The sequence below is a fragment of the Garra rufa genome, chromosome 18 (assembly GCF_049309525.1).
Source record: "Garra rufa chromosome 18, GarRuf1.0, whole genome shotgun sequence".
NCBI classification, from domain to species: domain Eukaryota; kingdom Metazoa; phylum Chordata; class Actinopteri; order Cypriniformes; family Cyprinidae; genus Garra; species Garra rufa.
In genome coordinates, this window is record NC_133378.1 from 1,633,166 (window position 1) to 1,776,999 (window position 143,834).

The window sequence follows — 143,834 nt, forward strand, 5'->3', positions numbered from 1 at the left end:
GTTCTGACCAGAGCGGCGTGGGCCATGGTGCGCAGCTCCAGCTGAAGCACTCTCTCCTGGCCCTTCTCTCCCGCTGTGGCCGTCAGCGGCGCTCTGTTCTCGTTGGACAAGAAGAAGCGGTTCCCCTTGCCCCCCGCTCCTCCGTAGGCCGCCGTATACAGCTGGCCGTGGTGCGAGAGATCCGCCAGCGTCCTGCCCTCCTCCTTCACCACGGTGCCCACAGGAACCTGCGCTCAGACGCCAGACACAAGACCTCAGACACAGAGGACAGCCACTAACACTGCATGTGTCTGTGAGAGACACTCACGGAGATGAAGGTGGGGCTGGCGTTACGTCCAAAGCGGTTTTTACTGCTTCCTGCCTCTCCGTGTTTGCCGTGATACACCGTGGACACAGAGGACAGGGACTTGACCTGCTGGTTCACTGCGGATGAGAACAACGGGGAAGTGCTGGAGATGGTTAGCTACACACGCTGGAATATTTTTTTTAGCAAGTCTGCTGCACAATTCACCCAAAATAATATGACATTAATATACAGAACTTTTTCAATGCAACACATCTTTCAGAAATGATAAATGTATCTCTAATCATGCTGAGAGGTCAACACACTCCTGTGAACACAACATGAAGAACACACTTTATTTTCATATTCACATTATTGCCAACAATTTGTGGACAGTTCAGCTCTTACAAGTGAGGAAATTAAGATATAAGATATTAAAATAACGATTAAGTTACTTTTACTGTGCAGATGTATTACAAAAGTAATACATGTCTAATATATTCTAGACATCTTAGAGATAATAATAATAATAATGATGATGATGATGATGATGTGACAGACTGAGACACTATCACAACCAAAAAGAGGCCCGAGTCCACTTTAAAACCCATCTGTTCAGTTCAGAAAGTCAGAAGGGGCTGTAGTTCTTCATTTCTCTTTCAAAGTGAAGCAGACTGATGCAGTTCATTTTAATGCTGCATGTTTTTGTTACGGAGGAGCCACCATAGTTTGACCAAACCCTGTATTCACATATTTATTATTTTACTGTATTCTTTTTAGTAGTGCGTGTATATTAGAGAATGATTTTAAACAATTTAACTATGAACCCAGTTAGTAAACTCCTGGTTTCTTGCCTTTGATGATGATGTCTCCTCCAGCTCCTCCGTTTCCGCCGTCTGGACCTCCCCACTCCTTCCAGGGCTCACTGTGGAAGCTGGAGGCTCCATTGCCCCCCGATCCTGCCACAACCTTCACCCTGCGATGATCCACGAAGTATCGGCTCTGTGAGGAGACAGAGAGGTCAGTTATGTGGACGCGCACACACACATGTCTATGGACGCGCGTGCACACGCACCAGCTTCTTCTCGGAGAGCGGCGCTGCTTTGTGTTTGTGCGCGCTCTGGACCAGCAGGCCGCGACACACCCGCAGCAGATTCACGCTCTTCTCCAACAACATACCAGCGGACCAACTGTGATATGACTCCAAATGTCACTACATCAACTGTAATGTCACATGGCTGCTTCTTCTTCTGTTATTTTAACGGAGGGCTGGTGTCAGGAGCTCATGGCGCCATCTACTGCTCAGAGTATTTTATTTCTTTCTCTTAACCTTGTTTAATCCCAAATGTTCCCCAGATTTATAAATGTCCAAATCATGTGTCATTAGTTGTCCTTTGAAATAATCAATAATTTATTTTTTTAATTTTCTTGGAAAAAAAAGTTAAAAATAGTTTTATAGTCGGTCACAATTGTAAGCTGAATTCTGCAGTCATAAAAATGGTTATATATCTTAGCCCAGCTATTTTCAACTGTTTGATCACATTCTAGGGTTACTATCATGCATAAAACCCCTTATACAACACTGATAGGAATACTGAGATAAAAGACAAAAAAAAAAAATATATAAGCAATGCCGTATTTCAAAATTGTTACTTTATTGTAACATCTATCATCAAATTGTAATATTAGTGCTAGCAGTATTGCAACATCAATATTGTAACGTATTTGTAACATTTGAACTTTTTATTTAGTGCAATAATTTAGTCATTGCAACATTTGAAGTCGATCTTCACTAACAACTGCATTGGATTTATATTGTAAACCTAAATTGACTGTTATCCCACCATCAACATCATCCTACGACCACACTCAACAAAACTATACATATATGAATGTATATATTAATACTAGACACTTTAGAGAGAATGTGTGCCAAAAATCTTTGTCATATCTTTATGTTACAATTTTTCTCGATTGCTAAGACACATTTCTTGAAAGCTGCTCTGCTTTTCTCTAAACTGTGAACACAAAACCCAATTTTCAAGCTATATTCACAAAACCTCAGACTTTTCTTGCAAAACCAAACTTTCACCTCAAAACAGTTCAATCTGAGCTCAAAACTGAACTATGTTGTCAAGTCGTGCCCCGAGTCAATCAAAATTAAAAACACTACTGAACAGTCACTAAACACTACGTAGAAAAATAGAAAACACAATGCTCAGGACATGAAGCTGGAGAAATAAATGTTTATTGTTCACTGTAGGCTAAATGCATGTTGCACAACAAAGAAAACCTGTGCATTTAGCACTTGTACAAAAAGACAAAACAGAAATCTTGTGCATTTACACGTAGCACTTGTAAAAACAAACAGAAATCCTTTGCGTTTGCCACTTGTGAACAGTAAGCCCATGTAAAAATAAAGTACAAAAATATACAAATAAGTGCAATACTCAGCCACAGCATCATGTCTCCGTACTGGGTCAGGCCACAGGACTTCATCCACATCACAGGCCACATTTTGTCTGGCCAGGCAACAACATAGATGGGAAGAGTTCGTGTGAGAGGAGGTCGAGGTGGTCAGCGAAGACAAAGAACAGTAATATCTGATGAAATCAGAGCGACTGTGATTGATCATGTTCTTGTCCATGGTATGAGCATGAGGGAGGCTGGACAAAGGGTACAACCAAACATCAGTAGATTCACTGTGGCCACCATAATCCGAAGATTTAGAGAAGAGAACAGGTAATTACCATTTTTTGACATTATAGGACAGTATGTAAATGTTGACAGCAATTACTGTATGACATACTATAGAGCTGGTAAGTCCCGCCCATCCGTAAAACCCCACTGGACCTCTAGATTGAAAAATCGTCAACGCAAGTGACTGTGAGAAAATAATTATTTGACTATAATGTCAAAAAATGGTAATTACCTGTTCTCTTCTCTAAATCTTCGGATTATGGTGGACACAGTGAATCTACTGATGTTTGGATTTCATCAGATATTACTGTTCTTTGTCTTCGCTGACCACCTCGACCACCTCTCACACGAACTCTTCCTCTCAGGCCTCACAAACCAGTGTTCTCTGAAATGGCTTACTGTATGTTCCCTCACATCATTAGCCACAAGTGTGATCAGTTTTGAGTTGTTGTGTTCAAGTGGTGAAACCTGTGCTTTAATTGTGTTTGACTTTTGTCACCTGTGCTCACCATTACGCAGCACGGGTGCATCACAATGAAAATGTGTTGGCAAGTTGTGTCTAAACAGGTGAAAAGTGCTTATGGTTTTGCCAAAAGAGTGATTGATTCAATCAATGGGTTCAGGCAACTGAGCATTTGGTTCAGACATTAGGGTTTAGTGTTTTAGCAATTGAGAAAAACTGTAACATACTGTTGATGCAGCCATCATCATCATCTCATGGTGCAAACAGGAAATAAACTGCTCTGGTCATGTGACAATCTTAACTAATCATGTCAAACTGCACATCTTTAATTTTTTCCATATTTGCAGGAAGTGCACTGAAACATCAATCAGTAAAGTGTTTAGAGCTTTTAAAATCAAAACCTTTTTACGGTCACAACCGGTGGGATTTAATGGGTTAATCCCTTTAACACACACACACACACACACACACACACACACACACACACACACACACACACACACACACACACACACTTAGCACAAGTGTAGCCCCATCAGGACTCAGGTGTCAACTGGCGCTTTGTGTTCAGCTCCTCTAGATTCCCTCTGGATCCATACTGACCTTTTCCTTCTTTTTTAAGTTATTAGCGGTTGGCAGACCGTTTTTTATGTAATTAAAAAAAATAATTTCTTAAATAAAAATCAATTTTATAAATGACAAGTGCTGTATTTCCCAGATTTATGAAAGTTAGCGAAAAGTATGCTGAATGTTATTGAGAATGCGGGTCAGGTGCAGCGGTGAGATGAAGGGCGGGGTCAGGATCTCTATAAATGACTCTAATGATCTCTGCTTTATTCTAGCTAATGCTTCAGCAGCGAGACTATGGCCGCAGTGTTGCAGATGTGTTTGTGAACAGATTTGGCCTGTATTTGAGCTCTGTTTAATCAGCTGGAGTTGTTTTTGTGGACATAATGAGCAGCGGTACTCCTTACATCGGCAGTAAGATCAGTCTGATCTCTAAAGCTCAGATTCGCTATGAGGGGATATTATACACCATTGACACCGATAACTCGACTGTGGCCCTGGCTAAAGGTGAGTGTCCTGTCCGCAGAGCTCACGAGGCCAATATAGGCACGATTAATGCTAGTTTCCATGCGGTAAACGTAAGATCAGTTTTCAAATGAGTCAAAAAAAAAAAAAAAAAAAGTGAGCCAGTTCTCTTCTTAGATAGTATAGTGTTGAAGTGTCACGTGTTCACAGACGTCATTTAAACCCCTGCTGTTCCGCTGCTGTTTGTAATGAGCTCATCAAAGCAAATTAGTCATGAAACCTAATCGAAGTCATGATCAAAACTTCCTTTTTGTTTAATTGGCTTCATGAAAACCAGTCTGGTTTTATGGTCTTCCAGGATGGATTTAGCTGTGTGTTGTGTGTTTTTTTTTTTCTTCAGCAGGGAAGGGAGAGGGTAAAGTCTGGTTACTGTCCCTTGATCAGATCAGTTTATTCAGCTGTGACATGAACCCATCACACTGATATTAGCTTGTCAATATCTGAGAAATTATATCTTTTATTATTTTCTGTCAGTGAGGTCCTTTGGAACCGAGGGGCGACCGACAGACCGGCCCGTTCCGCCGAGGGATGAGGTCTTCGAGTACATCATCTTCAGGGGAAGTGACATCAAAGATATCACTGTCTGTGAACCTCTGAAGATTCACCATGGTCTTCCTCAGGACCCCGCTATTGTTCAGGTGGGTTTCATATTTAAGTCTCCCTAAGATGTTTCTAAAGGCAGGGCTGTGATTGATGTTGTGTCTCCGTCAGTCGTCTGTGGGGACGTCGTCCGTTCATTACCCTTCTCAGAGCGGCTACAGTCCTTACCGGAGCATGTTGCCCTCCTACAGCCAGCTGGCGGCCAGCTCTCTCTTCAACCAGCAGTACGCCGCGGCTCTGGGCCTCGGTAAGCGGACCGCACTCTGACCGGCTGAGCTGTTGATCCGTGACATGAAGTGACTCTCTGTTGTCTGTCTCTCTGAGGGTCTGGTTTGCATGGCGTTCCTGTGAGGAGAGGCCCGATGGTGGAGCAGGCCGTCCAGACCGTACCTACAGAGAAGAGCACCCAGATGAAGGGATTGAGCGGAGCGCAGCCGCAGGGAGGAGGAGGAGGAGAGATGGGCCGAGCACAGAGAGGAGGAAGAGGAGCCCAGGCCCAGAGAGGAGCTGCCGTCAGCGGTGAGTTACCCGAGTCTGGAAGTCTGGGTTAACTGGGCGTCAAACAAACCCTGAGCTCCCAGTGGATCAACTCAGACATGATTCACTCATGGTTTTTTGCTGGTCTGGTGTCAGTTCCCAGGTTTTCAGAACAAAACCTGCCCAATTGTTTGTAAAAATCGCATTCTGGGGGGTAACGTGTCCCGGGTAGCCCAATTCCACAGGAAAACCACAGACTTTGCAACAATGTATGAAGCCATGCATCCATTTATTTTTATTTTTTATTTTATTTATTCATTTATATGACTTTTACATTTGTGTGAATTTCTATGAGTACTCTCACAGTTTTAAAAGAAGGCCTGTGCAGAGCACATTTAGAGCTTTTTAGAGATGCCAGATGTTTGACCGTGACCACATCCTCTCTTTGCTCTTTAAAGATGGATAGTTTATTTAGTGCAAAATTGTACATCCCTATGGAAATATGATAATACTTTGTAATTGTCATATTTTAAATCTGAATAATTTTGAAATTGTTTATCATAAAGCAACATCTCAGGAAAATTGTATGGGTTTTCAAATCCAAATATGACTTCCTGTTATGAAACCGGACATTTCATACATGTCCACTGTAGAGGACTAAAATCAGTTTTATTATGCTTTTTGGGAGACATAATTAAAGCGGAAATAATCATTATTCTTATGACATTATTATGAAAATCTGGCCAATTATTACTCCTATTATTATTATTTTTTAACATCCTGTCCCAACAGCAACACATTAATATGCACATTTAGATGCTGTGTATAGAAACAAAGTGGTATATCAATATTTTTTTTTTTTTTTTTTTTTTTTTTTTAAATGTTTTATAACATGGTTAAGAATCATCATTAAAGTTTGGTACAAAAAAAAATCCTGAAACCTAAAAATTGATTTATAATCATTGCTTTTTTTTGTCTATTCATGCCTTTTTTTTTTTTTTTTAAGTCTTAGTGTCCTTTACAGAGGTCAATAAAATATGTAATGTTTTTATTTTATAAAATGCTACCCCCCCCCCCCCCTCTTTTTTTTCTTCTCCTTCTCTTCTCCTCTAATGATGTAATGGCATGAAAAAATACTAAATTCACTTTTTTTTTTTTTTTTTTTTTTTTTTTTTTTTTTTTATTGTGGTACTTCCTTCCTGTTTTGTGAGTGATAATAAAGCAGTTGCCAGTGTTCTTCACTTGTCTCTGCACCACTGTAGGTATCTTGATGAGGCTTCTTGAAGGACTCCTTTTGGTAACATTTAGTTTAAAGTTGTAAATTACTTGACCTGCTTTCTAGGATCCCTGGTGCTGCTTGTTAGAATTTGACTAGCCTTAATTTCTTTATTCCTTCCTCTCACTCGTTCATCTTCTGGCTGCGTTTCAGCTGCGCAGCAGGGAGCCTTGAAAGGAGCGGGTCAAGCCAATGACGAGAACAAGCCTCCGACCAGCCGGAGAAGACAGGGTAAAGCCGGACGGGTTTGTTCTTCTGTAGAAATGAGTGCAGCGTCCTTATCCACACCTGAGCTGTCTTACAGGAACCCGACGGTCCAGGAACCGCGGCCGAGGTCAGATCCTCGTAGGAGACGCCAAACCCAGCACCCTGCGGTTCGAGTCCGACTTCGACTTCGAAACGGCAAACGCTCAGTTTAACAAAGACGACCTGGAGAAAGAGATCGAAGACAAGCTCAGCGTTCAAGGTATTTCCCTTCATCTGCTGCGTTTACTTTCTGGAGCGGTTTGTGAGTCTGCGGTGATTCGAGATCTCTGTGCTCCTTCTCCTTCTGTTCAGAACCAAAAGACGGCCCAGAGGAACGGAGCGATAAAGAGCAGGACAAGCCTGACGCTGAAAGAGAGGGCGCTATCGAGGAGGATCCGCTGGGGCCCAAGTGCTTCTACAATAAAGCCAAATGCTTCTTCGATAACATCTCCTCAGAGCTCAAGTCCAGGTAGGAGCCGTCGGTCTCTTCAGCGGGAACGTTTCCTCTGAGTGACCGTCTCTGTCTGTCTCCAGGCGGACCACATGGGCCGAGGAAAGAAAGCTCAACGTGGAGACGTTCGGGGTTCCGGGTCGGTTTCTGAGGGGCCGTGGTTTTCGGGGTAATTTCAGAGGGCGACGAGGCAGAGGGGCCGTGCAGCACCTCGTCCCACAAAGAGTAGGCAGCGGACGGCTGTGAGACCCGACGTGAGTCTGCTTGATTAGGCTCTGACATCCGGCCCCCAGTGGCCCTCGTCACAGATCCCTCTCCATCTCATCCGTTCCTGATAAATCATTATGTTGACTCTGAGTGAATGCCTACTGCTTTAACTGAAGTTGCTTTTTTTTACCTTTTTCCTCCAGATACACTGCCTTCCTCTGGGTCATGGGTGGTTTGGTGTTGTCTATGAGTTTGATTTCCGGTGTGTTCAGTGGTAAATATGACTAGACTGTTCTCCGACTCGCCCTCCGGTGAAAAACGCCTACATTTGATTTTTACTTTTCATTTGATGTTTAAATGGCCTTTTTTCCTTTTTGTTTCATGTATGTAAAGAATCTGGCAACTGTAATATAAATGCACCTTTGAATTGGGAAAGCACTTTTATTTGTTTGTATGGCCAGTTAAACGGCTGTACAGGAAAATCCATTTAGATGGAGTAGATGAACTTCAGCCTATGGTATGTGATCCCCCATACATTCTTATTTATTATTACCCATTTGTTTTGGTGTGTGTGTAAAATTGTAAGGGGATCTTGTCCTTGATTGTGATTGTTAATAAACATAGGAAATGGAAACTCTAGAGTCGGTGGTCTGATTGAGGTGCTGTGGTGGTTGTAGGGATTCTGAGAAGGTTGCATGTATTTGTGAACGCTTAGCTTTAATTCCTTCTACTTCAATAATCTGAGTCTTTAAGATCGCAGAGACAAATGGCTCACCCCAAAAAAATAAAAATTAGCTAATTGTGCTCAGGCTTTTTGAGATGTAGATTCCTTTGTTTCTTCATCAGATTTGGAGAAATGTACTGTCTCTGCGGTGAATGGGTGCCGTCAGAATGAGTCCAAACAGCTGATAAAAACATCACAATAATCCACTCCAGTCCATCAGTTAACCTCTAGAAGCAATGCAAAGTTGATTGTGTTCCAATTGTAAAATGTAATGTTTATTATTAATGTGTCAAATGACACAGTTATACACTGCATTTTGGGAGAGAGGTCTTGTTAATGTTTTGTTCAGGGTAATTAAAGCCACTTTAATGGACTGTCTGACTTTTCCATTTGCTGGCATGAAAGGGTTAGACTCAAAAGGGTTGGGTTATTTAAAGTGTTTATTATTTATTTATTTTTTTAACAAGTTTCTTTCAAGTGTGTGTGTTTTTTTTTTTTTTTTTTTTTTTGAATCCAATTTTTCTTTGTAAAAGGCAAAAAGTTGATCATACTGATTTCGAAGTTAAGAATTCATTAGTTTGAATACATTGATCCAAGAACGATAACATCTTAACCAATCCTTTCCTGATCATAAATCTATGGGTTTAGGTCAAATGCGTCTAAATGGACTGAAACATGCACCGTTTCGGTAGTGACGTGACAAGTGCAAGTGCAACCTTACAGTATTAATATAATAAAATAAAATGTCAATAATAATGCAAAAGTTCCATATTGCAACAAGTCAAATTGGGGAGGACTCATCTGGTTCCCATGGCCTTGTGCCGGTGGCCGTTTAGGGTAGGAGTTCTTTCTTGATGATCTGTCTCTGGGGCTCATCTAGTTGACACGGTATCTGCTGACATTCGGCTGTAGATGTTGATCCACCATCTGCTCTAGGTTTGGACTGGATCCGGGGGACTGCAGTGACCATCTGATCTGGATACGGACTGGATCTGGTGGCTATGGTGACCTGGGAATAAGAAACAAACAGACTAATATTAATGTAGATGCAAGAGTTCCAAGTTGCCACAAAATCAGATTGGAGAGGACTCATCTGGTTTTCGCAGTCTTGCGTCGATGGCCGTCTAGGTGATGGGGTCTTCACTGATGATCTGTCTCTGGGGCTCATCTAGTTGATGTGGTCTCTGCTGATATTCAGGGCTGTAGAGGATGTCTCTGGGTGCTGATGGGCACGGACTAGATCCGGGAGACTGCAGTGACCGTCTGATCTGGATACAGGTGGCTACAGTGATCTCGGAATATGAAGGAAAGATACTAATATTAGCGTAGATGCCATTCTTCTTCTGATGCAATGAGTACATCAGGTGTTATAGGAAGTGTCCCTGGTTCCGGTTGACCTAAATAATGCAGCCTAACAATCCTTTAACGGATTTGGAATAGGAAATGTATTAAGTGTAGGCCAGGTTAAAGAGATGGGTCTTTAATCTAGATTTAAACTGACAGAGTGTGTCTGCCTCCCGAACAGTGTTAGGTAGATTGTTCCAGAGTTTGGGCGCTAAATGTGAAAAAAATCTGCCGCCCGCAGTTGACTTTGATATTCTAGGTACTATCAAATTGCCGGAATTTTGAGAACGTAGCGGACGTGAGGGACTATAATATGATAAGAGCTCGCTCAAGTACTGAGGAGCTAAATGTGGTGTTTTTGGTTGTGGGACAGCAGTTTGCTCCAATTCTGTAGAATGGCCTGTGTACTTTTGATTACAGGATCCGCAATGTTTTCAGAAAATGGTTTTGAAAAGGTATTAAATTGGATATTATTCAGAACTTATTATTTTTGTCCCATTCTAGTGAGCCTTTTTCAGTGTGTGTGTGAGGGGAAAAGCCCACCTTATTTATTTATATGTATGTGTGTGTATATATATATATAATTATACTTAACACACTTTTCATAATATACATTTTTACTAATCATCTGATGAGATTAAAAAAACCACATACGAAACATCAAACATTACACGTTTAATGAATGCATTATTCAAAGACATCACACTCAAAACAGTACATGCTGTGCCACGTAAAATTTCAATTAGAATATATCTGACTATGAATGTAACATTTGTGTTCTTGTGCGCGTGCATGTGTGATGTCATTCTCCCATTGGTTACATCAACACAACATTAACTGTCAGCGCATATAGATTGAGTGCGTTTGACCGCGCACAAAAACCTTTTTATTTTATTTTTTTTAAATGTATTTATTTGGTCTTGTATTAAGTTACAAAAGGAAGTCTCAGACGAGAGCCCGCTTCCTTTGTTGACTTAAAGGAGCCGCTCACGAACATCACCGTGTCTTTGTCCGTCGTTTGCGTGAGAAAAAGCCGTATTGTGTTTGTGAATCTACAGCAGAGTTACGGCCAGCAGCGGCCCAATAGAGCTGAATAGATGATACCAAGACAGACTGGAGGAGGGCAGCTTGTTCCATGCATAATGCATTTATTTATGAATGAGCGCGAGAAATGCATCTCCGACTAGCTGTACCAAAATGAACCGCACTTTAGTGGTTTTCATCGGCCAGTTATCTCAACAGTTCATATTTTGCCAAAGGGTCGTATTTGGGCTCTGAGCCTCCCCTCTGTTTCTACAGCAATACTCGTCCGGACTGAAATAAGCGCCTCATCGCGGCATAATATATTCGGATAAACACATATTGTTATTTTTACAGCGGAGACATGTCTGTCACATTTTCAGCTGTTCGTCCGAGAGGGAAAGGAGAGGTCACACAACAAACCATTCAGAAGGTAAGCTGTATGTTTGGATCTGATCATGAATGTCTGCGACTCTCAGACTGTGCTTCACTCCTCAACAAACAAACACAGAATATATCACACACAGATATCTCAGTCCAGCTCACTGTGCTCTTCATAGTCCTCATGTGTCCTGATCGGACATCAGCAGATTATTCTGTGCTGACATTACACATGGATCTGACAGGGTTTATTGATTAGAATGCTTTGATACTGCCAAACACAATACTCATGATTAGTAATCGATCAGCTTTACATCAGAAAGTTGTTGTGAGATGAAGTTCAGTAAACACTACTGATGATTTGCGTTTGTTTGACAGGAGTCAGCAATATCATATTTAATGTAATTGTAAATAATATCAGACTTGGTACAATCAAAGGGTGATGCCAGTCAAACTAAACTAAAGTAATATCGATTGGTTTGATTTAGAAATGCTTGTCCTTTCCGTATCAGGCGATTTATCTAAAGTGCATTTACTATCCACAGATTTTAATATCAAGTTGCAGTTATTTGGCTATTATTGTGTAATAGTAGCCTAGTAGCGATTATTTGAGTTAAAAACATCACAGACCTTCTTCTTGACTTGTTTGTTCTTAGATGCTGGATGAAAACCATCATCTGATCCAGTGCATTATGGACTATCAGAGCAAAGGGAAAACCGCTGAATGCACACAGTATGTATCTGTCCTATATGTTCAAATCAGATCATCTATTAATATTTCATACGTTCTTTAATGAACACACACAAATGTTTTAACATTAAAAGTGCAATCATTTTGTTCATTTGAGTATGACTCACAAAAGATGAAGAGACCAGACAGATAAAGCTGCGATGGCTGCTATTACTGTGTTTGCTGTACTGTGTGTAGTGCTTTCAGACACACAAAGCATTAAGTAGATAGAAGCAGACAAGCAAAAGGAAACAATATAACAACAAATACCACTGGAATGTCAGTATACGTGTTGAAATGTGGATGATTCACTGATTCAGACCTAATGAGTATGAAAAGTTCCTTACCTTTAAATGAAAAATATCCAGATTTACTTTTTAAGCTGTCATGATATAAACTGGATTACACATAGGGGAAATTATCCTATTAAACACACTTGAAATGGTCGGTTCACCTGAAAAACCCGTAAAATGCCGTATGGCCGCCTTTTTTCTCTGAGAATTAAAAAAAAATGTCTGGCTTACGATTGTCCATATAATGGCAATGGATAGCGATGGACGGCATCAAGCTTTTAGAAAAAAGAACAAATGTATGACAGAATGGACCCATATGACACCTGTCATATATTCTGGAGTATATAATGAAGAACTAACCTACATTTTATGTATTATTAAAAAAACTTGACATTTGCTGTTGGTGTTTTGTGCACAGTAGTGATGCTCCGATTGATCGGCAACCGATCATGATCGGCCGATATTGGCTAAAAATAGCTTGATCGGCGAACCCCAAAAGCGCCGATCAAAAAAGCCGGTCACTTGACGTGAATTACTCGTGCAACTTTTTCACACGTGCATGCACTGCGCCTAGGTAAACAACAGCAGAGCGGAGCTTACCAGTGGCAGCATGCAACATGAGTAGGCTACTAAATTTATTAGTTTTGTAAGGGTAGTCTTGTTATTGGGCATGTGACTACGTTGTGCGTGTCACTGTAGTTTTGCCGGAGAAGTTAAAGTATACTTTCGGTTTCATTCTGAGTGGTGAATGTGCGTGGTCTAATGTAAATGAATGTTTCTTTCTATACCCGTCATATTGCAATAATGTTACCGCTGTATGTCTGATTGTTGTCATCAGTTCATGTTGTAGTTCAGTCCATATAGAATGAGGAGAAACGGTGCGCGTGTAATTCACGTGCGTATGTTTAGCGCCATTTTATCGCATCGTAATTCTAATCAACGCATATAGATGTTACTGAGGTGAATGTGTATGTTTCCTATATACAGAAAGATTCTGATAAATCACATTTAATTCAGCCTAAACCACATTTTACTACCTTTATCCTAATGACTGCAATGCTGGATAATATAATCCTTACACCATCTTAAAAAGCAGCTACAAATAACAAGCAAAGAACATTTACAATATCAAAGAACATAGCCTAGTCAAGTGCGAGGTGCACTTTAATATAAATAAATCTCTTCCCCAAGGCGACGTGGCCACTCTATGCGTGTGTTTATATCACGACAAGTTTCTGAAGCATCCTAGAACCGACTCTCTGCACTGCATCGCTAAAGTTAGGCGCCTTTTTGACGGATAATATTAATAATCGTCTTGCTATCGTCAAACCCTGCTGAAAAAAACAGCATATGCTGCTTAGGTATGTTTTGGTGCTGGGATGCTGGTTTTAGCTGGTTTATGCTGGTCCTTTGCTGGCTCATGCTGGTTCTTTGGCTGGTTAATGATGGTCCTTGACCAGCAGAAACCAGCAAAGGACCAGCATAAACCAGCTTAAACCAGCATCCCAGCACCAAAACACACCTAAGCAGCATATGCTGTTTTTTTCAGCAGGGAAGGCATCAGCAACTGGCGATATCTGTAACTATTGTCGATACACGATACTATCGTCTCCAACCCTAACTTGGTGGTTCTTCAAGATCTTGACTGTAGCCTATTTCTAGAGGGTTTTTTTCTTCTTCAATATAGTTAATTTAGAGTTAGTTTCATTTCTACAAATGGTGCAAACTCTGCTAGATTATAGATCAAAGATTCCCATTCTCCTGCCATTCTGTGATCGGCAGTGATCGGCAATCGTCAGATCATGATCTTGGTGATCGGTAATCGGTGATCGGCCCCAAAAATGCTGATCGGAGCATCTCTAGTGCACAGCTGTATATTCATGAGACTCTATTAGCACAGCAGTTCACTCCGACTCACCCAGAAAAAACACAAAAGTTGTGAGAAATGTTTATTTATTTATTTATTTATTTATTGATGCTGGTTGCAATCCACTGCCATTATATAGACAAGCATTTAATATTCTGAAAAAGACAGAACAATAACAGAGTGAGTAAATAATGACTGAAATTTAATTTCTGGGTGAGCTATACCTTTAAAACTTTACGTTTCAAATTATATTAAATATTACCATTTTTTACTTTTATCTGGATGTTTCTTTTGTCTTAACAACTATAGCCTACACTTCTATCTAATCTGAACATTCTTTACCCTCTCTTTTAGGTTCTTCCTATTAACTATTTCTTGTGAGACTTTTCTTATTGTTAAACCTTACAACAAGCAGTACTTCATAGTCACACATTGAAAGCATGTGTTTTGAGCACAATTAATTAATTTACTGCTTCTTATATGAGGTTTGTTGGGTTGTTATTTGCAGTAGTATGCATAGGTGTCATTTGGAGGTAGGATGGGTCCCAACCACCTCCAGACTTTTTAAGAAGTTAATTTTGTCCCGCTACGTTCTGAAAGCCATTTAAAAAACTTGTAAAAGGCTTACAATCCAAAGAAAAAGCATCTCCGGTCAGTTGTTCAGAATGTGCCAGTAAATTGTAGTGGTTCAACAGATCACAGAACTCAAGGTTCAGATCATATTATGGTTTTTAAGTCAGAGATCGGATCAGCAAGAAAAAAAAAATTCAATGTAACTTTGCTTTCCATTTATTACTTAAAAAAAAACTACTGCTTGCCTAGAAAGATCAAACAACAAATACATGCATTGATAAATACAACAGAACAAAGGTACAAACAAAGTAAGGTCTGTAGTAGGCTTGCCACGATAGACGGTGTTGACGGTGTTACCGGTTTTAAGACGCAACACCGGTGACATCACTTTTCCACCGTGACACCGTCCCCACATTTTTTTTTAAAGTATGCCTATTCGTTTTTTTATTAAATATTTATTTGAATTAAATGGAAAATATAATTATAAATAATTTACTTAAGACGAGAGCATGCACTATAATTAAAAACTGAACATAGCTACAATGCGTCATATTTCATTTTTTTTATTACGTGAGGAGAACGAGAGGAGTCGAATTTACAGAAAGAGAATGGCGGATGATTTAGTGTCAAAACGCAATGCAAAACGCCTGTTTGGTAATAAAGAGCTCCTTTTTTTCTGCTTTTAAATAGCTTATAAATGCGTGCGTATTATGCTTTCACTTTCAGTTTTGCCGGTATTGGCAATTCGGCGTCAATTGTTTAAATGGACGACAACGAAACTACAAAAAAAAAACTTTGAACCCAAAATATTGCCAAACAGGCGCTTTTGCATTGCGTTTTGACACTAAATCGTCCGCCATTCTCTTTCTGTAAATTCGACTCCTCTCGTTCTCCTCACGTGATAAATGAAATATGACGCATTGTAGCATAGTTTTTAATTATAGTGCATGCTCTCGTCTTCGTTCCTAGGAAAGCCCCACCCCCACGGTGATACCGGTATTACCGGTGTTGTCACATGTCAATTAACCGGTGGGGAAATTTCCTCATCGTCACAACCCTAGTCTGTAGTATTCAGGTTCAGGAATAATTCAGTAGGACTGTCACTAACCAATATTTTGGTAATCGAGTAATATTCAGTTGTTCTGATGAGTAATCGGGTTATTAGAGGCAGAAGGTGTGAATCCGTGTATCTGTTGGCGTTCTTATTCTTCTTCTGTTTCCATTTCTTCTTCTGCTCTTGAGTCTATGGCAGCCCATAGAACCGCTTGTGGGAAAGTTGTGTAATTTGGCACACTGATAGAGGACAGTCTCAACATTAACCATAGCAAGTTTGGAGTCTCTATCTCAAACTCTCTAGCGCCACCACTTGTCCAACGAATCAAAGAATCAGGCACAGAATTAAAATTATTTTTTCCCATGAATCCTTGGCCGATGGCAAATGAACACCAAAATTTCAGTTGTAAGGTGTAAGTTTTTTTCTATTTTTAACTCTATAAAAAACTACCAACTTCTAATATAAAGCAGCATAATGGGCTGTCTTGTACTGCTAAAAATAACTAGAAAGGCAATGACACCAGAAGTCTTACACATTCAAGTTACAAATGGCAGCCTGCTAAAAATAAGGTGGATAGCGTCAGGGTGCATCTTATCCTTGCAAAGTCTTGTTTGTACATTTACTGCATTCTGAGCGTTTTAATTCTGATTGTGTTCATGGATCTTATCTGAGCATTCACCTGTTTATTGGTCTGCTGTCTTCTGTTTCTCACTGGTTTGGAGGCTTTGTTGGATGGATAAGTTGTTTTTTGTTGATGCTCCCACTGCCTGCTGTCTCTAAACCGGTGCTGATGGACTCCATTCTTTGCTCTTTCTCAAATGCTGTAAACATCAACATTTGCAATTACTACAACCAGCTAATTAAAATGGCTCAATTCATTCAAACATTTCTTCAGCACCAAGAACAACTATCCCCTCATGTCCTGGTATGCCTGATCTTTTCCCATCACCTCGTTTATTATTACCGGGAAGGTCTGATGGTTCTCTTGATAAGTGTAAACGCTTTTTCACACCAAGCTTACACTACAGGAGTTTTAAGCCTAATTATTCCTAATTAAGCCTAGTATTGGAGAAAAAATCTTGTAGAGGACCTTGTTTGGTTCTGATGTTTGGCACAGATTATCTAGTAATGAGAAGCATTTACAGATCGAATCTTGCACCTCACAATCTGCTCACACAAATGAGGGCTGATTCATATCAAACATCGATACAAAGGCCACATTCAGTGTGCTGCTTCATGATTGCTTGCATCCAAAAATTGATGGAGCTCTGCTTGTGTAGATGTCTCTCATCTGTAGTGGACAGCACATTCCAGGGCCCAATAGTGGACAAGGATTTGCTACATTTTGATTGGATCTTGGTGGACTAACATAAGCAAACTGTCCAACACCATCAGATAAGGATGCCAGGACCACAGCCAGACACCTCTTAGAGGGCAAGAAGAAGACCTTTGGTACAAAGCCCTGGAAAGACAGAACTTCCTACTGGTCAAAATGCAGTTTCTGCCCTCCACCCTCCTAAGGTTTTGGTCCTGTGACGGTCATAAAAATCCCTTAGGGTCTCCAGACGCAGCAGCAGTGGATGAAACAAAGAGAGATCATGGAGATCCATCCAAATATATTCATAACTATGTTTCCAAACCTTGAACTGGTGCAAACCACAACACACACATCTTATACTTATTCAGAGAAATAAGTGTTCTCACTGACAGCGATGTGTAGTGCAACATTTTACGCAAACTCAGCTGTTAATGGACAAATGAATGCATTTTCCCAGCAAAAGTTCCACTGGAGGAAGGAATGGTGGGCCACCGCGTGTTCCCCCACTTTGATGGAACCAGCCAATCACAGCATGGAAATGGAGAAGCGCCAAATTGCAATCTCCTCCTCATCGGAAAGGGATAAAGTTACCTTTCCAAAAGACACTTCTCGTTCTGAATCTCCGGCACATCCAGGGGACGCTAACAGATACAGCGCTTCTGAGTCTGAGCCCCACAAGGGTGAGACAACAGCAGATCAACCTCCGTTCTGAGTCTCCCCTCCAGAGAGACAGTAACAGATCAACTGCTTCTCTTGCCTTACGAACAGTAACAGAAACAACTCATACTGAGTCTCGCAAGGGAAGGGACAGTAACAGAAACAACCCGTTTCTCCGAGAAGACTCGAGAAGAGAATAGTGAATGAGTACTTCAACTCTCTTTCTTCATCTGTGCAGCTCTTAGGTCACTCAACATCCCACTAGTGCCACCCACAGGACAGTTGGAGATACCACAATGAGTCAAACCAAAAGAAACCTGAGTAGGAACAGAACAAACGGGCAAGGGTTGAAACATAGGGTAGGTCCAAAATATAGGGAAACACTCAGAATTGCAATACAGATATTGGCATCACTTTGCAAAGAATGAATGAGCAAGGGTGTGTGTTTATACAGTGATGAATGGTGGAGAAAGAGCTTGAGGTGTGGTGTATGTGACAGCTGATTGATTTACCACTGAACAGGAGATACAGTATTGCATGTAGGCTATTTGTAATGTGCCGTTTGATTACTCCGAATGTAAAATATCAGTAACGTAACAAACATTTCTCATACTTTGTATTTTTATATTTTTAAATAAAACATCAAGTGGGTTTATCAGGTGTGTGAGTTTATTAGGGTCGTTTCATGACAGGGCTGGTTATCGATTCTATCATGTTTATTATTCACAGTGCTGCTTGGTTGCCTGCTAGTCTTTCTGTGTTGTATTAGGCCTGTTTTACACACAGTCTGAAACAGTAATGCTGCTGTCTGTCTGCAGTGTACATAGTCATCTGGCCAACCGTGGCCCTGCTCTGCGACCAGCTCATGTTCATTTCAGTCTTCATGAGTATAGATTACAGCCTCACGTTGAACTCTGGGCCCATATTCTTAAAGCTTCTAAGAATCCTCTCAGAAAGCTCCTAATTTAGCTTAAACATTCCTACATAGGAGTCTTAGCTTAAGAGTGATTCAGGACCAATCTAAGAGCAGCTCTGAGCAGCCGTGGCCGTGTGTGTGTGTGTGTGTGTGTGTGTGTGTGTGTGTGTGTGTGTGTGTGTGTGTGTGTGTGTGTGTGTGTGTGTGTGTGTGTGTGTGTGTGTGTGTGTGTGTGTGTGTGACCAAATGTCCCCACAAGGATAGTAATACCAGTAGATTTTGACCTTGTGGGGACATTTCTCAGGTCCCCATGAGGAAACAGGCTTATAAATCATGCACAGTTTTTTTGACGAAGTAAAAGTGTGCACAATCTCCTGTGAGGGCTAGGTTTAGGTTTAGGGTAGGTGTAGGGCGATAGAAAATACAGTTTGTACAGTATAAAAACCATTACGCCTATGGAATGTCCCCATAAAACATGTAAACCCAACGTGTGTGTGTGTGTGTGTGTGTGTGTGTGTGTGTTCACTACTCTGCCCTCCAAAGGCAAAGTGCAGTAACTATGCCAACACTGAAACTGAGAAAAATGCCTTTAAAGGTTTTACACCCACAAGTCAAACATGTTGACACTCTCGTTTCTCTGAAACAGGACAAAATTAAACTAGGAGACTTTGCCACAAGACAAAAAAGTTGTCACAAAGTCCATTTTAAGCCTTAACTCAATTTTGACCAAATGTGTAATTACTGCGCTTTGCCTTTGGAGGGCAGTTCTGTGTGTGTGCACTTGGATGGGTTAAATGCAGAGCACAAATTCCTAGTATGGGTCACCATACTTGGCCTCACGTCACCTCCTTTCCTTTCAAAAAAGAAAAGAAAAGAAAAGACGAAAAATGTGTAAATTTTCTCCACTGCTAAAGAAACTCTTAAGCCTCTTAAAAGTCCTTGTCTGTACTCCTAACAATGTTGGACCTTAAAGGAGTAGTTCACTTTCAGAACAACAATGTACAGATCATGTACTCACCCCCTTGTCATCCAAGATGTCCATGTCTTTCTTTCTTCAGTCGTAAAGAAATAATGTTTTTTTGGGGAAAACATTTCAGGATTTCTCTCCATATAGTGGACTTCTATGGTGCCCTGAGTTTGAACTTCCAAAATGCAGTTTAAATGCAGCTTCAAATTACTCTAAACGGTCCCAGCTAGAGCATTTGATGGTAAAAAGTATATAGTTTTTTTTTTTTTAATAACCAATTGTTTCGCTAGATAAGACCCTTCATTTCTCAGCTGGGATCATTTAGAGCCATTTGAAGCTGCATTTTGGAAGTTCTCCAACTCGGGGCACCGTAGAAGTCCATTTTATGGAGAGAAATCCTGAAATGTTTCCCTCAAGAAACATAATTTCCTTACGACTGAAGAAAGAAAGATATGAACATCTTGAACGACAAGAGAGTGAGTACATTATCTGTACATTGTTGTTCTGAAAGTGAACTACTCATTTAGGACCTCTTTTAAGGGTTAAGATGCTTTCTGAATTACTTTTTTCTTTACTAGGATCTTTTCTTTAATTGTAATTCTGTCACTAGGAGCAACTCTTTGCACTAAGATTTTTTTATGAATATGAATATGGGCCCTGGGCTGAACATTAGGATATACAGGGGTTGGACAAAAAAGGAGAACACCAATTATTATAGGGTTAACTTTTGTGTCTACTACAGTAAAAGCCAAATCATATGTCACCTTCACAGCATATGCTGGTTAGGTATGTTTTAGTTTTGAGCGTTTCAGTGTGTCATATGCTGTTGATAGATGTTGAGATGTAAATAACCTTAAAATCCTTCATGTAATATTCTAGGCTGTCTGGATTAGGTTGGAGGGGTGCATTTGAATTTGATCTGGTCTCAACTGGGTTTCCATCCAACAGTTTTGTTGCTTACTTTAAAAGTGCGCATAAGATATCCAGAATAGAAATGCTTAAAATGTCAACTCTCAAAAGTTGCATACAAATTCATTGCACAATTTTCTTCTGTTGCATTTTTTTAATTTACGTATAATTGCATTGTTACAGCAAATAGAAAATAGAATAGAATAGAAGGTCATTCAGCTGCTCCATCATGAGAAGGCGGCCTCGTCATAATATTATTGACATGTTCTTTATTCAATTTGTTTTTTGTTTTGTTTTTTAGAAATGCACACAACAAATGCTAAACATTTTGGATTGAAACTCAGCTCATGAGCCATTGTCTTGCTTTCATCGGTGATGTCTCTTGCTTCTTCCCAGGTATCAGCAGATATTGCACAGAAACTTGGTCTACCTAGCAACAATAGCGGACTCCAATCAGAATATGCAGTCTCTGTTACCAGCGGTATGTTATGACTGGAAACTTCACCAGCTTTATTTCCTGCCTTTGTCTTTCTTTCTTTCTTTCTTTCTTTCTTTCTTTCTTTCTTTCTTTCTTTCTTTCTTTCTTTCTTTCATTTTCTTTCTTTATTTTTCAAAGACATTGACAAAGAGTGTTGGGATGATGCAAATGGTCACTTACCTGAATTATAATAATAAGTAAACACAAGCACCTGCATAGGTGTGTGTGTTCATAGTGTATTTGATCACAAGGGGAGATTTTGACAAGACAAAGCCCAAGTCATGAGCTCAGCAGTGATTTTTTTAAAGTGCAGAGTACATGAGAATTCACTAATCCTTCTAAAATCTTTTCAATATTCAATATACAGCATTGACAACAGTTTCAACAGTTTCTTGATTCAAATGCTGAGAATAACCAGCCATATGGCCTAAATAAACAATTTACAGACACTTCATCGTGTGGCAAGCAGAGCCACAGAATAGACATGACCAAAAATTACTTTAGAAGTTAATATTGTATGCTTTAGTTTAATATAAGCCTGTCATTGATGATCTATTGCACAAAATCTATTGCACAATTTGAGCAATTATTGTTGTCAGGCTTGTAGAGGCAGATAATAGCTTGTAAACTGAGATGCAGTGCAGAGGCCGAAAGTGTATTCCAGATAGAAAAAAAACTGTGATCACTTTTTTTAAAGGGTTTGTTCACTTACAATCTGTTGTTGTGTCTGAAAAAGTCATACTCTAAACAGCTAAATGTATTAGCTTTTCTCAAATTAAATGTATGGTTTGGTTCAAACCTTAAATTTTGATGTCATGTTAATTAAAATATTTATTATCCCAAATACAAAAAAAGTATATAAAGTATAAAGATTATTTATTACTATGGCCAGCTGGAGCGGTCAAATAAACAAATACTCTTACAGTAGCGCACCATGATCACTCTAACTGACAAACATTGTTCTCGCCAATATTTCAGTAGATATGAGTGTCCTGTATTTTTGTCAGCTGAACAAGCCATGCTATTAACTATTAATCATTCGTTTGGGATGATCTTTCATGGCCAAACGTGTATGAATGAAGTTTTTTGGAATCATTTGTTGCATTTGGTTGCAGTCTCACTGATTCATCTGAAGTGGTTTCATTCATTCAAACAGACATTATCGAGATACTGCTCAATGCTCTTTTGGATCGTTTGGTCTGAAGAAGAAGTGCATAATAGGTGTATTCTCAAGGAAATGAAAACTTTCTTCTTTTCCATTTTTTTTTACCATGAGCATTAATTGAACTTGAATATGAACCATATTCAACAATGTGAAAAAATCTGTAAAAACTGCAGATGATATAGTTCAGGTTTATGTGTCAAAATGCCTTACGAAACACAGTCAGTTAAGACTTAAAGGTGCAGTATGTAATATTAACGGGTTGTTTCTCACACCCTGACTATAGTGGGTTGCCAGATTGAGGACACACAACAGGAATGAGCACAGTGTTTTAATGACTCTGGTCATAGATCTTTTTAGATGGATGCTGAGGCTTTTTAGATCGGGTAGAATTTGTGATGTCTGACCCCGCTCGAATGCTGGCCTCCATGGCTGTAATACGCTGTGCAACCCGCGGTGTCAAAATACTATTGGCTAAATTGGCAAAACAAAAACAGACATTCTGATGAAGCAACACATTCTGAGGTAAAACAGATTATAGTTTAGTGGTATATTTAAAAAAAAAAAAACGTGAGGTGATAAAAGGCTCACTGACCCCAGACAAAAAGTACCCAGTAATGATAGACAAATAGTTTATCTGAAGTAAAGTTCTAGATAATATTTTCAAATATTATGAAAAAGTTATTATTTCTTTAGAACAATCAATCACTTCAGCACCTTTTGTACTAATTTGATAATAAATAATAAAACGAATTAAAAACTAAATTCTCATTTGCAAAATAAAAACATTTTAAAAACAATGAATATTAGAAATCAGATTAGCGCAGAACCACCTCTGCCTTGCTGGCCACGATCCCGTCAAGAATCACATTTAATTTACATTTATGCATTTGACAGACACTTTTTTCCCCAAGACTTACATTTGCATACACGTTTACATTTGAGCAGTTCTTGCCTTCCATGGAAATCAAATGCATGCCAGGCTCTACTGTTTGAGCTAAAGAAATTGCCGTCAACTGGTTGAAGAAATAAAAAATGTAAAGTGCCTTTTAGCCTGGTGTGCCCAGTTGTACCCTATTTGTTCTTTCAGGAGGTGCTGATGAAAGTATATGATGGTTTGCAACTTCACTGAGGAAAAGATTTACATTGAGTAAACACTGTTCTGCCTCCAACATATGCACTTTGGTTTATAAGTTTGTAAATGAAAATTGGATAGTGTGACAAGAGCGTAATAAGGATGTGTACTAAATAATACACTATAATAAGAATAGCTAAAAACAGCAAAATAAATGTTTAGATATTTCTTCTTCAAAACGTCTTACTTTTTCTTCTTTATCTGTTCTTTATCTCTTTCTGTTTCTCTTTCTCTTGCTTTGTCTTTACTGTAGCCTCCCAACCCCAATCTAAACATAGGTCCAGGTGGTGGAGGTCAGTCTCTGCACTCTCAGACTAATATGAATGATAGTTTGGGCACTGGCTTGCCTCCCTCCTCACTAATGCAGAGCCAAATGAGCAACGGTGAGACCCGAGAACCGCTTGCGTGTCTGTGCTGTGCTTGAGCTTGCTTATTTCTGTTCACCATATTCACATCCACTGTTTTCACACACACCCCTTCTACAGCTTGACTGGCTCTTAACCACACTGTGTGCTTTGGTTTGCTCTGTTGGTGTTTCGATGAACTGAATGTGTGCTTCATCCTGACTGTGAGTGTGTGTTGTCAGGCCCCACGCAGCAGCAGCCCAGCTCTTCCATGAGTCTGCCCGCCGGCAGCCATGGCACGGGGCCTGGGTACAGCCACTCGGGGCCCTCCTCTCAGGGTCAGGTGGCCTATTCGTCCATGGCTTCTCGTGCCAACCTCAACATGCAGTCCAGCCAAGGTGAGCCCGGGATGGCGCTCACCTGAAACTCCCATCCAGAAGTCAATGTAATTGGATAAGAGAATGGGGAATGGGGGCTTAATAACTAATCATTTATGTAAGATACCGTATGTATTTTGCATTAAGATAATGAAGCCTGTACATAATACAGATTCACTTATCAGTTCACCTTTTAATGACTAATTCCATACACACATTTCAGTCATTCTACCATTCGACAATTGAATTGACTGCCGAACAATGGAGGTAGCAACAGCTGCATTTACAGAAGCAATGTGTGTAAAACTAAACTGAACAACTAGTTGTTAGTGATGAACTTAAAAGCGCATGTGTGTGGTGTAAGAAAACCACAGGGAAAGTGGAACAAGCTTTGACTCATCTGTTGTTCAGATCTTGCTCGAAAAAAAAAAAACAGCGAACAAGAACACGCCCATAAACACTGACCAAAATTATAAACGCAACACTTTTGTTTTTGCCCCCATTTTTCATGAGCTGAACTTAAAGATCTAAGACTTTTTCTCTGTACACACAAGGCCTATTTCTGTCAAATATTGTTGACAAATCTGTCTAAATCTGTGTTAGTGAGCACTTCTCCTTTGCCAAGATAATCCATCCACCTCACAGGTGTGGCATATCAAGATGCTGATTAGACAGGTGTGCCTCAGGCTGGACACAATAAAAGACCACTCTAAAATGTAGTTTTATCACACAGCACAATGCTACAGATGTCGCAAGTTTTGAGGGAGTGTGCAGTTGGGCATGCTGACTGCAGGAATGTGCACCAGAGCTGTTACCCGTGAATTGAATGTTCATTTCTCTACCATAGCCTCACAGCCGCAGACCATGTGTAACCACACCAGCCCAGGACCTCCACATCCAGCATCTTCACCTCCAGGATCATCGGTTTGCATAACCAAAGAATTCCTGCACAAACTGTCAGAAAGCGTCTCAGGGAAGCTCATCTGCATGCTCGTTGTCCTCATTGGGGTCTCGACCTGATTGCGGTTTGTTGTAGTAACCGACTTGAGTGGGCAAATGCTCACATCTGATGGCGTCTGGCACTTTGGAGAGGTGTTCTCTTCACGGATGAATCCCACAGCGTGTGTGGCGTTGTGTTGGTGAGCGGTTTGCGGATGTCAATGTTGTGTATGGAGTGGCCCATGGTGGCGGTGGGGTTATGGTATGGGCAGGGGTATGTTATAGACAACGAACACAGGTGCATTTTATTGATGGCATTCTGAATGCACCGTGATGAGATCCTGAGGCTCATTGTTGTGCACGACCATCACCTCATGTTGAGCATGATAATGCACGGCCCTGTGTTGCAATTCCTGGAAGCTGAAAACATCCCAGTTCTTGCATGGCCAGCATACTCAACGGACATGTCACCCGTTAAACATGTTTGGGATGCTCTGGATCGCCGTATATGGCAGCGTGTTCCAGTTCCTGCCAATATCCAACAACTTTGCACAGCCATTGTGAAGGCCACAAACAACAACCTGATCAACTCTACGTGAAGGAGATGTGTTGCACTGCGTGAGGCAAATGGTGGTCACACCAGATTACTGGTTTTCAGACCCCCCAATACAGTAAAACTGCACATTTTAGAGTGGCCTTTTATTGTGTCCTTTTAAGGCTCACCTGTGCAATAATCATGCCGTCTAATCAGCATCTTGATATGCCACAGCTGTGAGGTAGATAGATTATCTCGGCAAAGGAGAAGTGCTCACTAACACAGATTTAGACAGATTGTGAACAATATTTGACAGAAATAGGCCTTTTGTGTACATAGAAAAAGTCTTAGATCTTTGGGTTCAGCTCATGAAGAATGGGGGCAAAAACAAAAGTGTTGCATTTATAATTTTGGTCAGTGTAAATCAAAATACTTCATCTTGAAAACAAGACGAAAATATCACAACTGGTCCACTTTAAAATCTCCATAAACAAAGCGAACACAAATAAAGCAGCCTTACAAACATAAACAGTTGACAGTGGTTTGCCATCAAGTCTTTGATTGCTATAATATTACTTTTGATTAAAAAAGTATCAAACACTTAAGATGCCAGAACGTTGATGTGGTGACCACGTTGTCAGTGGCAGTTTCAGGAGTTAGTCATGTTACATACACCAATGAAACGATCATTTAGAGGATCCACTCCCATATATACCCCTCACACAAAACTTGCTGCTATTTTAGATTTTCAAAAAAAAAAATCTGTATGATTTAAAAAAACATCTCCCCATGAGATCAAGCTTTACTGCTATTATCCATAATGGATAATAGCAGTAAAGAAACACACATTTTGGGAAAAATACAACAAGGACGTGTTCTTAACAGGTTTCTTGATATTCATCCGTATGCTACTGTCGTGTTATTCGTCTGCATGGATAAAGATGCCACATTAAAACTAGCTTTTGACCCTCAGGAGAGAGATCAAACACATTCAGTTCATCAGCAGGAGGCTGCTTCCTTCCTCTGACTTTTGAGTTGATCCTCTTTTTAGGCATTCTTTGAATCCTTCAAACCCTGAAATGCTGCCCTCCGTCCCTGACTGACAGTGTTTATTTCTTGACTCTACCCCAGCTTCTTTTGGTTATTAGTAGAACAACATTTATTTGCGTTATTTAGTTTGCATTAGTAGAGCAACATTTGAGTCCTGATATTGGTGTTTTTGATCATCAAGAGTTTAGTGTACACTGTAATTTCAATGTTGCATTGTTTGTGGTGCTGGTTCCCATTAGTTTCTATGATGCATCAGCAAGGCGCTGGAGCCCATTACTCGTCCTCCACAGCTGGGGCTCAGCACTACCAGGGACAGCAGACTGGACTAATGGGAAACCAGGGGAACAGCATCATGTCTCAAAGGCCCATGGGAAGTTATCGTGCCCCACAGCAAGGTAAGGGCTGTGAACATTATTGTATTCATCTACCAGAAGCTGGTTGTGGTGTGTTTAACTGTGCTGTACATTTGCAGAGGTGAAATCACAATTGCTAAGTCTAGTAATTTTCTGTATTTTCGGTGACGACACTGACTCATCATCTCCAGTTCCATACGTTTCGTATGGATTACATAATCTGAAAATATTTGTTTTCCATTTTAGTTGATTTAATTTCATTTAAAAGTAGACATCTTTATAGATGAATTCGTAAGGTTTTGTTTTTTTCAAGTTCACAGAGAAGAGAAAGCCCATTAATTTACAAAAGCACAAAACGTTTTGTTGATACTGTGAGTGCAAACAAATAATTGCACTTTTAAATAAAAGCAATTTCTTGGTGTGCATCAGTGATGTGTGGGTTGACCCAAAATGAGCGGTTACCCGCGGTTACGAGTCATCCAAAAATATTTGTAATGATATTCGGGTCGTGGTCGGTCGGGTCGTTTGAAATAAAGATGACAATTAAACCTTTCTAATTTATATAGTACTAGACACAATTTTCTATGAAATACACTGACCTACACTTTATTGGCTGAATAATATTTATCTTTTGAATGTTGAGCGTTATTAACTGTTGAATAAATGCTGACGCGGGACAAAATGCCCGATTTCCAACACGTTGAACTGAGCAATGCCACTGTACCATTTTAATAGACTACTTCTAAACGCATATAGCTCAGTAATGTCAGCTTTATGTATTTTCTGAGAGGGGGTGGGATTTTTGTTGGGAAAGTCGGCGGAGAGACGCACACTTCGATTAGAAACACATGCAGCATCTTAATTGTTAAGAAAATGGTATTCCTAATAAATGTCTCAAATATTTTGATTATGTCCAATGCTTCTCTTTTTGGAATTATTAGACACATTTCACTTGTCTTTTCAAACGCCTAGGTCTGTTTAATTTCCTTAATTATAAAATTTCTAGCACTATTTTTAAACGTTTATTCAAACAATAATATATAAATTATCTCATGTATATGCTTGTTTAAAACCAGGGGTTAAAAACGAATTCCAAGTTAAAACCTGTATTTTTTCTTTACATTTCCAGAGAGCGAAACAAACAAAATAAAACATTACTTAATAAATTCAAGGCACTATAATTTTCATATTGATGTCAGGTTTGCTGGTTGACGATGAGCCAGAGTGAATAACCGAAGAATCAGAAGTAAATCCGCAATATGTATTTATTAAACAGACAGCGAATCCAGACAGAAAACGCCAGCAAAATAACTTTAAGACGACACAAAGACACAAAAGGGCAAACGACTTATAAAGGGTAACTAATGATTAAACACAGATGATGGGGATAACGATGAAACAAGGACAGAACCAAATGAGCACAAACTGACGGGGGGAGACAGAGGGAGAAACCAACTGAACAGATACAGACACAAGGATACATGTAACAATTGATTTGATACAACTATTATAGCTATACAAATATAAAATAATAACATTTTGTCATATTCCTGATTCCTGAATTTATATATGAAAACTTCGTTTTGAAGTGCATTCGTTATGTTTGTATAAGAAAATTCGGTAACCTAGCCTATTAAGTTGTTTTAATATTATTGATAATTTTAGGAGAAGTTAAAAGTTAACAAAAAAGGAATTAGCTTGTAGTCTATATATATTTAAGGCTATAGGCTAATCTTTTTCTTAACTTTTATTACACTGTAGATCGAAATAAAATAATTCTTGATCAAATTTAACATTGGAGAATCACTGACATAATTTAGAGTACTTCGAAAACGAAACTATATAAATTTGTATAAAGGAAAGACAAAATAAATCACAACACGAACATGTATTTTTCTTGTAATCAAGAACATTTCTTTTGACAAAATTACCTAATTAATGCCGAATGATGTTTGACAGTGAACGCATCTCCACCGCATATAATCGCTGGTGTCACTCGCAAATATTAAACATGCGGATCGGGTACAATATTTACTTTTTTTTTTTTTTTTTTTTGCGGTCCGAGTTGCGGGCGGGTTAGTTGAAAACGTTGGTCGGGTTCGGGTTGTTTATACATTGACCCGCGCATCACTGGTGATTGTGTTGCCTTAAAATGTAATTTTACTCAACTCAAATATCCATGTTTTCACGTAGTACAACTTAACATTTCATGTTGACTAAACTTAACATTTTAAGGCAACATGAACACTTACTTTTTAAGTTGAAACAACTTTGTTACACAGTTTTGCCATCTCTACAAGTGCAGTGAATCTGAATTGCTTACAGTGTGCATTTTAAAATACAATATGTGCCAATCATCTTTTAGTAATGCAAAATAAGTTCTGACCATGGGCTGAATGAGCAGTGACAGATCGGTGTAATGATCACCCCAAGTGTGCCAGGGGGCCATACCCGTTGTGGGGCTCTGCTGTGCTGAAACGGTCTCATATGCATCAGTCTGAGCCGCATTAAAGAGATGTTCTGCACAGGGCTTCCAGTTGACCTGAACATCAAGTCTCTGTGCTCACACAACAGATTTTGTGAGTAAGCTGATATAAGTCAGTCATCGAGATTTGTTGCACCCTCTGTGACTTTGGTGAAAAAATCACTGACACTGTGTGCTGAACAGAGCAGGACCCTTACAGCATTTAAAACATCGTCAAGGAATTAAGATACAACTTATACAAAATGAAATTTGTTTAAAAAAGAGATTTTCCACGAACAAAAACGTAGAAAATTTTGTCTGACCCTCTCTATTTCTCCCGATGTATTGCCTTCCAATTTATACCACGTCCTTTATTATGAAATTTACAAATTACACAAACTTCTTTCATAATTAACAGAATAAACTTCTGCGCTCTCCTGCTTCTCCGCTTCTCTGCTCTCCTCCGCTGGCCTCTCTGTTGGCCTCCCTGTGTTGTCTTTGGTTGATATAAACCAGCATTTAATTTTGACAAAAATAATATCCTAAGCTTAAATCCTAAAAAATGACCTGTGTGCACATGTTGGAATGTTTAACCTGGTGCTGTAAATTGACCTGCAGAAAATGACACAACTGACACAATAGTCGTAGGTTCAGTGTCATAGAGAAACATTGCAAGATCTGAACACTGATTCCAAATATCCTGAGTGGATAGGCAGTGGAATTTAGAATTAATTTGATCATTCTACGTTCATTTTCTGGTTGTCATACTCTCATTAAGTTACAATTTCCATTTGCTCAAGCAGAACGCTAGTGTCATCTTGTGCTTCAGTGAGGTATCTCTGGCTAAACTCTGCATTCCAGTGGGACGATTATGGATTATGGAGCAAATATGTTATTTCTAATAATTGTATTACTGCTCTGCTCTGCTCACTGCTCTAGTTAATCATTGCTGGAAGTTGCATCAATAAGAGTAAGAGAGAAAACCAGTTTAATGCAGAGGGTCTTTGATAAACAAAAAAACGAGGAAGCCCAGCGCTGTAAGGTGAGGACTGTTTCTAGATCACCATCATCCTCTTTACATCTCTCTTGTGTTCTTTGTGATCTTAAACTGAGAATGACACCCTGTCAGGATGAAGCCATTCAAGAAATAGTTGCAATACTTTGTCTTCCAGCATGGTGCTTTGCATAAAAAATATGAAAAGAAAGAAAGTATTGTATGTTGAGAGAGAGTTTAGGTGTGTGTGTGTGTGTGTGTGTGTGTGTGTGTGTGTGTGTGTGTGTGTGTGTGTGCGTGTGTGTGTGCGTGCGTGTGCGTGTGCGTGTGCGTGTCTGTGTGTGTGTGTGTGTGTGTGTGTGTGTGTGTGTGTGTGCGTGCGTGCGTGCGTGCGTGCGTGTGCGTGTGTGTGTGTACCTGGTATTCATCACGTTATGGGGACCAAATGTCCCCACAAGGATAGGAATACCAGTAGATTTTGACCTTGTGGGGACATTTCTCAGGTCCCCATGAGGAAACAGGCTTATAAATCATGCACAAAGAGTTTTTGAGGAAGTAAAAGTGTGCACAATCTCCTGTGAGGGCTAGGTTTAGGTGTAGGGTAGGTGTAGGGCGATAGAAAGTACGGTTTGTACAGTATGAAAACCATTACGCCTATGGAATGTCCCCATAAAACATGGTTTCCCAACATCTACCTAAATAGCTATTAATAGACACAAAATTAAGAGTTCATCAAAGGCAAAAGTCGTCGTTTGTTAATAGTTGGTCCCCAAACTAAAGTGTGAGTGTGAAATGTTGTAGTTTGGATTGTTAGACTGTACATGTGCCAACTAATAAACTGATAGCCTGGGTTTTGGTGTAATGTGGATGTTACTGTAGTGTGTTCTGTATGATTTGGATTATGTTTGAAAGGATGTGATATCTGGAGTTTCTGCACACTACCACTATAGTACTCCATAGATTTATTGATTTATTTTATTTTATTATTAATAAATAATAATAATCCAAACTGGTTTATTGTGACATACAAAGCACATCTGCATTTCATGTCATTCACTATGCTTTTTATTCTTTTTATTGGAGAAAGGGATGACTTTGGCATCATTTTTAAATTGATGTAAATTAGGTTTTCTTGCGTACACACACGTCTTAAGGACGTGCTTCCAGATTTATCCAGTTCAAGAATACTGATTGATAACACACTCATCTTGAATTTAGAAAGATCCCAAAATATCTTTTGCCTACTGTTTTGGCTGCAGCATATATACGTAACACACAATACAGACAGACAGCTAGAGCACTAGAAGAGCCCAGGATCTCCTCAGTCCATTCTTCTGACGATCGGCTGAATAACCAACCGTGGTGTCGCCTGTCTTACAGGATCAGCCCCGCAGTACATGGGCCAGGAGGAGTTCTACGGAGAGCAGTATGGACACGCTCAGAGCTCCAGCGAGCCTGTTAGCCAGCAGTATTACTCAGATGGTAACCAAGCTCTCATCCAGAGATTTTACATTCGTTCATTTATTTCACATCACATTCCTGTTTCTACTTTCGTTCATCTCAAAATCTTCAAGTCATGTCTTTGTCTATTTTTTCATTAAAATATTACTAAAATAGACCTGAGAACAACCTGCAAATATTTTTTTTTTTTTGGGTGTGCTGAAATTTCAGATTTGGCTTTCCTTCCACATTGTGTTGTTGCTGGACTAAAGGTTTGGTAATTTAAGGCCTGAGTTTGTGTATGTCAGTTCAAAGTAGGATGCACACATCCAAAGACCACTTCAACAGCTGCTCGATCAAGAGAAAGCTTAGTTGAAATGCAAAAAGACTGGCATACATTAAACAAAATGAATCGCAAGCCAAATATCAACACAATGAACGAACACACCTGACAAGGTCAATCGACAAATGTGTTTGTTGTTTAATTTACATAATGTTTAAATTACAAGATGGTCTTTTTGCATTTCAGCCGAGTTTGTTTATGTGCAAACGGTTGTGTGGATGTCTGTGAGCTGCAAGACCAGTTTGTTCTGCTTTATTCCCCCCTGTGGACTATTATGTTTTTGTTCAGCAGGTCACGGAGAGTATTCCTATCAGCAGTCTTCCTATGGGGAACAGAGTTTTGAGAGATCCTTTGACGAGTCGTCACAACACTATTACGAAGGCGGTAAGTTCCAACTCATTTGTTCAGGACTAAACTGAAAAAAGGTTTTATTAAAATATAGGGTTCCTCACACAGGCATAACTACAGGCATTTTTAGAGGTGTATACAAAATATATATATATATATAAAAAAAAAACGCTGTGTTAAACACAATTCTAGCTTTGTTGTTGTGGTGTAAATAAACAAGGCAGATCTTGGTCTTGCATGCATTTCATTTGCAAAGAAGAGGAGTTGCGTAGCGATGGACCACATCTGCTTCTACTCTCTTTGACTTAGTTTCCAGCACTTTAAGAGCATCTCTGTCCTGCTTGGATTGTGTAATGTTCACTGGCTGAGAAGGATGTATGTCTACAGGTGCTTCTCAATAAATTAGAATGTCGTGGAAAAGTTCATTTAATCCAGTAATTCAACTCAAATGGTGAAACTTGTGTATTAAATAAATTCAGTGCACAGACTGAAGTAGTTTAAGTCTTTGGTTCTTTTAACTGTGATGATTTGGCTCACATTTAACAAAAACCCATCTCAACAAATTAGAATACTTCATAAGACCAATAAAAAACATTTTTAGTGAATTGTTGGCCTTCTGGAAAGTATGTTCAATAACTGTATATGTACTCAATTCTTGGTAGGGGCTCCTTTCGCTTTAATGACTACCTCAATTTAGCATGGCATGGAGGTCATCAGTCTGTGGTCTGCTGAGGTGGTATGGAAGTGTCATGACTCTGGGCTGCGGGTTCTCCCTCCTCCTCCGGAGGTCGCTGTTTCCCTTCCTCCCACACTTCACTCCCTTGATTGTACACACCTGTCTTGGATCATGACACTCGTTAAACCCACAGCTGTTCACAATTACCACGGACTATATAGTTTCCCATCTCGCACCACTCGTCCTGGTTGCATTGCTTTCTGTACCCTGTCTCTATGTTCCTGATGTCTGCACTCTAGCTCATGTTTTCGGTTCCGTTTGTTTTGCTTTTTAAGTCGTGTTGTGCCATGTTGGCCTTTTGTTCGTGTTTTGTTTAATTAATAAATATCTTTACCTGCATTTGGACCCTGACCTCATCTCTCACCGTGACAGAATGCAACCAGCCAGAATGGGTCCAGCGGGGAGATTACTGAACATTCGCCAGGGAGATCGGAGTGTAGAGGATTACGCCAGGTACTTCATTGACGTGGCGAGGCAGTCGACCACCGAGGGGACCTGCCTCTTGTTTGTTTTTTTGGGGGGGGGTCTAGCTGAGCCCTTCAAGTCCATAGTATCATACTGGCTTCCCGAGGAGTCACTGGAGCAGTATGTAAATCGGGTTCTGTACTTGAAGGGCTCGGCCTTCAGGGTGGAGTTGGCTGCGGAACCCGCTCACGTTCCTCTGGCGGCGGTGACCGCTCACGATGTTCCTGATGCGGCGGCGACCGCTCACAATGTTCTCGACGCGGCGGCGACCCCTCACTCACGATGTTCTTGATGTTCACGATGTTCTTGATGTTCGCTCACGATGTTCCTGATGCGGCGGCGACCCCTCACTCAAGATGTTCTTGATGTTCACGATGTTCTTGATGTTTGCTCACGATGTTCCTGATGCGGCGGCGACCCCTCACTCACGATGTTCTTGATGTTCACGATGTTCTTGATGTTTGCTCACGATGTTCTTGACGCGGCGCCGACCGCTCACGATGTTCTCGATGCGGCGGCGACCGCTCACGATGTTCTCGACGTCGTGGCGACCTCTCATGATGTTCCTGATACGGCGATGACCGCTCACGATGTTCTCGACGTCGTGGCGACCTCTCACGATGTTCCTGATGCGGCGGCGACCGCTCACGATGTTCTCGACGCGGCGGCGACCTCTCACGATGTTCTTGATGTTCACGATGTTCTTGATGTTTGCTCACTATGTTCTCGACGCAGCGGCGACCGCTCACGATGTTCTTGATGTTCACGATGTTCTTGATGTTTGCTCACGATGTTCTTGACGCGGCGGCGACCTCTCACGATGTTCCTGATACGGCGATGACCTCTCACGATGTTCCTGATAGGGCGATGACCTCTCACGATGTTCCTGATACGGCGATGACCTCTCACGATGTTCCTGATACGGCGATGACCTCTCACGATGTTCCTGATACGGCGATGACCTCTCACGATGTTCCTGATGCGGCGGCGACCGCTCACGATGTTCTCGACGCGGCGGCGACCTCTCACGATGTTCTTGATGTTCACGATGTTCTTGATGTTTGCTCACTATGTTCTCGACGCGGCGGCGACCGCTCACGATGTTCTTGATGTTCACGATGTTCTTGATGTTTGCTCACGATGTTCTTGACGCGGCGGCGACCTCTCACGATGTTCCTGATACGGCGATGACCTCTCACGATGTTCCTGATGCGGCGGCGACCGCTCACGATGTTCTTGATGTTCACGATGTTCTTGATGTTTGCTCACTATGTTCTCGACGCGGCGGCGACCGCTCACGATGTTCTTGATGTTCACGATGTTCTTGATGTTTGCTCACGATGTTCTTGACGCGGCGGCGACCGCTCACGATGTTCTCGATGCGGCGGCGACCTCTCACGATGTTCCTGATACGGCGATGACCTCTCACGATGTTCCTGATGCGGCGGCGACCGTTCACGATGTTTTCGACGCGGCAGCGACCGCTCACTATGTTCTCGACGCGGCGGCGACCGCTCACGATGTTCTTGATGTTCACGATGTTCTTGATGTTTGCTCACGATGTTCTTGACGCGGCGGCGACCGCTCACGATGTTCTCGATGCGGCGGCGACCTCTCACGATGTTCCTGATACGGCGATGACCTCTCACGATGTTCCTGATGCGGCGGCGACCGTTCACGATGTTTTCGACGCGGCAGCGACCGCTCACTATGTTCTCGACGCGGCGGCGACCGCTCACGATGTTCTCGACGTGGCGGCGACCTCTCACGATGTTCCTGATACGGCGATGACCTCTCACGATGTTCCTGATGCGGCGGCGACCGTTCACGATGTTTTCGACGCGGCAGCGACCGCTCACTATGTTCTCGACGCGGCGGCGACCGCTCACGATGTTCTTGATGTTCACGATGTTCTTGATGTTTGCTCACGATGTTCTTGACGCGGCGGCGACCGCTCACGATGTTCTCGATGCGGCGGCGACCTCTCACGATGTTCCTGATACGGCGATGACCTCTCACGATGTTCCTGATGTGGCGGCGACCGTTCACAATGTTTTCGACGCGGCAGCGACCGCTCACTATGTTCTCGACGCGGCGGCGACCGCTCACGATGTTCTCGACGTGGCGGCGACCTCTCACGATGTTCCTGATACGGCGATGACCTCTCACGATGTTCCTGATGCGGCGGCGACCGTTCACGATGTTTTCGACGCGGCAGCGACCGCTCACTATGTTCTCGACGCGGCGGCGACCGCTCACGATGTTCTTGATGTTCACGATGTTCTTGATGTTTGCTCACGATGTTCTTGACGCGGCGGCGACCGCTCACGATGTTCTCGATGCGGCGGCGACCTCTCACGATGTTCCTGATACGGCGATGACCTCTCACGATGTTCCTGATGTGGCGGCGACCGTTCACAATGTTTTCGACGCGGCAGCGACCGCTCACTATGTTCTCGACGCGGCGGCGACCGCTCACGATGTTCTCGACGTGGCGGCGACCTCTCACGATGTTCCTGATACGGCGATGACCTCTCACGATGTTCCTGATGCGGCGGCGACCGTTCACGATGTTTTCGACGCGGCAGCGACCGCTCACTATGTTCTCGACGCGGCGGCGACCGCTCACGATGTTCTTGATGTTCACGATGTTCTTGATGTTTGCTCACGATGTTCTTGACGCGGCGCCGACCGCTCACGATGTTCTCAACGCGGCGGCGACCGTTCACGATGTTCTCGACAGCTCACGATGTTCTCGATGCGGCGGTGACCGCTCACAATGTTCCAGATGCGGCGGTGTCCGCTCACTCTGTGAATTCACATTCTTGAATCAATTTTGCTTGACAAGCCTCTCAAGGCTGCGGTGAGCCTAATCACCAGGGTTCGAAATTAACACCCGCCAACCCGCCAAATGCGGGTTAAAAATCATTTTGGCGGGTATTGACGAAAACTTACCAGCCAGTTTGGCCGGTGATGCTTGAGCCAATCATGCAAATCATGTCAGAGACGCTCTGGGTCGTTTGTCCCCTGGACAAACCATTATTGTTCAGTGCGAGTGCCGCATGCTGTAATATGAGCAGTCATTATTCCGTCGTCTCCCGGGTGCTGATAGCGCTCGTGTGCAGGTGATACCTGAACTGCACACATTGCTATCTGGATTTAAACTAAACTCATTTAAGCTTTGCCAGTTTCAACATTTAAGAGCCATAAGACGCAAACCTGCGCGCGCAGTGAGAAGTGAGAAGATCTGTGTGTGCGCTCATCTGAAGCGCGCAAACCCGCGCCTCAGAACACGCGCAAATATTACTCCCGCAGAAATGTTGTTTCGTCCTGCTCCCGCCCGCGATATTTATGTTTTGCCCCACTCCCGCCCGCAAAAACCTGCTTAAAAGTAACCTATATCCCCGCGGGAAAACAGGTCTCTACTTCATCTCTTGGCTGCATGAAACAAACCCTCGATCGCGCTAATGTAAAGGTACGATCAGAGTAATTGTACTAACGAACTCGCGCGTAATGTATGACACTCTTGTATATCGGAGTCTAGGCACGCATACTGTAAGTCCGCTATTGATTCACAAACTATTCATGCTTTCGGGGCTCTGATCCATAGTAGCCTACTTTTGCGTGAAATTTCAAAGTATTTTCGTAGTTGTCAAAATGATTGTCCTGTGAGTGTTTTATAATGAATGCTTAAATGCTTAAAAAATACTCTGAAGTTGTAAAGAATCTCTGAATTAAAGAATTCAGGAGATTTAAATCTGTATATATGTTAAAAAGTTAGAACTGACCAGAGGGTTTTCTTTTAAATTCAAAAGTATAGTTTTAATTTAAAGTTTGTTTGTTTGAGGTTTTTTATAACATGCATTAGAAGAATAAAAAGGCAAAACAAATAATTGAATAATTGACCCGAGAAGGAGGTGGGCCCCGGCATAGTTTCTGTACCTAAAAACTAATGTTAGACCTACTTAAAAAAAACCCCGAAAAATCAGTTTATTTTATTGCATCTTTACTCTATTGTATTTATTTGTTCTGTTGCTTCTAGTTAGATAGATTATTCATATTTCTTTACTTTTAATTTTTTTAAACCGTTGCACCCCTAATTTTCACCACGTAAAAATTTGTCTAATGGAAATTCTGATTGGCTGGTAACTTCAGAAAGTTACCAGCCACTTTGGCTGGTGATCAAAAAAGTTAATTTCGAACCCTGCTAATCACCACAATAAAAAGAACCAAAGACTTAAACTACTCCAGTCTGTGTGCATTGAATTTAATACACGAGTTTCACAATTTGAGTTGAATTACTGAAATAAATGAACTTTTCCACAGCATTCTAATTTATTGAGATGCACCTGTACAACATGGTGATAACATAGAGAACCACTTTCAACATGACTCTGCCAGGATGCTCTTGTTGATGTTGGATTCCATTTTGTGGAGAACTGATATGCGTTGTTCACCACATGTCAGGATCGTGGACTTTGTTTTTCGTGTTTTCCTTGTTTGGTCCTGTTTTGTCCCCGTAGTCCTTCCTGTGTTTCCATATATGGTCTGTTTCCTGTTCTTGTTAAGTTAATTTGATTATTCCCTGCTCCTGTGTTAAATTCATTATGGTGATTACCCTGTTTGTAAGCCCTGTGTTTGCCTGTGTCGAGCGGCGGCTGTTGAACATCATCCTTGTGTGTGCTTCTACCTGTTCTCCAGATGTAGATTCCTGTGGCTGATTTATTATTTATTTATTCCAATTTGGGATTTGCCAGTAGTTTAGAGCGAGCATTTGAAGTTATTGGGCCCTATTTTAATGATCTAAGCACATGGTCTTACGTGCACGCCGCAGGTCTGAATCCACTTTTATTAGTTTAAGGATGGAAAAAAATAGTCAGTGCGTCCAGCGCATGGTCTAAAAGGGTTGTCCCTATTTTCTTAATGAGTCATGGGTGTGTTTTGGGCGCAACGTGCATTAAATAAATCAGAGTCTCATCTCTCATTCCCTGTAAGATCCAGTTGCCCTCGCACTGTTGCCTCAAAATAGCAACGCACCAATGAACACCTAATTTTCAGACCAGCACACCCATGGGCGCAAATGCATTTACTATGCATAAAATGATAACTGCATTGGCCGTTAGCAAAAATCAGTTGCGTTGCGCCTGGCACCGGATTGCACCAGGTGTATGATAGTTGCCCTTGATCTTTGTGATATCATCTTTGTGATATATTTTTGTTGGTGCTAACATAGCACATAGGAGATTTAAAGGCGTCTGGAATTTATCCTTTGGTTGTGTCCCTAAAGTCTCTTTTCCCCTGTTTTGTTCTCTCAAATGGCGGTGTTTGAGTTTCTGAATTACATCACACAATAATAGTGTGTAATTTGTAACACCACTGATAAAACACAGCTCAATCATTCACCAATTTTACTGCCACCAAACTTTACTGTGGGAACCAGGCTCTTTTCATTGTACTCCACCCCTAGAAATTCTGTAACGTTTTGGATGCTGTTAAATCCTAAATGATTGACCTGTTCTCATGACCAGAGTTTGGATTCCTTGAAGTCTATATTTTGGGCCTTGGAAAAGGCAAACTGAATCTTACTGTGTGGCATAAAATAGTCATCTTTTCTATCTCTGAGACAATTGCTTAATATTCCTCCTGCCATTTTTCTAACCAAAAAAAGACCTAACTATTTAAGGGACCTTTTTCCAAGTCCATTGTTCTTTTAATTACTTTGTTACATTTGCTATATTTTCATATTTAAAACAACATTTTTTTCTTCCACTGTTTGTGTACTTATTTTAGCAATACTACAGTTTATTACTTTGATAAGAAAATCTTGTTTTCCTGAATAATTCTGACAATCGATGAAGCAGACAATCAGAATAAACCAGACCTGCACACAGATGTTAGAAATGAGTTTATGGACAGGTTTGGAGTGTGGATATGCAGGTGAGTGAATATCAAAGTGAAACTGAGTAAGTGATGGTAAATGAGACTGAGGTGGGCAGATCACACACATCTAAATGTAGACAGGTGAGTATCCAGGTGAGTAGCAGGTGATGGATGACAGGGTTGAGGTGAGTATCACAGCTAACATTGTGTATCTACTTTGGAGGTCAGATAATGAGTGACTGTGAGGTGTGTGTGCTCTTATAGGGTAACACTTTATAATAACGGTCAGTTGTAAGTCATTTATAAGTGGTTAGTTAATGATAAAATAATGATTTGCAAAACATTCATAAATGTTTAATAAGTGATATATTAGTATTTTTATATATGTTTTGTAGATTAAGTTATAAATCATTTACAAGTGATTAGAAAATGATGAACTAATAATTTACAAAACATGACTATACATTCACAAATGATTATTAAGTAATATGCTAACAATTACAAATCTGTCAAGTTATCTTAAAAAATTGCATATCATAAAATAAATAAACAGATGTAAGTAAGTGGTTAATACGTTACTAGTTAATATATTATTTGTCACTTAAAAATAATTAAAATATCAATCATTTAAATGTTTATCCTTGACTGAAGATCGCATCATGAATAAATAATTTACAAATCTTTCTGCATCCCCTAATCTAAAGTGTAAACAATTCATCAGTTATAAATGTTTTACTCATTATCCAAAGGTCTTTCACCCAGTGTGTATACCCACCTGATACCCACACAACCTGGAACCGGCAGCTATGTAAAACATTTACAACTGATGAGTAGTTTACACTTTAGATTAGGGGATGCAGGAAGTGTTGTAATGATTTATTCATGCATTTACACAACAGCTTTTGAATGCTTTGAAGTGTGTACTGCAATGTAAGTTCTGACTGGTGAGGGTAAAGATGTCTTTTCTGGCTAACATGAGCTGCGCCCCAAATGACGCACTATACACTCTGCACTTATTCACTATGTACTTCTGCACTAATGCACTGTGCACCATGTAGTGTATGAATTATATAAGGTTATTTTGTATTTTATAACACCCTAAACAAACTTTCCAAGGAACCTCATTTTTTTTTTCATATCAGCTTCAAATTTGGAATAACTTATTTAGATGTAAGGCTTCAAATTGATATCAAATTTAGGATAAAACCTGTTATGTAAAATATGTATTTTATATAAAATATAATAAAAATTGTAGTGTATTTACTTTACAGTAAATTTAAACTTCTGTAATTTGTTAATACTTTATTTTTTAATTCCGCTTCTGCAATTATCTGCTGATTGTTTTCTTTAAAAAGAGACCTAGGTTCTGTTTGATCATTTTATTATATGCTATTTTTAAGATAATTTAGGACAGATGGGTAAATCGTTAGCATATTACTTACAATAAAATGAACATATCACTTATTAATAATTTATAAACACATAGTCATGTTTTGTAAATAATTAGATCATCATTAACTAATTACTTGTAAATTAACTTGTAATTGACTTGTAAATTAATTAACAAAACATACACAAATTGTTAGCATATCACTTATTAATCATTTGTGAATGTTTTGTAAATGATTATTTCATCATTAACTAATCACTTATAAAAGACTTACAACTGAACGTTATTATAAAGTGTTACCAAATCAATTATTAAATCAATAGACATCATCATTATAGCAGGCTTGCAAATGCCATGTGGATTATAATAGATGTATCATGTATGATCTCAATGATGTTTCAGGAAACTCTCAGTACAGCCAACAGCAGACACAGTATCAGCAAGGCTCTGGGACGCACCAGACGTTCAGCCAACAGCAGTACCCGTCCCAAACCGGCTACAGCGCTCCACCTCAGGGATACGGTAACAGACCACATCAAACGTCCAGGAGTAATCTGCATTCTGACTGTATGAATTGATCTCTGCGGATAATATGCAGCGCACTGACTTCTGCTGTTTGTGTGTGAAGGTCCAGGGCAGGGCAGCTCTTCCCAATATCCTCAGTATCAGCAGGGCCAGAGTCAGCAGTACCCATCATACCGCTCTATACAGCCGGGACCAGCCGCTCAGTCACAGAGATCCTACTCTTATGAACAGGTGAGCACTGTTACTGTCCTGCACTAATGACAATGCAATGTGTTCTGTGAGCATCCCAAACCCAGCCCACTGATGAAAGGTTCAGTTCACCCAAAAATACAAATTCTCCCCCTTTCGCAACGCATAAGACTTCAATGCATTCATTTTTGGAACATATGGGACAATGTTTTTAATGTTATCTCATCCTTTTTGCACACTCAATCAAATTAGAGTACAAAACGAGATTGTAGAAGTTATCCATATTAACTGAGCAGCAGGGTTGGGAAGGTCACTTGTAACTTATTTTGTTAGATAACACAAGTGTTGTAACTTATTCTAAATACTTCAGAATACTGTGGAATAGTAATAAGGTCTGTAACACAAATCTACCAAACAGGATTTGCATATTATTTTTAACAATATCAGTTTTCCACAATATTATGTACAGTATCTCACAAAAGTGAGTACACTCCTCATATTTCAGCAACCATTTTAGTATATCTTCTCAAGGGACAATACTATAGAAATGAAACTTGGATATATTTTAGAGTAGTCAATGTGCAGCTTGTATAGCAGTATAGATTTACTGTCCTCTGAAAATAACTCAACATACAGCCATTATTGTTAAAATAGCTGGCAACAAAAGTGAGTACACCCTAAGTGATAACAGCAGTATGTTGTTTAACCATGCGATGCCACATGTCCTATTCATCATGCTTATGTTTTTGTCTGCTTGACAGGACCAAACAAAGTTGTGTATCTAGTATTAGAGCAGTTGACATTTGGGTACAGTTCTCTCATACTGACCACTGGATGTTCAACATGTCATCTCATGGCCAAGAACTCTCTGAGGATTTGAGAATTAGAATTGCTGCTCTTCACGAAGATGGCCAAGGCTATTAGAGGTTCAGTAACACCCTGAAACCCAGTTACAGTACAGTGGTCAGAGTTACTCTACAGTGGTCAGAGTTACACTACAGTGGCCAGAGTTACTCTACAGTGGCCAGAGTTACTCTACAGTGGCCAGAGTTACACTAAAGTGGTCAGAGTTACTCTACACTGGTCAGAGTTACACTACAGTGGTCAGAGTTACTCTACAGTGGTCAGAGTTACACTACAGTGGTCAGAGTTACACTACAGTGGTCAGAGTTACAGTACAGTGGTCAGAGTTACTCTACAGTGGTCAGAGTTACACTAAAGTGGTCAGAGTTACTCTACACTGGTCAGAGTTACACTACAGTGGTCAGAGTTACTCTACAGTGGCCAGAGTTACACTAAAGTGGTCAGAGTTACTCTACAGTGGTCAGAGTTACACTACAGTGGTCAGAGTTACACTACAGTGGTCAGAGTTACAGTACAGTGGTCAGAGTTACTCTACAGTGGCCAGAGTTACACTAAAGTGGCCAGAGTTACTCTACAGTGGTCAGAGTTACACTACAGTGGTCAGAGTTACACTACAGTGGTCAGAGTTACTCTACAGTGGTCAGAGTTACACTACAGTGGTCAGAGTTACACTACAGTGGTCAGAGTTACAGTACAGTGGTCAGAGTTACTCTACAGTGGTCAGAGTTACTCTACAGTGGCCAGAGTTACACTAAAGTGGTCAGAGTTACTCTACAGTGGTCAGAGTTACTCTACAGTGGTCAGAGTTACAGTACAGTGGTCAGAGTTACTCTACAGTGGTCAGAGTTACACTACAGTGGTCAGAGTTACAGTACAGTGGTCAGAGTTACTCTACAGTGGTCAGAGTTACACTACAGTGGCCAGAGTTACACTACAGTGGTCAGAGTTACACTACAGTGGTCAGAGTTACTCTACAGTGGTCAGAGTTACACTACAGTGGTCAGAGTTACACTACAGTGGTCAGAGTTACTCTACAGTGGTCAGAGTTACACTACAGTGGTCAGAGTTACAGTACAGTGGTCAGAGTTACACTACAGTGGTCAGAGTTACTCTACAGTGGTCAGAGTTACACTACAGTGGTCAGAGTTACACTACAGTGGTCAGAGTTACTCTACAGTGGTCAGAGTTACACTACAGTGGTCAGAGTTACTCTACAGTGGTCAGAGTTACTCTACAGTGGTCAGAGTTACACTACAGTGGTCAGAGTTACACTACAGTGGTCAGAGTTACTCTACAGTGGTCAGAGTTACACTACAGTGGCCAGAGTTACACTAAAGTGGTCAGAGTTACTCTACAGTGGTCAGAGTTACTCTACAGTGGCCAGAGTTACACTAAAGTGGTCAGAGTTACTCTACAGTGGTCAGAGTTACTCTACAGTGGTCAGAGTTACACTACAGTGGTCAGAGTTACACTACAGTGGTCAGAGTTACTCTACACTGGTCAGAGTTACACTACAGTGGTCAGAGTTACTCTACAGTGGCCAGAGTTACACTAAAGTGGTCAGAGTTACTCTACAGTGGTCAGAGTTACACTACAGTGGTCAGAGTTACACTACAGTGGTCAGAGTTACAGTACAGTGGTCAGAGTTACTCTACAGTGGCCAGAGTTACACTAAAGTGGTCAGAGTTACTCTACAGTGGTCAGAGTTACACTAAAGTGGTCAGAGTTACTCTACAGTGGTCAGAGATACACTACAGTGGTCAGAGTTACACTACAGTGGTCAGAGTTACTCTACAGTGGCCAGAGTTACACTAAAGTGGTCAGAGTTACTCTACAGTGGTCAGAGTTACACTACAGTGGTCAGAGTTACAGTACAGTGGTCAGAGTTACAGTACAGTGGTCAGAGTTACTCTACAGTGGCCAGAGTTACTCTACAGTGGCCAGAGTTACTCTACAGTGGTCAGAGTTACACTACAGTGGTCAGAGTTACTCTACAGTGGCCAGAGTTACACTAAAGTGGTCAGAGTTACTCTACAGTGGTCAGAGTTACACTACAGTGGTCAGAGTTACTCTACAGTGGTCAGAGTTACACTACAGTGGTCAGAGTTACACTACAGTGGTCAGAGTTACTCTACAGTGGCCAGAGTTACACTACAGTGGTCAGAGTTACACTACAGTGGTCAGAGTTACACTACAGTGGTCAGAGTTACTCTACAGTGGTCAGAGTTACACTACAGTGGTCAGAGTTACTCTACAGTGGCCAGAGTTACACTAAAGTGGTCAGAGTTACTCTACAGTGGTCAGAGTTACACTACAGTGGTCAGAGTTACTCTACAGTGGTCAGAGTTACACTACAGTGGTCAGAGTTACACTACAGTGGTCAGAGTTACTCTACAGTGGCCAGAGTTACACTAAAGTGGTCAGTTACTCTACAGTGGTCAGAGTTACACTACAGTGGTCAGAGTTACACTACAGTGGTCAGAGTTACTCTACAGTGGCCAGAGTTACACTAAAGTGGTCAGAGTTACTCTACAGTGGTCAGAGTTACACTACAGTGGTCAGAGTTACTCTACAGTGGTCAGAGTTACACTACAGTGGTCAGAGTTACAGTACAGTGGTCAGAGTTACTCTACAGTGGTCAGAGTTACTCTACAGTGGTCAGAGTTACTCTACAGTGGCCAGAGTTACACTAAAGTGGTCAGAGTTACTCTACAGTGGTCAGAGTTACACTACAGTGGTCAGAGTTACAGTACAGTGGTCAGAGTTACAGTACAGTGGTCAGAGTTACTCTACAGTGGTCAGAGTTACACTACAGTGGTCAGAGTTACTCTACAGTGGTCAGAGTTACAGTACAGTGGTCAGAGTTACACTACAGTGGTCAGAGTTACACTACAGTGGTCAGTGGTCAGAGTTACTCTACAGTGGTCAGAGTTACTCTACAGTGGTCAGAGTTACACTACAGTGGTCAGAGTTACTCTACAGTGGTCAGAGTTACTCTACAGTGGTCAGAGTTACACTACAGTGGTCAGAGTTACTCTACAGTGGTCAGAGTTACACTACAGTGGTCAGAGTTACTCTACAGTGGTCAGAGTTACTCTACAGTGGTCAGAGTTACTCTACAATGGTCAGAGTTACACTACAGTGGTCAGAGTTACTCTACAGTGGTCAGAGTTACACTACAGTGGTCAGAGTTACGCTACAGTGGTCAGAGTTACGCTACAGTGGTCAGAGTTACTCTACAGTGGTCAGAGTTACTCTACAGGGGTCAGAGTTACACTACAGTGGTCAGTGGTCAGAGTTACTCTACAGTGGTCAGAGTTACTCTACAGTGGTCAGAGTTACAATACAGTGGTCAGAGTTACTCTACAGTGGTCAGAGTTACACTACAGTGGTCAGTGGTCAGAGTTACACTACAGTGGTCAGAGTTACTCTACAGTGGTCAGTTACACTACAGTGGTCAGAGTTACTCTACAGTGGTCAGAGTTACTCTACAGTGGTCAGAGTTACACTACAGTGGTCAGAGTTACTCTACAGGGGTCAGAGTTACACTACAGTGGTCAGTGGTCAGAGTTACTCTACAGTGGTCAGAGTTACTCTACAGTGGTCAGAGTTACACTACAGTGGTCAGAGTTACTCTACAGTGGTCAGAGTTACACTACAGTGGTCAGTGGTCAGAGTTACACTACAGTGGTCAGAGTTACTCTACAGTGGTCAGTTACACTACAGTGGTCAGAGTTACTCTACAGTGGTCAGAGTTACACTACAGTGGTCAGAGTTACTCTACAGTGGTCAGAGTTACACTACAGTGGTCAGAGTTACTCTACAGTGGTCAGAGTTACACTACAGTGGTCAGAGTTACACTACAGTGGTCAGAGTTACTCTACACTGGTCAGAGTTACACCACAGTGGTCAGAGTTACACTACAGTGGTCAGAGTTACAGTACAGTGGTCAGAGTTACTCTACAGTGGTCAGAGTTACACTAAAGTGGTCAGAGTTACTCTACACTGGTCAGAGTTACACTACAGTGGTCAGAGTTACTCTACAGTGGTCAGAGTTACTCTACAGTGGTCAGAGTTACACTACAGTGGCCAGAGTTACTCTACAGTGGCCAGAGTTACTCTACAGTGGCCAGAGTTACACTAAAGTGGTCAGAGTTACTCTACAGTGGTCAGAGTTACACTACAGTGGTCAGAGTTACACTACAGTGGTCAGAGTTACACTAAAGTGGTCAGAGTTACTCTACACTGGTCAGAGTTACACCACAGTGGTCAGAGTTACACTACAGTGGTCAGAGTTACAGTACAGTGGTCAGAGTTACTCTACAGTGGTCAGAGTTACACTAAAGTGGTCAGAGTTACTCTACACTGGTCAGAGTTACACTACAGTGGTCAGAGTTACTCTACAGTGGCCAGAGTTACACTAAAGTGGTCAGAGTTACTCTACAGTGGTCAGAGTTACACTACAGTGGTCAGAGTTACACTACAGTGGTCAGAGTTACAGTACAGTGGTCAGAGTTACTCTACAGTGGCCAGAGTTACACTAAAGTGGCCAGAGTTACACTAAAGTGGTCAGAGTTACAGTACAGTGGTCAGAGTTACTCTACAGTGGTCAGAGTTACTCTACAGTGGCCAGAGTTACACTAAAGTGGTCAGAGTTACTCTACAGTGGTCAGAGTTACTCTACAGTGGTCAGAGTTACAGTACAGTGGTCAGAGTTACTCTACAGTGGTCAGAGTTACACTACAGTGGTCAGAGTTACAGTACAGTGGTCAGAGTTACTCTACAGTGGTCAGAGTTACACTACAGTGGTCAGAGTTACACTACAGTGGTCAGAGTTACTCTACAGTGGTCAGAGTTACACTACAGTGGTCAGAGTTACACTACAGTGGTCAGAGTTACTCTACAGTGGTCAGAGTTACACTACAGTGGTCAGAGTTACAGTACAGTGGTCAGAGTTACAGTACAGTGGTCAGAGTTACACTACAGTGGTCAGAGTTACTCTACAGTGGTCAGAGTTACACTACAGTGGCCAGAGTTACACTACAGTGGTCAGAGTTACACTACAGTGGTCAGAGTTACTCTACAGTGGTCAGAGTTACACTACAGTGGTCAGAGTTACTCTACAGTGGTCAGAGTTACACTACAGTGGTCAGAGTTACACTACAGTGGTCAGAGTTACTCTACAGTGGTCAGAGTTACACTACAGTGGCCAGAGTTACTCTACAGTGGCCAGAGTTACACTAAAGTGGTCAGAGTTACTCTACAGTGGTCAGAGTTACTCTACAGTGGCCAGAGTTACACTAAAGTGGTCAGAGTTACTCTACAGTGGTCAGAGTTACTCTACAGTGGTCAGAGTTACACTACAGTGGTCAGAGTTACACTACAGTGGTCAGAGTTACTCTACACTGGTCAGAGTTACACTACAGTGGTCAGAGTTACTCTACAGTGGCCAGAGTTACACTAAAGTGGTCAGAGTTACTCTACAGTGGTCAGAGTTACACTACAGTGGTCAGAGTTACACTACAGTGGTCAGAGTTACAGTACAGTGGTCAGAGTTACTCTACAGTGGCCAGAGTTACACTAAAGTGGTCAGAGTTACTCTACAGTGGTCAGAGTTACACTAAAGTGGTCAGAGTTACTCTACAGTGGTCAGAGTTACACTACAGTGGTCAGAGTTACACTACAGTGGTCAGAGTTACTCTACAGTGGCCAGAGTTACACTAAAGTGGTCAGAGTTACTCTACAGTGGTCAGAGTTACACTACAGTGGTCAGAGTTACAGTACAGTGGTCAGAGTTACAGTACAGTGGTCAGAGTTACTCTACAGTGGCCAGAGTTACTCTACAGTGGCCAGAGTTACTCTACAGTGGTCAGAGTTACACTACAGTGGTCAGAGTTACTCTACAGTGGCCAGAGTTACACTAAAGTGGTCAGAGTTACTCTACAGTGGTCAGAGTTACACTACAGTGGTCAGAGTTACTCTACAGTGGTCAGAGTTACACTACAGTGGTCAGAGTTACACTACAGTGGTCAGAGTTACTCTACAGTGGCCAGAGTTACACTACAGTGGTCAGAGTTACACTACAGTGGTCAGAGTTACACTACAGTGGTCAGAGTTACTCTACAGTGGTCAGAGTTACACTACAGTGGTCAGAGTTACTCTACAGTGGCCAGAGTTACACTAAAGTGGTCAGAGTTACTCTACAGTGGTCAGAGTTACACTACAGTGGTCAGAGTTACTCTACAGTGGTCAGAGTTACACTACAGTGGTCAGAGTTACACTACAGTGGTCAGAGTTACTCTACAGTGGCCAGAGTTACACTAAAGTGGTCAGTTACTCTACAGTGGTCAGAGTTACACTACAGTGGTCAGAGTTACACTACAGTGGTCAGAGTTACTCTACAGTGGCCAGAGTTACACTAAAGTGGTCAGAGTTACTCTACAGTGGTCAGAGTTACACTACAGTGGTCAGAGTTACTCTACAGTGGTCAGAGTTACACTACAGTGGTCAGAGTTACAGTACAGTGGTCAGAGTTACTCTACAGTGGTCAGAGTTACTCTACAGTGGTCAGAGTTACTCTACAGTGGCCAGAGTTACACTAAAGTGGTCAGAGTTACTCTACAGTGGTCAGAGTTACACTACAGTGGTCAGAGTTACAGTACAGTGGTCAGAGTTACAGTACAGTGGTCAGAGTTACTCTACAGTGGTCAGAGTTACACTACAGTGGTCAGAGTTACTCTACAGTGGTCAGAGTTACAGTACAGTGGTCAGAGTTACACTACAGTGGTCAGAGTTACACTACAGTGGTCAGAGTTACACTACAGTGGTCAGTGGTCAGAGTTACTCTACAGTGGTCAGAGTTACTCTACAGTGGTCAGAGTTACACTACAGTGGTCAGAGTTACTCTACAGTGGTCAGAGTTACTCTACAGTGGTCAGAGTTACACTACAGTGGTCAGAGTTACTCTACAGTGGTCAGAGTTACACTACAGTGGTCAGAGTTACTCTACAGTGGTCAGAGTTACTCTACAGTGGTCAGAGTTACACTACAGTGGTCAGAGTTACTCTACAATGGTCAGAGTTACACTACAGTGGTCAGAGTTACTCTACAGTGGTCAGAGTTACACTACAGTGGTCAGAGTTACGCTACAGTGGTCAGAGTTACATTACAGTGGTCAGAGTTACTCTACAGTGGTCAGAGTTACGCTACAGTGGTCAGAGTTACTCTACAGTGGTCAGAGTTACGCTACAGTGGTCAGAGTTACTCTACAGTGGTCAGAGTTACACTACAGTGGTCAGAGTTACTCTACAGTGGTCAGAGTTACACTACAGAGGTCAGAGTTACACTACAGAGGTCAGAGTTACACTAAAGTGGTCAGAGTTACTCTACAGTGGTCAGAGTTACACTACAGTGGTCAGAGTTACTCTACAGTGGTCAGAGTTACTCTACAGTGGTCAGAGTTACACTACAGTGGTCAGAGTTACTCTACAGGGGTCAGAGTTACACTACAGTGGTCAGTGGTCAGAGTTACTCTACAGTGGTCAGAGTTACTCTACAGTGGTCAGAGTTACACTACAGTGGTCAGAGTTACTCTACAGTGGTCAGAGTTACACTACAGTGGTCAGTGGTCAGAGTTACACTACAGTGGTCAGAGTTACTCTACAGTGGTCAGTTACACTACAGTGGTCAGAGTTACTCTACAGTGGTCAGAGTTACTCTACAGTGGTCAGAGTTACACTACAGTGGTCAGAGTTACTCTACAGGGGTCAGAGTTACACTACAGTGGTCAGTGGTCAGAGTTACTCTACAGTGGTCAGAGTTACTCTACAGTGGTCAGAGTTACTCTACAGTGGTCAGTTACACTACAGTGGTCAGAGTTACTCTACAGTGGTCAGAGTTACACTACAGTGGTCAGAGTTACACTACAGTGGTCAGAGTTACTCTACAGTGGTCAGTTACACTACAGTGGTCAGAGTTACTCTACAGTGGTCAGAGTTACTCTACAGTGGTCAGAGTTACACTACAGTGGTCAGTGGTCAGAGTTACTCTACAGTGGTCAGAGTTACACTACAGTGGTCAGAGTTACTCTACAGTGGTCAGTTACACTACAGTGGTCAGAGTTACTCTACAGTGGTCAGAGTTACACTACAGTGGTCAGAGTTACTCTACAGTGGTCAGAGTTACACTACAGTGGTCAGAGTTACTCTACAGTGGTCAGAGTTACACTACAGTGGTCAGAGTTACACTACAGTGGTCAGAGTTACTCTACAGTGGTCAGAGTTACACTACAGTGGTCAGAGTTACTCTACAGTGGTCAGAGTTACACTACAGTGGTCAGAGTTACACTACAGTGGTCAGAGTTACTCTACAGTGGTCAGAGTTACACTACAGTGGTCAGTGGTCAGAGTTACACTACAGTGGTCAGAGTTACTCTACAGTGGTCAGTTACACTACAGTGGTCAGAGTTACTCTACAGTGGTCAGAGTTACGCTACAGTGGTCAGAGTTACGCTACAGTGGTCAGAGTTACGCTACAGTGGTCAGAGTTACGCTACAGTGGTCAGAGTTACGCTACAGTGGTCAGAGTTACTCTACAGTGGTCAGAGTTACGCTACAGTGGTCAGAGTTACGCTACAGTGGTCAGAGTTACTCTACAGTGGTCAGAGTTACGCTACAGTGGTCAGAGTTACACTACAGTGGTCAGAGTTACTCTACAGTGGTCAGAGTTACACTACAGTGGTCAGAGTTACTCTACAGTGGTCAGAGTTACGCTACAGTGGTCAGAGTTACACTACAGTGGTCAGAGTTACTCTACAGTGGTCAGAGTTACTCTACAGTGGTCAGAGTTACACTACAGTGGTCAGAGTTACGCTACAGTGGTCAGAGTTACTCTACAGTGGTCAGAGTTACACTACAGTGGTCAGAGTTACTCTACAGTGGTCAGAGTTACTCTACAGTGGTCAGAGTTACGCTACAGTGGTCAGAGTTACTCTACAGTGGTCAGAATTACGCTACAGTGGTCAGAGTTACGCTACAGTGGTCAGAGTTACTCTACAGTGGTCAGAGTTACACTACAGTGGTCAGAGTTACACTACAGTGGTCAGAGTTACTCTACAGTGGTCAGAGTTACACTACAGTGGTCAGAGTTACACTACAGTGGTCAGAGTTACTCTACAGTGGTCAGAGTTACACTACAGTGGTCAGAGTTACACTACAGTGGTCAGAGTTACACTACAGTGGTCAGAGTTACACTACAGTGGTCAGAGTTACTCTACAGTGGTCAGAGTTACACTACAGTGGTCAGAGTTACACTACAGTGGTCAGAGTTACACTACAGTGGTCAGAGTTACTCTACAGTGGTCAGAGTTACGCTACAGTGGTCAGAGTTACTCTACAGTGGTCAGAGTTACTCTACAGTGGTCAGAGTTACTCTACAGTGGTCAGAGTTACACTACAGTGGTCAGAGTTACTCTACAGTGGTCAGAGTTACACTACAGTGGTCAGAGTTACACTACAGTGGTCAGAGTTACTCTACAGTGGTCAGAGTTACACTACAGTGGTCAGAGTTACACTACAGTGGTCAGAGTTACACTACAGTGGTCAGAGTTACACTACAGTGGTCAGAGTTACTCTACAGTGGTCAGAGTTACACTACAGTGGTCAGAGTTACACTACAGTGGTCAGAGTTACACTACAGTGGTCAGAGTTACTCTACAGTGGTCAGAGTTACGCTACAGTGGTCAGAGTTACTCTACAGTGGTCAGAGTTACTCTACAGTGGTCAGAGTTACTCTACAGTGGTCAGAGTTACACTACAGTGGTCAGAGTTACACTACAGTGGTCAGAGTTACTCTACAGTGGTCAGAGTTACACTACAGTGGTCAGAGTTACACTACAGTGGTCAGAGTTACTCTACAGTGGTCAGAGTTACACTACAGTGGTCAGAGTTACACAGATGGGTTCCATTCGGAACAGGCCTCGCAAGGGTCGATCGATGAAGTTGAGCACTCGTTCTGTGCGTCAGGTGCAGAACCTGGCTTCAAAAAACAGACGCATGAGTGCTGCCAGCATTGCTTTAAAGGTTGCAGAAGTAGAAGGTCAGCTTGTCAGTGCTCAGACCATACGCCGCACACTGCAACAAGTCGGTTTGCACAGGCGTCATCCCAGAAGCAAGCCTCTTCTGAAGCTGGCTCACAAGAAAGTCTGCAAACAGTTTGCTGAAGACAACCACTTTGGACAAGTTCACTTAGGGTGTACTCACTTTTGTTGCCAGCTATTTTGACAATAATGGCTGTATGTTGAGTTATTTTCAGAGGAGGGTATCTATTCTGCTATACAAGCTGCACATTGACTACTCTAAAATATATGCAAGTATTGTCCACTGACATAATGACCAAATTTTGATTGTAGCTTTTGTAATCAAAAAGTGTTGATTCATTCATAGTAATACTAAAACAGTCACATTTCTGATGCCTTTTATTACATGTCTATATATTTTTCTTTTATTATTTCTTGAAGGGTCAGTATGGAAACTATCAGCAATAAAGAGACGGAGGAGACTTGGGAAAGGTTTTTTAGTGTACATCCCTCTTTATGCTGAACGATGGACAAACAGAGGATTCTCCACCAGCCCTGGCTCACAGGATTGCTACGGAATCAAACTCTGGTCAAACTCTAGAAACACTGACCTTTGATGATGAATGACATTTGTTACCTGGGTCTGGAGTTTATTTTTGAATCCTACTTTTGTCATACAGGATAGATTATTTTCTAAACTAGCACACTGAGGTCTCAGATACTTTAGCTTTTTTCTGCAATGATTTATTTCGCACTTTAAGTTTTGTTGAGTGTCTGAATGCGTGGATGAATGGATAGCACACATTTTTTGTATTTGTTTCATTTATTTATTTTTTAAATACTCTGTACATTTTAAACGAAGGAAACGCAAAATTGCAGACAAAGAGCCAAAGTTCAAATCTACTCCTATATTATGTTGTATATAGATTTCTTTATGGAATCCTCATATATATTTATTTCACTGTATATTTCGACAGTCTTTAAGAGTTTGATGCCGGCGTGATGTTGTTTTGATCATGTTTTAGGGGACTGAGTGTTTAGAATGTAGACATTTTCATGCCTTACTGTTGCTCTGACACTGTATACTGGATCATATCAACAAACGTTAGGGTTATTTATGAACTCAAACCTTAAAAAAAAGCATTTTGAATGATAGTTAAGGATGGATTCACCCGTAAGGGGTTAGCACACTCTAAAACTGTGGCAAATGGACGTCATCACTGGCTGTTAAACAGCTTTTACACCATATTGCACAAATAATCTGTGACAATCGCGGGATACCTGTGTTTATTGAGCTAAATGTATTGTTTATCTGTCATTTGATTACTGATATTGAGTATGCATATACAGTATGTAGTATTTACACTGAAAACATCTAGTTTAGCACAATTGTGAAGACATTTGTGATCATTACAACAGTTATCTTACATCTCCATCTTCATTGTTCTGTTAATTGGTAAAAATTAAAAGTACGTTTTCATCCCTGTCTTTCACCGTTGCACTGGTTTCCTTGTGTTCTGAGACAGTCTAAGCACAAGTCAAGGTGCAATACAAAGTACTCGGTTTACTGCTGTAGAATTTAATAATGTTACTTAAGATTTTTATATGGTTCAAATCATTTTAGATATAAGACATCATATGCTTTTAAAGAGCAAAAGTCTTTTTTTAACTAGTCATTAAACAATCATTAAGCAAACTTTAATGATAGACATGTTACCTCAATAAGATCATGTGGAGATGATATTCATTGTATTTTAAAAAGATTTAAAAGGAGCACATTGTTTAATGTGTAACCCTAATCATTTTTAAATGTAGTTTTACATATAAATATGCTCATTTTCCAACAGAAAAGAATGTCAACACAGAAAAACAGGGTGTTTACACTGGAGCATGTGTGTAACACAATACTACAATTGACCCCAATCATAACATCTACATTAGCAGAGCTTGTTCATATACATTTTTCTATCGATAACCTATAAAATCTATGTAAGTCTAAATTCACACAGTTATCTAAACTTGAGGCAGCAGAAGAAAAAGTTAGTTTTATACCTCAAAATCAGTATTTTGTTGAAAGTCCTGCTGAGGAGAAATGATCATGCTTCTTTTTTCACCGTCAGACAGAGAATCATGTGCAGATCAATTGTCATCACTCCAGCTGGTTTCTGGAGGAATTAAGTGTTGTCCATTACTGATTCCAGATTACACACTGGAAATGATAGACAGTTATGTATTCTATTAGATTAATCATTTTAGGTAACATCATCTGATTTTGATCCCTTTAAATTTGAGGGAAAAAATATTGTACCATTTTTATATCAAATTCAAAAAGGAACAAGCTATATTCCATTCTGTTTTATTTTATTCACACTCAACATAGAACTTGAAAAAAAGCCAAATGGAATATACTGGTGCACATAGAAATATTTACAATGTGGCAATTTAATAAAATCATTTTAAAGTCAGCTATACAGTATGTTTCTGGTTTTCTCCAAGAGACTAAAAGCTGCAAATATATACTATACACTTCATTTCCAGCGATATTGGACACTATTTGAGCTGAACTGAGCTGATGATGCCTTCAACTGTGTTTACTGTCCTTTTGCATTATTGACACACTATTTTCCTATTCAGTTCTGCACTGTAAAATCCAATAGTTTACCTTCCTTAGATATAGTTAGTTATCTTTACTTAGCTGTTATACTTAACTAGGTTTTATTAAGTTAGAGCTACTTTCAAGGCAAGTAAAACAATTTATGTACTTCTTCGAGTAACGCTTACTTAAAATATTCAAGTAGTCACAAAGAAACCAGCAACATTAATAAAGCAGTGAGAGGCAGCAGTATGCACTAATATGTTGATAATGTGCAAATAACAGAAGAAGAAGAAAAGAAAGGTTTTTGAGGTGGGGCTGTTCTTAATAGACTTTTGACTCATTTCCTCCGTGTCTGCAGTAGGGTTGTGACGACGAGGAAATTTCCCCACCGGTTAATCGACATGTAATACCGGTATCACCGTGGGGGTGGGGGTTTCCCCTTTTTCTGCTTATAAATGCGTGCGTATTATACTTTCACTTTCAGTTTTGCGGGAATTGGCAATTCGGCGTCAATTGTTTGAATGGACGACAAAGTTTGCAGATTGCCTCATTAACGTTTTCAGGTTCCCTTTTTGCATTTGGTTTGAACCCAAAATATTGCCAAACAGGCGCTTTTGCATTGTGTTTTGACACTAAATCGCCCGCCAACCTCTTTCTGTAAATTCGACTCCTCTCGTTCTCCTCACGTGATAAATGAAATATGACGCATTGTAGCTAACGTTATGTTCAGTTCAGTTCTCTTACGAGAGGTCTCTCGTACTGCGTAAGTATCTTACGCTAGGGGAAAAACCAGCAGCCTATAGAGCGAGGCCTGGCGCGACGCCAGATCCAATGGGGGCATTTCGCGCCCTTTGCGTCACTTCCCGCCTAAAAGGGCGTGGTCTAGGCCTATAAAAACCGCTCGTAGGCAGCTATTATCTGATTTTTCATCCTTCAAGCGAAGCACACGCATCGCTGGAGCCGGATAAGAAGCCGCCGTTTGACTGCAAGCATCTCAGCGGGACGAGCCACTGAAGCTGCTGGCCACGCCGCCTTCCGTGCCTTCCTGCTGCGCTTTCCGGCGCCTATATCCTTTCAAATACCTAAGTGTGTGTTGCCGCTGCAATACACACTTATCATAAAAGAGCAAAAGCGTCTTTATAAAGATGCCTTCTTGCGGCTCATGTAGAGCCACACTCAGCGACGGGGACCGCCACGTTATCTGCGTTTCCTGCCTAGGTGAGGAGCACGCGGTGATCGCGCTCGCTGAGGGGGGCTGCCCTCATTGTGAACCGTTGCCAATAGCGACTCTGAGGACTCGCTTGCCATTTTTCACCGAATCTGCTCCCCCGCCCGCCGCGGTGTCGCGCCGTAAGAAGCGCCGTGCCCAGCGGGCTCCGGAACCCGCTGGCTTGTTTGGATCCTCTGTCAAGGATTTTGCAGAGAGATTCGCAGAGGTACAGAAAGCGCCTCAGGCGATGAGACACTTCCTGCCGAAGCGTTCCAGTTCTGCTGCCGGCCGTGGGAGACCGCCCGCGCAGAACTCACAAACTCAGCCACAGCCCGCCGCCGCAGCTTCGCAGCGTCACTGAATGCAGGGCGCGAGACCGCGTTCCCGCTCTTCAGGCCGCCGTCCCCCCCGTCCCACCTGAGCCTCCGAAACTGTCCTAGCAAAGCTAGGAAAAAGACGGTGCACGAGTCCCGCTGTCGCCGGACTCCCACCAAAGGTATTCGCTCGTCCAGTTCCAAGAAATGTGACTGTTCCAGTGTATTTTGCAGCCAACAAACCGGCTCTGTCGCCCGTTTGCCTGTACTCAAAAGCCGTTCTCACGGCTACCCAGATAAATCCAAAAAAGAGTGTATTTTCTGGTGTCCCGGCCACGGCCGATGGTGTTTCATGTGTAGTCAGAATGCCCACTTCCCAGTGCCCATCTCTACACACAAGCACACCCTGTCACACAGGCCCCGCGCACATAAAATCGACTCAGATCGATTGCGCTTCACATGTGGTAAACGTGCCCACTTCACAGTGCCCACAGACATCACATTATGCACGTCAAAAGGTTTCTGTAAAAACGAAACTAACGTGCATTCCCTATATGCAGGCGAACGTTGTTTGCAGTGTGTTAAATGTGCCTGTTGCCACACAACCACATCCACACACAGACATAATAGTTCCCGCTATCAGCGTGCCCCACGCCCCGAATGTCACGAGCACGTCTCTTGTGCCACAGCACACCGAAACCACTCCGTTACTGAAAGAACGGAGCGCGCTTCGTATTCAACCTCTAGCTATTCATGCAAACGCATGGGAAAAGCTTCCAGGGGTTTCGAAATGGGTGCTGGACATTATAAAAGGAGGCTATTCGCTACAGTTTCACCGACGCCCGTGCCGCTATACAGCGCGTCGAGACCACGATACAGACAGAAGCAGCACACCTGCTTCGAGCCGAAGTGGCGAAACTATTGAGCAAAGGGGTCATAGAGCCCCTTTCTCAAGCTCAAAGCAAAGGAGGGCTGTACAGCAGATATTTCCTGGTACCGAAAAAAGACGGTGGTCTCAGACCCATACTAGATCTAAGGCAACTGAACAAAGCGCTGGTGAAGCGTCGGTTCAGGATGCTCACGACCAGAAAAATCCTCGCGCAAGTTCGCCAAGGAGACTGGTTCGTGTCAGTGGATCTGAAATACGCGTATTTTCAAATACAGATAGCGTCACGTCACAGGCGGTTTTTGAGATTCGCCTTCGAGGGCCAGGCATATCAGTACACAGTCCTGCCGTTCGGTTTGTCCCAGGCACCCCATACATATACGAAGTGCATGGACTCAGCGCTCGTTCCTCTCAGACTGAAAGGCGTGCGCATACTGAACTATTTGGACGATTGGCTGATTCTAGCGCAGTCTCGCTCAGTGCTTGTACAGCACACGACCATGTTACTCGATCACCTTGAGAATTTGGGTCTCAGAGTCAATTGGGCGAAGAGCTCTCTGTCCCCCAGTCAGAAGACTTCCTTCCTGGGCACAGAATTGGACTCGCTGTCAATGATAGCGCGGCTGTCACCACAGCGCGCAGCAGACATTCTGCGCACAGCGGGCTCGTTCCGCTGCGGCGCGTCCGTCCCGCTCAAAAAATTTCAGAAAATGCTGGGTCTCATGGCCTCAGCGTCATCAGTTCTACAGCTGGGTCTGCTCTGCATGTGCCCACTGCAGTTCTGGCTGAAAGCGTGTGTCCCGCGTCAACCATGGGCGTCCGGTCGGCTTTGTCTCACGGTCAATCAGAAATGTGTCACAGCCCTGAAACCGTGGAAAGCAGTCGACTGGTTCCAGTCAGGTGTAAGCCTGGGGACTTCCTCGAGAATAAAAGTGGTGTCTACGGACGCGTCCACCTCGGGATGGGGGGCTCTGCTCGAGGGCAGACCGTCTTTTGGCCAGTGGTCAGAACGGGAAAAGCTCCTGCATATCAACTGCCTCGAAATGCCGGCAGTACAGAACGCTCTGATGCGCTTCTGTCCCCAAATAAAAGGAAACCATGTACTAGTCCGCTCGGACAACATGTCAGTGGTTTCCTATATAAATCGCCAGGGCGGTCTCAGGTCCAAAAACCTATACAGACTTGCAGAACGCCTCCTGGTATGTGCTCAGCGCAACCTGCGCTTGCTGAAAGCAGCGCATGTGCCGGGGCTTCTAAACATAGGGCCAGACAGACTGTCCAGGAACAATGTTCCAGCAGGCGAATGGTCTCTGCACCCACAGACAGTACAACTACTGTGGAAAAAATTTGGCAAAGCGGAAGTAGACCTGTTTGCGTCTCCGAACAAGGCTCACTGTCTGGAATTTTACTCAAAAAGCAGAGACGCGCTGGCCCACGAATGGCCCCGCCGTCATCTCTATGCTTTTCCCCCCGTCTCTCTCCTACTTCAGGTGATAGAGAGGGTCAGGGAAAAAGGATGTTCAATACTGCTGATAGCGCCGTTTTGGGAAAACCAGCCCTGGTTCCCAGCGCTGATGCAGCTGACGAGCACTGTCCCGTGGCCGATACCAGTGAGGAGAGACCTTCTCTCTCAGGCCAGTGGCTCGATTTGGCATCCTCACCCAGAGCTGTGGTCCCTTCATGTCTGGGCCACCAGCGAATATATGATGAACTCCCTAAAGGAGTATTAAACACGATCACGCAGGCTAGAGCCCCTTCTACGAGACGGCTCTATTCCTCAAAATGGTCAGTGTTTTCGGGCTGGTGCGCAGCCCGCGGCTCGTCACCCACTAACTGTGGTGTGATGGAGGTGCTTTCCTTTCTACAAGAGCTGCTGGACAAGGGCAGAACCCCGTCCATGCTCAAAGTCTATGTGGCGGCCACAACAGCGTTTTCGAGCACAACGCTAGGTCAGTCAATAGGAAGGAATGATTTAGTTATTCGCTTCCTGAGGGGAGCTAGAAGACTGAATCCCCCCCGGACCTCCCTCAGTCCCCGTATGGGACCTTTCTGTGGTACTAGAGGCCATGAAAGGTGGACCATTCGAGCCTCTGCAGACGATTGATTTGAAATACCTGTCTCTTAAGACTGTGTTTCTGCTGGCTCTCGCTTCAGTGAAGCGCATATGGGATTTGCACGCACTCTCTGTGAGCGCGACGTGCATGGAATTTGGACCTAATGACTCTAAAGTCATACTCAAACCCAAACATGGTTACGTTCCAAAATCCCTCAACACACCGTTTAGGGCACAGGTCATCGCGCTGTCAGCCCTACCGGTCAATGATGAGGAAACGGACGGGAGCCTCCTATGCCCAGTCAGGGCATTACGAGCTTACGTGTCTCGCTCGTCTGCTTTTAGACAGACAGAACAGCTTTTTGTTTCGTTTTACGGGCGTCCCAAGGGACTGGCCGCGTCGAAACAGAGCTTATCCAGATGGATAGTTGATGCTATTGCGTTGGCATATGCTTCCAAGGGCATGCAGTGCCCGCTAGGTGTCAGAGCACATTCCACGAGGGGCGTGGCCTCATCGTGGGCTTGGTCGAGTGGGATTGCCTTGCAAGATATTTGTACGGTGGCGGGCTGGGCCTCTCCGTCTACATTTATAAGGTTTTACAACCTGGAGGTTCCCGCCTTACAGGCCAGGCTGCTGTCAGTCTAGATATTCAGTGTTGTCTGACCTGATGTTATCAGCTCGGAATGCTGCGTCTACTGAGCACAGCTCTAGGGTCGACAGTGAAAGTAATAGCACGAGATGTGTCTGGGCAAACTGTGTGAAGACCCTTATTTTTACGTCAGCTCAGGCCGTAACCCCGCCCTGTATGTACGTTTACTTAGCGTCTGAGTGACGCTGCACTGTGTGGAAGAGTGCGGCGTTGCCCCTCCCTCTTCCCCGGACTCCCTGTGAGTTCTATAGGTGATTATGAACTGTATGAACCCCGGGCTTTCGCCCTTGGGTCTTTGGTGTCAGATCTCAGCATGCACGGCGTTTTACACTGGGTCCCCTAGCGTACGATACTTACGCAGTACGAGAGACCTCTCATAAGAGAACGTACTCGGTTACTAACGTAACCTCTGTTCTCTCTAGAGAGGGAACGAGTACTGCGTATCTTGCCGTGCATGCGCACGCTCTGGTTGCTTCGATGATGAAAAACCAGATAATAGCTGCCTACGAGCGGTTTTTATAGGCCTAGACCACGCCCTTTTAGGCGCCAGGCCTCGCTCTATGGGCTGCTGCAGTTGCCGCAGAGCAGCCAGTAGGCGCGCAAGCTGTTTCGCCTATGTCTGTATGCTGCTGCAACGCGCTTTACATTATTTCAAAATTAAGGATAATTTTTGGCTTCAATATCTCGCAGAAAATGGTTTTCCCCTAGCGTAAGATACTTACGCAGTACTCGTTCCCTCTCTAGAGAGAACAGAGGTTACGTTAGTAACCGAGTACGTTTTCAATTATAGTGCATGCTCTCGTCTTAAGTAAATTGTTTAGAATTATATTTTCCATTTAATTAAAATAAATATTTAATAAAAAAACGAATTCTTAAAAAAATAAATAAATAAAATGTGGGGACGGTGTCACGGTGGAAACGTGATGTCACCGGTGTTGCGTCTTAAAACCGGTAACACCGTCTATCGTGGCAAGCCTAGTCTGCAGTTATCTTTCTTTCACTAGTTTCCCAAAGTCATCTTGAATGTTCAACTTTCAATACAACTGAAATATTTGAGAGAACATCACATAAGCTGATTTCAGAAATTGATGTTGATTTTAAAAAATAATAATAAACCATTAGTGTTTTTTATTAGGACTGCATCATGAAATCAGAGCTGCTTGATTTTAAGGGAAGAAAAATAATATGTATATTGCTTTTGGAAAGCGATCTATCTTTGAATTAAATCATTAGATATGTATTTCATTAGCTGTATTTTACACTACTGATGCTTTATTATTTTATTGTTCTTTATAAACACTTTGAGAAGCTTTTAATAGGGTTTCTACAGTCTTTTAATATTTGCAGTAGTATGCTGGAGTCACACACAGACTTTAATATTCAGCATGTGAATCACAACAATGGGAATAATTCAGTCTGTAAAGCTGTAAAGCGCTATATAAATAAAGGTGACTTGAGTTAATATATGGCCCAATTATTTATTTATTAATTTATTTTCAATTTTAGTGTCAGCTCACTCGTGGCAGTTCATAACTGTTTTACATTTTGGTGAAGTGTTGGGTAATTCATGTGAATTGTACATCAGTGATCTGCTATGATCTGCTTACACCCCACTCACAGCTAGATAGCCTACTTACATGAAGTGAATTAGAGTTTATTTGGGTAATGGCTTTTGCTCTTAAGAGAAAGCAGAGAGGGAAATAATTGCTGTCAGTCACATTTTAGTAATGAATTACGTGGTAATGAAAGAAAGAAAGAAAGACTGAAAATTGTAGGCATGAGTTAGTCCAGAAAGTTTGATCTGGGTTGCTGCAGTACGCAATAAGCATTAATGACCCAATACAGCCGTATATACTACTCACTAGACTGTTCACACTGTTGAATTTTTAACAAAATACATAGCAAGAACATCACACATCATCTGTCTTCCTAGTCCCGACTCAGCTGCCGATCTGCCCTCATTAGATTGTAAAATTGCTCTGTGAACCATTGAGAGAATTATCCAGAAAAAGGTCTTTGTGTGAACTGTTGTAAGCAACAAATGAAAATCAGAAAGTGTAGCAGTTGTTTATTTGTTTACAAGTGTTCACCATAAAAGTTATTGGACGGAAAAAAAAAAAAGATTTACAGCAAATGCCTCTCCTTAAATATTAATCAATCCGATGAACGCTTACTGTACATCTTGCTGAAGGTTTTTAATTGTAAACTCATTGTTAAAATTATTTCCATCAGAAATGAAACGTTAGACTTTCACAATGAACGAGGTTGAGTTTCATTTCTGAATCATTTGGTCACACTCTTCCTGTTGTGGTGTCATGCTCATGCTAAACTACTGACAAAACAATTAACAATAAAAAACCCACAGTAACTCAATAAGCATAGCCAAAGGCATTAATCGTTCATTATATATTGTGCAAGCATTGCAAAACAACCAAAACATGCACAAACTTGAATAGTGAAACCCAACAGGATTTTGTCAGGTGTGTACATTCATACTGATATGTCTGACGTCTGTTTGAGAGCACAGAAGCTGTAGATGTGTTTGACGAGTGAGGCGTTACTGATCTGAATGACCGCACTGCAGACGTCTCCATGATCTGAGATCTGTCTCTCAGTAAATCTGACATATTTCCATCATCACACCTCATGTAAACACATTTGTGCTCTTGTGCAGTTCCTAGTTCATTACAGAGGACAAGTGAAGGATTGAGATGACAGTCACTGTATGAGGAGTCACAGGTGAACCTGAATGACAGCAGGCATTATGATTCTGCGAATGGAGATTTTGTTACGGTTGCCAGATTTGTAAACTCATTTGACATTATAGTCAGGGTTGGGAAGGTTACTTTAAAAATGTATTTCACTACAGATTACAAATCACAAGCTTTAAAAAGTCACTTGTAATGTATTTTGTTAGATTACACAAGTTTTGTAACTTCATCTAAATACGTTAGAATACTGTGGAATACTAATAAGGTATGTAACACAAACGGTCCTCTAGAAAAAAAAGACATTTACCAAACATGGGACTCCGGGACACATCATTTGTTAACAATATCGGTCTTCTGCAATATTTCGTAAGAGGAAAAAATGCAGACGACCTTTACCCAGTGAAACAACAACAACAAGAATCCACTGAAGGCAACATGATGCATTCAAACCATTGTTTGTTTTGTGGAGTATTTGTATAAAAAAGCTTATTCAGAACAGTACTAAATACAAATAATATGTTTAATTCGTCATTTTCAGAATAATTATGATTTCTCTAATGTCATTAAAATGATTACAATTGTACACACTCTGCAAGGGGTATAAAACTTGACAACCGTAGCTCAGGACGCAGACTGCCAGAGTTGCTGTTTCAAAACGTTTCCAATCGCTGTTTCAAAGTCATCACTTTGGTCATCTAAAGCACTTTTCGGATATAACTCATATTTAGTACTTTTAATAGGTAACTAAGTCAGCTGTATTCCGTTACTCCCCAACCCTGATTATAAAGCAAAGCACTCAACTGCTGTCCTTTAGAAACACATGCCTCTTCTGTCTTTAATGACAGATGAATCCTCTCCTTTGCTAACTTCTGCTACAAAATATATGCTCTTACAGTGCACCCGCTGTCCAAAGCTGACACTTAAAGTTGTTTGCTGTTACAATGACTTCCTCCTGAAGCGTGGCAGGTCTCTGAAGCTGAGGCCAGGAGAAGGCGTGCTGCCTGGAGAGGACAGAAGCGTATTGTTCCTGGTCGAGGAGCCTCCTTCAATCTGGTAGGAAACAGAGTTGTAGTACACAGAGTTAATATTGCAGTCAGGGCACTTGGTTTGGGACGGGGAGGAGCCGTCGCAGAGCCCCAGGCGATAGCAGACGCAGCTGCACAGCGAGCTCAGTCGGGACGGGGATCGGCCGCGCTCCTCCAGCGGGGACAAGATGAGGTTGGTGCAGCTGGTGCCCTCCTCCATGGGCAGGAACAGATTGCTGTGGCAGTGATTGTCCCGCCCCAGACTCACGGCCGTCAGGTGACGCCCCCTCTTCAACGAGGCCCGCTCCTGCGCGTCCCGCTTCTCGTCCTCGCTGTTCATGGTCAGGAACCTCAGCACCACCAGATTGAGGAAGGCTCCGATCACCGTCAAGCCCACGAGGATGTACATGAAGCTGAAGACCACGTAAGGGGTCTTCTCCTGCAGGTCCTCCTTCTTCTGAAGAGCCACGAAGTCCCCGAAGCCGATGGTGGTGAGGGTGATGAAGCAGTAGTAGTACGCGTGGAAGAACGTCCAGCCCTCGAAGTGCGAGAAGGCGGCGGCGCCCACGCACAGGGTTCCCAGACAGGACAAGAAACCCACCAAAACCATGTTCTCCATGGAAATCTCCGTGCGATGGAGCCCTACGCATTTCTTGACGTGGCTGAGGAGGTAGCGAACGAACGTGTTCATCCTCTCACCCAGACTCTGGAACATGACCAGCGTGAGAGGGATGCCCAGAACCGCGTAGAACATGCAGAACACCTTTCCTGCGTCTGTGCCGGGCGCCGCGTGACCGTAACCTGAAGAAGAACACATTCAGACACAAAGGTCTTAGGTGTGATCCCAATTTTTTTTAATGAATGTCATACCACTGTTGTCTTTGAATAAAAACTATCAATATGTGCATTTTTTTTGTTTACCTCTAAATATACCATATTTTGAATGTAAAATATGCTTATTTTAATGTTATATTTAATATTTATTATACTACAGTAAAAAAAAAAAAACATTCCAGTAAGTTTTGGTGACATCTGATGACAAACGATGGTATAAAAATATCAAAAATATCAATAGCTGATAGCTATACATATAGGCTGAAATCTATAAACCATTGTTGTAACAAACGTAACATCTTAAGTTGACCTGACTTACTCTGTTGATTACCAGGTTTCTAGAATGTCAGGTTTAAATATAGAAATGAGGCATTATTTAATGAAATATGCGCTAATTTGCATACATTTCTACAAAAATCTAAACACTGGATGAAGCCAGTTTCAAAATTCTTGTTTAATTTTGTTTGACATATTAGAGTCAGATGTTTTTACAGAGAGGATTTTGGGTCTCATTTCATCACTCCATAATTCAGAAAATACTTAGAACAGACAGAAAACACTGTATTTTTTTCCATTTGTTGGAGAATAAAATTAAGCAAATTCTATATGATCAAACCCCTCTGTAAAAACCTTCAGGATATAGACAGGGATAAAAATGTAAAGTGTGGTGTGTGTAAGTGCTGCTGAAGTGGAGATTTGTGGCTCAGTGTAGGAGAAAAAACTAATGTTGAGAAAACAGCTTTAAAAATATGGATTGTAATTGAAATCTATTGACACAAATAGATAAAGTGCTATAAAAGAAACACTTAACAGTGTATTTTCTTTCCACTAGTCTGAAAAAACACTTTATGAAAAAAACTAAATCTCAAACTTGACAGGTGCATGAAAAAAACTTCCTTAACTTAAAAAGTGCCTGAATGGTTACTGACAGCTTTATAATGTGAATTCCCAGTAAACGGTTAACGAGGCCATTGACTGAGCAAACATATATTCATTGGTAGAACGAGGAATTTAAAGCGCTGTTTATCATCAGAACTAAATAATATTAGTAAGGACAACAAGATTATTGTAATTGGGTTTAATTACATTGCTAATCGTTGGGAAAACATAAAAATCTGAATGCAATGTGTTGCCTTGAATTTTTCAATATTAGCAATGATTTTTGTTTTACAGTGTTGCAGCTCTGTGCTGCGTCACGAGGTCTGAAGATCCAGAAGTATTTTGCTCTTTAAATACTGTGTGCTTTATGGTACAGGTTGTGAATTTGATCTGTTTCCTGAGATATCACATTACATCACAGTAATCTTTCAGTTAAATGAACAGTATTGCCTTCTACTTAACATGGAACACTATGAAGTATGGTTAGATTTCTGCAGTACATTGCTATTAATACACATGGGAGAAAGTTAATTGACATGAAAAGTGTGGTGACAGCTGTCTTACATTGTGCTGCACAAACTCACTGATGTCCAAATGGAAGCTGGAAGGTAGTAGTCACACAAATCCACATACAGCAGATTTGTCTTTCATAGGTCAATAATTCAATTACGTTTGAACTAAAATTATAAAACGAATATTCATTTTCATACATGTAATAACCATAACCCCGCATTTCTCACATTTATGCAGCACTTCCTTACATACAATCAATACACTGAAAATCTTTTAGATTACTGTGATATTTTGATGGTCTCTTTAACACATTCTGTTGACTATAAGAAACATTGCAGCTACATATGTACTAACTCTCACTAGAGTGTTAGTAGAGTATTAGTAGACTGATAGTCAGTCGAATGTCTGTTGGGAGACCATCACAATAAAGAGTTAGCGGATATTAAGCAGACAGTCTACTAATACTCTAATGAGAGTTAGTCAACATGTGGGTGCAATGTTATTGTTTTAGGACACATCAGACATGCAAACACATAACAATTCATGCATTAAACCTGTCATATTCAATGTTTATGTTAATAGACACAGTTTTTCTGGATTTAGAGCTAGTTAGACAGTGGATTCATTCCCAAGAAGCACCAAGGCTAAAACAAATACTTCAGTAGCAGCTCAAAGAAACACAAATGTTACTGAGTTTCCTGCCTTCTCACTGTGTTTCTAAAAAGGAGTGGTGAAGAGAGATTCAAAAGCATCCTGAGCTGGAAGTGGATAATAGCTCTTTTGTGATGTAGACATCATTTTCATCAGCTGCACTTGACTGACAGCAGACACCCATGTCTCCTGTTCATAAAAACAGTATATGCTGGTTAGGTATGCTTTAAAGCACAGCAGTTAGTTTGAGCTGCTCCTGAGCTGGAGCTAGTTGATAAGGACATGACCAGCTCAAACCAGCTCATCATCCACATGAGAGTCCATCTAGCTTGTCTTTGTACAGCTGAAGGGAAAACAAGACGGTGTAACCTATTGTGCGTTATTTAGGAAACACACGAGGCAGGTCACCATCAACCAAGGTATTATTATTAAAAGGAACGATAAGAAGGATGATTCCTCCCACAGATATGAGTGCAGGCCAAAGGAAATTCACGAATCCTGAGCCTTAAAGGGACAGACACCCAGACCATTACAACGGAAGCCCATGTTGGCAAATATGAAAAACTGCAAGTTTGTTTATTGGCAAGTTGTAATGCATCATACAGACGATGTGCGGCAGTGTCTAAATCATTCAGTGTACTGCTCTTAAAGGAGTAGCTCACTTTCAGAACAAAAATGTACAGATAATGTACTCACCCCCTTGTCATCCAAGATGTTCATGTCTTTCTTTCTTCAGTCCTAAAGAAATAATGTTTTTTGAGGAAAACATTTCAGGATTTCTCTCCATAGTGGACTTCTACGGTGCCCTGAGTTTGAACTTCCAAAATGCAGCTTTGGAGGACTCTAAAAGATCCCAGTCGAGGAATGAAGGGTCTTTTCTATCAAAATGATCTGTTATTTTCTAAAAAAAAAATTACAATTTATATACTTTAACCTCAAATGCTTGTCTTGTCTAGCTCTGTGTGTACTCTGTGTAGAGATTAAAGTATATAAATTGTAAATGTTTTTAGAAAAAACTGATGGAGAGAAATCCTGAAATGTTTTCCTCAAAAACACCATTTCTTTACGACTGAAGAAAGAAATACATGAACATATTGGATGCCAAGGGTACATTATCTGTACATTTTTGTTCTGAAAGTGAACTTCTCCTTTAACATGTGGTGCACTCATTCACTGATTTCACAAAAAGTGGCAAAAATGACCATCCCTGCTGAAGACTTCAACAGAGCCACCAATAGCACAGGATCCCATGTCACAACCAGAGCATGTTTTACATTTCTGCCATCATCCCGCCTGTGTCCTCTAGAATTGTTTAATCTTTGAATTGAACAAAGTTTTTGAATGTCTAATGAAAGCACTTTAAGCTTTCATCAAGCTTTTCCTATTATGAGGCAAAAATAGTCATGGTTAAGTACACGGCTGCAGCTTTCTGTCTTTTTGTCAGCGGAGACCATGTCAACTAGATCAACTAGAGCACAGGAACTAGACGAGTCCCCCAAACAATCTGACCTGTGATGCAGCCTGGAATTAAACCACACTGTGCTGGTTTCATCTGGCCACAGCAGAGCTGGTTAGGTTAGGGTTAGTGTTAGGACTGAGCTCGGTTTCACACAAAATTTTGGTTCCTTGCCACTGTTGCCTTTGGCTTGCTTAAGTGGGAAACCTTAATTTCTGGCAATATTGTTGATTTGATTGCTATTTGAACACTGAATCAATGATTAACTGACTGTAACTAAAGAAGTGACTGTTTACTGTTGTCCTTTTGCATTATCAACACACTATTTTCCTGTTTAATACTGTAAAGCTGTGTTGGCACATATAAAGCACTGTATAAATAAAGGTGACTTGATTGATATATTTTCACTAATAAAGACAAGATTATAACATTAAAAGCAAGAAGAAGTGCTCACACTGGGCCATGTGGCTCAGCCGTAATAAAATCTCATATGCCAGCTAGCCACCCCTATATTAGCAAAGGTTGTTTGTGGTTATTTTTTGTCAACAGCCTAGAAATGAAATGCATGTAAGTTTAAATTGACAGCAATCTAAACTTTAGAAAGTAAGAGAGAGAATAGAGCATGTATCATCACTCCAGCTTGCTACAATCGCCCCAGGTCTCCTCTACTTATAGCGGGTAACAAGGACACTGTAACATGAAGCGGTAACGAAAGTTTTGTAAAAAAGTTATTAGTTTAAATATGACGAGGAGTCATTCGATAGTTACTAATTCGTAGACTGCATTTTAGCAAGTAGATTTTTTCCTTGTCAAAGGTTAAAATGCTGGACCTCACCGATGGTGGTGATGACGGTTATCGCAAAGTAAAAGGATCCGGCGAATTTCCACTGTCTGCCAGCGCGATGGGGCTCTGCTTGCAGCACTACTCGCTCGATCTCTCGGTAGTCATTCTCAGTGAAGCGGTACTTCCTCTTCATGTCGTTGCGCTTCTGTTCTAGAATGCGTTTCCGCGCGCTCTCAGTCTCAGATTCCAAGGCGTCAAAGACCGCGGCGCCCACCAGCAGATACGAGAACATGCAGAGGATGAGCGACAGCGTGCGCACGTTCTGCTTCTTCATCTTCATCTTCAGAGGAGCTCAAACAGGTTGCGCGATTCAGTGCATCGGCATTAGCGCTCCGTCTGTGGGCTCTCTGGATTTACCAAACATTGACTCACAGAGAATCCAGCCATTGCTCATCGGCTGGAAAGAAGAACACAGTCCGTCGTTTTCATGTCTTGGCGTCCTTTTGTAGGTAAATTCGGCATGTACTAGAGATCAAACTAACTGAGCTCTCCTGTTTTAAGCCAGTCTTCCTGTTCTGCGCAAATCGTGCGAAGGAGGTTTCGAAACTGAATCTGTCATGACTGGCAACCAATAACATTTCCTGTAGTCCAGCTGCACGCGCAGTCAGTCACAAGACATGCTGAGACCCGAAAGTGTGGGAAGATTTCCATCTCGAGTGTCGGTTCTGCAGGTATGTGATCACTGCGGCCTCGAGAAGCGAGAAGACCACAGTTTATATCGCTGCTGCTGCGAGGATGTGAGAGGCGCTGCTGTCGCTGTCCGCGGTGCTGAAGCTCAGATTCGTCAACACTGCTTTCACTGCTGTCTAGTGACTTACAGCTGACTCTACAATCAGTGCCTTGTGACTTACAATGGCCCAAAACATTTTTGGACAATTACGAATGTATTTATTTTAATACTTATCAGTCGAATGACATTCAATTGCCAGAAAGGTATTTAAAAAAAAGTTTGTTAGGTTTCTGGCTGTCAAATGTCCACAGCTAGTATTTGGATTTTTATAATACACAGCATACAAGCATATTAGCTGCATAACTTGAAATTCGAAGCTAATTAATACAATTACAATCAAAACAGCACACCAGCACTTATTCTTCTTCATTTTTTTTTTACTAAACTTTAAGGTAACACCTTTTCTCGTCCAGCACTGCAAACCTTAATAATTCCCCTAATTATTCCATTACTAGGGCTGTCAGTCGATTAAAATGTTTAATCTAATTAATTACATGATGTTTCGCTTAAATAATCGAATTAATCGCAAAATAAATTTGACTGTGAAAATACCTGCAAAAGATTATTTAAAGCTATTTTTGTGTTAAATGAGAAAGTATCAAGAAGACATTTCAAATTGTAGCTTTAAAAAGAAAAAAAAATATTTGATTCAACATTAAATTTATTAAACATAAACATTTAGTCTGCATAGTAAACTATGGAACATAAAAGAAGATCATTTGAGAAACATCTCAGTATTTTATACATTGAAAGTCATTAGTAACCAAAACAGCTAAATGATGATAGAATTTAAATTCTTTGGGTGAACTTTATTTAACTTTATCCATTATTGTTGTTATTATTATTATTATTATTATTATTATTATTATTATTACCTATTATTATTATTATTATTTAATGAAAGAATACTTTAAATAAAAAACTAAATCTGCCAGCAGGTGGCGGTAACTGTCTTTCATTCAGGAATTCAGTAAATGACTCATTTTATAAATGGGTCTTTGAATAATTAGTTCACAGGATTCGTTCAAAACAGATTTATTCAGAAACTAAACACCGCTGTGTTGCTCAGAGACAAAGGCTTCAATGGAAATATGTTCTCTGCAAAATTGAGAAGAAAAAAAAACATAATATCAACTTCTTATTTACTGAACTGTTGTATAAAATCACAGTTTGGGACAAAATCAGCTCTGGTGTAATATTGCTTGTGCTGCCCATGTGATATTTATAAATATGAGACAAAACACAAACTGTACTGAATTTTAGGTCATAACTGCATTTATTGAGTTGTTGCCCTGCGTCATATTTGTCAACAGTTAATATGAAATATAAGATGATGTACAGGTCTGGGGGCGGGGCCAGCGCCTTAACTGCCTTAAAATATTTGAATCACCTTATTTTTTCATACACTGTAAAATCGAATTAGTTGGGCTTACTTAAAAAAAAGCATGCAAACTGATTGCCTTAAAGTATGTTGTATGGACAAATGCTTATTTAGTATAGTTTACTTACACAAGAGTTCTCGTAACTAAAAAGGGACTGTAAGGGGTACTTGATTCTTTACTTTAGGTTTACTCTTGACTTAGTATCGCTACTCACTGACTCCCAGAGTGCATTGCGGCATGAATAAATTATGCAGTTGCTTGATTTTACTGTTGTTGTTTTTATTTGCCAATTTAATTTGCTGTATTGTATCAGTAGTATCACAACAAAAAGAGCAAATAAAATGGTTATTGTAACAATTATTAAAATAAATAAAATTGAATTGTTACCATTGTTGTGATTCGCGTGCTGAATGTTAAAGTCTGTGTGTGACTGCAGCATATTAATGTACATATTTAAGAACTGTAGCAACCCAATAAAAAGCTTAGTAAAGTGTTTATGAAGAACAATCAAACAGTGAAGGATCACTAGGAAGCCTGTAAAATACAGCTAATGATATATGTGTCTGTATATATATAATATGATTTAATTACAAGACAAACCTTTTTCTAAGACCAACCTAGTTCTTACTTTTCTTTCCTTGAAACCAAGTAGCTCCAATTACATTATGCATTGCTGCATTAACAGAAAGAAAGTTATAATGAAAATATTGTTTGAAATTGCCAAACCAAAGGGAACACTAATCACTACAATGGTAAGTGTAATTTATATTTGTATTTTTTTTTTTAAATCAACATCAATTTATGAAATATTTATGAAAATTTTCAGTTGTATTGAAAGTTCAACATTCAAGATTACTTTGGGAAACTAGTGAAAGGAAGATAACTGCAGACATGGAGAAAATGAGTCTATTAAGAATTGCCCTACCTAAAAAAAAATGTTTCTTTTCTTCTTCTTCTGTTGTTATTTTGCGCATTACCAACATATTAGTGCACTGCTGCCTCTCACTGCTTTATTAATGTTGCTGGTTCCTTTGTGGCTACTTGAATATTTTAAGTAAGCATTACTCGAAGTAGTACATAAATTGTTTTACTTGCCTTGAAAGTAGCTCTAACTTAATAAAACCTAGTAAATATAGCAACTAAGTAAAGATAACAAACTATATTTAAGTGAGATAAACTACTGGATTTTACAGTGTAGCTAATTAAGTCAAGCTAATGAGTTAAACTGACAGCCCTATCCATTCCATCAATTATTTTTATGTAAATAAACTTCAGAATTGAGTTAGTAGAACTTCAGGTTTTAATTTCTGCACTACACAAGCATGCTACAGTTAAATTGAAAGAGTAGGGTAAATCTGTGGGATGACCAACACTGAATGTTCCTCAGACACCATTCTGGGAAGCATAGAGGAGACAGTACTGACTGGTTAGTCTCAATTCTTCAGATTTTGTTTGTAATCACAATGTACCGTATTCATTTACCTTTACTTTTTGTAACCTTTTTTTGCACTTGTCAATAGAAGAGTGAGGATTCAAACAATAATCCAATGCAACTTATACTTATCAGTATTGCAAAGGGTTCTGATGGCACACGATTCAACAAGAAACAAACCGAAAATGTAATCTATGATTAAGTAAAAATCTTTGGTCGTTGTAGTTCTGTATCATAATGCAAGAGTGCGGCAGTCATTCATTTACAAAAATCTAACCTTTCATTGGAGAATAAGAATTTAAAATGGGGGCCACAATTAATCATACCCTTTTATTAAAATTATTTTGCAATAGCTAATGCCTGATGACTGAGATCAACACCTGACATGAGATCAAAGAGCATTCCTGCATCTAGAATCTCTCCATATCCTTCAGGTTTACAGATCAATGTTGGTGCTTCTTCTCTTCAGGTCACCGCACTCATTTAAAGGATTCAGGGAACTGGGACGGCAATGGCAGAAGCTTCATTTTGTGCTCTGACACATTTTTGTGTTGATTTTTATGGTTGATGTGATGCTTTTTGATGGAAGATCCAACCAGGGCCTATTATATTTCTAAAAGAAGCAGTCAGGTGTTTGATAGAATCCATGATGCCATCTATTTGAATAAAACATCCAGGAACTCCGTCAGAAAAGTAGGCCCACAACATTAAAGATCAAGCACTATCAGCATCTTGAGTGTTTGCTGCTAAAAAGCCAATATTTTAGTTTCATCTGACCATAAAACGCAGTCCTGTTTGAAGTTCCAGTGGAAGAAGTATTCTACATGAGATGTCAGCTGATGAGTTCATGAGAAATAATGATGAGAAATAAGCTTTCATTTATTTGTTTGGCATAATAAGGTTCTTCACCTTATCAGTTTACCATTGCTTAAGATAACGTAACTCTGGCATAGCAACACCCAACTAAATCACTTGCATTGTTTTATGCATTATGCACTTTATTCCTTTTTTATTCATGGTATGCATTTAGTAGTTATTGCCATTTATCGTGGAAAGAACCATAGATGTCATATCAAAAACATTTGATCTTTTTCAGCTTCAAAAATTATATATAATACAAGACAATGTGAAATCCCAGAAGCTTGGTGGACTTCCAATGAAATAAAATTCGCCGTCTAGCCAATAGAGAAGTGAAAGCAAGTGTTTATCTGTTTGGATGAAAGACTGCAGTAGTAGGGTAGTGTCACGATTGTGTAGAGATGAGGATGGCGAAGGAGACAGCAGGTATAATCCAGACTTCTTAATTTAATAAACACAGGGAGTAACGGAGGTAAATACAACGTAATGTAACTGTGACCGGACAACCAAAGTCTAATGTGAAAGGAGTATAAATAATGGAGCAAACTTCGAACATAATTAGAGAGAGAACAGAAACAGGTGTGGGGCTAATTAATGATAAACTAAACAAGAACAGGAAACAGACCATAAAAGGAAAGACAGGAACTAAGGCTGGGGCAAAAACATGGAACACAAGTCCATAACCCTGACAGGTAGACATCAACCTTGATTTACAATATTTTGGGGAAAACCGTTTTGAAGCATTGGACAGAAAAAAAAACATAGCCACATATCAACCACACCACTCAACATTACAAAAAAACTTAATAAAACCTATTTGCTCTTTAGATATTAAGTATGGAAGAAAGTTTTTGTGTTGTGTTGGTAGCCAATATTTTACCATTAAAACACTTGGAGAGAGGCCTGAAAGCATGCAAGAAATTGGATCTTTATCCTTCTTAAGAAATATTATGGAAGCTTGAGACATTGTCCTCAGCAAAAAGCCATTCTGCATAAATGGATAGGAGTAACTTATCTGGAAATTTCTTGAAAAAGCGCAGGGAAGCCATCAGGGCCAGGAGCTTTATTATTGCACATCGTTGGGTTTTCCCGAATAAATCTCCTCAAGAAGGTGTATAGCTGGACCTGATGGAGGGGCTTCTAGGTCCTGTACGAAAGAAGTCATCAGACTGGTATTCAGTTGAATGCACATGCTCATATATTTATCAATACAGTAGGATTCAGAATAAGATCCTGCTGCCCAAAGGCTGATCAGGCATTACGTAAGATCATGGAGTTCAGAGACTATCATCAAAAGATGAGCAGAATACTCTGAACATGTCAAATGATCTGCCTTTATCTGGCTTATTATCATCTCCTCTTCATTACAGCTGTTGCCATGGGAACCGGATTCAGAAATAGGAGTCCGGTGCTGAGTCCAATCAGTCGTACAGTCTCTGGATGCTAGATGGTGCTATTTATAGGCAGTGCCGGTGCGCTCGACGTCTGACATGCAGAGATGTGTTAACTGTCCTGTACTGTTAGTCACATCAGCGGAGAAGAAGGAAAACTTTAGAGATAATTACGGTAGAGACAACTTCAAATGCAATCAAAAGGCACTGCCAAAAAATAATAACACTGGCAGCTGGCCCACGACTTTCATCTGAAAACAGGTCCAGCTCTTCTCCTGTATCTGTGTTAGTCTTTATGAGTGCATATGAATGAGCACAGCTAATGGATGGCTAAGATTTTTGGTAATCTTTGGAACACAAATGAAGATATTTGTAATGAAATCTGAGAAGTTTCTGTCCCTCCATTGACTGTCAATGCAACTACCACTTCATAAAGAAAACATAATATGAATCCATGTGAACTGAGCTGTCTGAAGAGAATGTTCTGTCTTTATATGATGAACAGATTTAATTTAGGCTTTTATTGACATATTTACATTGATCAGCAAACATAAACAGAAGCTCAACCGCACTTGCTTCGATGTGCGAGAATAAGCCTCAGTGGTTCAAACATGCTGCGTAACCACGAGAATCAAACTCATCGCTTCTCACACCTAAAGCATGCTTGAGCTTCTGTTTGCCATTACTGATGTGTGAAAAAATGCATGAAAGCAAAATTGATACTACGGAATATTGCAGTGTCTATTATACATGATATATCTGTGTGCAACATTATTTTCTACCCTCCGCAACTTGTCAGTCACATCAGATCAACAATCAAATGATGATTCAATCAGTTCCTAGGGACAAAATGAAGTCCTACTCTATACTGTATATATTTTTTTCACATTCAAGAAGCCGTTTGAGTCATTTGTGTGGAAATTGTTAAAGGTGCCATAGAATGCATTGAGAGAATATAATTGTTCTCTGATATCTACATAGAATGTATATGACATAGGAAAGGGCAAAAAATCTCCAGAAATGGTTTTACAGGTCCATTTACAACCCTAGGATTTGTCCCTAGAATGAAATGCTCTGTTATTTGGAAGCTTCATGAATATTAATGAGCTCTGCTCTGATTGGCTGTTTCACAGAGCTGCTCATCTCAATAGCTCACACAGGGATAAAAATATATTTTTAATTAGGAGCTCTAGCCGCTTTTAATATGCGGTTTGTTGAATCTGCCGTTTTGAATCGGGGATATATTAGTCTGATTACTGTGATGCTTGTGCTCTGTGTAAAGTTACAATGCAGAGACACAAGACACAAGGGTTACCATGAACATACAGTGACCCCCACACCGGAACTGCTTTGTTCATCTTTACTCTCATCAAAGTGTAAATGATCATGAATTCCTCTCACAGGAGAAACAGGTTTTGCATTGTGGTCAAAGCCACAAAAGAAGGACAGACCTTCACATGCATTCACACATAATAGACACAAAACTGATGAAACCCTCTTCATATCCATTTACAGGGCTGTATATACTGTATATACTTAATGAGTGCTGTTCACGATACAACATATGCAATCTTAATTATTAAAGTATATACTGTATATATGAAAGCATGGGTAAAAGGTCAACATTATCAACATGTTTGGTCTTCATATTTTCAGCACAATGTCTATGTTAATCTGGAATTGGCTTGGAAAGTGAATTCTACATAGGATAAAAGACATTGTTCTAAATGTGGACTTTAAAACAAACACCGGAAGCGATCTGTCGCATGTATACGACACTCGTTGTTTACACAGAGCACAAGGATTGTGGGTATTCAAACTGGTAATTACTTGCGCTTATCCTGATTGTTCAAACCCATTCAAAGCTAAAAGATTACATTTATGTTTGCAAACTCATCCGGGACATTGCTGTGTAGCAGAGATATAAATACTGTTCAGTTTCTTGCAAAAACCGTGTCTTAGAACACCAATGTCACAAGCCGCAGGGTGTAATTTGGATTTGTCTGTGCATGTTTTTTTTACTTTCAAAGTTTGGTGCCCATCCACTGCCATTACATCACTAACAGACAGCAACGTCACCTACATCTTGGATGCCCTGGGGGTAAGCAGATAAACAGCAAATTTTCATTTTTGGGTGAACTATCCCTTTAAGATATGCCAAAAAAAAAAAAAAAAAAAACCTGACACCAGAGGTTTTAGTCATGCATTGACCTCCTCTGACAGCCTCAGCCAATCAATATCCAACTTGCAAATCCATCCTTCTCAGGAAAGATGAATAAGGTTCTTTCTGAGACACAGAAGTGTCGCTGAGCTCTAAGTGCAGACTTTTTGTTGTTGCTGAAATACCACCAACACCAAGAGTTAGCTGTTCTGTAAGAGAGAAATAAGGAAGAAGAACACAGGACAAAACCAAATAAACTACAAAATACAAGTCCCAGAACAAAAAGAAAAAGTTAAAGACCCATAAATCAACAGATAAAGCCTTGTCGAGCCATCATCAAAATGTATCAATGACCAATGACAAAGCAAACATCTGTTTTAGAGCTAAAACAAAACAAGATTGCAACAATATTGTTTACAAGTGTTTTTCAAGCCATCTCTGGTATTTTCTTTAGAATTTAAAATACAACTCATTAATGTGAATGTGCTGCATCCGTGTGAGTTTATAAAACAGTGATTTACTGAAGGAGCAAGGATCAAGAACAGCAAATGTATGGCTGACCTATTGAAATAATTTAAAATCTCCAGGGACCTTCACAGGAATATTTTACATCAAAGTTAAAGTTAAACTAATGTTCCATTGCTGCCATCTACTGTGCATTGTTTTGTGCTGTTCACTACTGCTGAACCAACTGGTGTGGAGCAACCAATGACAGTTTGTGTTCCTTATAGTCATATTTATTATATTAGGTACATTCCTTTTACATATAAAATGAGCCAAAAAAGATATTTAACTTTTTAAAATAACTGATCAATGCTCATGAGAAGGATGCAATACTAATGCAATACTAGAATTTGTTAAGTTAAGGCATGACCAGTAGACAGCGAAATGCTTGTTGGGTCCGCACAGTCAGAAAAAAAAAAAAAAAAAAACGGTGGAGAAGAAAAGACCTGTTAACTGCTAAAGAAACATTAGGAAATAAGGTGAAGAATTAGGTGTGGAACCATCAGGAACCATTTATTCTCTAGTGCCACCATTTTCCAGAACTGCAACCTACCTGGAGTCTCCAGAAGTGCAGTGTGTCAGATTCTCAGAGAGTTTGCTCGGGTGAAAAATCCTAAACAATGACCCTCACTTAATAAGAATAACATGCTCTGGTGTTGTGAAATACATGAAGACTCATTTTTATAGGCTTTATAGACAGATGAGTTGAGAGTGACTCTTGAAAGACCAGCATCACATCCTCTTGTAGCACTCTTTCAAGAATTGATCTTCCAGAATCTGGCAGTTACTTTTGGGACTTCATACTTTAAAACAATTCCATTGTACTATAAAACAAACCTTGCAAATGTTTTGTATCGGGTGTCAGCGACGAAACAGCTCTTTATTGCATCTAAAGACAATTTCTATCTGAATTTCCAAAAGTTGTTAAAATGAGTGAGGTTTACATTCAGAAACATTTTGAAATCCATTCTGAATCTGCTCATGTGAAGAGTTCACTGACACAGTCTTTGTTTCCTGTTGAGAAATTGAGAAATAATCAGATTTAGACTTCAGATTACGCAAAAGTGTTTCCAGTTTAGTCTGCTATGTGCATCATGGCCCGGTTTCCCAGACAGGGCTTAGACTAAGCCAGGATTAGGCCACAGTTCAATTAGGACATTTAAGTAATTTTTATAAACATGCTTAGAAAAAAACATTACTGGTGTGCATCTTGAGACAAAACAAAGGTTATACTGATATATTTTAAAATCAATCAGTGCAATTTTATTTCAGTTGAAACAACTCAGACTTACATTTTAGTCTAGGACTAGGCTTAAGCCTTGTCTGCGAAACCGGGCCCATATGTTTAGTGCCCTGTTGAAAAACAGCTAAAACCAGCCTAAGATGGTTGGCTAAGATCGGTAAATTGTTTTTAGCTGGTTGTTCCAGCTGGTTTCCCAACTAGTCCAGCTAAGGAAGTGGCCAAAACCCCTCTAAAACCAGCCTGCTGACCAGCTATGACCAACTAAGATCAGGCTGAATGACTAGCTAAAACCAGCCTAAGATGATTGACTGGTCTTAGCTGGTTTAAGCTGGTCTCCCAGCCTGACCAGCTAAGGAAGTGGCCAAAACCCCTCTAAAACCAACTTGCTGACCAGCGAAGACCAGGCTGGATGGCCAGCTAAAACCAGCCAACCGGTTTAGGCTGGTTTTAGCTGGGGTTTTTTTTTTCAGCAGGGTGAACATGTGGGTGGTCTGTGGCTGTGGTGTTTTCAATGTTTATGTCAATGTGTTTAACAGGCCTATGCTCATTGAAATTAGTAAATACCATATGCTCTGTTTATTTTATCCAAATATTGGTGCTAAATGCATAACTCGTTCTGGATTAATAGTGAGTGTGTTCGTCTTTGGTACAGCATGGTTTAAAACACACACTCATGAGTTTGACACCCTTCTAGTAACAATAATAATGCAAAAAGCATGTAGATATAACCCGCAGTATATGGCGATATTTAGAGCAGCAGCGGCAGCGGTGTGATCATCCTCCATTGCTGAGGGAGTGATTGTGAGGAGTGCAGTGAGTCAGTGAGCTGCTGCAGGCCTGCGGACAACTGCACATCCAATGGAGCTGTGCGGATTCTCATCCCACTCCAGGTTATTGATCACATCTATCATCATTCACATGATCTTTAGGGATGGACGACGATCTCGTGTGTGAATATGACTCCACCTGGGACACGGAGAGCGACGGGGACGAGCTGGAAAACACCGGCCGCAGCAAGAAAACACGGCCCGCATTCGTATGTTATCTTCTCTCATTCATCCATCAGCTACTGCACTGTGCTGCTTCCCGTTTACGACTCGTGCGCTTGGCTTCTTGGAGCAGTCGGGTTTATGCGGCTTGTGTTTGATTTAGTCAGTGTCAGGGTTAGTGTTTGTGTGTGTTTGTGTGTGAGTCTGGCAGATTCTCTCCGCCGCTAACTCCAGCAGCCTTCCCTCAGATACACTAGAGGAGGAAACTGTGTAAATAAACTTCTCTGTGTGGTTATTTCTTTGCGCTGATGGTTTACTTCTAATATTTGATGGCTTTTGGTAGAATAGCACGTTAGCTAGTTTTTAATATTAGCTCCGTTGACCGGAAGTGCGTCACTCTTATCCGATCTTCACATCATCTGCTGGACGTCACATTAGGCCACAGATGAGAACAAGTTGTTTGAAACACCGCTGGTCTGCAACCATGTTTCACAGCATCTGCTCGCGGCTCCAATGCTAACAATAAGTAGAAACCAAAATACATTGGAGTTTAAGACCGGAGCGGATATTTGAATCGGAATATCCTAAATATTAAATACGACCTAAAATCATTTGGCTCATTGCCATTGAACACAATATAGAGCAATACAGCAATATCTCCTTACAATATTGTACTTTTAGGATAAGACGGGAAAGGAAAAATGTGGCTTTCTTTTAAAAATGTACCATAGTTGGATACAAGTTAGCATGTGCAAGATAACGATGCATCAGCCCATGTATAGGAAATAGAAGCAGTTGCTTATTTAGTCATAGCATAAAATGTAAAATATTTAAAAAAGGATCAGAAGCCCACTATGGATAAAGTAATTTTTTTTTATAAAGACTATCTATTGTTTTTAGGCGTTGTTATTATAAAATACTACATGAACGGTTCTTATTTAGTTGAATAACTGCCCAGATATAGCACACATATGTCTGCAAGATGTCTGTTGAAGATCTTTCGAGCTGGAAAGCATCTGCCGTGTGCAAACATCTGACAGATGAACATCTTAAAGACTGTAATAGACGTCAATCTCAGAAATGTTGATATTCAGATAAAAATAGAGTAGCCATTCATTAAAAGTGTTGAAATTTGGTGCCATCTATGGTCAAAAAATGAAGCTGGTGGATCATCTTGGAGGGCATCTTACTCCGTCTTACCCTCACATCAATCAACAGCTAAACCTAAATACAAAACTGTGAAAATAAATAGCTCTGTTGTGTAACAAAATGCACACCGTTTTGTATCTAACTAAAATGAATCAAGGAAGTTGAAACTAATGTTTGGCCCTTTTTTCTTTTATCTCTCCAGTGGTCCAACTCTTCTTCAAGAAACCTCAGAGCGGCCAAGGACATGCAGAACTATAGACATGGATATCCAGTAAGAGTTTGGCATTTTCTCCTCAATTCCACTGAAAATGCACTTTGAATTGATAAAAAACAACACTAACACACTGCTGTGATGATCTTCTATCATCCTCCCACAGAACATCAATGAAGAGGAATGTCCAGAAGAAAGAATGACTAATTTAAAATTCTATCTAAATGAAATCAAATCATCGCCTGATGGTACGTCTTTCTCTTGAGCTGCAGTAAGTCCCTAAGTTGAGGTGTTTTGCACGTCTTATCTTGTCTGCTTTGTTTTTGCGGTGTTTAGACGTGTCGATTGAGACGTTTCACACAGAGTGGAAAACAGATTACAAAAGACTGGAGAGAGTTCATTCCTACATTCAGTGGTGACGTATCCTCGTGTTTATTTGTTTGTTCTGTGATCTGTCAATATCTGCTTTGTACTCGACTTAAAGCTGTATTGTTTTTAGGTTGTTTCCTCTGCGAGAGCCAGGGGTGAACTACATGGCTGCGGAGCTCACCAAGAAGGAAATCCAAGTGAGTACATAGTGGCCAAACTCTGAACTCTAAGTGGTCTTGTATGTGTGCACTGGATGTGTGTGGGACGGTGCTGAAGCCCGCTCTCATTGTCCCGTTGTCCGCAGGCATTCAGGGAGAACGATGAAGCTAAGAGTCGTCTTCTGGATTCCTACGAGCTCATGCTCGGTTTCTACGGCATACAGCTGCTCAACAGAGAAACAGGGGAGGTGAAGCGCGCCGAGAACTGGAGGGAGCGATTCGCCAATCTCGAGAGGTGAGGAACACAAGTTTAGGTTTTTGGAGTTATTATACCTAAAACATGTGTCTTAATTTCTCCTTCAAATTAAAAGAACGCTGAATTCTACATTGGTTTTTTGTTTAGTTTCCAGGCATTCAGTAAGTCCTTCACCAGTGCTGGGTCACAGGCCCACATCAAAAACTTTGATACTCTTTAAATAGTGCTTTGGATGTGGATATAAATAATCTTTAGCTGCATCATTTGCCAGTTTTGTTTCCTACAATGGATTGTAGGTAAATATCCAGCTCATCCACTATTGTAGTGTGACAAACCGCTGCAGACAATGAGTAAACTGTCCAGATGACTCCAATTGAATTGTGAAGAGTTTTAGACTTTTTGCAAACCCGTGTTACCGATTAGATCAAAGAAGCGATTCATTCCTGTATTTTGGTATCGTTAAATCTAAATGGCTGAGAGAAAACACACGCGACTTGACTGCTGAAGTATTATCAGAAAGCCAGATTCTCAGGTCAGTAAATGTCAATCCCAATGACTCACAAGAATTTGTCAGTAGTACTTTACTGGGGCTGGTGTTCTAGTGAAATGGGCTCGTGATCTCCGGTGTAGACAAGGGCACTACAACTAAAAAACTGTCATAACTTACATCAGATTTGATTTGTACCTCAGACAAGTGCTAACAAGCAATGACAAATCGATTGTACACATCAACAGAAAATCAAATCAAATTTCAGCAGCTAATTACATTGGAAAAGATGGGTAGTTCTGAAATGTATCATAAATGTAACTACATGAGGTAATGATTATTGAGCGATTGGTTTGTTTATTGTAAACACAATGTCCAAACAGGACATTCTGATTATACATTTCATTTCATTTATATTCACGGGAAGGATAGATGAAGGCTGTAATACTGATGTTGTCCACTAGAGGATAAGAATTTTTTTTAGGGATCATAGTTTAGCATTTGTGTAAATTGTTCAATAGCTTCACATTCAATACAAAACTCCAAAAAGAAAAAAAATCTACAACCATTGTTATGCTTAAAACATCTAGTGAGTTTAATATAATTAGAAAACTGTGATCTCCAACCTGCTTGAATGATCAGATAATTCCATTTCCATGAGGACAGGCCAGGGATATACATGTAATATATCCTAGTGGCCGTTTGTTCAAAAAGGTTAAAGAGATAGTTTACCCAAAAATGAAAATGTGATGTTTATCTGCTTACCCCCAGGGCGTCCAAGATGTAGATGACTTTGTTTCTTCAGTAGAACACAAACCAAGATTTTTAACTCAAACTGGTGCAGTCTGTCAGTCATATAATGGCAGTCAATGGGCACCAAACCTTTGAAAGTAAAAAAACAAAACATGCACAGACAAATCCAAATTACACGATCAGTTTTTGCGAGAAACTGAACAGTTTTTATATCATTTTTAACCTTTGAGACAAGCAATGTCCAACTCAGCTCAGCATCCGGTGCGTGACACGTGTACGTGGAATAGTTTATTGTTATTTCAAAATAACAAACAAGGCTTATAGGGTTTATTAGGATGAATCAAAACCATCCAGGTGACTCACTGTGATTTTGTTTTTGATTTTGTATTTCCAAACAGTCTTTGAAGTGGCACTAAAAATAATTTCACATTTGTTTTCAGAAACATGCACAATAATCTCAGAATAACAAGGATCCTCAAGAGTCTGGGAGAGCTCGGTTTTGAGCATTTCCAAGCCCCTCTAGTGCGCTTCTTCCTGGAGGAGACCCTCGTCAGAAAGACCCTCAGCAGCGTCAAACGCAGCGTGCTCGACTACTTCCTGTTTGCCGTGCGGGACAAACGCGAGCGCAGGAAGCTGGTCCGCTTCGCCTTTCAGCACTTTGAGCCCAAAGACAAGTTTGTGTGGTGCCCCAGGAAAATCCAAAAACGCTTCAAGAAGAAGTCGGAGAAGCGGCAGAACTCTTCCGTCGGCAGCGGAGAGAGCGCGGCGCACGACGAGGGTCATTCGCGACACAAAGCGAAGGACGGAGAAGCCGCGAGCGAGCCAAAACACAGCAAGCCGGTCTCTGATCTCATAGATGCAAAGAAGCAGGTGGACGGCGACTCGGTAATGACGGTCGACTCCGAAAAACACTCTGAGGGCTCGTCCGAAGATCACGAGCCGAATCGAGACGCCGCTTCTGTAGAGTTACCTCTCAATAACGGCACCGCTGTTAACAACGGAGAGATCGTCGGCGATGAACCGACCGCTGTCGAAACCCAACACCTCATCCGCAATGATGAACAAGCCCTTGAGGTCTCCGATGCCAATTGGGAACGCGCAGCCGGCTCTAGCGCGGGATCGGCGGACGGCGACGACTGTCGGGATGAGATGGACGGTCTGCTCTGTCCCGCTGACTCCCAGGAGGAGCTGGAAGGAAGCGCCTCAGGTACGAGTAAGGAGAGGACAGTGACTGACAGCCCTAAACACAGTTCACCAACACACTCTGAGACCTTTCCCAACCCTGATTTGACGACGATGAGCGTCCGATCGGAGAGCCACGAGAAGAACGGAGTCAACTCAAACCAGTCCGACGGATCGGAGAAGGAAGAGCCGATGGACGTCGTGGACATGAGTTCGTACCTCACCCATGAATGACTCCTGAACATGTAAAAGCACTGAAAATGGACACTTTATGAACTTACTCGAAGATATGAACTGAGTTTTTTAAAGAAGGTTCATTTAAACATGTTTTGTGTGTATCGGTTCAGTTAACGGGAATGTTATTGTCACTTGAAGTGACGGGGCCAAACCTTGTTACGGCTGTTTTTTTTCTAGTTTGAATGTTTATTTGTTCATGCTTTCATATGATACGTTTTCCCTTTTTTTTTTGTTAAACTGAAACTGTGAAAGAAGAATGTACATTCAACTAATAAGAAACAACTCTTGATCAAAATATTTCCACAGGATACTGTTTTTCAGCAGATATGTTGTATCCCTAAACGCTTTCGTGTTTTTAATGAGATCCCTTAAATTGAATGAAGAAGCTTGTCTTTTACTAAGCTAATGGAAAAGGTAAAAAATGTTCATTTGATATCTATGCTCATATAAACTATGAAAGCATTAATAACAAAGTAATCCTATGATCAGAGGTTTTTGAATGTGCGGCACACGCAGTCACTCCAGATTTATAATTAAACATTTCCTCACATTAACCCTTCATGAAGTATTCTAGAATAAACACAACTTTTTCAGCTATGAATTAATGTTTATATATTGTTTTCCTGTTGTTTTAATATAATAACAATAATCAAAGTGTACTTTCATTTTGCTCACTTGCTGCAGTTCAGTAATAATAAAGGCAGAGGAACTTAAGGCAGTAAAGTATGTTTTGTCAATTTGTGTTTAAAGCAGAATGAGAACTAATCCTGTTTTAAATCTGTCAGCCCTCCTGAGATCAAGCCGTTTAGGAGGAAAAGGAGACACGAAGGTAATTGGAAGAAGTGTTCTGTAGCTCATGCAGAAAATGTGAACGGCATGGCAGTGAATGTGAATGATCACTGGACCGTTTTCCCAATGCTCACCAATGTCTGTCATTGAAATATTATTTTGCAGGTCTACAAACAAGAACTTATTTCATTGCCTGCCAACATTTTTATGCATAAAATAATAATAATAATAATATTTTTCTCTTTTTTTTTTTTGGAGTGGCATATTTTCAAACTTAGAAGAATGAAGAAACTGCCAGTACTGTTAAGTACCTTCGATTATAAAACGGTTAGTTCCATTCCTCAATTCTGATTGGTCAGCAGCTGTGTGGTATTCATGATACGGCACTGACCGCTTTACTCAACGGTTTTGTGTATCATTGAACCTCCTTAGCAACCACCCTTAGCAACGTAAACAAAGCTTTAGCAGTTAGGGACTACTTTTTACAGCGGAAGGCAGTTAATGATTTTACTTTATGAAAAAGTACAACCTAATATATATATATATATATATATATATATATATTAATATATATTTTTGATATTAATATTTTTATTGTGTGGTAACCGTTTTATAAAAGCAATAAGGTACTTGAGGCCGTGCTGTATCGTGAATAAATCACGGCTGAAGGGGTTGCAGGCACTCCGCTTCGCGTCGTGCCTAACAACGCCCTTCAGCCGTGATTTATTCACGATACAGCACGGCCTCTCGTACCTTATTGCTTAAATATACCATGCTATACTATCCTACGAACATGGTTAAAGAATATATTTAGTGCTATATATGGTATAATACAAGGCGGGACATATAGGGGGCTGGAAGGCCGTGGGCTTAAGTCACTGTTTCGGTCCTACTTCCTAAACTAAAGCATAAACAACATTTTCTTTTGTGCCCCTGATCTGATCTGAATGTCTGTATTGAATATTGAGCATCTGCTGATAACAAGTCCTGTTCAGATACTTACTTGGCGCACACTTCAAGCACCTTAAAGTTATAAAGTTACTAAAATCAATCAAATTAATAAAGGGATGTGCGGAGAAATTTTCAATTCTCTTAAATGCAAAAAATAAATTATCTAATTATACTCACCCTCTTAAAATCTGGTAGTTGTTTATCGCCCCCCAGGACCACAAGGTAACTTCTTGGATGAATTAGATATATGCCACTCTCAACCTTTCCTGAGGATGGTACTCTCCTAGTTTTCCTTGGAGACTTAAACATCCACCTGTAGATGAACCTCAAGCTGCAGACTTCCACACTCTGCTTGCCTCTTTTGATCTCAAGAGAGTGATAACTACAGCTACTCACTAATCAGGCAATTAATTGGATCTTATTAATACAAGACACATGTGCTGCACTCCACTGCACACCTCGGATCACTTCCTCCTCACTCTTAACCTCCACATGTAGTCTTTTGACATAACCTACGCTCACTCTCACGGCTATCTGCTATGATTTCATCTTTCAAACAGTACTTATCGCTTGATGCTAACAGTGCTACTGACACTCTCTCTTTCCAAATTGTTGTACTTGTCCACTTGATCCTATTCCATCTCATCTCCTTCAAGCCATTTCTTCCTCAGTTGTACCTGCACTCACTCCCATCATGAACGCATCTCTTCTTCACACAGGTGTCTTTCGCTCAGCATGTAGACAGGAGCGGAGGTGTGGATGGCAGTCATGCAGTGTCACTGACATTAAATCATTCTCCGTTTCTCAGAATGCACACTCATTCAGATTCATTCATCCAGTTGATTCGAAAGCACAATGTTTCATTCAGGAATTAAAAATTGTGTTATTTAGAGACATGCAGCAGTTTTGCCATGGCTTTGTTTCCTGTTTCTTTACATTTGTGACCCTGGACCTCAAAACCAGTCTTAAGGAGCATGGGTATATTTGTCAAAACTATCGATTTTCCTTTTATGCCAAAAAACATTAGGATTTTACGTAAAAATCATGTTCCATGAAGATATTTAGTAAATTCCCTACTGTAAATATATCAAAGCATATTTTTTTGGATTAGTAATATGCATCGCTAAGAACTTCATTTGGACAACGTTAAATGTGATTTTCTCAATATTTCGATTTTTGACCCTTGTGACTGATATTGTGGTCCAGGGTCACATTTGTGATCATGGCACTGTTGCTTGTAACAGACTAATTCCAACATAATCCTACCTATTAAAATACAAGATATGTAATGAGTTCCTGTTTTTCATTGCATTACTGCCCCAGTACAGTGTGACAGGTAATTTAGGATTATGACACACATTTACACAGTTGAATATCTGAACTGAACCTATTGTACTATCAAGTAAACTCATCTTAATTCAGTGAGATCAGAGCGATTTTGGATGAGTTCTGTGATTTATCAAACTGAGTTTCTTCACTTAAGTAGAAATGACAGTTTTTGCCAGCATGCAAAATTTATGAACAAGAAATCCCTTGTGATTGGTACTATCCCAGTTATCGCTCATTGAGTAAAGAAACATTCACCATAGTCAGCAGTAACGCACAGCTTAACCAACTCTCCCCTTAACCAACTCTTTTAAATTACTAACGTAACAACATCAAACATTATTAGGCTTTCCCATAAAATAACACCTTGTTTTAGCATTTTATCTGTATTCTTTTTTCTTAGCGCAAAGCCGTAAACTCCTTTTATTAAATAAAACACTTTCAGCATGACTGTCCAAATTAGTCCACCTTAGAGATGACAGCTCTGTTTTGGTAGCATATGGTAGGTTTTGATGCTGGGATGCTGGTTTTAGCTGGTTTATGCTGGTCATGTGCTGATCAAGCATCCCAGCATCAATGTCCCTCAAATTTTCAAATAGGCTTTGAATAATAATAATAATAATAAAAACAGTAAGATATTTGTATTTTTAGGGTGAAAACAATTGGTACAATGTAAGTTACAATGTTAACTTTGTTTGTTGTTGTTTTTTCAAGAGGCATCCTGGGATCAATTGCATATGTCCAGTCCAGTCTTCTACGAAAAATAAGAATCAGTATACACTGTAAAAAAACTGCAGGTCCCATGTTCTTGTCTTTCGATATTGCACATATTGGTGTTTATCAACTTATTGCCAGTGTTACACTGAAATAAAGTGTCTTCTCCCATTGAACCATAATTGGTTCATTTTACTTGGTTTGTGCGAAACTGTTGTCTTGAGTGTGTGCATCGGTGTGTGTTGGTGTGAGTGTCGCTGATGTCCGCCCCCTCCGCCGCTCTCCCTCCGCGCTGCCCCTTTATCTGCAATCATACTGAGAGTCGTCCAGCACAGGGCACAGGACTGAGGGGAGCACAGGAGCCATGGCCATGGTGTTCTCAGCGCTGCATCTACTCTTTCTGTTCCAGCTGTTAACATCGTCTCTTGCTCAGGTAAGACAGACGCACTTTTTCTTCTGCTCTACAGTAACATCTCGACGGAGAACCGCATCACATCAGTTCACATCAGTCGCTAGATAACGAGTTTGTTAAGTCCATTAAAGGATATTAATGGTATTCATGCAGTTTTCGTTTCTAAATGCTTTGTTGCGTTGTACTGGCTGTAATGTGCGTATTGTAAAAGTTAAACTGTGCAGCTGTTTCTGTTGACCCCTAACATGACTTTTGTTGGTGCACATCAGATATATATATATATATATATATATATATATATATATATATATATATATATATATATATATTTTTTTTTTACAAGAATAAATCTGTTCATATTGATGTTACACATTTAAAAAAAAAGTTACCTTACACAACTTTTTTTCCCACAGTGTAATGTGATCCTTGCACAATGGCATCTTTGTGAGATGTTTGCAGTGTTTGCTCGTTTCACTTCAGTTGTGTTCTTCATGTTGGTCTTCTCATGTCTGGATATGTCAAATATTCATGCAAATCACATTGTGACTAGTTCATTTTCATATATGAACAGATTTAATTCAAGCTGCTTTTGGACTTCACTCAGAAACTTAGATTTCAATCTGAAAGCGCACTCCTAAAGGAGATTTCTTTTATTAACTGATTATACCAGTCTTGATGTTGTGTTGTTTTCGTTTATAGCAAAGGCCGGGTCCTCGGGGTGCACCTGGAACACCAGGGCCGCCGGGACCCCCAGGGAAAGATGGCATTGATGTGAGTTCCAGATTAATGTGTTCATATTCTATATATACACACGTTTACATACTCCGTTATTCAATAATCTGTTTGTGTTTGTTACACATTTTACAAGAAAACAAAAAGATAAATAATAAGATAAATAATTAAATAACTCTCTTATGGAAAATCTAAAACGTTCATGTAAATGAGCTGCATTGTATTGCAAGTGTAAACAGTGGCATTTTGACTGGTTTAGCCAGGCTGTTAATGGCAAAGGAAAAACTCTCAGGAATTTACGCGTGTAAACGACGAAAGCAGCGAATGTTTCCTTAGTAAACGAAAATCTGCTTAGCAGCGGAGGTGCAGTGACAGAGGGTCCATTCATTCGGCCTCAAATCAAACACAAGCGTCTACAGTTTCCCCAACCCCCTCCTGCTCTCACACTATTATTCAGCTCAGAATACACCTTTGTGGAGAAGGAGAAACACAAAGTTTGGTTATACCAAAAGTCACTATGTACTTATATGTCTAATATGCACTTATATTGTAATGTGCGCAGGGTAAACCTGGTCCTGCCGGACTTCCTGGAAAGCCTGTGAGTATCTGTGTAAAATACTGTCAAAGCACTGATTTTCTGAGTTTACTTTGCTTGTCCATTTAACATGCATCACAATGCTAAAGACGTAGAAATGTCTGATTATTTTTTTTGACAATGCTTCTCAATCTAGATTTAGTTTGAGTCCAGAGTCATGTTTTAAGCCCATCCAGCTGCTTACATTATTCCCTTCCAAAGACTACATGCAAAGTTGTTCTGTTGGATTGTAAACACAGAATGGATGCGCAAACCGTATTGTGTGAGACATGATTTGAATTCTCTTTTGATTGCAGGGCCCGAAAGGTAAAGCAGGGAAACCTGGGTCCGCAGGAAGCTCTGGTCTGCCTGGCCTCCCTGGTGTGGATGTAAGTCACGGAGGAACAGCAGCATTTCCAATGCTCTTTCTTCTTTTATTTATAGAAGGAAATCATTTAAGCACTACACAAAGTTGACTCGTGATGATGAAAATGTCCTGTTCTGTAGGGTTTGACCGGCCCGGACGGTCCAGCTGGCAAGGATGGACCACCGGGAGCGGCAGTAAGTGTTTCATATTACCAATTAAAACTATTATTAATTTGGATTTTCAGACTTGTGGTCATAAATGGTCTCTTGGCATTGTGGCCTGAGCACAGTGTGCAGCCGCTAGCAGAGGTTTTAATGAGGATCAGGTGACTTTAGTGGGGTTTCCGTAGTTTTGTCTAATCCAGCCTGGAATGTGAAGGCGTCCCACCACGGGTTTTCTGTTCATTAGTCTCCTGGAATCAGCAGAGATCACTGTAATGCTGTGTGGCTGTGGCTATAGTGGGACGCTCATCTGATGTGTCTTATCACAGTGCAAATGCATAATAGTGGCCTGACAGCTTACTGTAGATCTTTTATAAGATCAGTTCATCTTATTTTGCTGCAGTTCATCGAGGTGCATAGCCTTTAGAAATCTGTACTGTCGGTTCAATTTTGTTTAAAAAAAAGATTTCATTAATTTAAGCAGTGTTGCACAGTCAAATGTATTGTTTACCACCCCATTTTTGTATAAAATAAATCTAGTAGGAAGTATATAACATGAACAAACCAAGTTACAGATTTAAAGGTGGTAGGTGGTAAAATCTTGGGTTCTGCTGACTTTGACGCACAGTTTCTGTTGTAAACTATTCATTTAAAGTACTTTTTTATTGGTCTAATCACAAATCCTAATTTTCATTTAAGCTTGTTTTGTTTTCAGTTTGGATAAAAAAACAAAACAAATAACTCTTTAGATAGAATAAAGTAAAAATTTTGTTTTAAATAGTATTTTCGCCTGACATCAGATGCTGATGTGCAGATCACCAACCAGCTAGCTGTACTGACGGCAGAAATTGTACTTTTTTCTGTTTTATTTAGTTCTGTTCTGTTCTTCTGTCATCATTTGTAGACAAAAGCATCGTCTAAATGAACAAATAAATGTATTTATTGTTAGCACATGACAGAAAATATAATGCACATTTTAAACAGAAGCTGTCTTAATTCATCTAAACTAAACATTGACTGACAAATCTTAAAATCTTAAATGAAAATGTTGTTTATGTTTGTTTATAGTGGTAAGAATTTGTAAAATGCCAAGTATTATATTGACAAATGTTATACTGAAATGAAGTATTGTTTTGTGTTTTTGAACAAGACTTGATAGGGTTTCATGTTCAGTTATGTAGGAGTTAGAGCAGTTAGACACATGGAGAGATATATTGTCAGAGTGAGTAGGTACTACATATGAATCCAAACTTACTTCACATCTGTTAAAGAAGTATGTTCCATATAGTACGATGTAATTCGGACATTCATCCGCCATGTTGTATTGTCACATGACCGACTAGCATCAGTTGCCATTCACAAATCCTCGCTCACGGGGCAGGAAATGTCCATTAATTGTGTACTTAAAAATCCCGGATGGAAGTAGTAGGTCATCTGGGTTTTACCAATGCTGTGAATTTAGACGTGCTACTCTGTTAGCATACTATATAGTCAGTGTTGGGGAGTAATGGTGTAAATATAACTTAGATACGTATTTAAAATGCAACATATGAGTAACTGTATTTCATTACAGTTACATTTTAAATAGGTGGTAATCAAATTACAGTTGCATCCGAAAAGTATTTTAGATGACCAAAGTGATTACTTTAACTTTCAACTCTAATGGCCAATCAATGGAAACAGCAGCGGGTGACTCAGTCTGCAAAAGCGTCCTAAGCTACAATTGCATACCTGGTCTCATGACAAAATCAGACCTGGTGTACTTTTTGCCAGATGCGAAATACGTACCAATAAGTACATATCACTGCAGTTTCCAAAAAAATGAACACTGGAGGCAGTAAAACTTCCTTTTCACATGAGGTATGCTTTAAAGAGTTTGATCATTTTCGCACAGTTGCTTGAAGAATGTTATAGTATGACTTAAAAACAGTTTTAATATGCTGGGAGATTTGAAAACTGATGCTTTTGAATGTTAGCGGGAGATATCCAGCTTCATATCTTTGTGTTTTGATTGACGGTAGGTTTGTTCAGTAGCTCACGCAGTACAGAGATGTACTTGAGAGGAGATGAGCTCCAATTCTAATCCTATATAACTACGGTTCAACAAAACAGTTCAAATCTACACACAAGGAGGATTCAGATGTTGTCAACAAATGTGTTTTTATATCAGTTTTGCATTTGTTAACACTATCGGGTAGGTTTAGGGTTGGGTTTGGTGTAGGGCATATATTAAGTCCCTGGATATGTGAACTCTGAACCGCCACAATATGTACAACGTAATCAACGTAATAAAACCGTGCCAGGGTTCACTATTGAACCTGTGTTTTACCGTCACTCAGTGCACATTTCTTCTGAAACTGCTGCGAAATGTGCAGGAAGGTACATAGAAATGGTGCTGCTAAAAAATATGTTATTTTTATTTAGTATTGTCCTAAACAAGCTGTTTCACTCCACAAAACAAAATAACAGAATTTATAAGAAATAGCCCCATTCAAAAATGTACATACTCTTTAATTTGAACTGTCTGTGGCTCCTGGATGATGTTTTCATGTTTTGTGATAGTTGTTCATGGGTCGCTTGTTTGTCCTGAGGACTTCATCTGCCCGCTGTTCAGAGGGGGACTGTAGTCAAGTGTTTTTACGCTGCTGTAAAATAACTTGTTAAGTGTCTGTACTTTATCAGAGAAAACTGTACTAGTAAAAGTAATTCAAAGGTTTACTTGAGTTCAAGAAAGGACTACATTTTTAATGTATTAAAGGTAAAACAAACAACTTTTATTTATGAAATGTAGTGCGGTAAAAAGTCTGACATTATGCTTTGGAATGTAGTTTACCAAAGAAAAACACTGATAAACTACAGATACTTTTTACTTCACTACTGTCGGCCTCTGCCGCTGTCCTTCAGAAAAATCTTCTCACACTGAGGGCAGTTGAGGGACTCATACACAACTGTTACAGAAGGAGAAAACATTTACGAATGCTTTAGGTAACAATGCATTAAGAAGATTTTGTTTCAAGATTTTTTTTTTCACTTAATGATGTTTCATTAACAAAGTTCGGGAGAAGCGCGTCAGATAATACTTAGCGTAACCATCACAAGAGGAGCCCACTCAAGTCAGTCAGTGCCATCGGTTTAAATACAGCTGACTCACCTCCATTCACTCCATGGTTCATCAGTAACCCTCCACCACCCCATCTCCTCACTCCGAGTTCTCACTTCTTCTATTGGGGGGTAACATACTCTGGGTTCGGGCCAAACACGCACTACTATCCTCCGGCTAATTATATGTAAGCGTGAACTCGTGAAACTGCCATTTATGAAAGAATAATTATGTGCAATTGCTCACCAACTATTTTTTATTTAAAATAAATTTTAGCTGTAACAAATTCAAGTATTTTTTTGTAAGATTGTCCGTGATCAGGCCTACAGTTATGGTGTTGTACAATAGAGCTACAGTTCTTTGTCAGCTTGCCAGCTCAGACTTTTATTATCTTGAACTGAGAATATTATTTTGTGTGTGTTGCTGTAGGGTGAGCGAGGACCTCCCGGACCAGATGGACCCCCTGTAGGTGCCAAGCATCAGTAAATACACAGTAAACACAGTAAACATATGACGTTTCAACCCATTTCCAAAAGATGCTCTCCAGTTCAAGTCCACACCATACTTTTTCATTCAAATCATTCGAACAGACTGCCGTCATGACATACATTCACAAAACAAACATGTGTCTAGCAAGAGTGCGGTATCATGACAAACACATAAGAGACTAGTCTGACGTTTTCTTCTCTCGTCTTCTCTCAGGGCAGAGGCAGACCAGGAGCTCTGGTGAGTACAACCATCCAAAGCAGGAATTAGAGGAAGATTGATCTGAATAATGGCCATTAGCTCTGAGTTCAGATGCAGCCATGAGGCCAAATACAGCTTTATTTGCACGGGCTCTCGGTTGGCTTTTGCTAACGTATTATCTAGCGAGGATACTCATTTGCATTGTGTGTGTTTTCTGATCTCAGGGTCTTGCTGGAGCTAATGGTCTTCCAGGTGGACCAGGACCCCAGGGTGCGCCGGTGAGTGACTGTTCAGTGGTTTTTCGCACATTTTGACTGACAGCAAGACTTTGACAGCAGCTCTGTAAGATAATGATGACAGCAGGTTTATCTGTGATGAGTGACTCATGTTTGTGTTGGTTGTAGGGGCCTGAGGGTCTTCCAGGACTTCCTGGTGTTCCAGGCCCAGATGGACCTCCTGTAAGTACCTGCAACACTGAGTGCAAAAACACATTGATCTTATTCAAATAATCAATTTCATGTATAACTCTTCTTTTAGGGACTCCCAGGAACTCTTCCTGAAGGCAGTGGAGATCTGCTGGTATGTTAAGATGCTTTACCACTTTGCATGAAAACTATTGTAACATACTACATTGAAAAAAAATTATACTTTGTACGACCAAAAAAAAAAAAAAAAGCCAAATTCAGTAGTTTTATTATTATTATTATTACAGTTATGGTTTGGTTTAAACATACATTTTGATTTAATATTAAACAAGTGAAAAAAATGTGTTGGATTTACGTGATTTTTAACTACATGTATTGAATTGACTGAATCAGAATTCGTTTTTAAGTTTTAATTAATTCAATTTTGTATATATATATTTTGTCACATCACTGAATTATAAGATACACTGCAAAAATGCTTTTCTTACTTTGATGTTTTGTCTTGTTTCCAGCCAAAATATCAAAAAATTATTAAATCAGGAAGGATTTTCTAGACAAGTAAAAATTATTGTCTTGTTTTCATAAAAAACAAGTCAAAATGAAGTGCGTTTTTGCTTGAAACAAGCCAAATAATCTGCCAATGGGGTAAGAAAAATAATCTTGTTTTCTGTTTGAAATAAGATATTTTTTCTTACCCCACTGGCAGATTATTTTGCTTGTTCCAAGCGAAAACTACCTTCATTTTGACATATTTTTTTTACTCGTCTTGAAAATCCTTCTTGATTTAATAATTTTTAGATAATTTGGCTGGAAACAAGACAAAAAATCTAAGTAAGAAATCATTTTTTGCAGTGATAGTACTGCTAGTCAACAAACTGTCCATAAGAAATTGCACATATTAGCACATTAAATGCTAAATGTGCCCTGCAAGTTAATGCAGCAAATACTAACCTAATGCATGGGTTAAATCCCATTATACCTAAATATTAAACAATATTAAAATATAATCTCCCCCCTTTCAAATCTCAAAAATCTCCCTGTAAAGTAATATGCAAAGCATTTTCAAGCACTTGTTTGGTTCACATTCAACCTACGTAGTTTAGTGTACTAGGCTGCACATTACATTCATTAAAAGCAAAGAAATCAAACGTTCAGAAGAGAAACAATTTTGTTTTGTAGACCACAAATATGATTAATTGGATAAATCTGTGTTTTCTCATTTTTGCAGTGTACCATAATTATTGTAGACGTTACTGAATGTAGGTCAATCTATATATATGTCGGCTTTTTACAGCTTGATTTCACTTAAAAGATAAATAAGATATTATATTAAAGTCAATCTTTTAATTTTTCATCTTAATTTTTTAGGAAAATATAGTTCATATAGTCAAAGTCTAATATAAATGATTTACTATAAATAAAGACAACTTTGAGAAATCTTACCGTTTACTGTGAAAAATACTATTTAAACAAAATGATTTCTTTTCATTTATTCTATGGGGAGTGTTATTTGCTTTTAGACAAACTTAACAAAACTGGTTTAAATGGAAATCCTGATTTTTGATCAGATACAATAAATGACATGGTCCTTTTACTTTTAATTTGGAATACTGTATGTATTCAGCATAGACATCCATCAGCATTTTAATTGATGGTGCTTGCAATGTGTAGAGAGGTCTGCTGTAAGTGTAACTGCAGACCTTTATTAACATAAAGATGAACAAACTTATAGCTATCATCCATCAGCAGAGCGTCATCTTTGGTGGTTCTGCTTGTCTTATTAGGGAGGATCAATCCTCAGTGGTCTTGTTTTTCTTTGCATGCAGATTGATTGCATCATTGTCTTGTTTGCAGTGTCCGGCCATCTGTCCTCCAGGTCCTCCTGGACCGCCGGGAATGCCTGGATTCAAGGTACTTGATCACAATGACACCACAACACTGTCTGATTGGACTGAACTCAACCAACAATTAACTACGGCATTACGCTTATGGCTGAATTACACTTCAAATAAATAAACGTCACCCTGTCACTGATCTGAAATGAACCAACACTGAACTGATTTGAGCTAAATAATGACTCTATTGCCTTTTAGAGCTGCTGTCCAACTGTGTCCATCGTTGAGTTTCTATAACTCTATAAATCTCTTTCCTATCTCTGTGAAGTGCATTTGACATAATCTGTATTGTATAAAGCGCTATAGAAATAAATGTGACTTGACATCTGCATTGACATGATAAAACTAGAGATGCACTCATAGCAATTTTCTTGGCTGATTCCGATTTCTGATTTTTTTGTAAGGCAGTTTGACCTGTCAATACCGACTTTTGCCGATTCAGATTTTCTTTCTCTGAAAATATAATTGACAGCATAAAAAAATAAATATCTATTTATCCTTTTTATTTGCAAAATAAAAGATATTTTCAAACATTAGAATTCTCCCAATCAAAAGCTACAGACGTTCTCTCACTTAAACAACTGATTGGAAAAATGTCAAAATAACAATTAACTGAAAAGGTGTTGCTGTATATAACACACAATATGTCATTTCCCACTATGATTATAAATGTGCATTTGTCCCCTATCCTTATTAAATGTGTCATCTTTCACATCAAATTCTTACATTGTATCAATTAATTCAGTTGTAAAGTTGTTACCATCCAAATGAAATCAACAAACTTCATCTTTCCACTACAGAGGAAACAGAAGCTGCATCTGAAGTGGCATTAGATGTATTTACACAGACTCTTTGATGAAGCTGAGGTGTCATAAATGCATTAACACTGCATAAATAATTTGATAAGATTGTGTCAATTATTTTTTACACATACAAATACGAAATGTTTGGAAAAATGCCATGATACTTTTAAATATGAAAGCAAACCACCAGTAGGTGGCGCCAAATGACTGTTTAAATGAGTGAGTCATTCAGACATTCATTCAACCAATTCGCTCAAACTATAGACTGTAGGCTATAGACCGTTTTATGAATGGATTACTGAATCATTGACTCACTTGATTTGTTCAAAAACATGGATGAATTCAGTAACGAAGCATTGCTGTGTTGCTCAAAGAGCTTTCATTAGAAACTTATTTTCATCAGCGAAATCGAGCACTTTCTTATTACAAAATACATGACAAACTGTTTTTCTGCTTCTGTGCTTTCATTTAGGGTCATACCGGTCATAAAGGCAGTAAGGGAGAGGTGGGCAAAGACGGTGAGAAGGTGAGACCGAAACATTATTCTAAACTTTTGTTGCACTTTTTTCCGAATGAACCTAAAGCAGAGAGCAGCATGTTTGTAATGTGTTTCTGTGGCTGTGTTTCCCATCAGGGTGATCAGGGCCCGCCGGGGCCGCCGGGAATCCCGGGGACAGTGGGTTTACAGGTGCGTCTGATTCACAGCTCCCTCAGCAGCACTTAGCAAGACTGCAACCATGACTTTATTTCTTTTGTAGTTAGAGGAAATAAAGAAATAAGGCATTATAGGAAATAAAGAAAAACGAAGGAAAGTAATAGTGAAACGCAATATTTTGCGTCATCAGATATAACTCCCTGTAATAATTCTGTCATAAAACGGTGGTCAAATATGGAACATTAATGCTTAGTTACTTCAATTTGACCTTGCTCTCGTCCACTGCTAAACTGAAGCGATGCACTGGATCCGTGAACTGTAAAGCCTGTCTTCTTCAGTTTGATTGGTGTGTCAGTGGTTTTGACTCTGTGAGCATCATACAAATGTAACTTTTTATCTAACTTGGTATCTAATTATTGAGCGGGACTCGTTCGTCTCGGATTGATGTAATCAGACAGACGATGAACACTGTTAACAGTAATGATTATATGTTGCAATCAAACTTATAGCACAGTTTGGTAGTGCTGTATGTTGTTTCGGGGCTGGCATCATCAGAGGTCCTCTGAGGGGTTGGCATCATCTCTTCTCAGGTATTCTGAATCCAGACTGAAGCTTGTGTAATTCCCAGTTACCACGGGGTGTTCATCCTGTGAAACAGAGAAACAAATAGAGGAATAATTAGCGTAGCTGCTGTTCCAACCAAGCAAAAATGATGCGTTCAGCCCAAGCTGAAGAATATTAATGTGCATTTGATCAGATGTAACTGAAATACAAGGTTATGAGATACATTATGTGAATGCTTGGCTAAAGAGATGAGTCTTTAATCTAGATTTAAACATAGAGAGTGTGTCTGAACCCCGAACGTTATCAGGAAGGCTATTCCAGAGTTTGGGAGCCAAATGAGAAAAGGCTCTCCCTCCTGTAGTGGACTTTGCTATCCTAGGTACTACTAAAAGTCCAGAGTTTTGCTCCTTAGGGAGCGTGAGGGATTGTAGCGTAGTAGGAGACTAGTTAGGTATGCAGGAGCTAAACCATTAAGGGCTTTATAGATAAGAAGTAATATTTTATAAGTGATACGGAACCTAATAGGTAGCCAGTGTAGAGACCGTAAAATTGGGGTAATATGATCGTATTTTCTTGATCTGGTAAGGACTCTAGCAGCTGCATTTTGGACACCTGTAGCTTATTTATTGAAGAAGCCGGACAACCAGCTAGTAGTGCATTACAATAGTCCAGTCTAGACGTCATGAATGCATGAACTAACTTTTCTGCATCAGAAACAGGTAACATGGTTCGTAGCTTGGCAATCTTTCGAAGATTGATCCGTCAGCATTGTTTACAGTACACTTTCTACTTTATTACTTTGATAAAGTGGAGCACTATGATGAAAGACCCCAGATAGTTGTTAAGAAGAATTGAGCAGGCTAGAATAGAATAGAATTTATCAAAATACGCAAAGTGACACATTCTATTCAGACATAAACAATATGCCACATTGTATGTTGTGAGATTTTACAACCTTGTCCATTTACCCTTTTGTGTGTATTGATGTTTTCTAGGGTCCTCGAGGGCTGAGAGGACTGCAGGGTCCGGTGGGAGCAGTAGGAGACAGAGTAAGACCTCAGTAACATCACAGACACATTTTACCCAAACTGATACGAGAGTATGCCAAGCTCTTCTTCATTTGCATCTACTTCTCTGTGTAGGGATTGCCTGGCTTCAGAGGAAAACCTGGAATTGCTGGCATTATTGGAAAAACGGTGAGTGTTTCATCAGTTCTTTGTGCATTAATGTGTGTGTTTCTGTTAATAAATCAACAAAATCATAAAACGTTTGATGTGGATCCTCTGATAGGGTGATGCTGGTGATAAAGGACCGGAAGGCTTCAAAGGGCCCAAAGGAGAGATAGTAAGCAAACGACTTTACGTATTTCAGTGTGGGCTTTTATTTCTGTAACATCAGAGTGATAATGTCAATGTCATCCTCTTCATAGGGGAAAATAGGCCCCAAGGGACTACCTGGAGGTGTGGGACCTAAAGGCGAACCTGTAAGGAACGGTATTATGTGCTGAGTCTTATGTGGAGCGTTATATTTTCCCATAATAATGCTGTGTGTGGAACCGCAGGGCATGCCGGGCAGGGATGGGAAGGATGGAACTCAAGGACTAGATGGTGAAAAGGTCATCAGAAGCTTGTTTTTTTGTGGAGTCATGTCTAGGCGGTGTGTCTTGTGATGCTGATGGTGTTTGCTTGTGTTGATAGGGAGATGCTGGTAGACCTGGAGTATCTGGTGAGAAAGGACCTAACGGTCTGCCTGTACGTATTACCCTTAACTACACTGTTGAAATGCACACTGCACCCAAATGAAACATGAAATAAGCATGATGTGATCTCTTGCCATTCGCCCAGGAGATCATTTGGTTGTTCTGTTTAGGAATAAGTTTTTAGTGCTTTATTCATTTTTAGTAGCTTTGTTTGCTGGGCTTTGTATCATTGTGCAATTCACAACAAGACAAATCTATTTGTGTGTAATTCAGGGTTTGCCAGGAAAAGCTGGTGCAAAAGGTGCCAAAGGAGGAGTTGTAAGTATATCAATCTATCTGCAACTTACATGAGAGCCATTAATAACTCAAATATATTCAGTTGTAATATATATTCAGATTAAAGAGACATACAAAATCACTGCAAAAATGTTTATCTTTTTTGTCTGGTTTCCAGCCCAAATATCTAACAATTCTTAAATCAAAAAGGATTTTCTAGATGAGTAAAAATTATTTTCTTTTCAGGAAAACAAAATTAAGTCAGAATTAAGTGTTTTTGCTTAGAACAAGCAAAGTAATCTGCCAATGGGGTAAGAAAAAAAGTCTTATTTCAAACAGAAAACAGATTTTTCTTACCCTGTTGGCAGATTATTTGGCTTGTTTTTAAGTAAAAATGCACTTAATTTTTTTTCTGAAAACAACACAATCATTTTTACTCATCTAGAAAGTCCTTCTTGATTTAAGAATTTTTAGATATTTTGGCTGGAAACCAGACAAAAAAAAATCTAAGTAAGAAAAGCATTTTTCACAGTGATGTCATTGCATTTCTCATCATAATTCCATAATCAGTTTTTTTTTGGACAGACATGTGTAAAGGTTTTGGTTTTATTAGCCAGAGAAGGAAAATGTGCTCTTTTTAGATTAGTCATCCTCTGGGAGATTGTAGATGTCTTTTGCAGTGTTTTGTGGATGATCTTTTGTCCTAAACACACATTGCTCAAGTTAAACAAGTTAAAAGTCCAAATATTGGACCATTAAACTGGAAACTGAAACAATCTGCGGTGGTCCTGATATCTAGGTCTCAGTGTAAATATTTTGAAGCATAAATGCAAACATATTGTAGGATGTTTAGATATTATTACTTGTTTGTCAGGTAATAATATCTAAACGTACATGAATTCTATTTGACATCAGCGCTGAATGAACTTTATTTGAAGAAATGAAACAAGTGCAAATTCACGTTAGGAGGTTATCATTGCGATAAGGCCGGGATGTACACCAACAGACGTCTGTCCATCAGTGTGCATCAGAATATTTTCTTTGCATTTGATTTTGAAGGCAGAACGTCCACTATTTCTAAGCGTATATTGGCATAATTACATTCAGAACACATGGACAACGCTTTCCTGTCATCTGATACTTAACTTCATTCATTTCACAGTTTAACTCATCATGTTTTCTTCAGTACTTGGCCAGTCCTCAGTTTGCAGACAGCAGCTTTTCTAGACATTTCTAAATTAATGTTAAAGAACAAGATGCACTGTGGAAGCTGAAGAAGACGAAACCTGAAGTAAAGCGGTTGTGAAGGGGAATATGATTTTGTGCTTCAGTGTCTTCACTGAGCTTCCTCTGGCCTCAATTAGAAAATAGGGATGGACAGTTAAAGAAATTGTGAGCACCTCTGGAGAGAGGCTTTTGTTAGGGAAGGCCTACTGCTTATGCTGCTTTTGGCTAAAGATGACAGCTCTCCCATATTTTCTTATTTATTTTTTTGCTCATTGGTCTAGTGTTTCTGACTCACATGAATCAGACTGTAAGATGGTCCGTCGTACCTTGATATGGTGTATAATGCAAGAATCCTTCTCTGTTTAGGGCAGTCCAGGAGAGATGGGAGAAGCAGGACCGTCTGGAGAGCCAGGTATACCTGTATGTATCTGACCTATGACCTGATATGAACTGTTTCTGAGAGCTGTAGTGTAGTCATGCATGCTGTAAGATCTCATTCACATTCTCAGCCAATGCACTGCCAACTTCTGTGACTGTACAGATATATACAGGACATTTAGTAGGATCCTATGGTCTGATGTGCAATGGCTGCTTACTAAATAACACTAGCTCTACCTCTACCACAGGGAGACATCGGCGTTCCAGGAGAGAGAGGAGAGGCTGGACCCAGAGGAGTGGCTGTAAGTAACAGAGCCAACATCAGATGCTGCTTAAAACACACAGAACAAGTTAAACTGGAACTTCTACAGATCCTACTTCCAGTTATGAGAAGTTATTTGAAGCTGACAGGATGTGTTTGTTTGATAGGGTGGCGTTGGACTTCCTGGAAACACTGGACCACAAGGTGTTAAAGGATACCAGGTGAGTTGCATTATGGGATGATATCAAGTGCCACAATGGAAAAACTCTGATAACTCAAACATGTGAAACATGCTTCATATCTCAGGTCTTCTAAAGCCTTAGAGTAAGGTTTGGTGACAAGAAATGTAATTTATTATTTAGCAAAGAGCAGCAGTTGACCCCTGTGTGTTCAGTCGTCTGATTCCTTGTGTTAATGAATGCTATTGTTTTGTGTTTCCATCAAGGGTGTTAAAGGAGCTTTAGGTGATCCAGGTCTGCCTGGTCCTACAGGAATCAGAGGAGGCTTTGGTGAGCGGGTGAGTGACGCACACAAACATCTGTCTGATAGTAGAAGTGTTCAGTCTGTCTCTTTATCAAAATTCTTTGTGAACTTTTCTTTTTTTAAATCAAAGAGTTCACAGACACAGTAAAGAACAGCGCTCATATTTTAGTGGACGTCTAGAGGTCCTGCGTCAGAGCTCTTGCTGTAGAACAAAGCCTGTCTGTATTCTCAGGCCTTCTTCACTCGAACACACTGCTGTTTGTTTAACACACACATTCTCTCTCTCGCTCTCTCTCTCTCTCTCTCTCTCGCTCAGGGTCCAGTTGGAGCTGGAGGACCTAAAGGAGACATGGTAAGACCCATATCTACACTGTTCATCATTTCAGTGTGAAATTACAGTATACTCCAGGTTAAGAATTACTTTGACAGTGATTTAACACTGGGACTTCTTTTGGATTGAACTGCACTTTTAAAAGCATTGTAAACAAACAGCATCATACTGTGTTTTTACAGTGCATGTGTACTATGAAGGCCCCCGGCATGCAATGCGTTAATAGATCATAGATCTGCTATTGAACTTGTTTTTGGTTTGTGTTGCTCATAATGTTGGTTAATGTTGTAGCTGTTCTTTTTATTTGTTGTTTTGTATGTCAAGGACTGATGTCAGTCTTTCATGGATGTTTCTCAGCACTATTGTGAATGAAATAAGTTATTGGTTAACCTTCATGATTAAATAATGATCAAATAAAAATCTTCAAGACAAGAATAGTTTGACTAACTTAAAGTCAGCTTATTTCATATCCTAGCTTGCCATCAACTACAGTAAATGTCTCACAGTGGGGAGTGAAACACAACTTTCTAATGTGAATTCACAGTAAAACAAGAGCTGTAAAATGACCCAGCATGCAATGATTTCACAGTACATTTCTGAGTAATTGATCGTCCAACAATACTCTTTATTCCTGTAAGTGTGCTGTATCTGCATGTTGTGGTAGGTGACGTGTGCTTCTGTGTTTTAGGGAGTTGCTGGAAGCGATGGTTTACCGGGGGAGAACGGAGAGCCTGTATGTAACGCTGCTTATTGTCCACATGCAGCTCAATGTGTGAATAGTCTTCTGATTCTTCTTTCTGTTTCCTCTTATTTCAGGGTCCTTATGGTCCCGTCGGACAGAAAGGAGAGGTGAGATCTCATTTCGTTTGAATACATTTTCCTGTTTTTGTACTATTCTAACTATTTGCAATTGATTCTTGACTATTTGACAATGCGATTATTAACACTGGATCCATGTTACCACAAATCAACAGTCTTGGTAAATTTATGTTGCTGAAGATACAAAGTGGCTATGTTTTGAATGCAACCTAAGACTACTGAATACTGTGCAGTATACAATCTAGACTTCCTAAAACTCAGGTTGAGTTTGATGATTTGAACAGCTATATTTAAAAAGTTAGAGTGTTAGGGAGTTATGAACAGCTGAGAAATCTATTTTTACAAAAACCAACTTGAATCTTTTATTAACCCCTGCAGACACACGTGTGCTATCTGGGTAGTGATCATAATATTGAGATTATTGTGATATTATGAAATCAAATATATTAAAATGACAAACATATTGTAATAATACTGTATAATCACAATACTGATACACTGCAAAAAATGCTTTTCTTACTTAGATTTTTTGTCTTGTTTCCAGCCAAAATATCTAACAATTCTTAAATCAAGAAGGGTTAACTAGACGAGTTCATCCTCCTTGATTTATCCTTTTCTATTAAAAACAGAACAAGCTAAATAATCTGCCAATGGGGTAAACAAAAAAATCTTATTTCAAACAGAAAACAAGATCATTTTTCTTATCCCATTGGAAGATTATTTTGCGTGTTTCAAGTAAAACCGCACTTCATTGGGAGTAGGTTTTTTCTGAAAACAAGATCATTTTTATTAGTGTAGAAAATCCTTCTTGTTTTAAGAATTTGTAGACATTTTGGCTGGAAACAAGACAAAAGCATTTTGTGCAGTATATTTGTCTTAATTTCTTAATTTTGGGGTTGCCAACAAATAAAAATGATTTGTATTTTCAGAGTGAAGCTCAGCTGTGTGTTGATGCAGCCTATGATATATCTGTTTTAGAACGGCTCGATTCGCAGTTAAAGAACCAAACCATTGTCAGACGTTCACACACATGTGATTTTAGAGTGTGTGCTTAAGTGCTCAAATTTGTAAAAACTGCTTTTGACGTGGAAAAGTGCTTAGCGCAGCAGGAGTGCAGGCTTTTGGAAATGCAAGCTCCAAAATTGTAGTTGCAGCTTGCGATTTTAAATGAAAGAATTTGAATGATGACTAGTGATGTTTTATATGTTAATGACATTAATTAGGAGTCTTTTACAAGGCAGAGAGCTGAAACCATCTTGTGTGCAAGTTCAAGATCATCTGCGATTCATAGATTTCACATCTGAAAGAGAGGTTTATGTGCGTTTATTGTGCGTACGTTCATTTTATGAATCACAGCTACGCATATTTGAGAAATGATCGTAAGATCAAATTTAGTATGGTTTCTGTGCAACATTTTATTAATGAGGCCCACTGTGTCATGAACTCCAAGTGTGGAAACCAGTTTGTGCTTTAAGTGTACATTCAAATATATTATATATTTACTATATACACGATAATGACAGTTTTACTTTGATATATTGTTCATCCCTAAGTGTGAGTGAAATTTTGCAGGAAAGTGGATTTTAAAGGGGCCAGAGATGAGAACCCTTGGATTAGTTTAGAAGTTCCCATTTCATTTTGGTGAAGGCGAAGTGCCTACGTCTTTTATTTTACTTTGTTTAGTGTCTTTTGTTTGATTACTAAAAGTTTCATTCATTGCACTGCACTCCCATTCATTTTTAAACATTACTCGAGTTTAGAATTTGAATTTCCACCACTGTCTCGTGACCAATTTGTACATATTTTACGAGGTGGCTAATTTATATGTATTTGTATGACCTCACTCTTACAATTTTGTACGATATGTGAGCTGATGTCAAAAAAAAGAGCTGTGTATTAAATGATTCAGACTAAATTCAGAGTAACAAAACTACAGCAGTAACACATTTGTGTTGGTTAAATATAGGCTGTTTAATAACTTTTACAGTTCAAGATAAAGCTTAAAAGATGTAGTTATTAAATTATATCAAATATTTGAGTGCATAATTTAATTCTTATACTGTTAATATTTTACTTATTAAATTTGCTGTGAACTATAAGTATTTAAATAATTCACCCTCATAGGCTGTTTGTGGCTGAGCTTATTTATTTATTTATTTTAATGACTTTCTGCACTTGCTATACTATACACTTCAGTACGGTACTACAATTTATTATACTGTAAAAAAAAAATCGAAAAGCAAGACGTCTTGAAAAAACTAGGGATTGATCCTCTGCTGCCATCTTCTGGTTATATGGTTTTTTGACATTTTTATCTTAAAAAGATGATTTCCGTGAAAAAAAAAAAAGTTAGCCTAAGCATGTTATGATAGTTGTACATTTAAATGCTGACAGATAAACACTATGCAGGTTCTCTCTTGGGATTTAAATGAAATGTTGTTAAATAATATGAAACTGAATGTTCATGCCGCTGTCATTATTTACAATATTGTAATGATTATTTTTCTCAGTTTCTGATAAGAACCAGGCAGTAGAGGAGTCTCAAGAGTGTCCACCTATATACAGCACATATGTGACCCTGGACCACAAAACCAGTCTTAAGTCGCTGGGGTATATTTGTAGCAATAGCCAAAAATACATTGCATGGGTCAAAATTTTTGATTTTTCTTTTATGCCAAAAATCATTAAGAAATTAAGTAAAGTTCATATTCCATGAAGATTTTTTGTAAAATTCCTACTGTAAACATGTCAAAATGTAATTTTTGATTTGTAATATGCATTATTAAGAACCTAATTTGGACAACTTTAAAGGTGATTTTCTCAGTCTTTTTGATTTTTTTGCATCCTCAGATTTCTGATTTCAAATAGCTGTATCTCGGCCAAATATTGTCCTATCCTAACAAACCATACATCAATAGATGTATCATATGATGTATAAATCTCAGTTTTGTCAAATTTAACCTTATGACTGGTTTTGTGGTCCAGGGTCACATATTAAACGAGCTTCAGCAGAAGTTTACTAGCTGGCTTATTTTTATGCAGAAGTTCTAAAGCACACTCCGTGCATATGGTCAACTGTCATGAGGTTGCAATTTCAGGAGCTACTGATTATGCAGGCATTCATGCTGCCATTTTATCTGGAAGTCCATTTTTTGTCTTCTTGCTCTTCTTGGCATGCTGTGGTGAGCATGTAAAACATACTGCTCCAGCTGCACAAATGCACATATGTAGATGCCCTCTAAGCAGATCCAGACAAGTGGCACTGGGGAAGAGGAAAAAATAATCTAGTATAACCAGCTTATACTAACACTGGAGTATTTACATGCTGATATTAAACGGAGCACGATTTCCAATCTAGAATTTAATCTAACCTAAGCAGGATGCAAGACGACTGCAAGTACATTTCTGACCATTCGTTTAGTCCACTGTGAGTACATTTATGATTTGCATGTCTTTGGACTGGGCAGCGCTACCCTACATGCCACCCAGCATGACTCTCGTCAATTGTTAGTATTTTCTCCTGTGAACAGAAGAATATCTTCTGAAGAACGGCACTCCATAAGATATTTAAAAACAAGTAACACAGATGTTCACAAACATTTATTTCTTAAATGGAGTAGAGCTGGAGTGACTGAAACACTGACTTGCAGCATCTGGGACCAAACATATTTGATGCTGCTACCTGAAGACAATCATTTCCTCTGTCGTAGTCTGGTAAGCGTGGTGAGCTGGGAGCCAAAGGAGTCGTAGGACCACAGGGAGAGGCCGGAGCCAGAGGGGTACCTGGGAAACCAGGGCCGATGGGATTCCAAGGAGAGCAAGGTTTTCACGGAGTCGCTGGAAAGGCTGGTGTTCCTGTAAGTAACCGCCTGACAATATATGCTAGCGCTGTGCAATAAACACTAAATATGTCTCATAAGTGCCGCTGTGATTATGTTGTAGGGCAAACTGGCTAGTGAGCAGCACATCAGAGAACTGTGTGGCTCAATGATTGATGGTAAGACCCATAATGATGGTTTACCCATAAACTGCATTTATGAAAAGCTTCATGATGCAACCAGTTTTTGTTCACGTTCATCTTAGATCAGATCGCTCAGCTCGCCGCTAACCTGAGAAGACCTCTGGCTCCTGGGGCCGTGGGACGTCCGGGACCGGCTGGGCCTCAAGGAAAGCAAGGAGAAGCCGGATCCATCGGTCACCCCGGAGCCCTTGGTCCACCAGGTTATAGAGGACTGCCAGGAGATCTGGGGGATCCTGGTCCTCGAGGTGAGAGACTGGTCGTGTTTTTTAGCAAAGGGTTAAAAGGATGTGCACAATATCATCAAGGTTGCATTTGTTAAGAGAATGTATTCATCTTTGTTCAGGTCCACTGAATAATAATAAGACAACTTTGATTTTAGTAAATGTTGCAGTTACTATTGTACAAGTAATAAATGCTTTAGAATGACTTTATATTGTAAGGTCATGTTAACTAACGACATTTAACAGAACCTTATTATAAAGTGTTAGTGTATCCTGAAGAATTATGGCTCTTTAAAAAAGGGTGCTTCATGATGCCATAGAAGAAGCTTTTTTGTAAGAACCTTTAACATCTGAAGTTTCACAAAAGGTTCTTTGTGTGAAAGAATGTTCTTCAGATTATAAAAAGTTAAGAAAGAGATGGTTCTTTAAAGAACCTTTGACTGAATGGTTCTTTGTGCAACCAAAAATGGCTTGAAGAACCCTTTAAAGCTCCTTTATTTTTAAGAGTGTAGGCTTTATCTGCACCTAAAGAATATATTGTCAGTCACACCTTCAAAGTTTCACATCCAGAATGCGCTAACACTGCAGAAACACTTCATACATGCCTCAAATCATTCTTTATTGCTCAGAAAACAACCTAAAAAGGCTAACATCAAATAGCATTACACAGTATTTTCCTCTGTAATGCGTTTCGTTCTTGTTTAGTAAAGAAATGTTAGTTTAGAATTCAGTATTTGTGTATGTTTACTATAGTAAATTACTGAAGCACTATCAGATACTCAGCTACATCTAATTGTTTTAGTTTTAGATATGGAGTGTGTATTACATTGTAGTATCAGGTAGAATTGTAGCGAATTGCTGTTGTATTGGTTTTGAACTCAAGTTTAAAAACTGCAAATTCTCCTGTAGGTACATTTCATTTTGGTGATGTTTGTGTCGGAGTGAGAAATCATGACATGTGAAAGATTTATGTGTATTTTGTGTCAAAGCAATGGAAATTGATCCACACTTTAGCCCACATCGACTGCTGTTGTGCTCACTGTGTGAAGAGTTTTGAAATTTGTGTATGAATCCAGGAACAATGTTATATCCAAAAATGAATTCCAATGTGTGTTAATTCTGCAGGGGATGTTGGTGAGCCAGGTGATAAGGGGACCGTAGGTAAAGCCATCGAAGGGCCCACTGGAGACCAGGGTGACCCGGGTGTGTACAGTCTTTTCAGAAGTACATTAGTCACACTCATGCATGTAGAGTCAAATAAACTCACTTTTCCTTCACTATTAGCTTGTAAAACATGTTAGTTGGCTCAGAGGCGGTAGTACCTTGTCCCCTGAGATCAAACCCAGGATCGACTGAACAGAATGACTGATTGTCTTCCATCATTCCTCTCTGTGGCCATCAGGTCTGCCAGGCGTGAACGGAATCGTCAAAGACGGCCGCGACGGAGCACCTGGAGACCCAGGTGAAGCGGGAGAAGCGGGAAGACCCGGCAGACCAGGACACCAGGGATCGCCCGGAATCTGCGACACGTCGGCGTGCCAAGGAGCCGCGGTTCACGGGAAGTCCTCCAACCCCAAGAACCATTAACACCAGAAACAAAAGAACACCCTTTCAGGAATGCTTCTGGAGGAGAAACGGAACTGAAGAAGCGTCAGTGGATGTCAGCGTTTTCAGAGCCGACTGAACATTGAGCATCAGAGTGGAACGTTTCCATCTGTGTAACTCAAGAGGCTTGAAGTACCAACACCTGTAGATACAACAAAAGACTAAAAACATCACACCGTGAAACCAGTTGATGTGAAAACAAGAATTCAGTCCTTGTATTAGAAGTCTTCTTGTACAGCACCCTTTAAAAGTGTAACGGAGTACAACCTTCAAGCTTCGTGAGGCGTTTTACAGTACCTCAAAATCTTCCACGACGGCAAAAGCGAACAAACAAAAACTAGAAGCTTTTTTTGAGGCGTCATGAAATGAAACAAATGTTTTGGATGTATTACTGCAAATTGATTTTATTTGCCATTTTATTGTTACGTTTACATTTACTTCTTAAATGTTTAACATTCAAAGTCGCCGTTTGATGAACAAACCGCAAGCGTCGACTGAGGTGCTCCAGACACACTTTCTGTAAAATATGTCATTGGCCATCTGTGGGCTTTATCAACCTTATCCACTAGATAATGGTGCTGTAAAACTATTAAATATGATTTTAAATACTATTTATTATTTCTGAGTTACTGTTGTGTGTACAGTGGGTTTCTACAGCATGGTATTGTAAGAAAAACTGAATAAAGCCACTTTTCAGTAAATTATTTCTTTTAGAGCTCATGTCTCTGAACCTACTTAACGCTTACATAACATACATTAATACCACAAATGGTCATGCCATTCAAAGAAACAAGGCATAAAAAATACAAAGATTTTCAAACCATATTACAGCAGGAAAGAAGGAGCAATGGGTTGTGCTTGGTTTCACACTCCTGCGGGTCTAGGAGAACAAACAGGTAAGGCTCTTTTGGACACATGCAATAAACCCATATGAAAAACACGAATGAAACGACAAACATTCACAAGACACAGGAAGATAGTCGTGTGAGGACGAGTTCTCAGGTTTGGTCAATAAGTGCCACTGAAACACTACTAGGCTTCAACCGCAGTCCAGTCTTGCCACAGAAGGTGCTCTGGAAATCCTGAAACAGAGAGTGCATTTCTGCATGTTTATGAGCTGAAATGTAAGACGCTTCACTGATGGTCAGAGTACTTTCGGAACAAGACTCTGTAGCCCGATGTCAGGTATGCTTTTATAATTCTCCGCTTTTTCTTAAGCGAGTTTCATGTTTCATATTGATCTCAGAAATGATTATGTAACTGCCATATTACTTGAAATGCTTTCAGCCTCACTTTAGTAGTCTCTTTCTGGATCAGTAGGTGGTGTTTAACACTGCATTCTGAAGCCACCTTATTAGATGCATCTCTAAATAAGACTTTTCTACACTACTAAAAAGGCTTTTGTTTAAAATAATCAACTGAAGATATTTGCTCCTCCTTAAAAGCGTGTTCACACTAAGGATGATAACTTGACATTTACATTTAGCAGACGCTTTTTTCCAAAGCGACTTACAAAAGAGGACAAGCAAGTGCCATGACAAGTCTCATTTGGCCTAATGCAGTACACCAATCAAGGTTTTTTTTTTTATATAATAAATAAAAAGAAAATAGAATAAAAAAGAAAAGAGAAGCTAGTGTTAGGTTTTTTAAAGAAAACAAGCAGTAAGTAAATGAAAGGACAAAGGGCTAAAATGGCTTTTTTTTTAGAATAGAATTAGAATAGAAAGTGCTACAGTTAGAGAGTCAAATAAAGATGGAAGAGAGGTGTTTTTAGCCGATTCTTGAAGATGTTCAGATTGAGTTGGGCAGGTCATTCCACCAGAAGGGTACATTTAATGTGGAAGTGAGTGAAGGTGATTTCAATAATGTGCCGTTCACTTACAGAATGCAGGCTTCTAGAGGCACATAGGTCTGAAGTAATGAATTTAGGTAAAGGGGTGCAGAGCCAGTGGTGGTTTTGTAGGCAAACATCAATGCCTTGAATTTTATTCGAACAGCTATAGGTAAGCCAGTGCAACTTGATGAAGAGGGGTGTGATGTGCGTTCTTTACAGCTCATTAAAAATTAATCTTGCAGCTGCATTCTGGATTAACTGTTAAGGTTTGATAGAACTATCCGGAAGACCTGCCAAAAGAAGCTTGAACAAGGAGTTGTGAAGCATGTTCTGAAAGAAAGTGCCTGGGGCCTCATGTACAAAGACTTGCGTTGAATTATTACTAAAACATTGCGTACGGACAAAGCTGTAAATGTGCGTACGCAGTAAAAAAATCAGATGTATGAAACACTGCGTACGCGGAATTCCACGCATATCTCTTTGTACATCCGAATTAACGTGAAATTGAGCGCACATGCACGAGCGCAAAACCCCTCCCTGCCTCCTCCCCCGTATTAATATGGTAATGACTCCACTTTGGCAAAACCAAACGAAAAAGCAAGCAAGAGAAACTTAACAGAATGTGATTTGAAGGTGCTCCTCACCGGTAGACCGGAGAAAAACTGTTATTTGCAAGTTTGTTAAAAAAAAAAAAAAATAGAGTGGGAGAGTTTAGCTGTTAACGCAGTGGGGTCTGAACATCGCACTATGAACGAATTAAAAAAGAAATGGTCCGATGTAAAGGTGCAGGTGGAGAACAGCGGCGACTTAGCCTACGTTTCAGCGCATCAGTCAGAGTCATAGAGCGCAAGCAGATGAACATCGTTGTCTTGTAACGGTAAAATATCTTGTTTGAATAAGTGCAACGTTGTCTTTATGAAATAAACAATAGTAGGCCTATGTCTATAAAGGTTCATATAATGCCTCACCACACGGTGTGATGTTGACATAATGTGATTTAGTTTGACACAAAGCAACCTTGTCAGCTAGGTAAAATATTTTATAAGAAATTTCTATTTTGATTTTATGGTTATCTGCTGAATTTGCTGATGCTTGTAAATTACATGATGTAATTTATTAACATTTCATCATATTATATAGCCTATATAGCCATTGAGAGGGACATCCCAGTGGATCACAGTGTTGTTTGAATTAGTTTACATAAGATATATATATATATATATATATACACACACATAAGATATTTACATACCCTCTATGTATATTATCTGTATAAAAGTTATTAATACTAATTAAATATAAAATAAGAATATTATTGTGTGTTGGGTTGGGGTTGGGGGAGGGGTGCCCTTTTTTCAGTTTCAGCACATGCCCCTCAAAAGGTCTGTGCACGGCTCTGGTGCCACCGGCATTTCAGCTGCCAAATCGCCCGCTCTGCAAGTGCGAGAATGGGCATCACTGTATCTGCGCTCTTGGTCAGTTTGTGGGTTGTTGAGGGGGGTTAACAGCCACGTCTTTAATGGATAACCGCGGATTCACGTATCCAAATTGTTCTTCAGATGGCGCCTTTATAGCAATGTCCGTGCAGTCGATCGCTTGCGCTTACATTAGGATAACTGGTGATCGCTGCAAACTGCGCTTTGTTTGGCTGGTCAACTGCATGGTATGGAAATCTTATATACCTGCTAGACATGCGGATGATCCCGTCCCATACAGCTGGCATTGCACGGCTCAAAGACGACTGGCTTAACCCCGAGCGATCTGCCAGTTCCCTTTGGAAAGAACAATTTGCCAGGAAACCAAGCGTTATCAGCACCTTTAAGGGAACGGGTAATGCGTGGCTCCTCGCTGTCTCCAAATTTGGACCCAACTCAGCAAAGAGCTCCAAGAGGATAGCTCTTGGAAATCTGAAACGGCTTATAAGCCAGTCATCATCGTGGGCCAGAAAATCACTGTGATCCCTAAACGTTCCCTTCGGATTCGGCCATTGATGTATAAGGACAACATTGCCATAGACCAAGGGTTGTATACATTTGCAAATGCTTTTATATGTTCTAAATCACATAACTGGTAGAAAAATATTGTCTCAATTAACCCATTTTATCAATTATAAATTAATAGCAATGTTTTTCACATGTGTTGGTGCGATACTTTGTAGTGTGCAACTTAAAATAATTGCCTCTAGGAGTCGCCAAGGGAAATAAAACAAACACACGCACAAAAAATACACGTACGCCAGACATGGAGTTGGCGTGGATCAACGCACATTCTCACGTTAATTTCATCGTTAGTAAATCCAAACGTGAGCGTGAAATCTGGCGTACGCAAAGTTTTTGTGCGTACGCAGCGTTGATACATGAGGCCCCTGGTCTTCCTGGCTATTTTTGAAGGAGTTGTGGTTGATGTGTCTGGATGGTGAAATTGTGATAAAACGATAGGTTTGATGGAAACACAAGCAGTTCTGTCTTGGCAAGGTTGAGTTGAAGATGATGGTCCTTCATCCAGAGAGAAATGTCTGTTAGACAAGCTGACATTCGGGCAGCTGTCATCAGATCATCAGGATGGAATGAGAGGTAGAGTTGGGTGTCATCAGCACAGCAGTGATATGAACAGCCATGTTTCTGAATGACATGTAGACAGAGAAGAGAAGTGGTCCAAGAACTGAGCCCTGAGGTACTCCTGTTGCTAGATGTTGCGACTCGGATACTTCACCTCTCCAAGAAACCTTGAAGGACCTATCTGAAGGTAAGACTCAAACCACTGGTGTGCGGTTCCTGAGAAGCCCTTTGCCAATAGGTGGTTAACTGGTGGTTAACTGTGTCAAAAGCAGCAGACGGATCCAACTTTAAATATAACTATAAAGATTTAGTTCTAAAAATGGTTCTCAATATTAAAGAATAGCAGAGTCCACACCACAGCTACATAACGATAAAGGCACAGAGAAACAATATTGTTGGAATCACTTTCCAAACGATTCTTTTCCAGCTGATGAACGATAAAAACATTGACATCCAATCAGAATCAATCCTGCTATCAATAGTGTCGTCTGCTGGTGTGAACACTAAAATTGTTTTCTCTATAGTTATCTTTCTTGGTGTGAACAGGTCGTAAGAATAAATGCATCATATATGTTTGTCACAAGCATGTATGACCCACACTCATCTAAAAAGAAAACAATGAGATGATTGAGAGAACCTGCTTGAGTTGATCTCCGTGTATTTCCTGAATGTATTTGAGGAAGGCTGTGGTCCACTGCAGTGTGGTGGCTTTATCAGTGTCAGAGTAACAGAAGGGCACCAGCAGGTTCAACTCGTCACAGCACAGACGGATCCTTCTCCTGAGCTCAGTTTGTGCACAAGGATAAACAAGCTTCATGTCATCTCTGTACAGGTTAAACAGTAAGCATCTGAAACACACCCCACCTGCGATCGCGCTCCTTTCTGTTGTGCGCTTCTTTGCGCTGAGTTCGATCCGTGAGAGATCTCGTCCTGCCGCGTTTAGTTCCGGACGTATCGCCGCGCGGCTTCCGGTTCTCTGAGCCCCGTGTGAAGTTAGAGGACCTGAGAGGCCTCGTCCGGACACGGCTGATGGGGTGCACAGATTTATCCACCGCCTCATCTTCAGTCAAAAGAGAGTCAAAACAAACATGCTCTATGCTTTTCATGCCTTAAAGGAAGAGTTCACTTTCAGAACAAACATTTACAGAAACTGTCTTGTCATCCAAGATGTTCACGTCTTTCTTTCTTCAGTCATAAAGAAATTGTTTTTTGAGGAAAACATTTCAGGATTTCTCTCCATATAGTGGACTTCTATGGTGCCCTGAGTTTGAACTTCCAAAATGCAGTTTAAATGCAGCTTATAGAAGAATAAGGAATTGGAATAAGGTTCTTATCTAGCGAAACGATCGGTTATTTTCTTAAAAAAAAAAAAAAAAAAAAAAAAAAAATGTATATGCTTTTTAACCTTAAACACTAATCTTGTCTAGCTCTTCATGAACTTTGTGTCCTCCAGTTCAAGACAGTTAGGGTACGTCTAAAAACACCCATCTCATTTTCTCCTCCAACTTCAAATGGTCCTACATCAATGTTTTATCTTTTTTGTAAAGGGCATTTGATCTATGCACGTTCACTTTGTAAACACTGGGTCAGTACTTCTGCAGCGATGGAGGACCATTTTGAAGTTGGAGAAGAAAATGAGATGGGAGTTTTTCCACATACCCTAACTGTCATGAACTGGAATAAACAGTTCACGAAGAGCTAGACAAGAATTAGTGTTTAAGGTTAAACAGCATAATTTTTTTTTTTAGAAAATAACCGATCGCTTCACTAGATAAGACCCTTCTTCCTCAGCTGGGATCATTTAGAGTCCTTTAAAGCTGCATTTAAACTGCATTTTGGAAGTTCAAACTCAGGGCACCATAGAAGTCCACTATATGGAGAGAAATCCTGAAATGTTTGCTTCAAAAAAATATTTTGTTACGACTGGGGAAAAAAAGAGATGAACATCTTGGATGACAAGGGGTGAGTACATTATCTGTAAATTTTTGTTCTGGAAGTGAACTACTCCTTTAAAACCGTATGCAACAAGCCAATACACTCTCCAGTAAATATCTTACTGGATTATTAAAATGAATGGCCAAAACAATATTTATAAGAAAATGTAAACTAATATTTACTACCAGCATATTAAAGCAAGCCACAAAGATTTTTTCAAAATTTCAACTAGCAAGTAAAATTTAATTTAATCTAATTGATTGCATGATGTGCAAAATTAATGTCATCAGATTTGCCTGAGAAATTACCCCCAAAATAGCCATTATTGTGTTAAATGAGAAAAGCATGAAATGACTTAAAGGATAACTATTGCCAAAATGCAATTGTCGCAAAATCCAGCAGACACTCCAGATGGGTTTGGTGCAGAGCGAACACTGAACCGATATCTCCTTCGCTCCTTGTCATATTTACCTGATTTCAAACAAGGCCAAGGGTACAGCCTGCACTGGATGAAGTACCTCATGTGTAAAATTAAATATACATTAAATATACATCTTTCATCAGGACAATGATCAATTAGGCTTCTGCCAGGGCTGTCCCAGTTTCCTGAACCCTATCGGAAATGAGTGAGATGAACTGAAGAGGAGAAGCACCAACATGGAGATGGGAATCTAAAGGAGATTCTGGATGAAGGAACGGTCTCTGGTTTCTGTTTCATGCAGATATTTTATGCAGCGTAAATTTACAAAGATAAAGTCCTTCTGTTTTTGCTTTAAATCTTGAAATGATACATTCGAAACAACTGCTCATGGAACATGTGTGTAGCATCTTTGTTTGGGTTGTGATTAAAACGCAGTGGTTGCCTCTGATTCGAAATGGCTATGATGTTCAGGTTTAAGGCCAGTTTGCTTCTTATAGACCAAATAAACAATAAATAATTTTTTCAAAATCTGAATTGGCCATGAAAAACCATGATCGGTTCCTCACTAATTATAATTATTTTATGGATTTTTTTGTTTGCTACTTTTTCATTATTGGATCTTGGCAGCACATGATCACTGTATGGAAAAAAGTCTCCTGTGTTCCTCTGCTGAAGTAAATTCACATAGCTTTGGAACAACATGAAATAATTGTAATCTTTAGCATTTAACTCAATAAGATAACTGTTTATGTTTAAGTGAACTCACTCTTGAGCGTGTCTGCAGTTTGCTGGTCGGCGGTGTCAGTGTAAATGACCAGCGGAGCTCTCATCACAGACTCTGAGCCTCGATCTGCTCTCACACTGACAGACAGCTCTGTAGGGATGATCAGCTCTGACTGTTGAACACACTCCAGCGAGAAACAAAGGAAAGGACCACAGGTTATAACTCATAACCAGCAGAAAACAAACAGAACTACCTACACAGAACTCGGAAACAGACGTGAAGATCAGCACTCACCATTTTAAACAGACATCCTTCATCCGGATGAGTGCCTTGTATTTTCACCATCTTGTCTGGTTTACTCCGTTTCTCTATTTGAGCATGTGTGGGCATTCTTGACGTGTTTGTAGAATGACAACGTACTGATAAAAATCTGGAAGACAAATTGAGACGGTTATGAGGCAGGAATTGCAGGAACTGAACCCCTCCGACCATTTATCATTCAGGAAATGCTAATAATTATCAAAGCAAAAAGCCTGCAATTTATTCTGATGCTGTGTTCATTTACATGTAAGCTGCTCATGATCTGGTGTTTTCAGAAATGATTCAGGGGATCTGTTACCACAACTTAAATGCAAGTTAAAATAATTTAATTACAATTTTTATGTTGCAAACATTAATTTTGTTAAGTTTAGTTGATATACATGCAACATGGTACTACTCTCATATACGTGCCTCAAAAACTGTCAGGGGCGAGAACAAATTGTTGAACAAAGCAGGGCTCTATGCTTACTTTTCTTTTTAGGAGCACTGTTTTTACCTTAGTATTGGCATTTCTGGCAACTTTTTAAAAGTATGTCATCTTTTCTGTCAAATTTACATATAGCATATATAATTTAATACATTTCTAATCAAAACAACAGAATACGAATAAGTTGCTAATCAAATGAAATCAGTATTAACTAAATTAATCTGTCCTACAGAGGTGGCACAGAAGAACACAGAAGTGGTGTATTTTCAGATGTTTAATGAGGCTCAGAGGAGGCATGAGTGCAATCAAATTCAGAAACTCATGTTGAGATTAATGTTATAAATATTTAACATTTTGAAGACAGAAAAATGATTTCAATAACTGAAAAGAAAATTAAACTAAATCATTCATTCATTTGATTTGTTCGAAAGGCTGATTTATTCAGGAATAAAGCAAGTGACTGTCTTTATGAATGGGAAATGGAATCTTTTCACTAGATTTGTTTAAAAACGCATGTTCATTCACAAACGAAACACCGCTGTGTTTAAATGGAGAGACTATTTTTGATGATGAAATAGAGCAAAATCAGGCAATAGTGTTACAGTCAGACAATGTAAGTCACTTAATGTTAACTTCTTGTTTGAGTAACTGTTATAATAAATCAGTATCTCATTTACAAACTCCCCTAAAAATCATTAAAAGCTGTCACTCATCTTAGTTCATCGCAGTCTCACAAAGCTCTATTATAATGAACGGAGCTCTCTCCGCTGCACAATCAATCTCTTATTTACTCTCTCTCCACACTTGTTTATGAAAGGATTGGTGAGATATGTCTGTGATTCATTACTCAACGCACAGAAAACACAGAAACCTTTGAAGCTCCCCAAAGCACGAACACTAATACACTGATGGGGTCAGACGCACTGCTGCTCCTGAATATTTCTGTTATAGTCACAAACGTGAGTGAAATGTTTGCACTGTCTGTAAAGCAGTGATAAAGTCTACAGAGGGTCAGAGAGCTCTTCAAAAATATCTTAATTTGTGTTCTGAAGATGAACAAAGTTCTTACGGGTTTGGAACAAAATGAGGGCGAGTAATTCATTTTCATTTCTGGGTCAACTATCCTCTTAAGCTGCTTACTTTAAAACAGTGTATTCTATAAAGTACTACATAAATGAAGATGACATGACGAGACTGAAGAGCTGATTTACAACGCTGGTGCAAACATGTCCATGTTGCTATGATGTGATGCTTTCGTAACTGCTGTTTCTTAACTCACTGATGCCATTTTTGTTGTTTGTTTTGTTCATTTTGTTAAAAAACAAACAAAAACAAACTAACACTAGCTTCTCTGTTCTTGTTGTACTCTATCTATCTATTTCTAGGCCTCTAACACTAGCTTGCTTTTTCTTTTTTATTCTATTTTCATTTAATTTATTACATAATTAAAAAAAAATCTTGATAGGTGTACTGCGTTAGGCTAAATGAGTCTTGTCATAGCACTTGCTTGTCATTGCTCTTTTGTTGTTCTTGATTGCTTCCATTGTCCTCTTTTGTAAGGTGCTTTGGATAAATGTGTCTGATAAATGTCGAAATGTAAATGTCATGTAAATGCACTGAGAAAAAAGTAGCACTTTTTTTTTTAGATTTATACACCGTCTGAAAGTTGAATAAACGAGCTTTCGATTGATGTATGGTTTGTTAGGATAGGACAATATTTGTCTGAGATACAACTATTAGAAAATCTGGAATCTGAACGCGCCAAAAAATATTGAGAAAATATTTAAAGTTGTCCAAATGAAGTTCTTAACAATGCATATTACTAATAAAAAAATGCATTTTGTTAGATCTACGGTAGGAGATTTACTGAATATCTTCATGGAACATGATGTTTACTTGTATTTTTGGCTATATACTTAAGAAGGTCACATATTTATCCAAAGGCTGCTCTCAGCAGTGTGGAACTGCTTTCAAACTTTTTTTCACCTTTTAATTAAAGAACCAAAAAGATCTTCACCGTGTGTATTTACTCCAAAAATATATCATTATAAGTACAATTCCTTTTAAAAAAATGCCATGACCCTTGTAAAATCACACATTTAGTGGAGTTGTGTCACACAGTTGGCATTTTCACCTTTTCTCCAGGCAGACGCGCGCAGGTGGGCTTGGTCTCCTCTTCAGGGGCCGTGTGTGTCTCTGACGGAGCTCATCTGTCTGTTCTAGTTTGTCCAGCAGTGAGTCGGGCAGCTCAGCGCCGCGGTCAGGAGTCGTCTCACATCCCACTGCACCGCTTGACTCGGCTAGCCACAGCATCTTAATCTCCCCGATGTCCGTCGGTGCTGTATTACTGGGCTCCGGTACGGATGTGACATCTGGTCTGCACACTGTGGGGCTGTGGGGCGAGCAGGAGATACGCCTATCTGGGTCATCGTACAAGTTCTCTTCCAGGTGTGAAAGGCCCGAGCTGTCCGTCTCTGTCCCCTGAGCATCAATGTGGCTCTGAATAATGTGCTGTAAGTACTCCACCTCCGTCATTTCCATCAGGTTAAACTCTGAGCTCTGACTGACTGTGACAGACACATAATCATCTGCTGAATGTTGACTCTCACAGGCCACAGACGCACTCATCCTGAAACACATTTCAAACCATGAGTTAGATTGGCTATACAACAGATCTCTCTGCATTTTGTCTTATTGGATATCTGTTGAACTGATATAATATGACAGACATGAATATGCAGGGCTCTACAGTGCAACTACTGCGTGCGACTGTGAAAAAACGTTCAGGAGCAGCAGTGCGTCTGACCCCATCAGCATATTTGTGTTTGCGCTCAGGGGAGCTTCAAAGGTTTCTATGTGTTTCTGCAGCACTGAGTAATGAATCACAGACATATCTCACCAATCCTTTCATAAGCTTTGTGGAGCTTTGTGAGACTGCGATGAACTAAGATGAGTGACAGCTTTTAATGATTTTGTAAATGAGATATTAATTTAATACAACAGTTCAATAAACAAGCTAATATTAAGTGTATTTCATCGTCACAAATAGTTTAAAACAAGTCACAACTGAGCCGCTGCACATCAAACACAGCGGCGTTTGGTTTATGAATGAATATTTGTTTTTAAACGAATCTAGTGAAAGATTCAATTTCCCATTCATAAAGACAGTCCCTCAAATGAATGGATTATTCAATAATTAAATCAGTACAGGTAGTTTTAGTTTCATTTTAAAGTATCTTTTCAGTTATTTTTATTTCTAATATTTCTGTATTCAAAATGTTATATTTAAAACATCAATCTCAACATGAATTTATGAATTCAATCACACTCATGCCACCTCTGAGCTTCATTAAACATGAAAATACACCTACAAGACACTTCTGTAGTACAAATTAATTTAGTTAATACTGATTTTATTTGATTGGTAACTTATTTTTCTACTTGTTCTTTTACTTTGACAAAAGATGATATACTTTGAATAGCATTATAAAAATGCCACTACAAAGGTAAAAACAAAACTCCCCTGTAAATCACTTAAAGGAGTCAAATATCACCTAGGAAGGCGATTTTTAATCAGATTTTTTGATTATTGTTTAGAATGTGCTCCTGGAATTGATTGAAGTGAGAAGTACAAGTGCTCCGAAAAAGAAAAGTAAGCTTAGAGCCTGTTTAAGCTATGTAAAAGTAAGCTAGTGCCTAATCATGTTTCTAACATGGTTAGCAAGTTGACTTTCATCCATAACTAAAATTACTATAGTTTCTATTCATATATCATAATTACTGCAGTAAAATATCCATCAATTTACACTAGTCTTTTAAAAGACATCTCTTACTGATTTGCTATATTTCACCGTAGCAACAATAACAGTACAACATAAACCCATTTTCTTAAAAGTAAAGCTGAATTTATAATACTACTTTTAACCGAAACACTTCTGGTAGCTATAGCTTAGCTTGTTAGCATCATGTCCGTCAATACAGCCCACACTCGACCGAGTTTCCCGCCCTCACATCCCGGATCTAACGACTCTATCTCTGTCATTAGTAAGAGTATTAATGATGAATGATATCTCCAGAACACGAGACACACGTAGATTGTAAAAACAATAACTGAAGTCAAAAGTGATGAAGGGCTTACCTGAACCACAACTGCTCAGACTAAACTAAACTAAACTCAGGTCACCACCAGACCATCGTGCGTCGCTTGGCGTCGTTGGTGACGTCACGCTCCCGCTGGCATCTTACTTTGTGAGTGTTTTGTTTTTGTTTTTTTGTTAGTAAATATCACATTAAGACCATTGTTAAAGGCCCAGTGGTGCGATCTGTTTCAGGAGGGCAAGCTACACATCAGACCCGTATGGTGCCAACCGTTCTGGATGAAAGCCGCACAGAACGCTGTTTTTCCCGCAAACGCCGCAGGACTCGCGCTCCGACGATTACCTTCAATGTCCGCTTTTGATTTTAGCAAATCATTTTTGATCGAATGCAAACATGAGTCTGTTCTTGAATCCAGCCCCGCAAGAAAAAAAAGCGATCTACCCGAGGAAAAGACCTGATCATAGAGGGAAGCTGTATTTTAAAACATTTAAATACAGAAACAAACATGTAACGTTAGTAACTTACAGCGTCTTCTTGAAACACAAAATGATCAATAGATTGTCAAGTTGTCAGAAGCAGCTCACACTAACATGATCTCTTTAGTTGAAAATATGAATGTATAGCTATATGGGGGATTCTATAATTGGAGATTAATTGGTGTGTAAAGTTTTTTTTTCAAAGGGTTAATTTGTTAAATATTTTAATAATGTGTTACTCATTGCTATGGATTACAAAATGCTACAGCCCATAACTGTATAATAACTTCTGTAAAAATCGTTGTAAATAGCTGAAAATCCATGATTTCTTGTTGTCTGAATTAGACAGTTGTAATATTGCTTAATTAATTTTTTTATAAATGTATTTTTTCTTTTACAATGTGTCAGTAAACCTTGCGTCAGTCTCCCACAACTAAAATACAGTCTCTTTCCTTCTGAAGCTCTCTCTGAGAAAACATTTGAATCTAAGTTTACACCAAGAGTAGGCTATAATATATCAAAAGGAAAGCTAGTTTTTTTGATCACACTTTGTGTTATTTAAGACTTTTAATCATGATTTCATTAGTGTCATGTGCTCCTAGCATTTATGCTTTTACAAATAATAAATAAAATGGCCATTTCTGTTAGCATCAATCTCTGTTAGCAAGGTAGAATAGCAATGCTTACAATGCGCTCACAGAACTGACAGGCCACAGGATAATTCTGTTACTATAAGGGTCAACTCTGTTTATGAACTATTTTCATAAAAAAATAAATAAAATTGTTTAAAATCTCAAACATTATTGATGTATTTTTTGCACCCTTATGATATGTATTTTATTTTTTACTGTATATTGTATACATTTTCAGATTAAAACTGTTCCAAGTGGACGGTTCTGAGAAGATATTGGTATTTTTAAAGTTATTTTAAGGTATGCATAGGTGAAATATTATCTTATTTTGACAAGTGTTGTAATGTAAGGACTGTTTGTCTAATGAAACAAGGATTTTTCCTGTTATGATTTATTATGTCTACACATTGCCTTATTTGTCCATAACAGAGTTGACAATACCATAAAGACATCTGTTTTTCATTAAAAGTAAAAAAAGGAAGTAACTTGTGTTTGGCGAGCACTGAAGTATTAAAATTAAGTATGTTTTAAATAAGATACTGGAAGAAAATGATGTTAGTTAACAGTTTTTCTGAAATGCCAAATCTATCTCCAATTATATAATCACCCATATGTTATCTATACTTTACTATAAACATACTGAGTCTATATATATACACAGTGTGTGCAGAATTATCGGGCAAGTTGATATTCTGGTCTAAAGGACATTTTACCAATTCCAAACCACATCAATCTTAAGAACTACTATTAATTTGGTATTTAATCATTTATAACTGATATATAATTGTCCATGAAGGGTGGAAGTGAAAAAAACATGTTTTCATTTAGGCATGTTTTCTTTTACAGATAAAATGAGCAAAAAAAAAAAAAAGAATACTTCAGACTGAAAAGTCAAAAATTATTAAATGCCTATGAGAAATATTCAAAACTGAAAGCAAAGTTAAGGCATGACCATTGAACAACAAAATGCTCATTGGGTCAACACAGTCACGAAGAAAAGACACGTTAACGGCAAAAGAATTAAAAGATGAAGAACTACATATGAGAACATCAGAAAGACTGACTTTGTGTTGAGAGTGAGTCTAGAAGGACCAGCACCACATCTCTTGTAGCACTCTTTTAAGAAAGTACGTTTTTAGAGTTCATTTTAGTCCATCTCTGATTAATTCTTGAAAGATTGCTACAAGAGGATGTGGTGCTGGTCCTTCAGGAGTCACTCTTATCTGTCCATAAAGCCTATCAAAATTTGGTAATTGCCTTTTTGGTCTCATTTTATCTCTAAAAGAAAACACATTTTTTCACTTCCACCCTTCATGGACAATTATATATCAGTTATAAATCATTAAATACAAAATTAATAGTAGGTATTAAGAGTGATGTGGTTTGGAATTGGTAAAATGTGCTTGGGGAAAAAAGTGGTGGAAATGGCCCAAATTCACTGGGGGGCATGTAAGTTGGGGTAACTTTTAGATGCACACTGAGAGAGCAGCATTTCCATTTGGTGCAGTCTGCAGATATTTTACGGCCAGTCCCAAAAGCTGGCATTATATGTGACTAACCGTCGACAAAAACATCCTGCTACATTTTTATTATTGTATATTGGGCTAAGCTTATGTGTGTAGGCTACTGAATAATTTAAATATAGAAATCCCTTTCATTTCCAAAGAATGCAACCTGAGCCAGTTTTTACTCACAGCATGTTTATAGTGTGCACTGGACAGTAATGGGTCCAACTTAAATATGTACAAACATTCCAGAATGTGAGACATCCTTGGGTATTAACATTCTGGACCTAAACAAACTAAATCTGAATCTAAAACAAACTGATTTCAAAATATAACTTTCCAAAAAAGTATTCTCTTGGCTTAACTTGTGCTTGAAATGTGTCTGAATCTGTGTTTTTTGTTTTGGACTGTGTGATTCAGCCAAACTGCATCAGCGTCTGTGGAGAAGGACTCTTCAATATTATACAATTAGAGACCATAAGTGCACTGGTTGGGTTTTGAGGTTTAGTTTAATAAATGAAATCAGTGGACACTGCAAAAGATTCCATCTTTTGAGATTCTAAATTACTTACAAATGTACATTTAGAAAATGACACAAAATTGTATGAACAAATGTACACTGCTATCTATAGCTTATGAGAACTTTGTCATCGCAAGAGACAAATGTTTACAAACTCGTCAGTAGTTAACATGACCATGTCCTGCTTCTACAAAACAAAACAAAACATTTTTTCCATAATCAACTTAAAGTATTTCCGTTGGTACGGCAGGATGAACAAACCTTCAGGCGTTCAAGAAAATTCACAGATTTATAAAAAACTGCTTTACTGACATGCTTTGCTTCACTTCCCAGAACAGACAACAAACACAGACAGTGTACTGGCGTATAACAATGTCTATTTATGCTTGAACTTGCAAATATTAATTTAAACCTTCAGAGGGGCTGTCTTGCTACTTTATCCCATCCTTTGTAATTCCGAACATTTTGCAAACTTAAACCTACGACTGCAATTTTACAATACCTCATAACAGTAACCCATAGTTTAAATCCCGACTACTCCGCCAAACACCACAAGATCTGCTATCGTGTCTATATAGTCTGCAGCCAACAATTGCAATGAAACAATGAAATTGTTCTTGCATTTCCTCTATATTAAAAAAAATATATTTTAAATAAATCTGTCTCTTCTTCATATTTTTCTACTCTTGTGTAGACCATCTTAAAAGGTTTTCCATTTTCTGGCCTCTACAGCTGCCATTGCGTCCTCTGGACCGTCTGCATGCTTGTCTGACTACCGTCCTGAACACTTGGTTCTTCCGGTCTACTGTCACACTTTTTGAGTTATCATTTTGCTGATAGTCAAAACCACGTTTAATGCTTGGTTTCTCTTCTTGACTACGTCGTCCACTAACATCCTTTGCAACATGACCTGGTCTCATGTCAAGTAGTCCCCGTGATCTTCATTGTGAGAGTTATGTCGGTGTACGCGTGAAAGGGTCTGCCTGATCGGACCTCCAGGTGGAGTGGGGAGTAGTGGACCGGACAGTCGTAAAGGGCGTACATTACTCTGTCGGGGCTGGCACTGCAAATTAGCAGGTGGCTGCCCCAAATGCTGATGTTGTGGTTTTTTAAACGGGGTGGGGGTGGTCGTGGAATAGTGGGGTAAATCAGACGAATGAGTTTCATTATGATCGTCAAAATGATCACAATTTTGAGGCGAAGGCCTTCTCCGTCCACGTAAATCAGGAGATGGTTCTCTTTGGCCCAGGAACTGTTGTGGAGAATCAAAGCATGGTCCCCCTACTTGTGCATTACTTCTATGATCCCTGGCATAAAATGCCCCAATTCCCCTTCTTCGTCCTCTGAACCCTCTTGGTTGACCCTTGATTTCAGTATATCGCTGTCCTTCAAGCTGGCTCTGCGTTGGGTCCTGAGAGTGTGTTGGTTCCCGTCTTGAAAAACGCTTTTGCATTCTGTCCTCTGCATCCTCTGCAAATGTTTGGTGGCAGTCAGGGCTTTCTAGTTCACAATCGTCTTGCGCGGAAGCATGTCTACTTGCAACTTTATTCGAAAAACGTGTGAACACAGACTGTCCCTCGTGAAATTGCTCATACGGTGGATAACCACTTGGATTACCGAGATGTGGCATATGGGATTTACTGGTTGTTGGTGTTTGCGAGTCTCTGGCGTCAGTCGGCCTCTCTGATGGCCCTTCAACATTAGGAATGCTAATTTGTTTAGTTGAATTCAGCAGATGGGTTCTATCATGCATTACCTGTCGTGAACCCCTGTGACTACCCCGCGTAAAAGAGCGTCGTCCTGGAGATGGGTCCTTTGATCCAAGAGTTTGAGAAGGTCCGGGTTGAGGATCTTTAGTCGGGCATTCGTACATCACGAAACCTGAGGATTGGCCCCTGGGTCCAAAGTTTGTAGAAGTACTGGGCTGACCAAATTTAGGACGCTCTCTTAAAGGTTTGCACTTATCAAAAGTGGAAGGGTGAGGGTACTCTCTAGGATTAGGAGGTCTGAAATTACCCTTGTGCACAGGTGCTGGCCCTAATATTGACTCTCTTTGCTGAAACTGGACAGATTCATCCTCATGAAAAGTCTGCCCTTTCATAGAAGATCTATATATTTTGTGACCTAATCTAGTGGTTTCAGATTGTTCAAAGTTGCATTCATGCAACTGGTCAGGCCTGGGTTGCTGACTTTGATGAACCTGATCTGTCCCGTCCACTGGAAACCTTCTGGGCGTGTGGTTTGGATGTTTTTGGTGAACAAACTTCCCGGTGGAGAACCCTTTCTCTTTGTGAGATATAGAAGCTCGCCTGTTGTCTGCATCACGCATAAATTTTCCTCTTTTATTTTGAGGCAGTTCTCTGGAATAGAACTGATCGGTGTCAGATTGCGATAAGTCCCTAGACTGTGAACGGAAAGCTCTTTGAGGGTAATCTCCTGAATGTAATTTGTCTGTCTCGTTATGTGAATTATCTGGCCTTTGCATTGATGGCATGTTTCTCTTTTGATCGATCTGGCCAGGCTCAGAAAAATTATCTGCTTGCCTGCGTGCTGGCTGGATAGATGGGCTTCTGGAATCATGGTGAAAAACACCTGCCTGAATTCCAGATGGCTGTGATGCTGGTATCTCTCTGTGTAAAGGCAGGTCAGTAGCACCATGGGCAGTATTACCACTGTGTAGACAGGGCGAAGGCAGTAGTGCTCCTTGGTTAAAACAGTCAGCTTTGTTTTGTGGTGAATTCCCTCTCATTTCAGGTAGATTTTTGCCATAGGACTTATTTAATTGAGGCTGTGAACCCTCCCTAGGATTTTGAAACGTCCGAAATTCCTGGCTTTGATCAGCCTCATGCTTTGTATTTGAAGAACCGCTATGCTGAACTGCCAAATGTTTGTCTTTGCAATTAGTAGCCTCACCCTCTACTTCAACACTTGGCCCTGATGTGTTCGCAGATTGCATACTATCGCTGTCTGGTACCTGGTCAGATTTATGTTGGGAAGATTTAGTGTTATGCTCTGACAACGGCCCCGATTCTTGCTGGTCGGTCTTGCGTGACTGGTCACTATCGTCCTGCAAAGATCTGTCTCTCCGGCTTGAGTGTGAAATGGAGGAATAATGACGTCTTCTATACCGTGGGGGTGAAGGTGAGTCTCTGTGATGGTGATGATGCCTCTTCCTTGATGATGACGATGCTCCTTTTTTGTCCACGTAACGTCCCCTAGAGAGATGCCCTGCAGAGTGTCTACTTCTACGGTGTTTGTCTGAGACTTCCTTTGAGGCTCTAACTGTATGGGATGCTCTTGAAGAAGCCTTGTCTTGGTGGTACGACCTGTGTTCGTGCCATGACTTCCTTGATGACCTATATGTGCTTAGTGTGGACCTTCTACTGCCTTGTTTTTTGTCTGTATACTCTGAGTGTGAGCATTTAGTGTTCTTTGGTTGTGCAGTTTCAGTGTCTGGTGATCCTTCTTTTGGCATTACTTTATCAGAAGCTAATTTCTCTTTCAGAACTACACCCTCAGCTTCCTCCAGGTTCAGTAGTTTTTGTGCACTTTCTTGACCTATGGCCTCACATTCAACATCATCAAACAGGATATCCGGACTTGTTTTTCGACAGATCCGTGGATCCCTATTCTGATGAATGATCGGACAATAGGGTATGTTTTCTAAGGTTTCCTCTTCATCCCTATCAAAATGTGTTGGTGACATCAGAGCTTTAGAAACAGAGAAATGGGCCATGGAAACACCAATTGCTTCCTTCTGTAGGCGTAGAGATTCTGTCTGCTCTTCTAACTGCCTTTTCTGTTCCTCTATCTGCCTATTCAACTCTTCAAGAATTCTTTGCTGCTCAGACAATGTTGTAATTGAGATGTTATCCTTGTGATGTCCACCAATGGTGGATTTGTGAGGTATAGCATTACTTGTAAGGTAATTTTGCATCTCCTCAAACATGGTCTCATCTTCTGGATCATAAGCTATATCACTGGCAACTGTAATGGTCTCTTCAGTGTTTTTAGCCTGTGATATTTTGGGTGTATTATTTCTGAGAGTATCACCATTGGCAACCGCACTGTACTCCTCCTCAGGGTCGTATGGTCTATCATCATCATCATCAGCAGCAATGGTAGATGGAATTTTAGGTTCTAAAACTTCGGCTGGACTGAAAGTACCCATGGCCCCATTAGAAACAGCCGGATCGTACTCCTCAGGATCGTAAGGCCTATCATCATCTAATACCACTGCATCGTCATCTTTGCAAGTCTGTTGACAAATCTGAACCTTATCTGTTAATGAGCTTATCTTAGACTCTGTGACATCTGAGGGCTGTTTCTTTTGCCCAAATAACGTGGTAAGGATGGTCTGAAGCGGGGTGGCATTGGTAGAGTCCGCGGATGTGTCCACACTGACAAACGGGGTGGGTTTTGACGTGCTAGAGAGAGAAGATGGGGTGTATAGAGAGCTAGCAGAGTATGATGGGTCTGGTAACCCAACCGGAGGTAAAGAACCAGAAGGATTTGAGTTGAGGAAGATATCAGCATCACAAGTCTTAATGTGATGTTGTCCAAGATCATTTAGTGAGGTAGGATTGCTGGTTTCCTTGACATCTGCACAAATCAAAGACCTAGAATTCTTTTCGCCAGCATCTTGCGGCAATCCATCAGTACGCTTTGTTTTTTGACAGACTGCTAACCCTATTAGGATATTGGGGTGATCCTGTTCAAGCCCTAAGAAAAGACATAAAAGAACACATAAAAAACTCATTATAGTCTAATGTCAAAACCGATCGGTATGTAATCTGTGTGTGATATACCTGGTCCCTCCATAGGAAGAAGCACCGCAGGGATGGACTGTTTTGTACACAGCGGAATGAGGTAAAGATCTTTGATGTGTTTACAAATATTAGAAACAACACCGAATCTCCTTCGACTGTTGAAATACGAAAACAAAGAGACATATGCAACCTCTTCTTCTTCAGATGCTGGATGGAACCGGATTAATGATAGCTCCTGCATTTGAAGAAATAGTGCAAACAGATTTTATTAAGGGCGTTTACCTAAATATGGACTTATGCATTTACCTAAATGTGCATTTAATATATTAGAATTATTAATAATAAAATTACCTTACCTTTGCCTCTGATGTCTTTATCAAATCAACATATTCCCATACAGTCTGAGGTAATATTCTACCTCCAACGTGTATAGTGTCTGGTAAGTCCTGAACATAGAAAATGCACCTATTTAACACCCACTGGCCACATTCATTCCCCCCTTGCAAACACAGCACAGTACTTGGAGAAATAATTAATAAGCACAAGGAATAAATTAAATTAGTAAATATTAAAATGCAAACCTCTTTTAGAAAGTCAGGAGAGCCAGAAATCAAGTATCCCTTTGTGACAAATTTGGCCACAGTTGGCATGTTAAGAAAGCCTTTCCATAAAATGTTCTGTTTAGATAAAAACTGTTTTGTTCCTTTATCACAATCTGCCAGCCTTGAAAAAGAGAGAAACACCATTAGAATGAATAAAAAAAATGGTGGCATATAGGTTTTTTTACAATTAATATACAATTGTATTAGTTATGGTTGAAATGACACGCAAAAAACAGACTGCATGCACCTTGCTGTTGAGCCATATGAAGTGTCCAGTGAAGGTTTCATGAGGATAGATTTTGGCATAGGAGGAGGAGGAGGAGGCAAATGTACGGACACATGGGGTGGATGAGTCTCTTTCAGAGGTTCTGCTACATTCTTCACTGGATGCGGAGGCTGCTGTGGGTTTGAGACAGACTCTGGGCCACCAGATGATGACGGAGCCTGTCGGTATTGTGCTGTACGGGGATCTCTTCTTGAGATGGACACGATGGGAACTGATGGTATCAACACAGGAGAGAAATCTGCTGAGGGTGTTTGTGAGGCTAAGTCCTCCCCACTAGGAGAAGCAGGGGACTCAATTATATCAGAATCCAGCGCTGGTGAATCCAACGCTTCATCAATCATGTGAACAACCCATGACGCTTTCTCCTTTTCTGTATCATCTTTTGCCATCTTTATCTTGGTTTTCTTGGTTTCAGGATCATCAGTGGATAATTGGCCTGTAGGTAAGACATTCATATTTAACAAGTTGTACTGTATACAAAGTATACTTGCATAACTTTTGAACTACTTTTACAATTTTTTAGTTGTTATTTTGAGTATCTCTGAAAAATGGTTTTTGGTCAACATGCAAGATATGGGAGAATGCTGGAGTCTGGTTTATAAATACTTATACTACAGATTGTTATTGCTCTGGATACTGATTGGTCATTACAGTGGCCCAGTCATTTTAAAATATGCCAATTATTTTATTATGTATATCAACTAAAAATATAGTAACAGCTGAAAGATGTGCAACACCTGAACTTGGTATAACCATGGAAATATATCTGGTGAAGACATGAATACTCAAAGAAAAGCACTATATATGGTCCCCAAATCTGATTGGCTAATAAGCATGTGATATTAGAGTCCAACAGAACTCCAACAGTTTATAAAAATGTATCATTCCGTTTGCGGTACTTCTCACAGCGAGTGTCATGGTGGATGCCTAAATTAACTATAATTTTACAAATATTATGTTATAATATTTATGTTACTAAAGAAAGCGTCTATTTGAAAATTTGCATTACTGTTTTCGGACATGTGAGCTCCAGGACATCAGCGGCCATTCAGCTCTCATTCACACACCCAGAGCAGACTCACTTTGGCCAGATCTTCTGAAATTTACCACTGGCTCTGATGTCTCTCTAGCAGGTTAAACATATAATTCGTTTTGGGTAAAACGGGCAGTCCTTGGACTCATTAATCTATTACTTGTTTCAGAGCAAATAGTTTTGGCAAAATCTCATCATGTTCATGTAAATTCAGTGCTGTATATAAGACAGCTGCCTGTGTACTTTTGACTGAATTGCCTAACAACTCTTACGATGGCTGTTGTTGTTCAGCGGGGGACTGAGTGTGATTACCTGCATCTGATACAGCATTCATTCTTTAGCTCCATCACATTCACAATAAAACATTAGTTTGAATATCTGCTGAGGAAAACGTCTGTCGCAACATTAATATCCTTTCATCAGTTGAGGGTGATTTCTGATGACAGCGCTGCTCAGTGCTTTTGTTAGCTGCATCAAGTAGTTGTTGCAACTAAAAATGTTATTATTCAATAAATAATATTTTATATAAATCATAGCAGTATTTAATAACAGTGTTTATTATTAAATTATCACTGTTTGGAGAAATATCAAGTTTTATTATCACCATTTAGAGAAACGGTGCGTGTGCTTGTGATGGTGATTTTGCTTACATTGGAAGCTATTAGATGGCCAGACTGTTTTCATGAGTAGTAAAGACTTATGTTGCAAAAAATAAACGCTGTTGTAAACGGAAGTTATTTTTAGTTTCAACAACGGCTTGATGCACCTAACAAAAGCACTGAGCAGCGCTGTCATCAGAAATCACCCTCAAAAGATGAAAGGATATTAACGTTGCGGCAAAGACAACGTTTTCCTCAGCAGATATTCAATTAATGTTTTATTGTGAATATGAGATTGAGCTAAAGAATGAATGCTGTATCAGACGCACTCAGTTCCCCGCTCAGACCATCTCTCTTTCATAATACTCTACTACACATAATACAGTGAGCTTTTACTACAGTAATACAATAAGCTTTGAACAAACGCAATTTAATGTTCCTTTGTTACTAGTTCTAAAGTGACGTTCTGGAATCAGTAACAGAGGCTTGGGCTCAGCTGCTAAAGAATCCATGGTGGAAAGAAGCAGTTCTGCACAAAAGTTATTAGTCCCATCCCTCCTTCACTGTGATTAGTTAGCTGACCAAAATGTGACAGTGATGAACGCTGCGTTTTACCCAAAGTTGAACATTCTTCAACTCTCTGCAAAGCGCTCCCATTGAAAACAACTGAAAACAATATGCTAGTCTCTGGAAAAAAAAAAACACTTTGGAGGATACAGCCTAATGCCTGAAGGCATACATTTCCAAGTAAGCAAGCAGTGCATGTGAAGTTTTTTTCAATGCGTTTTAGAAGGTCATACCTGTACATATCCTGCAATTTAGGTCAAAGAGATGGCGTTTATGTTCCGCTGTAGTGTCTTTCAGCATGCTGCTGATCACGTCTGGTGCATTTAAGCTTATTTCCCCCTCCTGAGTCTGCTGCAGAGAAGATTTCTCCTCCTACAGACAGACAAAATGCTTGATCATTCAGAGAGAAACAGAAATGGTTCATATTTCAGTCAAAGTGCATCAGAGTTTGTTTGGAAGTGGACCAAGCCCCGTCTTTTCAGAAGGGTTTCAGACCACTTGTTTGGTGCACATCAAGGTTTGGACGGCAGCATTCACACTTACACCAATTGAATCTGACACATTCTAAGATTGGGTAACCAAGCTGTTGTGCATGATCTGCAATGTCCTTGTTAACATTGTCTAAAATTCAGTTAGAGAGAACTAGATGAATGATAAAGGTTATGATTCCTGTAAGAAACCAGGCATCACTCACCAAAGGACTGGTAGCTGGCGTCACTTTCTCAGGAGGAGCAGCTGGTTCTTCCGCATCCTCAGAAAAAAGGGATGATTCCTTCTTCAAAGACAGAGGCTCAACAGCAGATTCCTGTTGTAAACAGTGCTCTACCTCAACAAATGTAGCGTCCTGCTGACTCAACTGAATGAGCTTCACTGAAGGTATGTTTCCTTTTAAAACCTGATGACACACCTCCTGAAAACATCAGAATAAATTCATTACTCACATTATAAAAACATGCTAATAAAATAATTGTGTACACATACAAAAAAATAACCTTGTTTTTGGGATCTTTCAAGGTGAGGATGAGATACTGGTATTTGTTCTTATACTCTTCATCTGTTGTGTAACACACATTGAACATCTCTTTCTCCATGTCCACAGCCAACTTTTCAATATCACTCTCAGAAATGTTCAATTCATCACTCTGACTGAACCTGACGAAAAATATGAGGACAAGATTAAAAACAAGCACAAACACAAACGGTAAAACAAGGACTGGATATAGAGAATGCAAAGTGGTCTACAAAACCATAAACATAATTGCTTATACTGCAATAAAAGTGATTTTAACACGACTAACATTGTGTCATTGCACCTCGATCAAAAAATAACATTTGTTATAGGGTTTTTTTTTTTTATTGAAGTGTTTAAATGAAGACCTGACTTGAAGAGGTTTCTTACTCTAACCTTCTAAACAGGGTTTTAGTTAGTGAGCGGCGGATGTTTTGTCGTATCAGAAGAGGACTGGCGTGAGGGCCGGCAGAGGGCTCATCCGCGGAGGGTCTGCAGGGAAGAACTTCTGGGGGTTTGATGGATTCAACAGGTGCCTTGGATTCGGAGGGCTTTGTAGAGCAGGATAATGGGCTTTTACTGAGAGCCCCTTTCAGAAGCTCCAGTCGTGGAGAGCCTGGCATTGTTTTCTTTGCTCTTCCTGGAGTGGATTTCCTAATTACTTGGGCTGCAGGAGTTTTTAAGGAAGAGGGAATGTTCGGCATCAAAACTGAAGGCTGGCTCTGTGGTGTGTTGGTATTGGACTCAACTTTATCTTTGTCTTTAACCGCTGAAAGAAACAAAAAAAGGACATATAGGCATAAAAACATTAGAAGAATTTAGGAAAAACAAGAGTTCACATGCAGCGCTCGCTTCAACCAAACAAACCCGGGTGCGCACCAAAAGTGCAGCTCAATAAATATTCAATGTCTTCATCTTCCTTGACTCCAGCAAGAGTTTAAGTACACTATAATCTTTGGTCCACGTTTAATGATGTTGCGTTGCAAAAGGTTTTGAATGTACCAAACAGTGCAGTCAGATGAATCATATTTTTGTCAAATAGTTTCTGAGGGATCATGTGACACTGAAGACTGATAAATGCAGTCTTGATGAGCGTAAGAGACTTCTTTAAAATACATAAGTCTTACTATCAAACTGAGCAGCAGCACTGAATAAATATCTATATCTATGCTTACTGAATAAAAATAATCAACCTATAGAAATTCTGCATAAATCTGTAGAAGTATTAGATTCATAAGCTAACTAATACAAGTAAGAAAACCACGTTTACAAAGATGTTTTGGGGAAAAAATGTTTCCCAGAAGCATGCCTTTGTGTAATTATCTGAGCGTATTCCATTTGTTATGCGAGTTGTGACGTTAAAGGTATAATTCACCCAGAAATGATAACGGTCATCATTTACTCACCCTCAAGTAGTTCCAAACCTGCATGAACTCCTTTTTTCTGTTGAACACAAAAGGAGGTATTTTGAGGAATGTGTCTGGGCAAACAGCTGGGGTCCTCAAAATCATTTCTGGGTGAACTATTCTTAAATCCAAAGTATTCCAAACGTCGGCAGGAACCTTGCACTTTGGCTGCACAAAACTGAATTATAATTTCTTGAGTCAAGAAAGAGTCGGACAATACAATATATTTTTCCAGTTAATGAAACCGTAGACTAAACCATATTTGAATAACCAAGAATGTGCATGTAAATACGCTCACAGAGAGCGATAACGCTTCTCTTTGTGTCTGTGAGGAGAGTGTGAGATACATACTGGGACTGTAATCTGGAGCAGGGGTTGATGATATGGCTGACTGTACCGGCTCAACAGCTGCAGCTGGACACAGTGACTGCTTCTCCATTTCTTGCTTTCTCACACACTCTTCCTGTGCAGGTGTCTTGCTGATCTTGAAAAGCTTTGCAAGAAATGATCGTTTCTCGCCCTAAAATGTAAAAGCATAAGAGTGAAAAGAGTACACTGCCACACTAACAAACACTCAATTAATCCAAAATGTGATTAAATTTCACAACGAAATTTGTGTTATGTCACACTGTTTATTTTTTACATTTTAAATGACATTTTTTAAAGGGCTCTAAACGATCCCAGCCAAGGAAGAAGGGTCTTAATCTAGTGAAATAATGGGTCATTTTCTGAGAATTTATATACTTGTCTATCTCTGCGTCAACTCGGTGCGCTCCGGTTCAAGACAGTTAGGGTATGTCGGAAAACTCCTGTATCATTTCCTCCTCTTGAAAATCGTCCTACATCGCTGTACCAACCCAGTGTTTACAAAGTGAACATGCAAAGAAGATCAAACGCTCTTTACAAAAAAAAAAAAAAAAGGTAAAATAGTGATTTAGGATGATTTTGAAGTTGTAGGTGAAAATGAGACTGGAATTTTTCGACATACCCTAACTGTCTTGAAGCGGAGTGCACACAGTTGACACCGAGCTAGATAAGACAACCGTTTGAGGTTAAAAAGTATATAAATTGCCAATTTGTTTAGAAATTTCCTCAGCTGGGATCGTTTAGAGCCCTTTGAAGCTGCATTTAAACTGCATTTTGGAAGCTCAAATTTGCGGGCCCCACAGAAGTCCACGACATGGACAAAAAACCTGAAAAAGGATAGTTTACCCAACAAGGAACGGTGTTAATTTCTCACCCTCAAATCATTCCTCAAATTGTCATTTTTGGGTGAACTATCCAATATGGATTCAAATATTTGCAAAAATACATTGGCGCTTAGTTGCTGTTTTTATCATACTGTATGTCAATCTTGCAATGCACACCTATGGGTAACCTGGACTGAATCAAAAGTATTTTAAACAACATTACACAACCTTGTCCCCTTCCAAGTAATTCACCTGTGTGTTAACTATATATGTACTAATCATCAGTGTTATGATTTCTAGCACACATCAGAGCTACACTGAAATGATATTTACCTTGAGAGCCGGTTCAGCAGGTGGTGGAGCAGGAGATTTTGTCTCAATTTTGGGTTCAGAAAGAGACTTCATGGCCACCGCTGCGTGCCGCACAATACACTGATGACCGCAGTACACCGACTCTGGCAGAGAGTCATTACTGCAGCCTGGACCAATGCATTTAGGTAAATCCGCCTTCTCCTCTGTCTCCATCTCCTCCTCCACCGGCTGCTCAATCCCCACCTAAAACACAACACACACAATTACAATCCTAAGTATGTTACCATCGGGTTGACCAAGTTTGGTAACGATCGCATAAAAACTGTAGGAGGAGTAGTGGGCAATCTGACCATTCTGTATCATGATCTTCATGATATTCTAATACACTTAATGACTCAAAAGCAGATAATTAGAAAAAAGAAAATTACCACATGAGTCGAGTCGATGTCATGTTTTTCACTGAGACCGTTCACCGTCCCGTTCTTGCTCTCGATGTCCCGGTCGTCAGAGCACGAGGGACAAACATATTCTCTGTTCCTCCGCAAGACATGAGCACAGGCCTCTGTGATGCCCACACAGTCGACGTGATGCCGCTTTCGGCAGGACTCACAGCAGATCGTCAACCTAACAGATGGAGCCGTTAGTTTGGGTAGGGGCTGAAAAATCTGACCAATATGAAAATGCATTACCATTTCAAACATTTCACAAAGAAGCCTAATGAATAAACAAAAGATAGTTCACCCAAAATGAAAATTCTGTTAATAAATTAAGATACTGCTGATGAAATCCAAGAGCTTTCTGACCCTGCATAGTTTTATGGCCCAGAAAGGTAGCAGGAACATCGCTAAAACAGTCCATGTAACAGCAGTGGTTTGATCGTCATATTATGAAGCTACGAGAATATTTGCTGTGTGCAAAAAAAAAAAAAAAAGCAGGAGCCTGAATATACAGACAATGAACTGAGAGAGTATTCTCGTTGCTTCGTAACATTACGGTTGAACCACAGTCACATGGACCATTTTACCAATCTTTCTGGGCCATAAAACGCTTCAGTTGTATTGCTGTCTATGTAGGGTCAGAAATCATCAAAAATATCTTCATCTGTGTACTGAAGCTGAACGAAGGTCTTTCGGGTCTGGAATGACATGAGGATGAGTAATTAAACAGTAAGAAACAGAGTTTTCATTTTTTTAGTGAACTATCCGTTTCACACATATTCAAAAGAACAGTTCATTCCAAAATCAAATAAGATTCTGAGTAAGAAACAGACTGAAGCAAAACTACTAACACAATCTCAGTCGAAAAATAATAAGGTGGAGTATGAGTGAAACTCATCACACAACAGCCAGTAAGAGCATAAACCAGGGCTTAAAAACGAAAAGGAAAAAAGAAAAAATACAGGTTAGTACAGCGTTTTCTTTACTCGAAAATATAGAGTAAAGGAAAAACACATATAAAAGCAAAACATCAGTCAAAACTGTAAAGCTTTTGCAAAACAGTGCAAGCAAGCAGCATGTGAACTTTGGAGTGCTTCACAATGTACCTGAGCACAATTTTTTATTTTGTTTTGTTAATGTAAATTATTTAAGTAAAATACAGTTTTCTCCGTTCACAAAAGGTGTGCGATCTGACCTTTGTGTGAATCCATGTTCTACACTATCATGCAATTTTAATTCATTTCACAACAAACAAGCTGCATATTACTTCACATGATTTCATTTAAATGTAGGCATAATGTTTAATGCTTAGTGAAATATCCTCTGCATTTGCACTGAATTTACAGCGGAGCGCCGTTTGAATTTGCAACTGTTTGATTGTACAATTAAAATACTATAGAAAAACAATAAAATAACATTATTAAACCCCTTAACAGCCATTGAAGAAAGTGTTTCTGTTTGGAACTATTAAATTTGAAGTTTCTGTTTCTGGTTACGTTCCTGTCAAAATGTCGTTCATTTCGGTTTCTGTTTTCTTTCTTTGAACTGGTTAATGGGAGACTTTTTTTGGGAAAAGCACCTGTCAAGTTTGAGATTTTGGCCTTTTTGGTTTTTCATAAAGTGTTTTTTCAGACTAGTGGAAAGAAAACATCCAAAAGACACTGTTAAGTGTTTCTTTAATAGCACTTTATCTATTTGTGTCAATAGATTTCAAATACAATACATATTTTTAAAGGCCGTTTTCTCAAAGTGAGTTTTTTCTCCTACACTGAGCCATAAATCTCCACTTCAGCAGCACTTACACACACCATTTTTTTCCTGTCTATATCCTGAAGGTTTTTACAGAGGGGTTTGTTCATATATTATTTGCTTGATTTTATACAACATTTTTGCACCCCAAAATTCTGTCTGTTCTAAGTTGTTTTTTCTGAATTATGGAGTGACAAAATTAGATATCCAAAATCCCCTCTGTAAAAACATTTGACTCTAATAAGTCAAAAAATGTTTACAATTTTGAATCTGACTTCATCCAGTGTTTAGGTTTTTGTACTAGAGATGTATGCAAGTTAGCACAAACTTCATGAAATAATGGCTCATTTGCATATTTAAACCTAACATTTTAGAAAGCTTGTAATACAATAAAATGTTTGCAATTATCAATGTAATCAATCACCTGAGTAAGTCAGGTCATCGCTATTTTTACCCTATTCACCTGCAGCATCTCACCTAAAACCTTAAAACCTTAAGTTCCCAAAAAGAAACATGTTTGATGTATTCATTGGACTTCAAATATACTCTCAGAGTATTTACGTTTTAGTTGAAGCTGCCAAACTTCACCTGACTAGATTAGATCACATTGTCCATTGTCTATGGCAGTGCTTTCATCTGAGTGACTAAAACCTGCACTACTTTCACGTCAGACGTGTCACACCACAGACTGGCATAAAATCACAAAATTAGTTCCTTCCTGAGTAACACTTACCGATCATATTGCAAAATCAACTTGAACGGGCCCATGATGCTCACCTGTTACTGTGTCCTTGTTGACATGTGCCACAGACAGCATCAAGATTCATCCTTTCTGTATCTTCCTCTCTATTTTCAGAGAACTGCTCCTGTTCTTCATCCTGATGCTCTTCCTCTCCAAACTCTTTCTCTACTCTTTTAGCCGTTCTAGCTTCAGTGGCTTTCCACAATCCTGCGGTGGAGGAACACACCGTTTCTACTTTTGATGTGACGTCAGTGTCATCCAGCTCCTTCACTTCCTGTTTCATCAGTAATCTCATCCCTACATCGATATCTTCTGTACTTTTTGCAACAACATTATCTTCACGCTTGAGTTCTTGCAGCCGTCGAGCCACGGCTCGCTTACGAATCTCTTGGAGATTGAGATCGTCGCTATCTTCGGCTCGATCCGACGCGAGTCCTTCGCTGACGCTCTCCTCGGCTGATTTCGGCTCCGCGGCGCAATCCGTCCACGCTTGGTCTTCCCTGCTCCACTCATCGTCTGCGGGTGCGAGCGCAGGCAGCAGCGGGTGTCCTCGACCCCCTCGCCCTCGACCCCCTCGCCCTCGTTTAGGGGCTACAGAGATGGCACCGCCCCCGTCGGCCCGTTTGCCTCGTCCACGACCCCTGCCTCGAGCCTTGGGCGGGCGACCCCTGCGGCGCTGGACCGGAGGAGGACCGCTGTCCACAGAGCCAACAGCTTCCATGAACTCCCGTCTAGCGATGGTGCTCCGGCGGAAACCCCAGCTCTTGGTCGTCTCTGTAGTGCTGGAGCCTTCCACATCCATCTGACTTAAGAGGAGAAAAGATGACAACTACATTATCTTCCTGGTTAACTAGCACAGCACACGACTCATTTCCACAACAGCTAAACATAAAACAGTCTAAATGTAATCTCTAGGGATGCACAGAATGTTTGACAACCGAAATCTTCGCGAAATAAGTGAAAAGGCTGAATTAATTCAGGGCTCGACAATAAGGACTGCCCGAAGACGTTCGGGACAGTAGACCGGACCATCAGTGGCCCGATCGGCCCGATGCTGCCCTGTCACTAAAGTTTAATTTGCCTGCGACTGTTTGTCAATTGCATGCAAATACAGCCTTAGAGTCGAGAAACAGCTCGTGTTTTAAGCCTGTAAACGCCACCTTCTCTGTGATGATGTTAACCCCATATTGCTCTTCGTTCCTCTTACCTGATTGGATGTTGTGAGCACTGTTTTTTTGTAACCTGGTAACAACCAGTACAGCGAAGAGACGGAAACATGGTGGCAACATCAAATTATGAAGATAAAAGAAAACGTCTGTTTCTAACGTCTTGGAAGCAGACTTTAACACAACACAACGGAAAAAAATGAGGTGATGTTTCGCACAGTTTGCCGTCAGTTTCCAGGAAAAGCAAAAGCTGATGATTAAAGTCGACAGCACACAGCGTGTCTGGTGGCTAAAAGGGTTGACGATAACCCTTCATCTGCTCCACTGAACTTGATTGCGAGACGTATGAACGAAGATTATTATAAGCGCTTTGAGAAACTCATTAACACAGCATTATCACAGCATTAAGAACATACAGCCCTTCCTGTCAGTCGAACAATGTATTGATATGTTAAAAAAAATGTTGATTATGATAGAGCTTTGTGATATCGCAAACTAAGACGAGAGACAGCTTTTAATCATTTTTTTGGGAGTTTGTAAAAGAGATTAATTTAATACAGCAGTTAAATAAAGAAGAAGTTATTATTAAGTGACTTACATTGTCTAAAAATTTTACATTTTGGCAGGGCAAGTAAAAATATGAAGCACTGGCCCAATCGGGCCAATAGAAAAAATCCTTAGCGTTGAACCCTGAAATGATATCGATCAATGATGAGACGTGATCAGATAGAGATGTGCACTAATGATCAAACATGTGGTCAGTGTGGAAGCATTTAAAACTGTCTGAGAAAGACGCAAAAATCATTCCGAGCAGCGACAGCGAGAGACTGTTTAGAAGCGCATCGCATGTCTTCATGAGAAGAGAAAGGTTACTGTATGATGACTGAAATCATCCATTAGTCAATCAACTCCAGAACGTTCTGTTGTCTAATACACCAGACACCAATTGTGTTTATTCTGACAGCAGCTCCTTAGCCAGGGTTCAAAGACCAAAGATGACAATCATTCACAAATCTGCTGAAACAGTAGGACTGAGCTCTTCTTGTGGGTTTACCACTAAATAAAAGACAACATTCAGAAATGTTAGTATTGGCATTTTACTGTTGTTCTGTCAAATAAAATAAAAAAAGTAAGACAAAAATCATTCCAACAGCTCTAATGGGGCGTTCACACCAGACGCGACTTGCGCGAACATTTGGACGCTTGAGTTTACTCGCTTCATTTGAGCGTGAAATTTGCGTCATTCGCGCGTGAAATTTACTTCACAACAGACGCAAATTCGCGTCATGGGAGGGGCGTCTGCCAGTCGTCAGCGGGAAAGAAGTTGTAAAATAGGTGAATGAGATTGGTTAACACGGCGCTCCTGATTGGTTAACACGGCGCTCCTGATTGGTTAACACGGCGCGAATTTTCGCCAAAGTTCAAATTTTTCAACTCGCGCGAATCACGCGTCAAACGCCCGAAACGCTCAATTCGCGCGAATAGCGCCACAGGAAGGTCTATCGCGTCTTTGCATTGACTTAACATGTAAATCACTCGCACAATAATTCGCGTCTGGTGTGAACGCACCATAATAATACATTTATTCTAACATTCTCCTTTGCTCAGCGAGGCTGCATTTATTTGTACATTAAAAACACACGCCTGATTCAAGAAGGGAGTCTTAAAAATGGAAAAAGAATATTATTTTACTAACTTATTCATTTTAAGTTAAATTGTGCTTTGTTGGTAGGATATAATGTCTACTACAATGTTAAAAATGTTCAGTGTTACGTAAATATTTTTAAATTGTTGTTTTGTAATTCATTTTTTTTATTTGAAAAGCAGGACTAACCGTAAAAAGCACATTTGGCTATTTAATTTGCGCAATGGTGAAAAACACGAAAAACCGTGTTTGGTAATCTGCCTTCAGCCCAGTGTTTCATTTTATTCGGCTTCGGCCAAGAATATTTATTTCGGTGCATCCCTAATTATTTTAGACTTTCATTTCACTATTTGATAAAAAAAAAAAAAAAATGTTGACATTTTACAAACATCCATTAGAGAACTTTCTGAACACAAACATTGCCTGATGGCATTTTGAAGCAGTACATTTCAACAAAAATATTCTTTAAACACAAAGGAATCTGCAAAAAAATTAGACACTGAGGGTCGGTCAATAAAAATAAATGATTAAGTCTGCAATGACAAATCACCTTGTGAAAACAGGCCAGCCATGTCTACACTCCACATTTGCTAGTTTTCTACGGTGGCCGAGAGAGGCCAACGCGCTGCAAACAAGAAAACACATG

The 143,834-nt window shown here is 40.0% G+C and overlaps 8 protein-coding genes across 9 annotated transcripts in view; 4 read left to right on the forward strand and 4 right to left on the reverse strand.

The window, feature by feature from the left end:
* Positions 1-1,518, reverse strand: part of mtg2 (mitochondrial ribosome-associated GTPase 2) — a 12,700-nt gene extending 11,182 nt beyond the window's left edge. The window contains exons 1-4 of the mRNA XM_073823089.1: positions 1,359-1,518; positions 1,138-1,285; positions 308-423; positions 9-227 (exon numbers count right to left, since the gene is read on the reverse strand). Coding sequence (XP_073679190.1) covers positions 9-227; positions 308-423; positions 1,138-1,285; positions 1,359-1,460 — 585 coding nt within the window. The 5' untranslated portion in view covers positions 1,461-1,518. The remainder of the gene's footprint in view (positions 1-8; positions 228-307; positions 424-1,137; positions 1,286-1,358) is intronic.
* A 2,828-nt stretch (positions 1,519-4,346) lies between these two features.
* On the forward strand, positions 4,347-8,404 carry lsm14b (LSM family member 14B). Its single transcript, XM_073823710.1, has 9 exons — positions 4,347-4,520; positions 5,013-5,176; positions 5,250-5,379; positions 5,463-5,657; positions 7,045-7,122; positions 7,196-7,357; positions 7,450-7,606; positions 7,672-7,842; positions 7,999-8,404. Exons 1-8 carry the CDS (start codon positions 4,400-4,402, stop codon positions 7,832-7,834), a joined length of 1,170 nt encoding a protein of 389 aa, XP_073679811.1. The 5' UTR covers positions 4,347-4,399; the 3' UTR covers positions 7,835-7,842; positions 7,999-8,404.
* Positions 8,405-10,984: 2,580 nt separating this feature from the next.
* LOC141290973 (calcium-responsive transactivator-like) lies at positions 10,985-54,120 on the forward strand. 2 transcript variants are annotated; one of them, XM_073823121.1, is made up of 11 exons: positions 10,985-11,316; positions 11,921-11,997; positions 20,945-21,029; positions 23,577-23,706; positions 23,910-24,065; positions 26,808-26,963; positions 31,760-31,861; positions 32,454-32,546; positions 41,384-41,503; positions 41,610-41,737; positions 53,076-54,120. In XM_073823121.1, exons 1-11 carry the CDS (start codon positions 11,248-11,250, stop codon positions 53,100-53,102), a joined length of 1,143 nt encoding a protein of 380 aa, XP_073679222.1. In that variant the 5' UTR covers positions 10,985-11,247; the 3' UTR covers positions 53,103-54,120. The 2 variants fall into 2 exon arrangements, with proteins under 2 accessions (XP_073679222.1, XP_073679223.1); XM_073823122.1 differs by lacking the exon at positions 23,910-24,065.
* Positions 54,121-62,409: 8,289 nt separating this feature from the next.
* kcnk15 (potassium channel, subfamily K, member 15) lies at positions 62,410-70,206 on the reverse strand. Its single transcript, XM_073823442.1, has 2 exons — positions 69,248-70,206; positions 62,410-64,880 (listed from the first exon to the last, which is right to left on the reverse strand). The coding sequence occupies exons 1-2, from the start codon at positions 69,534-69,536 to the stop codon at positions 63,991-63,993; spliced, it is 1,179 nt and encodes a 392-aa protein (XP_073679543.1). The 5' UTR covers positions 69,537-70,206; the 3' UTR covers positions 62,410-63,990.
* Positions 70,207-79,706: 9,500 nt separating this feature from the next.
* ogfr (opioid growth factor receptor) lies at positions 79,707-85,459 on the forward strand. The gene is made up of 7 exons (XM_073823449.1): positions 79,707-79,993; positions 81,298-81,366; positions 81,473-81,554; positions 81,643-81,721; positions 81,806-81,872; positions 81,980-82,128; positions 83,770-85,459. Exons 1-7 carry the CDS (start codon positions 79,889-79,891, stop codon positions 84,743-84,745), a joined length of 1,527 nt encoding a protein of 508 aa, XP_073679550.1. The 5' UTR covers positions 79,707-79,888; the 3' UTR covers positions 84,746-85,459.
* Positions 85,460-88,851: 3,392 nt separating this feature from the next.
* On the forward strand, positions 88,852-110,929 carry col9a3 (collagen, type IX, alpha 3). The gene is made up of 32 exons (XM_073823507.1): positions 88,852-88,961; positions 89,640-89,711; positions 90,235-90,270; positions 90,564-90,635; positions 90,754-90,807; positions 94,304-94,339; positions 94,577-94,600; positions 94,786-94,839; positions 94,966-95,019; positions 95,099-95,140; positions 96,841-96,897; positions 98,157-98,210; positions 98,319-98,372; positions 99,899-99,952; positions 100,046-100,099; positions 100,194-100,247; positions 100,333-100,386; positions 100,465-100,518; positions 100,601-100,654; positions 100,876-100,920; positions 102,472-102,525; positions 102,732-102,785; positions 102,913-102,966; positions 103,191-103,262; positions 103,545-103,580; positions 104,248-104,292; positions 104,376-104,408; positions 108,089-108,235; positions 108,321-108,375; positions 108,462-108,644; positions 109,746-109,823; positions 110,023-110,929. Exons 1-32 carry the CDS (start codon positions 88,893-88,895, stop codon positions 110,205-110,207), a joined length of 2,043 nt encoding a protein of 680 aa, XP_073679608.1. The 5' UTR covers positions 88,852-88,892; the 3' UTR covers positions 110,208-110,929.
* Positions 110,930-111,043: 114 nt separating this feature from the next.
* LOC141291436 (uncharacterized) lies at positions 111,044-121,073 on the reverse strand. Its single transcript, XM_073823600.1, has 6 exons — positions 120,580-121,073; positions 117,992-118,127; positions 117,740-117,881; positions 116,926-117,023; positions 115,255-115,677; positions 111,044-111,307 (listed from the first exon to the last, which is right to left on the reverse strand). Exons 1-6 carry the CDS (start codon positions 121,071-121,073, stop codon positions 111,224-111,226), a joined length of 1,377 nt encoding a protein of 458 aa, XP_073679701.1. The 3' UTR covers positions 111,044-111,223.
* Positions 121,074-125,656: 4,583 nt separating this feature from the next.
* Positions 125,657-143,834, reverse strand: part of LOC141291437 (death-inducer obliterator 1) — a 20,075-nt gene continuing 1,897 nt past the window's right edge. The window contains exons 2-14 of the mRNA XM_073823601.1: positions 140,413-141,183; positions 137,878-138,073; positions 137,471-137,692; positions 136,299-136,467; positions 134,938-135,310; positions 134,525-134,684; positions 134,227-134,442; positions 133,766-133,904; positions 131,295-131,769; positions 131,027-131,168; positions 130,802-130,891; positions 130,485-130,680; positions 125,657-130,398 (exon numbers count right to left, since the gene is read on the reverse strand). Coding sequence (XP_073679702.1) covers positions 126,593-130,398; positions 130,485-130,680; positions 130,802-130,891; positions 131,027-131,168; positions 131,295-131,769; positions 133,766-133,904; positions 134,227-134,442; positions 134,525-134,684; positions 134,938-135,310; positions 136,299-136,467; positions 137,471-137,692; positions 137,878-138,073; positions 140,413-141,179 — 6,951 coding nt within the window. The 5' untranslated portion in view covers positions 141,180-141,183 and the 3' untranslated portion in view covers positions 125,657-126,592. The remainder of the gene's footprint in view (positions 130,399-130,484; positions 130,681-130,801; positions 130,892-131,026; positions 131,169-131,294; positions 131,770-133,765; positions 133,905-134,226; positions 134,443-134,524; positions 134,685-134,937; positions 135,311-136,298; positions 136,468-137,470; positions 137,693-137,877; positions 138,074-140,412; positions 141,184-143,834) is intronic.

Coding starts and splice junctions, on each gene's coding strand:
- lsm14b (XM_073823710.1), top strand. CDS start 4,400: ATGAGCAGCGGTACTCCTTACATCGGCAGTAAGATCAGTCTGATCTCT. Junction 5,177..5,249: donor AGGACCCCGCTATTGTTCAG/GTGGGTTTCATA, acceptor TGTCTCCGTCAG/TCGTCTGTGGGGACGTCGTC. Junction 7,607..7,671: donor TCCTCAGAGCTCAAGTCCAG/GTAGGAGCCGTC, acceptor GTCTGTCTCCAG/GCGGACCACATGGGCCGAGG.
- LOC141290973 (XM_073823121.1), top strand. CDS start 11,248: ATGTCTGTCACATTTTCAGCTGTTCGTCCGAGAGGGAAAGGAGAGGTC. Junction 24,066..26,807: donor CAACATGCAGTCCAGCCAAG/GTGAGCCCGGGA, acceptor GGTTCCCATTAG/TTTCTATGATGCATCAGCAA. Junction 41,504..41,609: donor CGCTCCACCTCAGGGATACG/GTAACAGACCAC, acceptor TTGTGTGTGAAG/GTCCAGGGCAGGGCAGCTCT.
- kcnk15 (XM_073823442.1), bottom strand. CDS start 69,536: ATGAAGATGAAGAAGCAGAACGTGCGCACGCTGTCGCTCATCCTCTGC. Junction 64,881..69,247: donor AACCGTCATCACCACCATCG/GTGAGGTCCAGC, acceptor GTTCTTCTTCAG/GTTACGGTCACGCGGCGCCC.
- ogfr (XM_073823449.1), top strand. CDS start 79,889: ATGGACGACGATCTCGTGTGTGAATATGACTCCACCTGGGACACGGAG. Junction 81,367..81,472: donor ACTATAGACATGGATATCCA/GTAAGAGTTTGG, acceptor ATCCTCCCACAG/AACATCAATGAAGAGGAATG. Junction 81,555..81,642: donor AATCAAATCATCGCCTGATG/GTACGTCTTTCT, acceptor TGCGGTGTTTAG/ACGTGTCGATTGAGACGTTT.
- col9a3 (XM_073823507.1), top strand. CDS start 88,893: ATGGCCATGGTGTTCTCAGCGCTGCATCTACTCTTTCTGTTCCAGCTG. Junction 94,840..94,965: donor CAGGACCCCAGGGTGCGCCG/GTGAGTGACTGT, acceptor TGTTGGTTGTAG/GGGCCTGAGGGTCTTCCAGG. Junction 100,519..100,600: donor AAGGACTAGATGGTGAAAAG/GTCATCAGAAGC, acceptor TTGTGTTGATAG/GGAGATGCTGGTAGACCTGG.
- LOC141291436 (XM_073823600.1), bottom strand. CDS start 121,073: ATGAGTGCGTCTGTGGCCTGTGAGAGTCAACATTCAGCAGATGATTAT. Junction 117,882..117,991: donor AAGGATGTCTGTTTAAAATG/GTGAGTGCTGAT, acceptor TTCTCGCTGGAG/TGTGTTCAACAGTCAGAGCT. Junction 117,024..117,739: donor AACTGCAGACACGCTCAAGA/GTGAGTTCACTT, acceptor GTTTGAAATCAG/GTAAATATGACAAGGAGCGA.